General features: G+C 36.0%; 7 protein-coding genes across 8 annotated transcripts; 3 read left to right on the top strand and 4 right to left on the bottom strand.

Moving 5' to 3' along the window:
• Nucleotides 1–6,824: 6,824 nt before the first annotated feature.
• On the bottom strand, nt 6,825–11,017 carry LOC113765137 (ER lumen protein-retaining receptor). 2 transcript variants are annotated; one of them, XM_027309213.1, is made up of 6 exons: nt 10,729–11,017; nt 8,262–8,527; nt 7,994–8,109; nt 7,471–7,544; nt 7,247–7,310; nt 6,825–7,158 (listed from the first exon to the last, which is right to left on the bottom strand). In XM_027309213.1, exons 1-6 carry the CDS (start codon nt 10,817–10,819, stop codon nt 7,122–7,124), a joined length of 648 nt encoding a protein of 215 aa, XP_027165014.1. In that variant the 5' UTR covers nt 10,820–11,017; the 3' UTR covers nt 6,825–7,121. The 2 variants fall into 2 exon arrangements, with proteins under 2 accessions (XP_027165014.1, XP_027165015.1); XM_027309214.1 differs by lacking the exon at nt 10,729–11,017 and adding an exon at nt 8,870–8,959.
• A 15,044-nt stretch (nt 11,018–26,061) lies between these two features.
• On the top strand, nt 26,062–32,406 carry LOC113764579 (purple acid phosphatase 15-like). The gene is made up of 8 exons (XM_027308510.1): nt 26,062–26,949; nt 27,358–27,549; nt 28,411–28,744; nt 29,273–29,490; nt 29,707–29,897; nt 30,570–30,854; nt 31,412–31,528; nt 31,986–32,406. The coding sequence occupies exons 1-8, from the start codon at nt 26,667–26,669 to the stop codon at nt 32,007–32,009; spliced, it is 1,644 nt and encodes a 547-aa protein (XP_027164311.1). The 5' UTR covers nt 26,062–26,666; the 3' UTR covers nt 32,010–32,406.
• Nucleotides 32,407–32,737: 331 nt separating this feature from the next.
• LOC113765640 (PLASMODESMATA CALLOSE-BINDING PROTEIN 3) lies at nt 32,738–40,025 on the bottom strand. Its single transcript, XM_027309873.1, has 3 exons — nt 39,624–40,025; nt 39,463–39,496; nt 32,738–33,179 (listed from the first exon to the last, which is right to left on the bottom strand). The coding sequence occupies exons 1-3, from the start codon at nt 39,952–39,954 to the stop codon at nt 32,936–32,938; spliced, it is 609 nt and encodes a 202-aa protein (XP_027165674.1). The 5' UTR covers nt 39,955–40,025; the 3' UTR covers nt 32,738–32,935.
• A 7,883-nt stretch (nt 40,026–47,908) lies between these two features.
• On the bottom strand, nt 47,909–56,119 carry LOC113764594 (ubiquitin carboxyl-terminal hydrolase 2-like). The gene is made up of 3 exons (XM_027308536.1): nt 55,997–56,119; nt 52,590–55,561; nt 47,909–48,358 (listed from the first exon to the last, which is right to left on the bottom strand). Exons 2-3 carry the CDS (start codon nt 55,553–55,555, stop codon nt 48,121–48,123), a joined length of 3,204 nt encoding a protein of 1,067 aa, XP_027164337.1. The 5' UTR covers nt 55,556–55,561; nt 55,997–56,119; the 3' UTR covers nt 47,909–48,120.
• Nucleotides 56,120–64,828: 8,709 nt separating this feature from the next.
• On the top strand, nt 64,829–66,273 carry LOC113765236 (small EDRK-rich factor 2-like). The gene is made up of 3 exons (XM_027309346.1): nt 64,829–64,931; nt 65,041–65,143; nt 65,966–66,273. The coding sequence occupies exons 1-3, from the start codon at nt 64,925–64,927 to the stop codon at nt 66,054–66,056; spliced, it is 201 nt and encodes a 66-aa protein (XP_027165147.1). The 5' UTR covers nt 64,829–64,924; the 3' UTR covers nt 66,057–66,273.
• Nucleotides 66,274–76,072: 9,799 nt separating this feature from the next.
• LOC113765557 (ethylene-responsive transcription factor ERF062) lies at nt 76,073–77,770 on the top strand. The gene has a single exon (XM_027309779.1). It carries the CDS (start codon nt 76,370–76,372, stop codon nt 77,648–77,650), a length of 1,281 nt encoding a protein of 426 aa, XP_027165580.1. The 5' UTR covers nt 76,073–76,369; the 3' UTR covers nt 77,651–77,770.
• A 3,371-nt stretch (nt 77,771–81,141) lies between these two features.
• Nucleotides 81,142–87,563, bottom strand: LOC113766887 (high mobility group B protein 15-like). Its single transcript, XM_027311051.1, has 6 exons — nt 87,397–87,563; nt 85,215–85,293; nt 83,634–83,787; nt 83,406–83,540; nt 82,183–82,601; nt 81,142–82,100 (listed from the first exon to the last, which is right to left on the bottom strand). The coding sequence occupies exons 1-6, from the start codon at nt 87,561–87,563 to the stop codon at nt 81,435–81,437; spliced, it is 1,620 nt and encodes a 539-aa protein (XP_027166852.1). The 3' UTR covers nt 81,142–81,434.
• Between the last annotated feature and the right edge of the window lie 26,178 nt (nt 87,564–113,741).

Here is a 113,741-nt window from a genome sequence, read left to right as displayed (position 1 = left end):
ATGAGCACTTGTAAGCTGCTTGATTTATTTGTAACTCATGAGAAAAATATGATTTTTCCTCTGTGTAGATTCTCAGTTATTGAAGGCAGTAAGAAGAATGGTTAAGATTAATATTATTCGTGGAAGAAAGACTTCACATAAGCTACATCATGAATCTTTGGAGAAGAAGAAAAATTAACTAGTAGTTCAAAGTTGAAGTATCATTATGTGATGGTTCTGTAGTTGTTTTAATTATCTGTATTTGGTCTCTAAGTTTTATAGAATTATTATAGATTATGTGTTGTGCAAATGTTAAAGGGAATGGTGAATTATTATAGATTATGTGTTGTGACAAGGAGGAAGAAGGGGCGGACTCGGAGTACAGGGAAAGAAGGTAGGCAAGAGGGTCGGGATGAACAAAGAGGTATAGGAGAAGGGTCATCCAAGGATAAAGAACCTATAGATAGTGTTAGTGGCTCCAAATTCAAATTGTTGGACATAGAGAAGGAAGCACCGGAGGAATCAAAAAAAGAGAACACAATAGAAGTAATGAAGGGAAAACTGTTGGCTATACCGAGGACTATGGTAGACATGGTGTTCAAAGGAGACGGAGGTAACAGAGGACAGGGCTTAAGGAAAAGGGCTACTAAGGGAAAGAGCAGCACTACAGGGAGCTTGGTAAAACTGGGGTTTCAGAAGAGCAAGGGTGTGAAGAAGTCAGAGGATAAGGGGGTTAATGGTTTTGGAGTCTGCAAGGCAACTTAGACTACAGATACCTATTGAAGCTAGGTAGGTGCATATAGCTGAGAATAGAGGACAAAAGCAGGCTAGAGGGGTTAACCCAGCAAGTGAGTATGAGATGTTGAACTGGGGTAACCCTTTGCTACAAATTGAGGAAGGACGGAGAGATAACCCCACTACAACCCCACTATATCTAAGTCAGGATTTGAAGGAATGGAATCAGAAGAGAATAAGCGGGGTAGCAGAGAGGGAGGAAAACTAGAGAAAGGTGATGAGGACCAAGAGATTGGAGGTCAAATCAGTATAAAGGAATCCATTGATTTGCGCGAGAGAATAAAGGACCCAGAATGGCCCCGAAGACACAGTTGGGTGAGGAGGCAATGGTTATAGGGCATTAATGCCAAAACACCTACATACGTAATGATGAAGATAATCTGTTGGAATGGAAGAGGCACGGCAAATAGGAGATTTAGATGTAATCTAAAAGAGATACTAAAAGACCATAAACTAGATATGCTGATTTTGATAGAAAATCGCAGTCATAATGATCAAGCTGAGAAAATCCATAAATGTTGGAAGTTTGATCAGAAAGAGTGCATAGACGCCAACGGATACTCGGGGGGAATATGGATGTTCTGGAATAAAGAAGAAACTAGAGTGGAAGTGATAATTAAAGATAAGCAAATCTTAAATGTGTTAGTGAGGAGAGGTGATGATTCAAGTTGGCTATTGTCAGCAATCTATGTATCTCCTAAGGAGACTGAAAGGCTTAGATTATGGGACTATATGCAAAGAATAAGTTCCACTATAAAGTTTCCATGGTTGGTGATTGGAGATATGAATGAGACAACATCGAGCCAAGAGAAAAAAAGAGAAACTTCTTTCTAGAAGAGAACAAGACATGAACTTTTGGATTGCATACATGCTTGTAACTTGATTGACTTGGATTTTTTCGGCCCAACAATCACTTGGACAAATTCAAGGAAAGGAGGAGCTAACATTAGGGAGAGGTTAGACCATGCATTTTGTAATGATATATGTAGGCAAAAGTTTCTAGAGGCCCATGTAAGGCATCTAGCTAGAGCTCACTCAGATCACCATTCTATTATGCTGGAATTAGACAAGGAAAAACTTGCAAGGAGGAAGAATGTGTTTAGGATGGAAATGGCCTAGCTAACGCATGGGGGATTTTGGGATAAGGTTAGGAAAGCTTGGAATGGGCAGAACAATTTCAAGGGATAGTTTTCAATGTTTAGGAGAATACTCAAACATGGAATAGGGAGTTTTTTGGTAATATATTCAGAAGGAAAAGAAGGTGTATTGCCCGATTGAAAGGATTACAGAGAGAGTTGGCGTAAGGATATAGTAGAGCCATAGAGAAATTGGAGAACAAATTGATCAAAGAGTATAATCTCATATTGGAGCAAGAGGAGTTATTCTGGTATCAAAAGGCCAGGGCTAATTGGACTTTGTATGGGGAGACAAACACAAAATATTTTCATACCACAGCAATTGTTAGAAGGAGAAAGAATACAGTGGCATGTCTAAAAGATGAGTCTGGAAAGTAGCAGGCAGATAGTGAGACTCTAAAACAAATGGTGGTTCAATTCTGTACTACTTTATACATAGGGGAAGGAGTTAAAAGAAAGGCAAATCCATGCACTAAGCAATTCCCAAAAATAAACAAGAAAAAGATCGAGCTAGTGGGAACAAAGGTGCCTAATGAAGTGAAAGAGGCAGTGTTCAATATGAGGAAGTCAAAGGCACCGGAGCCAGACGGTATAAATGTATTTTTCTCCCGGAAGGGTTGGGGGATAGTGGGAGAATCAGTAGTTAGGTTCGTGAAGCAAGTGTTTATGAAAAGAAGAGTACCTGAGGGCATTAATGGTACACTTATAGCACTAATACCTAAAGTGAAGTCTCCGGAGAAAATTTCTCAGTTTAGGCATATTTCTTTGTGTAACGTAACATACAAATTCATAACAAAAGTGCTTGTTTAGATAATAAGACCACTTATAGGGAAGCTAGTAGGTCCAGTGTAAGGGAGCTTTATACCTGACAGGCAAACTGGAGACAATATCACTATAGTGTAGGAGATCCTCCACACAACAAGAAAACTAAGAGGACGAAAGGGCATAATGGTGGTAAAAGTGGATCTTGAGAAGGCGTACGATCGAATTGAATGGGATTTTCTAGAAGATACTTTGCAGAGGGCAGGGCCTCCCCCAAATATCATCCATCTGATAATGAGCTGTGTGAGGGTGCCCAAAACCGAGGTGCTATAGAATGGGCAAAGGACAAAAGCCATCCAACCTACTCAGGGTTTGAGGCAAGGGGATCCATTATCCCCATATTTGTTTGTATTATGCATGGAAAGGCTGTGTCATTAGATTGAGGAGGCAATAGAGAAAGGGAGCTGGAAACCAGTCAAGGCATCAAGATCTGGACCTAAAATCTCCCATCTATTGTTTGCCGATGACTTATTATTATTGGCAGAAGCCTCGATAAAACAAGCAGTTGTGGTGGAAAGGATAATGAGGATCTTCTGTGAGATATCAGGCCAAAAAGTGAATGCCGCTAAATCGAAATTGTTCTGCTTTGAGAATGTACCAAGGAGTGAGGCGCGAAAAATTAGTTAGACCACAGGGGTGCCATGGACCAAGAATCTAGGGAAGTACCTTCGAGTCCCAATCATTCATGGAAGAATTAAGAAGGATACATATTCTAAGCTGTTGGACAATGTGCACGAGAAATTGGTTGGATGGAAGAGTAAGTGTTTGTCATGTGCTGTAAGACTAGTGTTGGCTAAAGTTGTACTAACCGCCATCCCAAATTATCTAATGCAAACAGCAGTAGTACCACTAGCGGTGGTGGAGGAAACAAAAAAAAAATGTGTAAGGAGATTCCTATGGGGAGACAGTGAAGGAAAAAAGAAAATGCATCATGTTGGATGGGAAACGGTGACGAAATGGAAAAGGGATGGTAGTCTAGGTATAAGGAGTCTGAAGAAGATGAACAGAGCTTTGCTGGTGAAATTGAACTGGAGGTATCGGACCAATCCAGAGGAACTTTGGAGTAGAGTACTCAGGAGTAAGTACTAATCGGGCCAAGAGGAAATCAACATTCAGATGGCATACAAGCAGGGTGCATCAAGGACCTGTGTATGGGAAATGAAGTTATAAGTAAAAGGATAAAATGGAGAATTGGAAATGGGGAGAGTATTAAGTTCTAAGAGGACAAATGGTTAGAAGATGTCAGTCTAGTAGAAGCTGCATAGATATCAATACCTGAGGAGGAGAAAGAGAAGAAGGTAATAGATTACTGGGTAGATGACGAAGTATGGAATTTGGGGAAATTAAGACAAATACTGCCTGAGGAATACTTGAAGAAACTAAATCCCCTTTGTATAGTTCCAAGAAACAACCGGATGTAATGTCTTGGAGTCTAGATAATAGAGGATGTTTTACTACTTCATCAGCCTATAGTCTAGTATGCCATATGGAAGAATAGGAGCACCAAGAGGATAAAGGGTGGACAAATGTTTGGAAACGGAAGGGGCTAGGTCGTTGGCAGTTTCTACTTTGGCTAGCAAGGCATGGAAGATTACTTACTAATGAAGAGAAATGGAGAAGACATCTTCATCGTGATGGCGCATGTCCAATATGCCGGAATCAGAAAGAGAACATCTTGCATGCATTGCAAGACTGTCAATGGTCCAAAATACATGGAGAAATATAGTAGATAAGGACAAATGGGAAACTTTTGTATCTCTGCCATTGGTAAAATGGATTAATTGGAACCTCAAGTCCAAAACTATGGGAAGAAAGGAAGATATTTGCTAGCAAGTTGCATTTTAACATATAGTGTATTATGCCTGGTCAGCCAGGAATAAAGTCAATGCAGAAGGAGATTACCAACAACTTAGAATGCCATGGAATAAGCTAATGAACATGATCAAGGAGGAACAAGAGGTACTCAAGATAGGGAGAAACAGGAACCCATTTGAATAGAGGAATATGTTTGGAGAAACCAATGACAGGATGGATAAAGGTGAATGTTGATGGTGCATCCACCGGTCGATCTAGAGTTGCAGGAGCAGGAGGTGTCATAAGGGATGAAATGGGGGTGCGGAAACAGGGCTTTTGCATCAACTTGGGAATTGCAAGCAACATAATTGCTGAGTCTGAGGGTTGGAATTGGCCTGCAAAGAAGGGATAAGGAGCGTGCACGTGGAAACTGACTCCCTTACAAGCGTGATGCTGGCTAAAGAGGATTGCAAAAAAGGGCTACATTCAAACTTAGTCAGGAAAATTATAGAGTTATTGAATAGAAGTTGGGAGTGTAAACTGACACACACATAAAGAAGAGGAACTAGAGTTGCAGATTATCTGGCCAAGTGCAGTCTTGAGGGAGAGATGAGGTTTACAATTTTGTAGGACCCACCTGATGGGATTAGGAATATTTTGGCAAAGGACATTGTTGAGGTAGTTACCCTGAGACTTGTCCTAAGCTAATGGGCCGCCAGCCCTCCATTGTACGGAAAAAAAAAGAAAAGAAATCTCTATTGAGAAGAGGATGGTTAACAACAAAACTGTTTTCTTGTTTCATAACGAAAAAAAAAAAATACAGTTATGAGTTTCAAACTGCTGCAAATACTCTTGCAAACCCTTCAAAAAAGGCATTACTCTTTTTTCTTTTGGTTAAAAGAATGAATGCGTAAGGATTATTTCGTATAGATTTTCAATCAATCCATTGAAAATATGAGTTGCTTAATGCTCAAATGATTTTAAGATATATTGAGTTGATTACTCAATCATCCATTGTGAATATGAGCTACTTAGTGCTCGACTTGTTTTAAGATAAATCGGTTTAATTATAATTGAGTTTGAGTTCAAGTTCAAATAATAAAGTAAGGAGTGCAATACGAAGCTTGAAGCCAACTGAACATTTATTGTTTGATAAACATGTATTCAAGTGCGCTTATGCCCACTTGTACAATGTTTAAGAATTATTAAGAACACCTCATATTTAATTTCTAACAAAAGAATTGCATAAGATAAAGGGAAAAAAAAACTGAACAAGATATATCGATGGCTAATAAATTGAACATAAACAGAAGATATAAATTTAAGAACTCCTTCGAAAAGATTTTAAAAAATGCATGGACAGATTAAGCAATCAAAATTTTGCAAGCATAAAAGATTACATATTACTTATATAGCATCCCGAAATAATTTTTGCAGGTAAGAATGCATGAAAAGCAATCAAAACATGTAAATCTAATTGGAATCACAAGCAATATAAGTTGATCCAAACGTTCATGCTTGCAATCACTAGAGTATTTAAAACTTTTCATCAAGTCAGGGAAAGTTCAAAGTGAAAATTACACGAGTAAGTTTAAGCCGAACTTGAGCTTGATTACTTAATTTCAACTGTGATTAATTTAGTATTAGACAAATTTTGGCTCCAAGGACCCTGAAAAAAAAAAAGTTCCTAGGTCTAGTTACTTCACAAAGAAACACACCTTGGAACTATTTTGCTTCTTGTCAGTAAGGAAGAAAAGAAGAGAAATGGAAATTTGGGTTCTTCAAGATTGAAGACAGCAATGATAACTTCACGCATGATAGATTGAAGAAGAAGAAACATGACATTTGCGAAGAAGCCTCGTTATCTTCCTAGACTCCAAGAAAAGATTTTACTATAATACCAAACCACAGCTTTTTTTCGCTTCTTTCCCTCTTCCAAACTACCAAACTAGGCGTTGATTTCAATTGCAATGTTTCACCCCAAGTGATAGACAAAGATATAAAATATTAAGATTGCTAAACTGTAAGAAACTCGTAACAGTACTGAGTACTCAGTTTGGTTATGGCCACGAGCGAATTTACATAATATCAAACTTTGGGGATAACAGAACCAACATCCTCCTTTTTTCTCTCCTCTTACTGTAGAAAACAACACTGCATTTCTCATTTCAAGCCTTTTTTATTGTAGGCCCTGCCCCCGCGGCGCCCGAAGGTGGGGGGTGGTGGTGGGTGGTGTGTGCGTGTGTAGTTTGAACTGCATTTACCATCAAAGTTGGAATACAGATGCCGGGATAGAGGGGGCACTGAGCCATTCTGAATCCAGAATGCTTGTCAAACTGAACATTAAAGAAAGAATGTGCTAGTATTCCTCAAGTATCATGCAAGTGACAAATAAAGGTTTTATCTTGCATACATTGATGTATCAACCACTTGACAAGCCAGAGAGATGGGGAAAGGAACTTTTAGAACTATTGCTTCTTGACAAGTCTACTAGCCCCTACGAGAGGAGACAGCACAAAATTGAAATGTCTCGACATCAAATAGTGTTTGCTTCACTAAGTTTTTGAGCAGCCAACATCTTTGTCAAAAAGGCCTTCAAGCTGGTAGCTCTAGTTTTACATTATTCTTCCAACTGCAGCAATTCAAAAGAAAGAGTTAAGTTATTTTCCCTGTCAAACATCAAACAAGCTTGCAGGTAAATGCCTGAGCTGGAATTTCACCTTTGGAAGTAATAATAGAAGAAATCAGCGTAAAGTGCAGTCTGAACAAGCCCTGCTACCCAAGCTGCCAGGAATTAACCATCAGAAAGGTATTAGCTTTTCATAAACAGAGCAACATAAAAACCCAACTGAAACGCAATCAAGCAAGGTATGGTTAGACCTTGTGCTTGGACATGTTATGACAAACACAGGAAAAAGAGCGGGGGAGAGAAAGAGAGACATACTTATCCAGTGGACATAGTGGGGCTCAGTGAAATAGCGGTAAATCCAGTTCAGAATGTATAAGCTTCGATAAGCTCTGAAACAGAAGAAGACCATAAGCTAGGTTTTAACCTGAACTTCAACAAGAAGATAACATTCAAGACAACAAGTAAAATAAGAGATCAGAAAGCGTCTCATAGGGAAAAAAAGAAAGAAAAAAAAAACTCAACTTCATTTCTGTATGGCCATTTGTATAAATGCAATGCACATAAAAAGTCAGAAGCAATAGAAGTTTGACAAACATTTAGATGTATGTACTTCATTTAAGTGAAGATCATCTACACATGAATTTCTCAACAAATTTAGAGCCCCAAAAAAAATTGTGTCTTAGCAAGACCAATAGCAGCTAATCCGCTCAACCTCAATGAAACAACTGACCAGCACCAGATGCACCTAAAGATATAAAGGGACAACGACAATTTTCCAGATAAAACAAGAGGTACAGCTTTAACTATCATAAATGGGAATTTGAGAATGCTATATTACCCAAGGAGAAAAACATATTGCCCAGTCAGGTTGTCAATATTTCTTGTCCTTTGCAACAAGACCAGCTGAGGAAGGATGGCAACAGCTTCCAAGAATATGGAAAAGGCCCACATTACCTGAGGTAACATATCCAGCAAAATTATATAGTGACATACAGTGAAAGTGGAAGACACACACATATGTCTAGTTACCGAGAAGAAAACATCTTCACCGGATACAAGAATTCTAACATTATCACATGTTAACGGCAAAATGGAAGCACCAATACCTCCTTAAAGGTAAACTTTTCATGTATAACCAGAGCCAAAAGCAAACATGGTAGCACAAGGAAAAGATGGCGAAAAGTGTCCTGATCCCTATCGTAAGATCTCCGGACAACCTTGTGATGCCTCATGTACCAGACAATTGAGAAAGAGCTTCCCAAGAATATTAACTTCATTATGGTATTGTATAGGGAGATATAGTCTGTAAATATGTCCAAGTAACGAGTAGCAAAGACAATAGCATAGAGCTCCTGGGTCTTCAAAGAAATGCCTGCACATTTTGTAGGATGGCAACAATCAGCAAATATATGATAAGGGAACCAGAAGAAGCATGATAATAACAAACTGCAGCATAAAATGCAGAGTTGCAAATGCCTTGTGGAATGCAGCAGGCATGTAGATCCAGTTCCAAATTCCACCCAGACATGTTCCACGCAACGGGCTTAATTTGACTTTTCGACACAACAATACTTTCCATGTATTAAAAAAAGAACACATGCATATCTTAGTTCCTGGAAAAATTAAAGTTTTAACTTTACCGTCAACTTAAGAGCGAAAAATTCATCTGAAGCAATAATGGAATTCTTGATAGTCTCAGGTATCTCACGTTTACCTCTCTAAACAATAATGGATTCATGAGAAGTACATTTGTCCTAACCACATAGTAAATTCCTTCTGCACACAGTTTATCTTTTGCTTCTTGGCATGATTGGACCTCTCTGACAACAGAGAACAAAAATCAATATTCCATAACACACTCCAATTAAATTCTAACTCATATATAGTACATCTGAACTGATCTCAGCTCTGGCATGCAATGTTTCCTTACTTAAAATCTACCTAACTTTTTAGAATACCAAAGGAAGAAGAGAACGAGAAAACTGGAAATGAGGGAATAAAGAGATAGCAGTCACTGTATCCAATTCACAGCTTTCAAAGGATCAAAACTTGCTTTATACTGTACATTACATATCTTTCTGATAAAATGTAGACATTACTCTAGGTAACAATTTACAACAAGTTTTTTGTCATTCTACCAACTCTTTTCTGTGGCATTTTACCAGCTCTTTAACACTATGTCTATGAAGCACATTGTAAAGAATGATAAACTTAACTATCAAGCAAAGTAATCCCCTTGTGCATTACAAAAACAACAATTGTGCTTGTTATTAGTTCCTCAAAAACCACTTTCTTTCCAAGCCCTACTTGAGACAACTGAGTGAGGACCAAGGCAGAAAATGGAACCACATGACCTATAAACTTCAGAAGGGACGCATTCCTGAACAAGTATAGAATCCAAAAGGCAAATTTGAACTCAGGAGATAGAAAAATAGTGATATGAGAACTGAATAAAAAAAGGATTCTATGATTGGCAAATAATTGATGTAAAATGAAAAATAGGAAAAACAAAAGCTAGAAAATAACTACATCCCAAAAAGTAAGATGCACAAAAAAATGTAACTAAAAAGTTGAATGAAACATGTAAATTTTTAATCTTTCTTGACTTTTTCGAATTTCTTTTTGTGGCCTTCCTTTGCATTGGTTAATTGGGAGAAGGATGTCTACAGGTGTGTGTTGGAGGTTGGAGGAGCAATCAGAACTTTTGAAGGTCAGCATAGCAACAACTGAAGTCGCCCCAAAAAAAGATTGACGTGTACCCAACTTGCTTGCTATATGCATTAGCAACTAGTAAAAGTACTATCAAACTGTCTTAGACCTAAAAGAAACCATTTTTACATTTAATATCGACCTTGGTATCTTGTTAAAGTGTCTTTATAGCTGTTCATGAATTCCAAGAGCCCCCCAGATGAATTCCAGCAGGACCTTATTGCAAATATCACCAGATAAAACAATTATTAGCCATTTTACACCTATAGCAGCTATTTGTAGTTCCAATCTTATTTCCAACGCATTTTCGTCTAAACTCCAAAAACAATACGTTATCCTACCCTTCTTAAAAACATACTTCCAGCTTAAACTCAGAAACCTTCTCAATACCCAACAAGAATACACTAACCACTACCAAGCACTGCACAAAATAACCTTAAAATCTCAGAAAGAAACAATCTTTACCCTCACTGACCTCAAATCACTTGATTACAAAAATCACAGCTTTTTCCAGCAAACTTTCATCGTGTTTAAGCTACCATCAACCACTATCTTCCCATTTAAACCAAACCCACATAAAATATACCAAAACCCAGTTCCCAAGTTACCTCATTGCCTCAGAAATTAGATAAATCTTAACGTGAACAGCTTTCCAACAGAAACAGAGAAAACCCAGATCAGAACAAAAACAGAGGGAAAAAATCCATGATTCACAATTTTATCAATGCAAAATCACAACTTTAGAGCTAATATACAAACAAAAAAATTCGAAATTCACCAAAAAAAGAAACCCCCGTATTTCTACACATAAATGTGCAGGGTATTGCTTAGGGGGAAAGGGGAAGGAGGTTGAAAGATTCGTACCAGCACAGGATTTGATTGTGTGGATCTTTAGAAGCAAAACAAGCACACTGGCCAAATGGGTCATATCCCCTGCTAATCTGAATATATTCATCTTTGCAATTCCCTCTATTCCCAGTGGCTTCTGCAACCCTGTTCTTTAGAATTGGATCAAACCAGAAATGTGTTTTTACCAACCTTGAATCTAAAACCCAAGAAAGAGATCTGCAAAGTTGCTATCTTCTCTTAAAACAGAGAGATCTCTGTCCTAAGTCGAGAAAGAAAATCCTTTCTAGTTCTGGTTAGTGGTAGTTATGGCGCATCCCTATTTAAGTTGAAATTTTAATGTCTTATGTTTAACTCGTAAAAATACTTAGTTGTATTTCTTTTTCTAATTGACTGGTACATGAAATACTCTATTTGTATCTGCTCTCGTATCTATTCAAAATAAATAAATTATTTGTCTTGCCTAAATTGCTCCCAAGTTTGTCAAGTTTAGGATTTCGGAAGTTCTGCCCCAAAATTAAAACTTATTAAAAGATGTATGGTTGTAAAGATTTCTCAAAATTCCAATTTTCAATCCCTTTACTTCTCTAAATGTTGGTAATATGTTTTATGGCGAAGAAGTGGAGTCCTTAACAAAATGGTTGTCTAAGTAAAGTCACCATCTATTAAATTTGTTTTAACTAACGAGCTATCCATACTTTTTTGGCTAAAAGAAAGATTAGAGATGCTAAATCCACACTCCTTCCTCATAGGTGCATTTTTTGTATAGGTTTTAATTTTAATGATGTAAGTCATAATTGCTGATTTTATAAATTATGAATGTACTGAAAGTTTTGAATTTAGAATAGAGAGATATGCATTTAATGCATTTTTAAAGGTTTTTGTATATCTTAGGCATAGATTTGATCCCTTATGTGAATATCAAAAAGTTATCAAACAGATCCCTAATGTAAATTTAAAAAGAAATCAAATATTTCTAACCTAACAAAAAATGATTATTTTTGTTTTTCACTTAAGGGAGACTCCAAATCTTATTCAGCATAAGAACAAAAGGAGTGGTTAAAAGTCAAATAAAGAACCTCATGCTCAATTAGCAAATATTCTTACTAGCTGAATTGAGTGGTGGAAATAACGATTAATTGATGAACGTTAAAGAACACAAAAAAATGGGACAATTTTATAAAGATTGGAAGAGTAAAGCTAATTTTAGGAGACTCTAAAACATTGGGACTGTATTTGAAATTGAAATTTCTGCTTTGCTGCATCTTTCCCTTAAAATGTTGTAATTTCCACGTGGGGTATGTATTTATGACCTATGAAGCTACTTTTGCGTGTCGTGTCCAATGGGATCACAATTCATTGCAAGACTAGTACTCCTTCATTTTTGGGCAAGAAATAAGACTCAAGGCTTAGGACTATTATCTTTGTCTTTGGATTCCTATTTGCAAACCTATTTGATAAAATTTAAAATTTAAAATTTAAAGTTTGAAATTTATTAAATTGTTAGATTTTAAAATATTAATATTTTGAATATATTTTAGATTAAGTGATAAGTGAATAATTTATCATTTATTACTTTGAACAAGTTTTTACCTATGAAATTTAATATCATTTAATTAATTTAAATATTCTATTTTTGATTATTAAACGCGTTTAAACATATTAAAATATGAATTTATTAAATTTAAATATTAAATTAAATTATCAAATCGGACCTAAGAAACAAAGGTGGATTAAAATACTCAGGCTAAACAATGTCACCTTTTTTAATCTGCCGAATTCCTCTAACTTTTGCTAACTTTTTTGCCCCCAAAGATCAATAGTGATTTCTACGTACCCTAACTCTTGCTAGGTTATACTAGAAGTTCTAAAGTTTAGACCAAATGATTGCAAGATAATTTTTTACAATTTTTTTTTTTATATTTGCAGCTTTACTTTATATGACTGTCAAGCTGGAGTTGACAGTCCAATTGTTCTTATACACGGATGCTGCAGATTTTATTTACACGGATAACTTTAGATAACTAACACAGCTTTGAACAAAAATCACGCATCTTGTACAAAAAAGTCTATAATCTATTGAAATTTTATAAAATTGTATTAGCAGGATTCTGTAACCTCAAAATGAACATCAAACAAGTTGTGTTTATTTTAACAGTTTGAGAACTATATTAACTACATCTAACAACTCCTTACCTTTTTTTATATATATTTCCCTCCTGATGTGACATCTATGTGCTGAAAATATTTTTTATAAATATTGGGATCGAATTTCTATAAGGATTTTTCTAACAGATGATGAGCACTTATTAATACTACTGTTAAAGGCACATCTAATATGTGTGTAGTTTAGAAATAATTATTAATTTTTATGAGTATATTAATTTGTTTTTACAAAATTAAATTTTATATAAATTCTTCATGAAAGATATTGTACTTTATTAGTTATTTTTCTTTAATACAGTTATATTTAATTTAATAGTTACAATATTTATGGGAGTTGTGAGAGATTATATTAGCAAATCTGATCAAGTGGTTAGGATAAAAATTAATTTTTTTAAGGACAAAATTAAAAGTTCAAAAAATGACACGGAGTATCTACACATTATTGTATAGACATTTATATATTTAAATTTTATTTAATTTATCATGAATATATATATACACACACCCTATTATATAAAAAGAAAGTAGAGTTATTGTAGTAACCTCACCTCAACGAATGCCAAGTAGCTCCCCTTCATTTTGACACGTGACATATTTTTCTTTTGAGGAAGCTATCTTCATTTTTTTTTCTTTTCTTCTTTTTCCTTTTTTTTTCTATTCACCTTATTTCCTTTCTCCTTCTTGCTTAAAGACAACTAAAAAATCCTCATCTACATTGCGGCTTCCTCATTTAGTTTCCACTATGTACTCCCTTCTTCTTCTTCTTTTTTTGTTTGCTTTTCATTCTAATAGTTTACTCTACTTTTTTCCTCTATTGGATTAGTTAATGCATTTTCTTTCATTTGTATCCATAATGAACTAACTGAATGGTTTTGTTGCAAGAAATCAAGGATGGGTTTGATATTTCCTTTCTTACTTAGTCTGCTAATCATGATTCATGATCTTCTACTCTTACCGTCTTTCTCTGGTATGTTGTAATATTTTTTTTGTCATTTTTTGCCTCCTGATCAGAAACCTTTGCTTTTTTTTTTTCTCGTCACTTCCTCCTTTATCTAGCTTTTTTTCCCCCTAAAATAGGTAAGTTGAAGTTTGTATGTGATGTTGTGAATACTTTTTCCCCCTAAATATAAGGAAACATGTTTTTTTTTTCATTTTTTTATTTTATTTATTCTAAAATTAATTTTTGGCCTTTTTTGGTTTTGAAAGAAAATTCCCTAAGGCTGACAAGAGAACAGGTGGTAATTACATGAAGAATCTTCAGGTTGACAATGAAAGAATTGTAACTATTTTTTCTCTCATAAAATAATAAATGCCATTGTATATATTCATTCCAATTTTAATATTTTATTTATTAAAATTATTATTTGATAATAGGGTGATAGCATTAGAATGGGGAAGGAAGAATTTGACAAGTGAAGGTCTAAGGTAAACGATGGTTTGGAAGGAAATAATGAGGCCCGTGGAATTAAAAATTAATCAAAGCCTCTTAATTTATGGATAGATAATTATATTTTGATATTTTGATTTGTATAAAGTTTCTTAATAGTGAAAAATGCATATTTACTGGATAAGATGAAAGGTGTGTCAAATAATTGTTAGGGTCAGCAATTTAGGATGTGAAGAAAATATTTCATATCTCTTCATTTTGAATTACTAGCTTGTATCCATGATAAATAGTTTATTTTCATGGTTTTTAATTTTAGCAAATAATAGCCTGAGAATAAAAGAAATGTAAAATTAGATTTCAGAATTTTTTTTTAACCGGTTCTATCTGACTTTATACTTTTATCCTTTTTTGTTGTTCCAAATGGTAGGTAATGTAATTAGAGTTTGAGATGATTTCTAGGCGTGGAACTAGACATATCGTTACTATTTGGTTGAAGGATTTGGTAATATTTTATCGATTTAATTAGTTGAAATGAGTGTGGCTGTCAAAGGAATATAGTTGGTGGCAGAAGTTAGCATTGAGACTTTCAACTTAGAGTGTCATTCAACAAAATATTATTAGAAAATTTAATTTTGATTAAGAAAACATTTTTGCAATCAAACAAATTGTTGGTTCCGAATTTGTATATGTAGATTTGGAAGCATGACAGTTCATATATTTTTTTTAATCTAAAATTGCTATTTGTATTCTAGAGCTGTTTGGTGAGACAGTGAATATGTTTGGATTGCATAATTTGATTTGCCTAATTTAGTCCCGAAAATAAGTTTTCAAAACTTTGTTTGGACACGTTAGTTTTCTTACACTTGGTTTGAGAAGCATTTGGCTTTTAAGGTACCCACCAACTCTGCCAAAACTTTATTGGAGTAAGGGTTCACGTGACTGGTCAGTTTGTTTGTCTAATTTCCACTCAACTGCATAACTTGCCAGACACATGAAACTTTTTCTTAAAATTTACCCGTTGTTATCAAGAGCACTAAAGAAAAGGTGAAAAGTCCAACGGCCAGTGAACGCTTGCAGTTCTTTCGTAGCTTGTGTCGCCAACCTGCCCAATCACCGCTGCAATTTTTAACCCCTTTGAGCAGCCCTCTTTCGACGAGAAGCATGGTGCCAGTGATCCAAACAAGCAGTTGTCAAACCATAGCCTCAAAAGCCAAAGATTGCACACCTCAATTCTCCATTTGGGTTTCGTTTGACACGACTACCAAGCTTAGTGTCTGTCTGACTATCGTTCATGTGATAACCCATTATTCCTGCTTGCTAAAGGCCAAATTGAATTGCATTCCGAAATAAGGTTCCCCAATTGAGAACGAGGTTCGTTGTCTCTCTTTCTAAAATGCGGCATCAGCACACCCCTTACTGGGTATGCATCAGCCCTAATTCATCAAATTGGATGAGTTGTTAAATTTTTTTTTGCTGCTCGTCTATTTTGTTTTGAGTTGGGCAATTTAGGCGTCATCAAAGGAATTTTTTATTTTTGGTATAATTTTTATTTTAACACAGAGTAGTAGCATAGCCAAGTTCCTCGAGATTTTTGTCTCCCTTCCTATTCGGTAACGAAGAACACAAACTAACGAAAGCTTACTCGCCGAATCGGAATTGGCTCTACTTGTCTCGAGTGTAGCCCCTCATGACTTGCATCCTCTTAACACACCTTGACATGGAGTAAATGCCCAACAAACGTAAGAGATCACTATTTAGTCCACCAACTCCCGCTCGTGCATCTGAGGCTTCTTCCGTCCACTCCGTCACAGACTCGAATGACTACATCGAATCCCTAGTTAACTACTTCAGAGTAAGTCCCTATGACTAATAAAACGTGCAAGAACGTGTATTGACGTTGCATTTTCATGGTGATCTCTTCAAATTTAGGCCCTGTAAATATTTTCAAACATCCATGTGAATTCATCCTTTACTCTATTGCTTGAACATGGCTAATCCTGAGTTATTTATGTTGTTCAATATGTGTTGAACTTTTTGGAACTTCTTCTATTACATCCACATTTAATTTGTGGCATGGTATTTGCCATTTGCTACCGGAATTTCAACTATGAGATTTCAAATTACTACTTGGTAGTTTATTTGTTATGTATGGCTACATGTATCCAAAAGGAAAAAAAAAGTTTTTAGTACAGTACCAAAAACAAATTCGTAGAGTGATAGTTAAGATATTTATGATGTCTTCAACTTTATGATCACTAAAGCTCGCTCTGTCCTAACTAAGAAGCTCCATACCGCCAATGTACTTCAAGATAACTGCAAGAGAAGTAGCGCATAGGGTCAAGCTTATAGGTGATGGAGTATATTCTTTTATTCACACTTCATAGTCTTGTAGAGCTAAACCTGGCGTAGTTTAAAATGGCTTAGAACAAATATAAAGATTATACATCTTCTTTATTATAAAAGGACAAGTATTGTTTAAAGAATTTACAAGAATTAAAAAAAAATCTAAAGAGCGGTTTAAATGTGCTATAGTGCCTCGATAACTACTGTAGCGAATTTGTAAGGTTAGTTATCTAACTTTAGCATCCAGATTGTCGTTTTGATAACATGTAAATTTGAAAAAACTCAATAAGTAGATGTACATGAACGTATGTGCCTGTTTGGTTAAGGCAAAGATTGCATTTAAATGATCAAAATGTTATAATAACTTGGAATGACAATCCTTAAATTTGATATATAAAAGCTGCTTGACTATACAGCTCCATTGATGCTGTGATTGGAAAAATAGCATGTAATAAAAGTTCCGAACTATGTTGAAATTCTTGGATTGTTTTCAATTTGTTAACAATCCAAGAATTGCAAAGGCTTATTGGAATGAAAACATGGGGATGCACTTCTGTATGACATACGTTGAATGGAAAAAAAAGTGGAGAGTGGAATCTAAACATTGCATCTGAGGCCAATTGGATGAAACTTGATACACACCTCAATTCCACCTGGGGAAAGTAGTATGGCTGGACTGTCTACCATTCGAAGTACACGCGCTTGAAGAGGATTTGGTGTGTCTTTGCCTAGTTAAAAGGTTTGTTACTCTCGTCCGAAACTGGAATTGGTTGGGACGAGAATAGGAGATGCTTCTTGGCCGATGACTCTTAGTGGAACAATTTGCAAATAGTAAAAACCCTTCCAACGTCTTTCTTATTGAGAATGGAACTTTTTTTGATTTTTTACTGTTGACACTTAATACACTATTGTGCTTAATATTAATTGTTAGTTGACTTTCTACTTGTTTAAAATCTGATTTTTGGCTCCCATGGTTCACTTCCTACAATAATACTATATACTTTTGGCTCCTATTCGTTGGGTTTAATAAATGAGATTATAGGGCTCAATTTTGTTAGTTTCTTTTGAATAGGAGAATCAGGATTATAGGAACTTTAGATACCATCAATGCATCAACAAATATTCGATACTATCTAAGGTTTTGGAAGGAGAAATTGCCACTGGGAGCCAAGTTGTTTCTTCTGCAGTTCCGCTTTTACTTGTCGCTCGACAAAATCGACCTACTCATTTAGGAGGGCAATCAAGTTCGCAATTTAGTGAGGAAATGTTCACTGGTGGGCCAAATGCCGAATGCTATGAAGAAGCTCCTAAAGCACGGATCTCACTGAAGCAAATCAAGTAGAAGTTCTGACAATCCTTTCGTTGAGTATGCCAACTGCTCTCCAACCTAGCCTCAGAAAAACTATTGATTAAGGATCGCCGAGAAACCGGTTTTGAGAAATTCGATATTACAATGGCAAATCAGGTTGTCGACTCGTTCGAAGGCGTTCACAAAGGGAGGAATCTCACTGTTCTTTTACAATTGTAGGACGACAAGTGGCATAAGACTTTCCTAACTATGGCATGCAATCTTCAGGAGTACTAGCTTAACTCTCTGGACATTGCTTCGCAAAAGGGCTCAGGGGAAGAGTAATGTCGTGTATGGATGCCTGTGCATCAACATGAAGAGAATTTTCACTGCACTACTAGGATTAAAAAACCTTCCAGCTTTTCTAATCTTTTTTTTTTCATGGTGTGGTATGCTACTTGTATTTTAGTTTCTTCCAAATGGGGAAAGTTTTTTTGGTCAATTTAAATTTGACCGAAGTACTTGCTTGCCTGCTGACTCCTCTCCCCTTATTTTATGTATTGATTCAAAATCAGGGGACCAATTCTTAACCATGACTTGCCTGTATAAGATTTTTCTTATGTTTATTGAGCATTACTATGCCAAGTACTAGGCCAAGTTTTCTGGATTACTAGCTTTAGACTTTTGTGCACATTTGCGTATATTAAATGAATTGCACTATGCAAAGTTTAAAAGTCTATACGAATTACAAAAGTTTTGGATGGTAGGTTGTATGTGTATAAGGTGATGCAAAATGGTCGACAGGGTATAGAAACCTTTAAAAAAATCAAGGTTGTATATGTATAAATCTTGGAACCCTTTTGAAGATTGAAGTGAGGACAAAATGGCCACCTTCCCATGAATGGAAATACGTACTCTCATAGCAATTAAGGACATCTAAATGAACTGATGTCTGGAGGGCCCAAATTTACTCATCAACCAAATTTATGACTTCAATTTATGTTCCATGAACAGGTTACTAACCAATACGTAACTCCCTAGTGCCGATTGATGTTTTGGACTTTCGTGCATAATTGCAGATTGAAGTGAGTTGGTTTGACAAATGGTAGATGTTTGCCTTTTATTTTATTTAAAACTGGTCTGTATAGATTTTTGCCATAGCATAAAGAAATATGACAATGCACAGACTGAACAATATTCCCATGCTGGCTGGACTGTCGTGCAGCCTTGGCAGGAGTCTTATCTCTTCGATACCAATTACTAAGTGGTGCAATGACGGACAAGGCATTGTGAAGACTGCGTATATTCGCTGGTACTAACACAGATGAACAGCAAGGTTACTCTATTCGCTGAAGCAGTAAAAGGAATCACAGATTTTTGTCTTTATAAGGATTGACCGCTTGGTGAACTGATTGCTCTATCCCTCAACCACTTTAGGAACCAAACCCATAGTTAGTAGTATATGCTGGTAGTTTCTTTTTTTGCCATGCCAAAAAATGAACGCATGCTGTGATGGCCATGCGACTAGCTCGTCCTTGGACAAAGATGATCTTCTATTTACAGCTGGTGCTGCCCTATTGTTCGAGCCAAATGCAGAAGCATATGGAGACCAATCCAGAAGGTATCCTGTAGGACATTAGCATTAACTGGCCGACAATGAGTTGAAAAACTGATATCAGGTCACCACACGCGAATTATGAATGCAACAAGGTTAAGTGTAGATTCGTTTATGAGATTGTGTAACGTATTGTCCGAATGTGTATTTGTCCCCCAGCATCATCAGAAAAAGGTTACGATAAAGGAGGCACTTGTGATGACTTTAGTTATGATGAGCCACAATATGCGGATGCTAATGATTGCGGACCAATTCAACCACTCGTTGGAGACAATGCATCAGAATATTCATTAAGTCATCGGAAGTCTATGTATATTCACTCAATTCATCATCACTGCAAGGCGCTAGGATGAAGTCCATCCAAAAATTCTGAATGACAGTAGATTTTATCCATAGTTTGAGGTATGGCTAGCTAATACACCTGATTAAGTTTGAACATTTGGGTCTCAAAGAATCTTTATATATGTTTTTGTTATTATATGAGTAGCGTTGGGATTGCTTTTAATAAAAGAAATCTAACAAACGAAATGATAAATACAATAATGACACCACTGGAATGTGGTAAAGAATGAAGCAACTATTACTAGTCTATGCATATAATAATGGCAGCATGCATATTGTTCGTAATAATTGAAGTAATAGTTTAAAACATCTCAATTACTTTTGAAAGTTAAATTCTGGAATTGGTAGGTCATGCGAATTTTAAACATAAAAATTAAGGATTTATCTTTCCTACACTGATAATGTATACACTATCAGTATTGGATGAATGACAAATGTGTCAAATTTGAATTTGAAATTCAACTTTTGCACACGTGTCATGAATCCAATGATGATAGTGTATACACCATCAGTGTAGGAAAGATTTACTCAAAAATTAAATGTACAAGGTAATTTGAAATAATACTCTAGTTTCGGCCAAAGATTTGCCCTTCAAGATTCAACACATAATTAAAAGTCTTGCTCTAAAAGTCTACTTTGACAAGTATGGATTAAACCTTTCTTGGATGAGTAATACATGGGATTTGTCCTACAAGTGCTTCGATTCATATTGGATATATATAATCTTAATATTGTATATCCTTTTTTTATTTTACAAACTAAATGCGGAAAACTCATTGTAGTAAGATGAAAGAAAAACTAAAATGGCTTAGAACGCAAAATAAAAATTTGAACTAGCTCCATGATGTCAAACAATCATTAAAGCATTAATATTATTTGATGTCCTCCTTTTTTTTCATTCCTGCTAATATATGAAAGGGTTAGTCAGGAACTTGTTTAATTTTAAATTTTTATGGAAAGTATGGTGGAACTTGTTATTTTAATTTGATAAGTGATAAGTGATTTGATAAGTGATTGGCTGAATACATCTAATTTCGCAATGACTTCAATTTCTGTTTAAAGGACGCATTTAGAGCCATTGACGGGACACATATACCTGTTTCTGTCTCAAGTGGACAACAGGTGGCATATACTAATAGACACAGAGTGCAGTCACAAAATGTGTTGGCTGTTTGCGATCACGATATGAGATTTGTATACGTGTATACAGGTTGGAAGGGAAGTGTCCATGGTGCTCGTGTTTTGGATGGGGCTCTGACGCGCCCAAATCATTTCCCAATACCTCCCAGGTATACGAGAAAATCCATGTATGTAGATTTAGCATGAATTTTACAAAACTAATTGGGCCCACAAAACACATTTATGATAGGCAAATACTACTTGGTTGACTCTGTGAGGACTCGCAAATTTCTTGTATTTTTCTCAAAAATACCCTTTTATTTGAAAATTAGTATTTATCAAAGGCCACTACCCAAATATTTCACATTAAGTGTAGATAAACCTAGAAAATAGGGTTTTACGCTTCGGTTTCAAGTTTGGAGCGAAATTAGGGTTTTCGCGATTTTTCGCCGGATGAATTTTCGGTACAGAGTAAGAATTAATTTGGGGATTAAAAGTGACTTTTAAGTGAGAAATAATATGTGACTAGTGGCAATGATATAAGGTTAGTGAATGGGAAGAAAAAACCCTAGTACGTGAGTTTTTAAGAAAAACGGCGCGATCCGGCGGGTCCCGCGCATTACCGATTGAACGCACTGCTTGACCACCATTTTTCTTACCCAACAAGTTTGTTGACTTTTGTACATAATATCTTCTTAAATTGCAGCAAGGTTGACCGAAATTAGTGGCCAAGAAAGGCAAGAAAGAAAGAGAAAAAAAAAAAGAGGTGGTGGTGGTGACACTTGTCACCACCTCATGGCTTCTTAACCAAGACAATTACCATCCATTTAACTCCAACACTTAGCCAATTTCTTCTTCATTTCTGCTGTTGCTGGCCGTGAGAAGCAAGAAGAAAAACCCAAAGGAAAACATTTCATTTCATCTTCAATCCAACAACTTAGGAAGAAATCACACAAAGTAAACCGATTAAACTTGTTCTTGAGTGACTAGTAAGTGAGTTGTGGTGAGTTTTTTGAAGGAGAAAGCTTGGGCTACTTGTAGTGACCTTTATTCAAGGTAAGAGAGTTTATCTCTCTAAGTTTTGCTTTCAATTTTGTTAAATTAAGCTTAGTAGTTTGATTTTGTGGTGGAATCATGGATGATTAGCATGTTTTAGAAGTTTTCCCCAATTTATTTGATGAACTAGGGCTTGTGGAAATTCTGCCCAAATTGTTGTAAGATGCTTATATGTTGCAATTGAAGTTTTATAGGGTGTTGTGGTAGTGATTAGACCAAGAAATTAAGGAAAGTTGCACTAGAAACTCAAAATTCCAGAATCTGGAAAATTTTCCCAACATTCTGTCCGAATTTGTATCTGTGTGTTAGAGGCCGAATTGGCCTTATCTCAAAGAAGAAAAGTTGTAGAGAATGGCATTTTATAGGTGCCTACAAAATTTCAGATCAATCGGAGCAACGTGGGACGTGAAAAGTCCAAAATACCCTTACTGTTCTAAGTATTTCCCAGCAGTCCGTTTCACCAGTTAAGTCCAGTTTATCACATTTTTTGACCAGGATCCATTCTGATTTAGCTCTGGGCCAAAACATGAAAGTTGTAGTGTTCTGAAGTAGCTTTAAAATGCCTCTAAGAACACCTGAATTGGATTTTTGTACACTGAGTTATGACCATTACAGTGTTCTGCGATTAAGCAGCCGACGAATTGGTTTCTGGTTTAGCAATTCGAGAATTTGACCAAGTTACATTAGAAACTGGACTAAGTGACCTTCATGAACATTGTATCCCTGAGTCTTAGCTTCGAAACGGCATAGGTTTCGCCTCAATCCGATAAGCGTAGCCTCGGATATGTTATTTCCGCATTCGCACGTCAAATCTGTCTTTTGCTAAATTGAATTTCTGCACTTGTTATTACTGTATTTCTTATTCTTATGATATTGTGAGCCTATGGAACGGCTCTTGACTTGAATTGCTTATGTGTGATGTTGGGTTGTGGTTGAGGAAAAATAATGAAGCCAAAATGGCTGGAAAATTAGGTAAACACAAAGGGCGTGCTGCCCAAATTTTCGCCCGATGGCTAGGTTTCTATTTGAACTTGTATGCTTTTGTTTGGCCAATACCATGACCGGTTTTCCATTTTAAAACATGATTTTTCATCCTTGGGTTCAAACAACCCTCTTCTTACTTGAAAGTCATCTTTACACGTTTTACTCCTAATTAGTCGGGTTTCTTTGTTTCCCTTAAATGTTTTGCTCGATAAACTGTAATATGTTCTCTTGTTCAACCTTAGGTTTCATTGGTGATTAAGGGTAATATCCGGAAGGATATTTTGCACGATATTTTGCATTTCTAGGTGAGTGTTCCTTATTTGATTCTATGGCTTGTTGTTATCATTTGCTAATGTGTTAAGTGCTTTTAATGATTTCCAAAACGAGCTTTCTAGGCGAGTGTGTACTTTATCGCACTCGACCTAAATAACTGTGCAATTTTCAAGGATTTAATGATTGAAATGTTACTTGCGCATGAATGTAAGCCTTTTGGGCTGAACTGGCCATTGCCCCTTGTTACCGGTCGTCTCGAGCCAGAAGCGGACTCGGTCGGGCGATTAGGGACTTGGGTGAACGTTCGGTATACTCGAGTATTACCCTGTAGGTTGGTGGAGACTGGCCAACGGCCAGGACGGGGGTGAATGAATGAATGAATGAACGAACGATCGAACGAGGGTTATTGATAAACGAAAAATGCAGTTTCAAATGATTGGAGGAATAAGGGGAAATGTCAGGAGAACGAATGAACGAAATAACGAATTGCTCCTTGTGAGCCGTATCCTTTTAATGAATGTGTTACTATCGCTTTCCATTGTAAATGTTTCTTGAATTATTGATACTCCATGTTTAATGTATTGGATTGATTATCTGATTATGTGTTCGGAACCTCACTGGGCTTTTAGCTCATCCCTTTAGTTTTGTTTTCCTTACAGGGAAAGGCGAGCGAGGACGTGAGCTTGAGATAGACTAGCCAATCTAGTTTTGTTTCTTTTGTTTCTTTTGTAGTGGTTCTCGCCTAGTGCTTGGCACGGGCTGGACATATGAAGGATTGAGAAACCTTGTATATTTGATGTTCATATTCTCTTTTGGGTTGGCAATGTATATAAGTTTCGCTTTAAGTTTGAATCAATGCCCTATTTATTCTTGTGATTTATTTCAATTTTTAATTGAGGACTGTAGCGAACGACTGAGTCCCGGCGAGAGCTGGGCAGGCGGCCCGCCGAACCCTCTGGTACGCCTTAGGGGGAGGTGGGGTCGTTACAGACTCTGCGTATCGAAACTTGCCCGATTTCTTATCACCTTATAGAGGACATCAAGCGGATGTAAGTGGTCGGAGAAGGGGGAGATTTGCCATTACCAAGGAACTTTTTAATTACAGGCATTGTGCTCTACGCAATGTCATAAAGCGAACCTTTGGTGTCCTTAAGAGAAGATTTGCTATTTTATGGGACGTCGTGCCGAACTACATGATGACTACTCAGATAAATGTAATTATTGCCTGTTGTGCTGTGCACAATTTCATTAGAGATCAATAGTCGAATGACCTTTACTTTGCAAACCCTGATATAGGAGATCCAGATATTCACGGTGCAATTCTTTCCTATCGAGAGATACAGCTGATGCATTCCCTCCCTTCTGTCGCCGCCGCCACCGAAATGATTGACCAATGGATTGGTATGAGAGATGCAATGGCGGTTCATATGTTCAATGCCTATAGAAATACACACCATCGTTAATGAAGAACCATAAAAAATATCCATGGACATTCGGGCAATGCTAAGGGGGAAGGCAAGGCCGCTCAACAAAATTGTCGATTTTTGTTAATCTTGGCAAACGAACACGACTAGTTATAAATATTATGCATATTTAATCACGACAAGTCTATCAATGCATGGTTATACTCTGTTTGTGATCGTGCATGTCTGTAACCTCTTGTAATCAGTTCATGTTTGTGGCTACAAACCTCAATTTTGGAGCCACAAACCTAGGTACTACCCAAATCATGCTAAAACTTTTTTAATTAAAAACTCATTTGCAAATGTTGAATGTTCTGGGTCTTGTCAAGAAATCCGAAAATTTGTTTGAGGACAACAACTACAAATCCCAGGGTAGTAACCATTCGTTTGACCAAAAATGGTTGGTGGCTGAAATTTAGGTGGTCCCGCAGCTTTGTTACCATACTCCCGTCTATCCAGCTTTCTGTCAACACAACTATCATAATTGCAAGTCTTTTCATATAGATTAATGAGGGACATATGTTCAAAAAACCGACGTCATGGAACTCAATTTTTCAATGGAAATTATGTAAATCTGGGGTATCCAAACAGACTCATGTTCTCACCTGTTGTAATGTTATTAGGTAGGATTTAAATGGACTGATTAACTAGCTTTTTCTCTCAAAAAGAAAGAAAAATGTGCAAGTTTTTATGTTTTATTGATGTTGAAAATTGTAACAAGTCTCGGTGGCTCTCTAAATTTTTTCTAATTATTAAAACGTTAGAAACATTATGGCCATTTTTGTTTAGTTACAACTAAAACTATACTACTGTTAAATCGATAATGCACTCATAATGAATTTGCTTTCTCTTCTGTTTGGTATCATTATGTACACATAAAATTCGTTAAAATTTTTTTGTCCAAAATTTCTCTTAATAGCAGACTTTAATTATTTTGATATTTAACTTTTCTCCTATGTTTTTGTTCATTATGTACTAAAAAGTTTTGTTACAATGTATTCAACTAAACTTCTAGAAGCCTTGATTGTGCCTTGCACAAAGATACCTCTAGTGGGTGTGCCTGTATATATCTCATCGATATTTATTAAACTATTTTTTTTTTGTACAAAATTAACACATTAATTTTCTTTTGGGACAAAATTAACAGGTGAGGTCTCTCTCAACGAGGAGCCACGCTCTTCGGATCTGTCTGTTGATTTGTTTACTGCAAGTACAAAAACAAATCTACATCGAATTCGGACAGAATATCCCATTTCAGATAAGAGATTCGTCATTGCAAGAGTAGTACAAGTTGGGCACACTAAGAACGAATTCACATTCACAAAACATGGCCCATACGAAAATCAGTCACCAAAGGAAGCGCCTTCACCAGGAACGGCTGTTCACACTGAACGAGGATTCCCATGTCTCCTGTATTTTTCTCGAACACAGATTAGCTGACATAACCGCCATTTGCCAAATTGCACAAATCTCGATTCCATCCCTCAAATTCTCACGCCATCTTCGCAATAAAGCAGTTCGTTTTGTTTATTTTTTTCGAAAAGTTTTAAAATTTCTCATATTTTCATGCGTGTTTTACAATTCTAGATTGAACCCATTTGGTAAATGTACTTGTAATTTAAACTTGGTTCAGAATTTTTAACGTTTAGCAACTTCGTTGATGCCTGTTTTTAGCGTTTAGGAGGTTCTTTTCTTCTCAAGACTCGACCTTTTCATTTGTGACACCCATTTTTTCCTCTCTTTTTCTTTGTTTCATATCTTTTTGATTGATTTTCTGCCTTCTTTTGTCTTTTAGGAGGCTCTACTCTTCTCAACTCTTGATTTTTTTTTGTCACGCCTATTCTTCTTTGTCTCTGTTCCTCAGCTGTTTGATCAAATTTTCTATGCATAAGTTCTTGATAAGGACGGATTAACTGTTGCATGCAAAGTCTTGAGATGGCTTTGCTAAAAGGGAGAGCTCTTGTTGGGTTGGCTGTGTTTCTTTTGCTGAACCTTGTGCAAGTTTATGGGAGAATTCCGACAACTCTAGAAGGACCATTTAAGCCAGTGACAGTTGATTTGGATAAGAGTTTTAGAGGGAATGCAATTGATTTGCCAGATACTGATCATAGGGTGCAGAAAAATGTTGTAGGTTTTGAGCCTGAACAAATTTCAGTCTCCCTTTCTTCAGATTATGATTCAGCTTGGATTTCATGGATTACGGGTAATTTCATTTGATATATGTATGTTCTTGGTTCTGTCTCAATCTAGTATTTTGAAGTCATTTAATTTGTCTGTTTGGAGGAGTATTTAGAAATTGATGAGCTGGAAAAAAATATTCTAGATAAGAACAAGAAGGGAGTTATGGAAGTTTATTGACTGCCCTTTTATAAGTTGATGCTTTCTATGTCTTCTTGAAAAGTTCGAATTAGTTGTGACGTAGGTATCAGTGAGAACTTCAATTGGATTATGAATTGATGTTCATTTTTGAGAGCTACAAGAGAAGAACGCATGTTAGTAGTTAGGATACGTAAGGATGAGCCTGATTTTTGTTAGATGAATCAGAAGAGAGTGTTATAGATGTTTGTTATATCAGTATGATCCTCTCAAATGTGATATTATTTGTTTGCAGGTGAATTTCAAATAGGTGACAACATCAAACCATTGAATCCCAAGACTGTAAAAAGTTTTCTATACTATGGGAAATCAAATCTGTTCTTGAATCACAAAATAAAGGGTGATTCATTAATTTATAACCAGCTCTATCCATTTGAAGGCTTGCAGAACTACACCTCCGGGATCATACATCATGTCCGACTTACAGGTGAATTAACAAAATTTTAAGTTACAAATCTGGGAGCAACAGATCATTTCAGCTGTAATGCTTATTTCAAACATAGAATTTTATAATTTTTAGTTGGATACATAAGAAAGGAACCGTCCAAGCTTTATGATTGGATTCTGAGTCCTGTCACATGATTGTCAGCCACATCTCAAGGTCAAAATGTAATATTGCTGGAAGAAGCTAAATAAGGTTCTGTAGCTGGTTCTCAGACTATCTGCCCTGCTGAAACACCCATGAAATAAAGTCAGGGTTTACGTGATGTCTGAGTAAAATATATGCAAGGTGCCCTCTAATAGGATATTGATTGGTTTAATGCCCTGGCATGATTTTAGAACAATGTTTTCACATAACTTGGTTGTGTTAAATTGAGTGGTTTTAAGTTTTTGATCTCGTGTTTCTCTTGACTTACTGGATTTCAACGGCAACCTGCCATTGTATTCTTAGTCCGGAAATACAGCCTGGTGATGTTAGGCAAGTCTCATTTGATAGTTTTGCAGCTTGCAAATGTGCGTAATACATTGTTGTTAAGTTTCTTTTCTCAACAATGATTCCGAGACACCTTCCACTTGGTTTCAATTAAATTGAATCAAGCCAACTGCAACATCTAGTTTTTCTAAATGGATGCATGGGTCCAATAAAACCAACCTAATCTTACTTTCAGTAAACATTAAATGGTCGTACATTTACTAGAATCTATTTTAAATTCACATTGTATGTACTTGTTTCTATTGCTACTAATTGCATGCTTTCTTTAAGTAGAATAGAGGAGATCAATTTTGCTCTTGTATTGGTGAAAACGTTTTTTTTTTCGTATGATGGGATTGGTTTTGTGCCCTGCAGGATTGGAACCCAACACTGAATATTATTATCGATGCGGAGATCCTTCAATACCAGCAATGAGTGATATCTATCAATTCAGGACTATGCCTGCTTCAGGTCCAAAAAACTACCCTAGCAGAATAGCAGTGGTGGGAGACCTTGGTCTTACATACAATACAACTTCAACTGTTAGCCACTTGATAAGCAACCAGCCTGATCTTGTTCTATTGGTGGGGGATGTTTGCTACGCCAATCTGTATCTGACAAATGGAACTGGCGCTGATTGCTATGCTTGCTCGTTTCCTGATACACCCATCCATGAGACCTATCAACCTCGTTGGGATTACTGGGGAAGGTAGCTTTAATACTTTCGTCCATTGTACTTATTGTTCATGTAATAATGAGGCAAGCAACAGAAACTTCCAGCATGAGTAAAATAGTGAACTAGCTATCCATGAGTAGAATTATCTGCTCTTCTTTTGCTGTCAGTGCAACTGGTGCTACTAAAAGAGACCAGAAGCCTCATACACCTAGTTTGTTGAGTAAGAATGTCTATTTCTATCATAAAGAAGGTTGATTTCTCTCAAAATTAACTTCTGGTTTACAGCATTACTTGCAATTGCTAGAACTCTTAATGGTTATTGTGCACATCACCAGTTTATTTATCGCTCAATCCATCTTTAGTCTGTAATTTTTGCGAGTCTTTTTTAGACCTAGACTATTCCTTCCCTTTCTTCCCTAACATTCATTAGCTTCTTGTAGACTTCTACATTGAACAGTAGAAATTGTTTCAGTTTTACTTCACTCTTTTACCGTCTGTGCAAGAGATATCTTTCATAATTGTGCATTAGAACAAATGTAACAGAATATTATATTTTTGCAGGTTTATGCAGCCACTAGTGTCTAAAGTACCACTAATGGTGGTAGAGGGAAACCATGAGATCGAAGAACAAGTTGGGAATCGGACATTTGCAGCCTATAGTTCTCGGTTTGCATTTCCATCTAAAGAAAGTGGATCTTTGTCTACATTCTACTTTTCATTCAATGCGGGAGGGATACATTTCATAATGCTCGGTGCATATATTGCATATAATAAGTCAGGTAATTGATGAGATGCATTCACGTCTATCTGCTTGCTTGGGCCTTTTTTTGCTACTCTTTGATTGCCTCCTGAAATTTGTCAGATTATGCATATTCTGTATCTATGACATGTAGTCACTTTTTCATCAGCAATTAACTGGGATTTTTTTGTCTAGTTTTATGTCCAAAAGAATGTGAAGCAGTTTTATAGCTCATCTTTAACTTACTGAATTTCAGCTGATCAATACAAATGGTTGAAGAGAGATCTTGCAAAAGTTGACAGAAAAGTCACTCCTTGGCTGGTAGCAACTTGGCATCCTCCATGGTACTCAACATATGTAGCTCACTATAGGGAAGCTGAATGTATGAGGGTAGAGATGGAAGAAATACTGTACAAGTATGGTGTTGATATAGTCTTCAATGGACATGTAAGTATGTAACAGTCACGTGAGTGCATATACTGTAAATGCCAATAAAGCTATTCTTCAGCTTTATCTTGTATTTCTTTATAGTTTTTGTAATAAAAATTAATAAATGTGGAAATAATCGTCTGAAATCTTACTGAAACAAATTTAATTATCACATGCTGTATACTTTTGCTGGTGACAAGCCCTTGTTGTAAATCCTATACCTGGTTCATTTGCTCCATCCATATTCTGGTCATTCGTTCTAGCATAAGAAAATCATCTTTATCAATTTTCTAATGATTCTTCTTCAATCAACATTACTTCAAATCATTGAACAGTTCCTGTTCTCTATTTTATTAACCTGGTTAGACCTTTGTGCAATCTCATAGCCACAGAAACAGCAGTATCCTGTCCTCCACCATTGCTGCTGTGTTCACAAGCATATATTGTTTAGGCTTATCATACAAATTTTGGTAATTCTTTTCATTAACTACTTTGAGCTATAATTACATTATGCTTTTTTCCAACATAATTAGTCAAACTTCATTGATTCGTGACCAAAAAAAAAAAAAAAGTTCAGTGCTATGTTAATGTAATTTCATTTACTGCAATCTGTAAAACAAAATCCTCTTCATGCTTTAGAGATCTCAATGAGGCTTTGTTTTCTTTTTTTGTGACTTGTTTAAACTATAGGTTCATGCCTACGAGAGATCAAACAGAGTCTACAACTACACACTGGATCCCTGTGGGCCTGTATACATAGCAGTTGGTGATGGTGGTAACAGGGAGAAAATGGCTATTAAACATGCTGATGAACCAGGGAACTGTCCAGACCCATCCACAACTCCAGACAGCTATATGGGTGGATTTTGTGCTTACAATTTTACATCAGGTCCAGCAGCTGGAAAGTTCTGTTGGGATCGACAGCCAGATTATAGTGCATACAGGGAAAGTAGCTTTGGACATGGTATTCTAGAGGTGCAACTCTCTCTCTCTCTCCCTCCCTCCCTCTCCCTCCCCCTCAGATACTAGTCCAAAGAAAGCATTACAACTTATTGACTAATAATTAACTTCAAAATGCACCAGCTAGAGGAGCCATGAAAGCTAACCTGAGCAGTCAATTGTACACTAGAATTTGCTTTGGAGAACTATATTCAAATATTATCTGGAGAGTTGGAGGCAAAACTTGTTCAGTTAGTATGATATTTGGATGCCTTACTCTAGGGAATGGGATCTTTGTCTTTAACTGAAATAGGATTCTTTTTTCTAAGTTATATCAGTTTATTTATATTCAAGAAATTTGTACCTTTTGGTTCGTTGAGGGAATTTTTGGTTGGGATACCAAGACTTCCAACTGTGAACATTGGAGTCTCATGTAGTTGGGTGCTTTTCCAATCACTGAAATGAAAAAATATCCTGCTTTTTGGTGCTTTAATACTCTCACAATTAACTTAGTATCTCCTGTTGAGGATAGACCGTAGGATACAACTTTGGAGAAGGCAAAAGATGACAATATTTCTTCATGTAATCTGCAGGTGAAGAATGAGACACATGCTCTGTGGACATGGCACCGGAATCAGGATATGTACAATGAAGCCGGTGATCAAATATACATTGTGAGACAACCCGAGAGATGCCCAGTTGAACCAAAGGTAATTAAGCTTTGGAGAGGAGGGAGTGTATCACACTAACTGGAATGCTATTTCTGGAACATTAATTGAAATATAGTTCTTACACATAACTGATTAGACATCTTAACTGATTGAATGGGGAGTCGAATGGTAAATTAAGGCCTAGACTTTAATATGTCAAGACAAAGGGGGATATTTGGGTGGGGATACACAATATAGTGCATGAAGAAGCAGTATTTTTTCTATATTGATTACCAAACATCAGCAGGTTAGTTGCACACTTAGTTCAAATAATTAGTACCAAATTGAACAAAAGAGAACCTTGATTTGACCTTACTTCAACTAACCTATAAGCTACAAACATGACTATTTGTTTAGTTGAAGCAAATATAAGCAGTTTGCAGATTCTGATTTTCGTTTCCATCTTATCTTTATATTTTCTCATCACTACATTTCTTGCTTTCTCGTTTGCACTCAGGTCTCTTCTTCAGTTGAATTCTAGATATTGAATTCAATGCCAGATGAACTCCAAACTTGGAGCATGTTAATTCCAATCTTTGCGCTTCAGTATTTTGAAGACGGCTTTCATACTATTACTATATAGGATGATAGGAAGATTAAAAGAAATTTACAGAGTTATCCATGTTACAATTAAATGTTGAAGAAGGTCCTCTTCTAGTTTTCTTGCTACGTACTTGAGAGAAAATGTCTGTGTGTGTGTGTTATAGGAGTTACGGGTGAAGCAAGAGTTGTAAACAGGCAAATCAAAGTATTGAGGTCTCACTTGACTAAGAGAATATGAATTTCCTATTCTAGTCGTAATGCACTCTTGAAGATGAATTTTGACCCTCAATATAGTCTCTTTCAAAAGCACCAGCTTATAAGTTGGATTAATTTTATATATACTGTCGGTGTATATATCATCACCATTAGATATATAAAACATATGCAGAATTTGAATTTGAAATTATAAGTTTTTATTGTTTTCATGGTTTTCTGTCAACGATATCGATACGTCGCTATGCAAATATCAAACAAAGAAAACACTCACAAGCCTTGCTCTTTTTCGTTTTGGTGATCACCAACATTTTCCAAGAACTTCAGTGGATTTTTCGCAAGTTGGTTTAAGAGGATGGAGAATTCAGGAAAAAGAAGGTGGAACTAGAAATCACAGATTGCCGTAGTGAGAACTCCAATAGTTGAATTGTAGTCCAACTAAGAATGCATGAATTAAACTTCTCCAATTGGGACCAAGGCTTGAAAAGAATTAAGCAGCCAAAAGAGAACATTACATCAAAAGCCTTAAATATTTTTTTGCTACAAAACTGCTGAGTGGCTGAGACAAGGAGCCTCAAACCTAACAAAACTTCACTAACCTAGTCTTCACAATCACTTAAGGCCCTGTTGCTGTTCTCTCTCAGGGCAATATTAGGGTTCAGAAATGAGAAAGAGTACAAGCAAGAAAGATGAAAGAGTTAAGGTAGTCGCAGTAGAGGATGGTAGAGAAGCAGCTTTAGAATTCTGTGTTGCAGGAATTCCACCACCCAGCCCTGGTCTGAAGCCTCCACCGTTGTTTAAGGGTGTAGTCTCCGGTGGTGGTGGTGCGCTCAAAGATGGACTAGTGATTGGATTGGTTGGCATACCGCCTACGGTAGGTGGTCCTCCTGCAGCGCTGCAAGTTTCAAATCCAAAGCATTGCATTGTAAATTTAGGCTGTAAAAAAAGGCCAAAATTTTTAACAGAAAAAAAAAATGCAAGTGCAGATACAGCAGGTGCAGAGGCAGATGAGGAGTTTGAGAAGAGAAAGAAGTGAAAATTCAAAGAAGACTAGCCATAGAAACAAATTGAAGGCCAGAATCTTAGTTCTTTGAATGGACAATAATATGCTCTGCACTCCAACCCTTGAAGCACCTTTCAGAAATCCCCTTGGCCAACTTGCCATCTTTTCCTTTCCAAAATTCCTTGCAAAAGAGCAGTGACAGAATAGAAGAGAAAAGCAGATGCCGAAAGGACCACCTAGAAGTGCATCCCAAGATTGTAATGCAAATTTTCGGGGAAAATTGTCATTCTTCTCTATTCCCTTAATTGCATTTGGGATACTACGTTATATGATTCTATGGTTTAGGTTGGTGTTGATCCAGATAGAGGCAATGCTTGACATGATTGAATGATTAGATGTTGATTCATCATCTTTTTAAGCCTTCTCTTGTGTGCCGATTCTAAGAATGAATAGGACATGTGCCCATAAGCTCCTTTTATCAAATTAGCCAACTTCTCCTCTCCTCTTTCAAACCAGGTCCAAAAACATAAGAAACTCTTATACAGCAATATTACGAGTATATAAGCAATTCATGTCTGTAGTGGTTTCTGAAAGCTTCTGGTTGGGATCATCACTCCATCACCCTGATTTATAACACATTTACAGATGATGGTTTACAAGAAAAATTGCTATAGCAGAATGATAGCCGTCAAACATTCTCTTTGTATAATGTGAATAAATATGATACAATCTCTTCTATGTAGATCACTAGCTAAATTGCAGGCTGTGGAAACTTAAGATTCTTACCCTGAATAAAAAAAAATGAATTGGAAGAATTTACAGATTCCAAGTTTCTGATTTTATTATAAATTACAAGTTGTTCCTTGAAAGGCATTGAATCCAATATTTTAAGAGTCTTACCTTTACAGTCTTGATATCCATCAGAATATTCTGCTTGAACGTTTAAATATAATACGTTCGTTTCTTGAACTTTTCCATTCATCTAATAGTCTTTAATTATCAATATGAATGCTTAGACAGTTCTCTGGCCGTATTTCAACAATATATCGGCCTTGTTTGGACAGCCATTTTTCGCCGGAAAATTACGTCGTTTTCCGTGATCAACATTTCCCTATTATCTTTTTTCCTTACATACATCAAATCGCTACAGTAATTTTTCTATAAAAAATCCTAGAAAATGCAATCCAAACACTCTTCGACATTTGTACCTTGTACTTGATCAGTTATGCTGGAAATTGTGACTTCTTTCTTCCTTAAATTTTTTTTTAAGAGAAGCGTTACAAGAGAAGGGTTTTGGGTTTTGGGAGGAGAGGGGAGGGGAGAGGAGGGGAGGAGGGAGGGGGGCCTTCACAATCATCAGATTAATGCCCCTGTCCCCACCAGTTGAACTTGGTTTTGAGGGCAGAGATTGCAAGCTTTATCCAGATTGCTGATTTTGTTGGTTAGGAACTTAGGATAATTAAGTTTGAATTTGATCCTTTTAAGGGCCGAAAGCACATATTGCAAAGCTTAGACATCAAATAAATTACGACGAAGATTTACTTGTATTGCAAGCTAACCTACCTAAACATAAGTTACCTTTACATTTGTCACAAAGATTAACACTGTATATCACCTGCAAGCCCTCTTACTTTTTTGAAATCATTTTATTAATACAACTTATGTCTCCTGATATTATTATAGTATTACGTTAGATAAATTTTATTTTAGATCCTTCAACAATAAATGTGCATCCATTTCAGTCCACTTTACATTTTAAAATAATACAATTCTCCCACTTCAATATAATCATTGACTGAATCGTCAAATCGAACAAATATAGTTGGCAAGAATGCTCAAAGTGGCACGGAAGATTTTGTTAGTTTCAGCACAATGATTATACTGAAGTGGGACAAATTTCATAATTTAAAGTATAAAGAGTCCACAATTCAAATTTAAGGACTAAAATAAGAAAGCATCTATAGTTTAATGATCTAAAATAAAATTAACTGCACTAATTTTAGCGCCAAAGCCCAATTTCACTAAATGGTGGCAAATTTCTAGAAATAATGCTGAAAAAAGATTATCACAAAAGTGGGGTTATGTGGAAAAATTTTCTCTTTTAATATTGCCACATTTGATGAATGCAATGACATTTTTTTTTGTAATTTTTTAAAATGTCCTCAATGATTTTTTAAAAAAATTGTGTCATCCCATGTAATTAGATTCGGCGACTAAAAGCAAGATTAATTTAAAAAAAAAACAAGTAAGTTTCAGCACACAAAGTTTTTTTTTTAACTATTAGAGTCACCGCATATATTTTTCTTTTTTTTTTAATCCAAGGAATCTAATTGTTGATCAATGGCTAAATTCCCTCAATATTCATGAGAATGTCGTTTGGGAAAAAAAAAAAAAAGTGAGCCATTGATCAAAAGCTTTTATAGTCGTTGGATGGCCACAAAACATCTATATATAGCCCCAATTCTGAAGTTTGAATCCACACCATCTCCATTTTTGACTCCATTTTTCTCTGCCTATTCTGCTACTCTGCAACTCTCCAAAAATAGGGAGAAAGAAATAGAAAAGCAAAAAATGAGGATGCTACGAGTTCAAGATTCAAAATTGAGAGTATGTATAGATGTTTTGTGGCCATCCAACAACTATAAAAGCTGTTGATCAATAGTTATCTTTTTTTAAATTTTTTATTTTTTTCAAACAGTATCTCGTGAATATCAAAAAAATCTAGCCTTTGATCAACGGTTGATCAATAGTTAAATTCCTTGGATTAAAAAAACAAAGAAAAATATGTTGCCGCATCTCTCTAATAGTTTTTTGTTTAAAAAAATTTGTTTGAGTCACTTCACATTTAAAAAAAAAAAAATTTGTTTGCAATGACTCAAAAAAATTTTTTTTTTTTTTGCTAAAAAACCTTTGTGTGAGTCACCTTTTGTTTTAAAAAATTTAAATCCTGCTTTCAGTTGTCGTACCTGATTACTTGAAGTAACACAGTTTTTTTAAAAAAAAATTCGTTCAGAACATTTTAAAAATAAAAGGGGACTGTCATCACATTCGTCAAATGCGGCAAACATTAGCAAAGAAAAAACTTCCTAGCATTCATCAAATGTGGCAAACGTAAAAAAGAAAAACCTTTCTCACATGACTCCACTTTTATGATAAATTTTTTTCGAGTATTATTTCTAGAAATTTGCCTAAATGGCCAATATGACTAAATGATGAATTGGCCACCACACATTTAATACTTTTTTAATCCTTCTCTTTTAAGTGTAAGTGGAAGGGATCGAATTCGATATCTCTCCCTTGCACACCATTCATCAAACCACCCAATTCGTCTCTCCTCCCTACCGCACATTTAATTTAACTCTTCTTATAGAATATAAGACTATAAAGTATAAATCCACCATTTTAAGTCAACAGCTAATTCCTCAAGCTGTAATCCTTTCAAAAAAAGATCGAACAAATATGGATGTATAGAGTTCTATTCTTGTTCTATGCCCATCGTGCCAAGCAATTTTTTTTTTTTAAATAACCAACAAGCTGTCATGCTACACCGACAACTCTTTTACAAAAAAAAAAAAAGCAAACATGGCTGTTGCGCTTACATGGCACGATGACCCAAAAAGTTAAAATTCATGTTGGCACGATAGGCAGAGAGAGAGAGAGAGATTCTATTGTTTAGAGAGAAGGAGAAGAGAAACACGAAAATAAAATTTTAGAGAGAGAAATGGCGGTGAAAAATTGCTACTTCTTGCAAAGTAATGCAAGAGAACACATTTATATAATGGTTGAGAGCCAGTCATTGATGAATGTTGGATCAACAAGAAGAAGTGACAATAACTTTTTTTTTTTAAATCTTTCAGATTCGTCGCGCCAACATGGCATGATAGGCCATAAAAAATTTCAACTTTTTGGACCGTCGTGGCATGTAGATGTGACAGTCATGTTTGTTTTTCGAAAAAAAAAAAAAGTTGTTTGTGGCGTAGTTATTTTAAAAAAATTGCTTGATCCGTCATGTTATGTAGACAAGACAGGTATAAAATGAGAATAGAACTTTACACGTTCATATTTAGCCGATCATTTTTTAAAGGATCACATTATGAGGAATTAGCCAAACATACCGCGGCAGCAAAGTTGTGTAGCAATATCAACAGCCACAAGTGATGGACTGAGGTGATTTTTTTTGTTTTGTTGTTGCAACGATAACATTCTTATAATCTAATCTATCATAATTTAAGAGGAGGGAGAGCCGATGGAAGTAGAAACTCTACGAAGGAAGTCACAAAAGGCAGCCACATATAGTGACATGTGGGGTCGATGCTAATTTTGGAATCAGGTGTTGATGTGGGGTCGTACCCCCCTTTCAAGAAGATCTCAGCCGTGCAAATTGCCATCTAAACAATAAGAACCATCCTGCGGTCTAAGTCTAACGTTGAAGACAACACAGCCCAAGAACCAACTCTGCAGTAAAGCAGGCTACCAAAGCCACGTTCAAACAATCAGCCACGTCCATTCTCGTACACTTGTACACGTGGAAGACATCCATTGAATACGTCCACGTGAGAATGCACAATGGACAAACACGAACACCTAAGCATACTATACAATGTACATCACCCAGGAGGCCCTCGGCGCACCCCATGATCCATCGGTCACCTTAGAGTCAAAAAAGTTAATGCCATGACCAAATTTTTCCATCAAATTTTAGAAGCAGTTTGAATTGCAATTTTTTAGAATTTTTATACAAAATTTACTGTAATAATTTGATATATATGAAATAAAAAAATAAATAAATAATGTGTTTACGAAAACGTAGAAGTTTTTTGGCAGAAAATAACTTTCCAAACAAGACTGAAAAGAAAGATAATGTATAAAAGTTTCACAAAAAAAGATGATTAAAAAAATTGTATTCATAAAAAACGTAAAAAATGTAAAAATTATATTGTAGAAATTTAATGTATGTGAAGAAAAAATGATTAAAAAATTATATTCACGAAAAATGTAAAAAATTTTTGAAAAGAATTGCAATCCAAACAAGGGCTTATCCTTTTAAGCCAGGATTTCTTTTAGACTTAAAAAGGGGATAATCTTGAAATTGTTACAAAAGATTATTATGTGGGATCGATTTCTGAGTTATGAATATTAATAACTCGTGAAAAATGATATTATTAAAAGTTTAATTTTAATATCACAGCAATTTTTTTTTAAATAATCGACAAATTTAATCCTTTTAAGTCAGATCAAATGTTACTATGATTTTGACTTAGAAGGTGATAGTTTGTCATTTCAACAAAAAATTACTGTGACATTAAACGGTTGCAATCTCGAGTATGTTTGGATTGCATAGTTTTGAAATAAAATAATTTACTTCAAAAATTCCAATCATCTTTTTATCTTTCCAATCACCTTTTTATGTCACATACATCACATCATAAAAGGTTCTACAATAATTATCTCAAATAAATCATCCAAATAAACTCCTATCCAAACAAACCCTAAAATGAGTCCTATGTCTAATAAGCCACAAATGAGTCCTATGTCTAATGACAGAAACAAGCCAGCAGCCAAGATTGAGGTATCATATGAGCCTAAAATGTTTTGGATTCAAGTTTTATGGTTGAGAGAAGGATAGTCTAACATCTTATTATATTCGTAATCTTATTTATTTTTTGTTAATTGTCCAATCCTAATGTTGGCTGCTCTACTTACTGGATTTGCAAAATGGTAAAGAATTAAAATACAATTTGAATTTGATTATTGTCTGCTAAGCTAAATTCGTTCAAGCATACCAGTAAACCAGTATATCTAAGAGTTTTCTACTAAAATTTATGCTACAACATCCTACGGAATTATACACTGTATAATGTATAAATACCAATAGAATCAATTTATGAAAACACTAAAAAATTTAGAAAATCTCCCCTACTATGACCAAAAAGAAACAGTAAAGATATACATCTTCTTATATGTAAGAATAATTAAGTTACCAAAGAAAATACCTAAAAAATTAAAGCTTAAATTGGGTCTCTAAATAGTAGTAACAAGACTACATCACAAAAAGAAAGTATCAAAAGAATAAAACAATTCATGCTTTTAAAGAAAAAACTGCAACTATGCAACTAAAGATAGGACTCAAATCACAGAAAGAGAATGAAACAAAAGAAAAGGAGAAAAAGCATACCTCGGAGATGATGGATAAACACAAGATCCATAGCCTAAAAATCCAAAATGAAGAAAAGAACAAAAAATATATATATAAAATCAGACACAAATTCCCAAAAGAAAAACATATATACGCATGCAACCAGTTATCTTGAAAAAAGGTTGGAGAGAAACAATTACTTGGATCAGTTTTGGCTATGGTGGCGGTGCCAGCAAAGCTACAGGATCCTGGAGCCATGGCCCTGCGCTGGTAATAACTATTGAAGGCATAAGAAGCATGAGCAATGAGAGTATTGGGAAGATAACACAGCCCAGTTGATTGAAGAGGTGCACAATCTGCACCAGCACTGCAAGCATAGTCCAGTGCTGTTTGCAAAGCTTGATCACTTGCATCACTTCTGGCTACACACCATGTTGCTGCCGCCACATGGATGACTAAACTGCTGCTGATGAGTAGTAGTGCGTGTAGTGTGTGTATTCTCATCTGCACCACATTAGATGACGGTGCCATGGATTTTGTTAAGAGGTGGGATTGTAGATTTTGAGGTGATAAAGGCAAAAGCAAGGGAGATTTTTTTTTTTTTTTTTTTGAGGGTGGGGTAGGAAGAGAGAGGGGTGTTTGGGGGGGGGGGGGGTTGCAGAAACAGAGTGCAGTGTCCAGGAGCAGAAGCATAAAGAATCTGAGATGTTCTTTTATAAATAATTCTGTACCTTTTTCTTTTTTAATTTCAGTTTGTGTTCTTCCTTTTTGTTCTTTTGGTTTGCTTTTACTTTTTTGTGTTTGAATGAGATGGGTGAATATCTTTTTGGAGACTGGAGAGTGAATTCAGATTCCATTCGAATTAAGGTGTTCTCTTTTGTCTGTCTCTAGTGGTCACAGGAATTCTTTATTTTATTTATTTGTTTTTCTTGCAGATAGGAAGTTGTCTGCTTGAGAGCAGGTCAAATTCCAAAAATTAACAAGTTTATTTACTCCAAGACAGTTTGTGTATTTTTAAAGGACATTTCTTAATGTGTTTTATCAAAAACTTTCGGATGCGGCGTTTTCGAAAACTTTTCACACAAAAAAAAAATCATCGACTACCTTCAACATTCCAAATCTAACCCTGAAATATGATTTTGGAGACTGCGATAATAGTATTGAATTTGGCCAAAAATAACTAGAAAATTATGAAATAAACATTGAAAGTAATGGGAGGAGGGGAGAAATGTGATTGGTGGTGATGTGGAAGGAGGCTGGGCAGGGGAGAGACCTGGAGAGGGAGGGGTAGAGGAGGATTTCAGTGGCAGGGCAAGACCGGAGGTGGAGGTGAGGGGAGGTAACCTTTTGCATATCAACATAGGTTTATAGATATATGAGATGTCCTTCAAAAGATATAGGGTCCTTTTGCATGGTGAGTTTTTTGGATGCTTATATAAAATTTATTATAATTCAATGAAGAAATTGTAGAAAAATTTTTATACAAGGTCTGGTAAAAAAATTTTTTCTTTCTTTTTTTTTCCTTTCTTCTTCTTCCTCTTTCCCCATTGTGGGCCACTGGCTGCGGCCACCATCTTGCTTTTTTTTTTTTTATCCTTCTCTCTACTCCTCTCTCCATTCTCCTCCTCTCACAACTAGAGGGGAAGGGGAGCAAGGGGAGGGAGAGAGAGGAAGAAGAGGAAGAGGTGGCAGAAGAGGGGAGAGAGAGGAGGGAAAGGAGGATAAGAGAGAGAGGGAGGAGGAGGGAGAGGAAAAGGAAAGAAGGAGGGGAAAGAAAGAAAGGGTGGACACCGGCGCATTAGGTTCATTAGAGTGCAGGCCAGTAATGGTGGTTGAGATGGGGGAAGAGGAAGGAAAAAACAGAAAAGAAAGAAAACAAATTTGTATGTTTTTAGATATTTTGAAATATGTATATTAAAAACTTTTCAAGTGTGTTTAGAGAGTTCCGTAGACAAAGTTATAAAAAATTTGTCTATTAAAAATATGACAAAAAATTCAAGTGCCAAACAGATCCAAAAAATAATTCCGTTGACAAATCAGACTTAAAAGAAAAAACAAAAAAGATGTCATTGATATTCTCTAAGAAGATAATTAAAAGATATGTATAGGGCTTTCTATAACAAAAAAGACATTCTTCTCTCAAAACATATGTCAGGGTACCTAGATTCATGCAACACCTCTTTTCTCCTGTTGTTCATAGTAGAGATGTAATCGAATCGAATCGAACTCGAGTATCGCCGTACTCGAGCTCAACATGACTTGCAAGAAAGATACTCGATCTCGAGCTCAAGCGAGTAGCATTATTGGAGTTAGAGCTCGAATTCGATGTATTGCTTATAGAACTCGAATTCGACTCGTATGGGCTCGAGGCAAAGCGAGCCTTATCCAGCTCGAATAAAAAAGATTTGAAAATTTCATTTTTCTTGACAAATTTTAAGCAAAAAGATATTATCGCCCTTCAAAAAATTCCATACAACCTAAAACATTTCGTAAATTCAACTACTTTTGTGGACATAAGGGTAATTTCATAATAATAATATATTAAAATTTAAAATTTAAAAACTCGATAAAACTCGACGAGTTTTCGAGTCATGCTATTGGATACTGAGATTCAACTCGTTTGGCCCTATGGAGCTATTTGAGTTCTACTCGAGCTCGATCAATCCGAATACGAGTCGAGTTTTGATCAAGTTTCTTGGTTCGATTACAATCCTAGTCCATAGGCCGGTTAATGTCCCTTAAAAAGAAAACAAAGTCCTTTAAGAAGTACTGGGCTGCTTGATTCCTTCAGCCCGACATTGTTGAATGTACGGAGTACTGCTTCTTCAAAATTTCTTTATTTGCTGACTTTGCCTTTTGTGCGCGTAAAACGATACTCTGTAATTAATGCACAAATGAGGTACAACTTTAGGTTGCCAAGAATACTTGCAACTATAAACACAGACCAAAAACAAGAAGAAGAAGAAGAAGATTTCGTAGATTAAATGAGTAGAAAAATAAATACCTTTCCATGTCCAAGGTCGAACTGCAAAAATTCATCCTCACAGTTTTCCACCATTTTGGCTAAGCTCTTTAAATTCTTTGTTGTAACACAATTGAAAGAAAGAACCTGTACAAATAACAGGATTCAATGATAAAATGAATGAGAGTCTATGTTAATTCAAGTAATAGATGTATTTCTATTTAATCAAGTAAAACAGTTCTTTTGGGATAGCTCTCAATCTTTGGAATGTGATATTTCCATAAATAATATCAAAAAAATAGTAAAACTCTATCATCTAATAATCACTGTTATTCCCATGCTTCCATGTAGATTCATTAAGTAACATAATGCTTTGATGATATATCAAATATAAGAAACAGAATTCCATCGATCTAATTCACGAACTTACATGATAACTATCTTACAAAATATCAAGATAAATAATAGTGAAATGTCCTTTAGATTTATTTGTGATCTTTGAGGAACTGTATGAGGTGAAAATCTCATGAACGGTTCTATAATAGTGATGGGAACAACGATGTTATCAACGACTATGATTATCTAACAATTCAAATACAGTTGACACAGTTGAAGCGCAGTCAAAATATGGATTTTGGGGATGAAATTTATGGCGTCAACCTATAGGATTTATCATTTTTCTAATTTCTTCTTTAGCCGAGTGTGAGAGATTGCCTTTTGATTTACCAAAAGCCGAAGAAGAATTAGTAGCAGGTTTCCAAACTAAATATTCAGGTTCTTTGGTGTGTTTGTCACTTTAAAATGGGCTTAATGAAATTATATATATGCAATTTCTAATCACATCCATATCTTTGAAGTCATCCTTGTCGTAGGCATCATTTATCTCTCCGGAAAGCACCTGCTAAACACATATAGGAAAATCCGGAAATTACAAATGCTGTGACATTGAAAATTACTGATTACTCTTGACCACCATTTCTCCCACTTTATTGCGATATTCTATTTCTTTATTTTTATTTTTTAGGTATTTTCACTCCTCAGTTTTTAGTTACTCAGGTGAATCTTTAAAATTTCAATCGATCAAAAGTAATTGTTGAAAAAGTTTTAGTTACTATTTTGTGTTTGAATGAGATGGGTGAACGTGTTTTTGGAGAGTGCATTGAGACTCCATTCCAAGGTGTTCTCTTGTGTCAGTCTCTAGCGGTCACAAGAATTGTTTAATTTTCTTTGGGTAAAATATCAAAAAAATTTCCTGTGATTTGTCAAATTAATATTCAATTTAACCCTCTTTAATTTGAAAATCTACGCTATAATTCCCTGTAATTTCAACTAAATTAAAAAATTAGACAGAAAGTATTCAATCTAACAGTTATACATGAAATGTTAATGTTGCCCAGCATCCATGCACCTTAAATAAATTAAAATACAAATGATGGAGGAGGACATGCATCCACGTTACTTCAGAGAGTTTAAACTAATAAGCACCATCTTAGTATATACAGGATGCGTTCAATTTAGTCTAACTAGTTAGGCTTAGAAGAAAATGGTGGAAGGAAGATTAATTATTTGTGAGTGGAAAATTAAGAATTATACTGTTGCTCACATCCCAATCTGCTAGAACATCGACACCAATATGATGGTTTGCTTCTCTCAAATTACACATTATTTGGTTTTTTTTTTTTCTTTTTTGACTGAGATGTATGAAGTATCTTGGAGGTTGAAATTGGGACCCCGATTAAAAATGGATTTCTTCTTCTTCTTCGGTTTTATGTTTAGTTGCCAATCTTCCTTTGATTAACTATGGTCTATCCAACTTTCTTTTTCTTTTTGGTCTTCCTGAGTATTTTTAAAAAAAAAAAAAAAACTTATTCCTCCAAGTTAGACGTTGTAATACCTTAATTTGCATTAATTAGTATAGCAAATTCAAACAATCTTGTGGCTGAATAGGGAATCAATAATCAAGAACTGAGTTAAAGAAACAATAAGCAAATTTTGACACTCTCCTAATAGATTAAGTAACTTAGCCCTCAGAGCGTAGAGGTTTCAAGTTCAAATCTCTCTTTTTCCCTTCCTGCTTCTTAAATCTCATTTCTCTCCTACTGAAAAAAAAAAGTAAAAAAAAAATAACTTGCTGCAATAACATTTCTAATATATATATATATATGACACAGATGACGCTACATAAATACTTTTGTAAAGAGATTCATTACACGGTAGTTATTTGTCGCGTAGATATCATTTATATATTAGAGTAAAACACAATGAACACTGAAAAAATTGTTACTTTTATATCGTGTAGAGAAATTGAAAAAAAAAAAGAAAAATTAATAAAATTGTTCATATGTGTATAAGCACCAGTTGCTGTATCGAAGATCATAACCAAAAACAAAAAAAAAAAAAAACAAAAGGATGAGATGATCATGACTAAGAAGTCTCACAGGAAATCACCAACTCTCTGAAAGTAAGACTTGGCTTGGGTAGATATGATGCACTTAAAAGAGAGAAGAAAATCCTTAATTGGCAGCGGGCTTCTTGATTTCCTTCAGGAGATCCCAGACATTAATTTCTGAGTGTATAGAGTGCATCTTCAGAATTTCTTGATTTGATGACTTAGCCTTTTGTGTTTGTAAGACAATTTTCTGTGTTGGAGAAGGAGAAAAATTGGACTTTAGTAGATTGCCAAGATGACTTTCAAAACAAAGAGAAAACAAAAGCAATTGTTCTGTAAATTTAATTATTACCTTTCCATGTTCAAGTTCAAACTGCAAGAATTCATCCTCACAGTTTCCACCTTTTGGGCTAGTTCTCTGTAAATTCTTCACTGGCATACCATTGAAACTAATTAACAGCCTGTGAAACAGAACTCAGGCTATAATTCAAGTAACTAATGCAATGCATTATGAACTAAGAGCTTCTTCTCATTTTCAAATGCAGAATGAGAAACCAAAACACTCAAAGCAGTTTTTTCTTGCTTTTTTTTTTCTTTTTGTCTTAAGCTAGTTTTGAAAAGCAGATGTATTTTTAGACTTGAGATTTTTAGAACCATTGGAAAATGGTCCCTAAAAGAATGACAATTTAGCATCAGTGGAGACGATTCTAATGGAGAAAAATCTAATGGAGAGGATTCTAATCCAAAGAAGCCCAACTAAAACAAAATGAGAGAGTGAAAAAAAAAACCCAAATATATATAGTATTTATAGTTTTTCTCATTCTTTATTTCCATGTGGTGATGTTTGTTGAGTAGTTTCAAGTTCACTATTTTTTACTATGGTTTAAATCCCAATATCCCAAAAAAGGTTCGAATGAAAATGCATATATGCATTTTTGCATATTACCTCCATATCTTCAAAATCATCATCTGAAAGCACCTGCCAGATATAAAAGGAGCAAAATTATTAACATAGGACTTGAAATTACTAGTTGTTAATTACTTGATTGTCTTGACAAGCACAATGATAAATTTTAGCATACTTCAAACGGGAAAATACCCGTGAAAGTATTACAATCTCTTTGTCTGGAGATTGCATCAGTTCAGCAAAGTTTGCCAGCATCCGCAATGGTGTGTGCCCTCCTCCACCGTGGTGAAACTGGTAAAACATAAAAAGTAATAGTAACCATAACAAAGTTTTGGTTAGGGTAATTTTTTTTGGGAGAAATTGTATATGGTTTGGAATTAAGGTGGTAATAGTAATAATTTTCGTTGGTCCTTCCCTTTCTATTTGTGTACTAAGAACAGAATAGAAGTATCTTGTCCTACCCAATAACTAATAATAATGCAAAACTTCTGTAAAACAGTCAAGACTTTAGCCAACCAATTATAACTAATAGTACGTATAATTTTAAGGATTTTTCTAACGGATGTTCATACAGCACTCGTTAATACACTTATCATTCACCTAACCTATCATGTATATATATATACCAACAATTATTATCTTCTCTTGCATATATGTACATTTCTTATTTAATCATACCTACCCTCGCTTGTATTTATTTACTTTTCCTAATTAATTTTATATTTTAAAAAACATGACACTTGAAATACATGTTAACAAGTGCCCATAAGGCACCCGTTAGGCAGACCCTAATTTTAAAAGAATATTATGATTAGAGGTTATTTTATTGTAATTATACCCAACAAATACTAAGATAATGGAAATCCTCTACCCCTATGAATATTCATGAAATTCAGTTCAACTTCCTAAACCATATTCCTCAATCTTGCTAGGGTTTTTGGTGCAAGGAGGAAAATATGCATACAATTTCCAAATGACGCAACCAGGGTGATCAAGAGTGCAAACTAGAGACCTAAGGTGTTAATTTTTTTTTTTTCAATATATACAAATGAAGTTGAAATGCAGGGGCCTAATAAATGTGGATGTGTTCATTAACATTATAAATTGAGAGTAATCTAGGGATATCAAGGTTAAGAAAAAATCCATTTAAAAAATATATTGCGACAACAATTTACAGTTAAGAGAATCTAATTTTGTTTACTTTATTGTTTTTTGACGAAAAAAAAATTTAATTTAAAGCAATAAACTTAACTTAATAGCTTAGCTAATGTTGCTGGTCAAGATTGAGTATATCTCGTTCTTGCACAGCTAGGGGTATCAAGGATCACAATTAAACTGAAAATAATATAACTTTCATATTTGATTTGTTATTTATTCATAGAATTTAAAATTGTCTTTGAGTTAAAATGACATTTTATCAAGTTAAGCTCAATTGGAACTCAAGTGACTTTTTTTGTTGCTTTTTTACATGAATTCCATGACTTTCAAGCCAAATTGGGAAGAGATATGCTATCTATGCCATACTTATTAATTATATATTGCACACTAAATCTTTGTTTCATTGGGTTGTGCTCTGTCTAATGTTTGACCATTACTTGGTAGATGAGATATTAATTTATGAACCAAAAGGCCATTGAATTTGACAACAGAATTTGATCAAGGTACTAAAGGGGCGCTTGGTTCTTGCTTTGGAATTGGAAAGGGAAATGGAATGATGGATAAAGGGCCCATTAACGAGGGTTTTGGTTAATTCCTCCCAGTTTGGTCGGAAATCATGAATGACCAAATTTTAAAGTATGATTCCAATATTTTAATTTCCATTGCACTGGACCAAGCACGCAATATTGGAATTATTGTAATTCCAGTACCAAAACCCCTGAACCAAGCACGCAATATTGGAATTATTGTAATTCCAGTACCAAAACCCCTGAACCAAGCGACCCCTAAAACTTCCACGTCTTTATGATATTTGGGAACAGAACAGCTTGGTGGAGGGAATGGATTTCAAATTAGTCTGCAATATATCATTTTTACCATAAAATGGGTACCAAAAGATACAGGGGAAAAAAGAGTTAAGGTCTTTGGGGTCTGGCCTGAAGTCTGCAGCCTGAACAGAAAGATCACTGGCAACCATTAAGGTGAATTGTGTGCAACGCAAAATCAGCTCAACCAAAGGCATACAAGGCGAAATGATCAATAAAACTTGTATTCCCAAATTGGGGCAAGAACGAATATGGATCCAAAATCAGGGCCAATAGAAAAGAAAAAACATGGTTTTCCCTTGATTAGTACATCTTTTAAACTCATTTCACTTCAAAAAAGAATTGTATTGGATATTGTGTAATTGTGGTTTAGACTCTCTCTCTCTCTCTCTCTCATATGGTGCGTTGGTTGCACCAAAACTCTTATAAGAAATGAACAAAAAAAATGCAAAATGTTTCAAACTCTTTCATAGAACAAAATGTAGGCCTCTGAGTGAAGAACTTCTTCCAGAGAAGCCTCACGCACGTAAACATCACTGGCATGATACCACACATAATCTCCATTCTGACTTTCAGTGTTCCCACTGTTCTTCATGCCTCCCCTCACATATGCAACATAGTGGCCTCCCCTCATTGATCCCATATGTTCCACCACCCCCACCAAATTGTATTTGTATCTGTCCCTCTCCATGCACCTGTAGGCAAAAAAAAAATTTAAGGAGCAGTCAGAAGATGTATTGTCAGTGTATTCTGCCAAATGAAATCAAGTCCTGAGCTTTCTAACCAGAAAGACCATAGCAATAAAAATATTAGTAGCTGTGACATAAAAATCAAGCATGTAGACTCACAAACTAAAATGCATGAAAAATCGAAGTCGAGCATAAAATTGGACAACCACAGATATAATCAGATATGGTATAACAAGATCAGAGAAATAATTAAATCCAATCTTTCATTTCTGACAATATCTTATTGGAGAGTTGCATGGCAGCATCAACAGATTCTCATAAATAAAAATTACATAAGATGGATCTTTGCCAAGAGGGCATTGTTCTAAACATTTACAAGTTCTTGCAATTAGTGACATTCCTCTATTTACGCGATGATACCAGCTAATCAACTAGCTCTGCCAGATGCTAAAATGCTCTACACTGATTAGTCATCCAGCATATAGTATATTAGACGTCCAAACTAACAGTTAGGGAAGGATGAGTAGGTGGTAATTGAGGTAACGTAGATGCTTTTACTTCCAAACTAGAATCAAAGAGATCAGAAAGCACTTATTCCTTTTCCATCTGTAACCAAATCAACAAATTGACTTCCCGAAGTTCCTTGCAAGGATGATTTAAAACTACTACTAGCAATGAAAATTCAAAAGTTGTACTTCTCCTGACTCCAAAAAGAGTTAGAAGACAAAGTGCAAATCTAATTTGACATTCATGAAAAAGTTTTTCCCCTAAGTTCAGCAATTTTTGTTCAGCAGTTGAATCTCTTGGTTCAATTAAGACCGAAACAGAGGAAATAATTCAAAGTCTTCCAGTTATAACTCTGGAGTGCCTCTAATTTTGGTGCCTTTCGAGATGTCCACACTTTTAAAATTACATGACGTGTGGTGCTTTACATGTTATCTTATCGACGGAAAGTAAAGCTCTTGATTTATGAGAAGATACACCTAGATCCAATTTTGTGTGCTATACTTTATGGCATAGCAAAGGTCTTCAATTTGACACAAAGTAACAACACAAGTACAGTTCCCTTGTAATTTTCCTTCTAGCATATTTTCACTAAGCATTGAAAAACAGCAACAAAGACTCAAAACACGACAACAAAAAATGAAGCAGATAGAATATTTCAAGGATTGTCCGTGACATAAAACAAGACATTTCATTGGAGCTAAAATTATCCATCTGTAAGACCTAAGCTGTTGAATTTTTCCATAAGCACAACCAAGTTACATACATTCAGTCTTTACAGCATCGGATCATTATATAAGCAGTAAACATGCAGTTGAATTGCTTCTGCTGATAGCATGTCGTGCTACAATTACAATAACTCCACTGGTAATTGAATTGGATTAGCGTTTTGTTGCAAGACACAAACAACGCAAAGGTAGCTGGAGGATTAACCAAAATTAGAAGCTAAATGTACAAGGATTAACCAAGTATGAGAAGGAAAGGAAAGGAAGACAATGGAGGAAAAGAAACAGAACTCCAAAGAGAGGTCTACAAGGTCTTAGCCAGAATTCCACTTCTTCTTGGCCAGCTGGGTACTTTAATGGTTGCCAAGTATCACGTGAAGCCAATTATTATAACCATAGATAACTATTCTACATAGTTGAGGTGGCCATGCCAAGTATAAGTTTCAAACAAAGCATAGGTTAGTTAGCCCAAAATGATCCTTAGATTCTCTAAGCCATACAATCATGTTCTGCCATACATTTGATGTCAATAGCTTGATATCACATAAAAAAACCAGTTTTGATTTATTTGCTACAGAGTCCTGATGTTCACCTTCATCCACTGAAGTCCAAGAGTAACAGCTGTTAGTGAGACATCTTTACAGTCTATAACATTCCTAGTTTCCACCTTGACTAGTAAAGCTTAAACCAAGTCCTAATTCTGGCAATTTTCAATAACTACTACTGTTAGTCAACTGGCAGCTGTGTTCTTCACTTCTTTCTTACATAAAGTTTATTGAGTACAACTCTAAGGATGCATATGTGTGGTTGCACATGCACTGACTAATAATCAGACAAATAAACTGATGAAAGATAAATCGAGGACTCCACCTTTTTCCTTCTGGTCGATCCATACCTAATCAGCATTTTTCCTAGGTTTTACAGTTTCCAAAAATGATGCCTGGTATCTGTTATGATCTCAGTCAATCATCCCAGAGCAACTCTTTCCTAATATATCTGAGAAAAAAGGGTTCTAAAACCATAAAATGCAGCTCATAATCAACCTACTTCACAATCTCTATAAGAAAGAAACCAAATACCTTTCAACTCTGGATACCATAAAACCATTTGTGCTGCATCCAAAGCACAACTGCTGATTGATAATGAGCTATGTCTAGAAATATCTCCTGCATCTTTATTGAAAATGGAAAGGAAGCTAAATAAAACAGAATGATAACAGATTCAGGTGATATAATTAGCTGGGGTTATCAGCTGAGGAGCAAGTATTTTGGGGAAAAGACGGCAGAAAATGGCAGAGAAAGATGGACACAAGCACCTAAAGGCATAATTAGCTTCATCAAAGAAAAACTGTGACAACCAAGCATGTATTTTGTGTATCACATCTCTTTATGCAAAGATGACCTTAATATTACTCACAGATCCAATGTACCCTTACAAGGCAATCTCAATTCTCAACAGTCTTAGCTTTGGTAAAGTCTCACTTTCCATAAACCAAAAGGCACCTAAGCACAAATTTTCTGCTCTGGATCCTCCAAGAAAGAAAATTCATTAACCAGAGATGGATCATACAGTTACGATATATGGATACAAGTACAACAATGCTTCTTTTGGCTTCCCTGAATAACCAAAGCAGGAACCTATACATATCCTCCAAGTTATAGTCAACATGCGAACAAAGAGGGAAACAGATGCATATTAAAAGAAAAAAAGGGTAAACACTTAAATGGTCTCTAAACTGTTGGCACAACATACTTTTGCAACTAAACTATGAGGATTTCAAATCACCCATTGAACTCCCAAAAAAAATAAGCTTCCAGCCTTCTCTCAATTTTCACTGTTAGGTCCATCTTCAGTTATCATTGAGGAGATACATTCATTTAAAGAAAAGCAAAAAGTATAAAACCAATTACCATATTGCTCCTTTTTCCTTTCTTATTCCCAAATCCCACATCCAAATAAAGAAACTCCCCACCCCCCCCCCCCCAACCTACCTTCTTCTCCACGAATCCTACCCCTACTAACCCCCAAGCATGTACTCATGCCACTTCTTCCACCCTACTACAGCAGTTTTCGCAACTTCAATGCTGCCATTTCTTCTAGCAAAACCCCAAACAAGCATATAACCAACAATGGCGCAGAAGCAAGCATACCAACTCCCTAAATCTGATAGAATACCCCACTCACCACACTAATTGCTTTCCTACACAACAATCCTCAACGCTACTTCTTCCTCTCTCCAGACCACCAGCAATACCAACAAAGAATAGATTCTGACATTAATTTTAACTTTTCTTTCCATTCTGTGTCAAGATGACCAATTAAGGCAATTTTGCTGGGGAACACTGGAGAAGAACTTCCAGTCATTATCCATTGAACAAAAGGACAGAACCTTCACAAGCCTCTTTTAACAGGCCAGTTTTACACTTTATATTGAAGTCAAAACTATCGAATTAGAATTTCCCTATTGTTATTTCACTCTGGACAGGCCTATCGAATACCTATCTGCTGCTAGATCATCCTCTCTGAGGGTCTGTATCATCCTTCTACCTCATGTAAATATTCAAAGATTGTATCGTCCTAAGTTTAGCATAGATTCAAGAGCTATTTCTTAAGTTTTTGTCATGCTCCATTGATGCTTTTATATCATGCAGTTCCAAAAATATAATGTCTCATGCTTTTCCAGGGACCAAACTGAGTTCCCAACTTCACTATTTTTGAAATTTCAGCTAATCCATCCACCCTACAAATCATTAATCACTGAAACTGAGATCCTAATAAAAATTCCCAAACTGATTTGTAAAGCCCAAAAACTGAGAGACCGAAAGAGACAGCAATAAGCGTTGTGGAACTTCTTTAACTAAAACAATTAATTGTCTTCTGTGAGGAGATAGAGAATAATGCAATTAAAAAGTCAAAAGAACATGCCACCAGCCACACCAGAGTAAAAGAAAATGAAAGACGAGTGAATAATGATTTCTTTAGCAACAAATTTGAGTATTGAATTGCACCTTGGATCCATGTATGACTTTAAATCTATTGTACGGTCGAATTGCACATAGCCATTCAGTTTACTCAAGCGCCCTCGAGCATCTTGACTGAACCTTTTCAGATGGATTGTTAGGATAGGTGGTGCGCTATTAATTAGGATTCTCTTAGTGGCATCCCTCTCAACTTTTTCTGCATTCTTCTCATCATCCTTAGTCTCTTCTGTTTCACATTTACCAGTTCCTGTACAAAATTTGTCCTTTTGAACTTTACCATCAGTGCATCTGACATGGCAACCATCATGTCTTTTGCAGTTGTCACCCAATTTACATAATGTCATATCCCCATCAGAAGTTCCTGGCAGACAAACATTTGCGAGGTCTGCGTCACATTTTTCACCTTCCATGCTGGAATCTACTGAATTCACTTCAGCATTCTCACCATGCATGACATTCTGCTTAACATCAGTCTCTGTACTGTGTGACGGAAAGCTGTCATCAGATGGGTCAACTGTCTCATTTTTCAGATAGCCATTACATAGATGTCTCACCTCAGAGGAAAAAGGGCTGCTATCCTGTAAAGGTGACAGACCAGAGGCACGTGTAGCTTTGCCCAATTCTGTCATTTCTTCAGGCCAAGGGTTCAGAAGTTTCTTTCTTGATCTGATTTTTTGTTCTTGCAAAACCTTTGCACAATTTTCACATTGCCAAGCATGTTCATTTTTTGAAAGAAGCTCTGGTTTTGTGAAATAAGATAAACAACTCTGAACAGAAACTGGAGCATCAGTGTTGTCAACCTCATCTGGCTCAGACTCACTGCTGTTTCCCCCAAAACCAGCATGTAAAACTTCATTTGTCTCAGAAGCATTATACATGGATGAGGGATTCATACTAGGGCCTGTAGCTTCAGGCTCATTAAACAAGTCACCAAAACCATCAAATTCCATTGAATCTTGTTCACAACCTATAGCTGATGAGAAGAAATCACCATCTGTCTTCACTATGTCACAGGTATCTTCTTTATATGGAAGCAGAAGAACTTCAGACTCTTGAACAAGCAATGGAGTTTCCTCTTCTGAAAATTTCCCCAAGGAATCAACTCCAAGATTTAAATCTCTAGAGCAAGTCAAAGAGCTGAGTTCTGAGCTATTCTCCCAATTAGCCTCACTATGCATAGTATCAGCACATCCAGAACTGTCAAGGACTACTTTCTCATCAATTTGTGAGGCCATATCTTGTGCATTCAATAACTTCTCTTTCCCGTGGTGAACTAACTGCATCTCATCACGAGAGCAACATGCTGTATCTGTAAATGTTGAAATATTATCACCACATGAATCCAAAGAATTTTGCAATACTTCATTTTGTACAGTATTTTCATCTGCAGAACCATGATTGATTGAAAGGTCATCCATTTGAGAAGTCATGTTATCATTGTTTGAAACTGTATCTGCCTCAAGAAAGTCCAACCAGGTGAAATCATCTGCTGGAATTGGTTTCTCGACAATACTTTCAACAGCTTTGTTGGACTGAGCATGTTGATCAGATGACAGACAGTCTGCAGTTATGCTCTTGGTATCAGCCATAACACTTACATCAGTAGCAGAACCACCAGAAGAAACCACATTTTGTTCAGGAATATGTACGCTAGATTGTGGTGTGCTAGAAGACTTTCGATCAACATAAGCATCAGATGTACTTGTAGATGGTAAATCATTTGTATCTCTGACCATTTTAGGACGGATCCTTGCATTTCTCCTCGGAGGTGGTTTAGGTTTTTTGGCTCGATTCACTTGCTGGACCTTTTTGGAAGGAGGCTTTTTCGTTGGAACTGGTAGTGAGAGATCCAAATAGGGCTCATAGACCAACGAAGAGTATCCGCATTCCAAGCAGGTAACTGTGCTTGAGAGTTGACCACCAAAGATGGCATCGACGAAGGTAGGATCTGAATTGCCATCTTCCTGGGAAGATTTGTTCCGGTTTTTTGCACTCAGTTCTTCAGTAGACAAAGCATCAAGCAAGCACCGAAGCAATTCATGACTGTCTTGCTGTTGGTATCCTCTAAATTGAGGCGCCTTTGCACAAACACAACCAAAGAACGATCTAGGATTTATAACATTTCTCAAGCCAGAATCTGGGTTGGTCTCGGAAACAAGCTTCTTGAAAGCAGCAGTAAGGGGTCCAAAACAGCCATCCAGTTTGAAAAAATGACCTCGTACCCTATCCAGTGCCAATAAATTCTGCATGACAGAATTAAAGAAACAGGTGTTCCCTAAATTAATCAACCCTCTAACTACATAACTATCCCTACCACCTGAACCAACTACTGCAGACTTTTCTGACGTTATAGTACTTGTTACACTGCCACTTCCAAACCAAACATCTTCTGCATCCAAAGCAGCACCGTCAGACCGCCGTATTTTCATCATCTTAACAACTTCATGTAATACATCTTTTTCTTCAACACCATCTTCTGATTTTTCAGCACCAATTAAAATATTGCAACGGAAACACCAACGAAGTTGAGGATTTTCAAGTTGGATGGCTAATGAATGATGGTTCTGTTTAGCATGTCTAATGGCATGGGTTTGAGGAGTTGTTGGCAATCCAACACCTCCACACGAAAAATGGCCACACTCCAAGCATACCCAAATGGCCTTAGACTCTGTTCTCGACTCTGCACCCCCCTTTTTCTTTCCTTGTTTAACTTTCCCCTTACCCCCACGTCTACCATCCCCACCATCCCTACAATCTTCACACTTAAATGATTCTGAAGACCCAAATTTAGCAGAAAGCTTCTCTAAATTCACACCCTTATCAAGATGTGAGCATACTCTTTTATCCTTTAAAACTACAGTAGTTCCGTCATCAGTGGTTTTATCAACATTAGCAATAGTGTTCTGCTGCTGAGAATTAGTTTTTGCAGAAGCAGCCGAGACCCGCTTATCCTTATGACCACTTCTGGGATTCTTTTTAGCCTTTTTCCCCATTATTTCCTATAATTAATCCAAGAAAATCATGAACACATATACAAAGCACCAAAAAAATTTCACAATAAAAAAAAAAAGACACCTAATCCAAGTCAAGAAAAATGATCCAAAAACATGCCAAACCAAACCAGCTATAAACTCAAGCATACAACTAAATGCAACAGAAAACAATACTTGGCTAATAACATCACATAGTAAAATCTTCGGACAACATGAGCAGAAAAAGGGGCCAATTTAAAAAATTAATAAAATACTTAATAAGAGGAAATATGGCAAAAAGTTAAAAGAACCCATTAAAGATTAAGCTTTTCTAGAGAAGCCCAGCTGAAGTTTTTGACTGAATAGAATACCCAGGTGCAGTTGAGTAAACAAAACAGGAAAAAAAAAGGTGAATACTTTGAAGCAGTGAAATGAATGAATAAATTTAAAAAAAAAAATCACCTGAATATATGGAGAAAAAGCTAGGGATATCTTCAAGAATCTGCAATGTATGGGAAGCTACATGCGGTGGGGAACAAACAAATAAAAGTGGAAAAAAATGGGGGAAAACAAAAGAGGAAAATGGACTGTGGTCTGAGGGCTTAAGATCCTAGACTAGCAAAGGCAGCTGTAACAGTAATAATCTTTTATAGGAGGTTTTGGGGTGAAATCTTTTTAGTCCCTCTTCTCAGTTTTCTCTGAGGGAGAAAATAGAGGTGACAAAAGGGTTTTATGCGTTTTTGAGGAGGTCAATATGAGTTCTTCAAATTTGGGAAAATTGCCATTCTTGAAGATATTGAGGAAATTAATTTTTAGAGATTAAGGAAAAGGAAAGAAAATATGTGTTCTGTTTTATTTTACATTTTTTGGGTAAGAAAATGTGTGGCTATATTTAAGCCATTTAAAAAAGGTAGTCCACTAAAAAGGTGTAAAAAAGACTAACAAATAAAACATGGAAGGAGGATTTGAGAAATTTGTTATGCTTTCTATTTTGTTTTAACTTCTAAGTTAGGGAAACTAATTAATTTTATTCAAAAGAAAGTACTATTTTATAACAAAAGGTTTTCAATTTGGGCATGGAATGCATCCCAACAAAACATGGAATGATTTGTTGTTAATGGACACCTGGATTTGTGGTTAATTTGATATTTTGGGCTAGTCAATTATATTTTTGCCTTGCATACCTATCAATTAAGCTAGTCAATCATAGTCTTGTCATTATTGATTGATGAGAAGATTCTTAATTAGCGCACTATCAATTTTTTTTTGTTAATTAGGGCACTATCAACAGCAAAGGTGGTGGGAAAGGCTGAAGCTTGTTTTATTGTTAAATGGAGAAGATTTTAGATTTGACTATGGTTGGTCTGTTAATTCTATGATTAGTTGGTTTACTAACCCCCAAAGAAAAAAAAAAGACAATATTTGAAATATCCAAATGTTTAAATTTACATGTATTAGAAGCTTTTCAAAAATTTTTATTGTCCAGCATGCCAAACTTCTAAACCAATGGAATAATTCCAACCTCAGATGTTAGTCCTTGTCAAAAAAAAAAAAAGGAAAAAGTGAAGAAAGAAATAATCACCTATTAGTCAATAATTGACATATGTAAACTAGTTGCTATATTCCCTTCGTTATAATAAGAGTTATCTTTGGTTATGCATGCACACTAAAGTTGCCTTTATCTAGTCTATTTCTTTCTGTGTTTTTTGAGAGTAACAAACAAAAAATCTAGTCACACAGAAAAAATGTTTTCTCCAAATCCGCCACAGCCCAATTTTTCTTAAAGCTATGACCTCCATTATCAAGAACATCCAATTTACAAGCAATTAAGATACGTTATATTTTCAATGAAGTTACCATTCAGGCCAGTTTGCGAGAGAGGTTATACATAATATTAAGGAAAAAGTGAAGAAAGAAATGATCACCTATTAGTCAATAATTGACATTGTAGTTCACTAAGATTGTTAATAGAAACTAGTTGCTATTTTCCCTTCGTTATAATAAGGGGATAATTTCAGAAACCTCCCCTGAGGTTTCTGACAATTTCACTGACCTCCCCTGAGGTTTCCACAATTACACTGACCTCCCCTGGCAGAACTTGGGACCCAATTGCTGACATCATATAATGCAAAATTACTATTATACCCAAGACATTTTGTGTTATTATAGGACTAAAATATGATAAGGCAGATGGTGTTTTTGGATAGTATTGGATTGCATTTCTATTTATTTAATGTATGGTTATGAAATTTGTAATGATATTACTCTTGGATTGCAGTTTTGGTTTGCACCTTATTACTGTTAATGTTTTATAAATGACTGTTTTAGTTCTTGGATTACACCTTACCTCCAAAATTTGGGAATTTACCCAAATTTTCCATTTTCTAATATTCCTACAAATATGCAAAATTATGGATATCCCTCAAATCTACCCAATATTAATGTTTTGTTAAACTCTAAATAACAAAAATATGAAATATAATATTTAAATATATTTTAATACACACAAGTTGGACGGGTAACTAGTGTGTCAGAGAGTTGCCATAATCTCCTTAAACCCGCATGCGGGTTTAAAGAGTATTCGGATATTCTCATATGCACCTATGCAAATCGAACCAACCGGATATCTTATCCGTATCCCATTTTTTTAAATAAAAATCTTATAAATTTGAAAAATAAAATCAAATTTAGATGTATTAGGGTTTTAAAAATATTATATAAGTGATAAAAATTTTATAAATTGTAAAAATAAAATCAAATTTAAATAATTAAATGTTATATTTGCATAAGAAATAATACAATAATCATAATAATGATAATACAATAATATTGGTGTAATAAAACTGCCATTAATTTAAATATTTACTTATAATGCCCAAAGAGCCTAATTACCAATTTTTTCTTCTCGCGCTCAAATATAACATTAACCCGCATGCGAGCTAACCTTGAAATAGAAAAAACACAGAATCCCGCTTGCGGGTTTCAACGTTATTATGCAGGCGGGATTTTAACCTGCTTGCTTGTGAACATGTACCACATTGCTTTGAATTTTTGTGACAAGAGGAAAGCTTTGTCTGATGAATGTATTTGTGAAATGACCTGAGTGGTGGTAGATGGGTTAATTGGGTCGGTTGCGTTACCCAATTGTTTATATCCATAAGTAAAATTTTATGATTCCCATACCCATCCCCTCACTTTTTCTTATTTATTTCTGATTTTTATTAGTTTTCATTAATTCACCAATATAACTTGTACACCTACCTTAAGGGCATTTATGGGAACAAAATTTCCTCTCTTTCCTGAAAACACTTTTTTATGTTTACTTTTGTGGTCATGGGCTGATTTTGTTACAAAATCAGAAACCTCAAGGGAGGTTAGTGTAATTGTGGAAACCTCAGGGGAGGTCAGTGAAATTGTCAGAAACCTCAGGGGAGGTTTCTGAAATTATCCCTATAATAAGAGTTATCTTTGGTTATGCTTGCACACTAAAGTTGCCTTTATCAAAGAAAATATATAGTCTATTTCTTTCTTTGTTTTTTGAGAGTAACAAACAAAAAATATAGTCACATAGAAAAAATGTTTTCTCCAAATCCGCCACAAGCCAATTTTTCTTGAAGCTATGACCTCCATTATCAAGAACATCCAATTTACAAGCAATTAAGATACGTTATATTTTCAATGAAGTTACACTCCATTTTAGGCCAGTTTGCGAGAGAGGTTATACAGAATATTAAGTGGAATGGTGAAATCCCTCCCCCTATTCTTTTCTTGACAAAACGGTAAACTTTCATTAATGATAGCTTGATATTATAATAGAGTCTAGGGGTGTAAATAAGTAGAGTTTAATCAAATGGTTCGCGAGTTTGCTTGGCCAAGATTTGAACTCGAACTCGTATTGATCGATTTCGAGTTTGAATTCGAGCAGGTCGAACTACTTAACGAGTTCGAACTCGAGTTCAATATGTAAAGTTCGAAAACTCGTCGAGTTTAATCGAGCTTCATGCATATATGATTTTTAAAATTTTTTATTTATTAGTGTCAAATGTCTATTTTTTCCCTTGTTTAAAATGATATAAAACATAAATTTATATTAATTAAACTTGATTAAGTTCAATTAAACTCAAACTTAGTTCAATTGGGTTTGATTTGCTCGAATTCGAGTTCGATGGGCTCGCCTTCAAATAAGGCAATACAAAATCGAGTTTGAATTCGAGCTCAACTTTTAAGAGTTTAATCCCAAATTTTTAACTCAAAGTCGATTCAACTCAATTATACTCCTACAAGAAACAACTAAACTAGGCAACTGTCCTCTAAATCATTAAGGGTATAAACGAATCTAATCAAGTCAAAAACTTTAGTGTTCAAGTTTGTTTGATTATTTTAACGAGTTTAAAATTTTGTTCAAAATTGGCTCTCTTTTTTTGGCTGAACCGAATTTAAACAAGTTTTTTAAAGTCAAATGTAAAAGTTATTGAACATAAAACATTATTCGAACTTAGTTAACTATTTGACGAACCAAACTCTTACCAAACTGAATTTAATTCGAATATCGAATGGTTTGATCCTTTTTTCAACCCAATAGATCATACTGTGCAAGCTTATTGAACAGCCGGGGAAGTTCAACTTCCACCTAACGTTCTTGACAAGTTTGGTTGCAAACTTAGCTAAGCTATGACTGACATGATTTACTTAGCTAAGCTATGGCTGACATGATGTCCACTTCTCCTAATAAAATTAACAAAAAAAAAAAAATTCAAATTGAGAAAGTAATTAGAGAAACATTCAAATCCCTGGCTATATTCAATTAGTGTTTTACAAGAATTTGAATAGATTGAAGTAATTAGAAGCAGTGTCTTTCTATCAAAACAAAATAGCAAGAAAGTGGAGAATGCCTCCAGTATATGCCTTGAGTGACGGAATGGAAAGGATTTATCAATGGTTCAATTTCCCTACAATTTGTTGAAACAAAATGAGTAAAAACCTATTTTAGAGAATTGATGGATCAGCTTCTTTTACATCATCTCAACTGCTTTATGTGCCTAGGACCATAGAATTTTCCTAGATTTCATACCTCCTTTTTTCCCCACAAATTATCCTTACATTGCCAGATGGCTACCTGAAATAGTTGATCGATCATGTCCAAAGGTATAGAAACTCGAGGGTCATCCATAAACCATGGGCCCGTTTGGCAAGTAAGTTTTTTTTGTCTTGTCTAAAATTTTACTGTAACTTACTGTAGAAGTTTTTTAAAAAATTTTTGAAATGTGTAAATTTTTGAATATACTGTAACTAAAAGTTTTTAAAAAACTTGTAGCAGACAAATTTGGTAAAAAACTTGCCTTCCAAACAAGGCCATAATTTAGAACCTTGAGGAAAGCACCGTTAAAAAAGCTTATTAATACTAAGGGCCTGTTTGGCACTTGGGTTTTTATCCAAGTTTATCTCCTACTAGTTTTTTTTACCAACTTTAGCTACAGTAATCTGAAAAATCTTCTTAAAATTTTTTACCTATACACTTCAAAATATCCAAAACACACCAAAACAAAAAAAATTCCCTTCTCCTTTTCTTCTTCTTCATTCCCCACCCCAACCCACCGCTACCTCCGTCGCCGACCACCACCTCCGCCACTGGTTCTGGCGTCGATGACCTCTTCCGGTGCCGGTCTTTTTTTTTTTTTCGTTCTCCCTCTCCCCCTCTTCCTCCCCGCCATCCTTCCCCTTTACCCAATTTGGTCTCCCCCTTTTTTTTCTTTCTCCTCTCCTCCACTCTTCTAGCGACTAGATCGGCCAGAGGGGACGGGAAGGGTAGCGGGGGAGAGGAAAATTGAAAAAAAAAAGTTTTCTTTTGCTGCTTTGTCCGACAAGGGAAGGAAGAGAGAGGGGAGAGGGAAAATTGCAAAAAAAAAAAAAAAAAGTTTCTGTTGCTGCTTCATCTGGCAAGGGGGATGGAGAGTTGGAGATGAGGGAAAGGGAGAGGGAGAAGAGGGGTGGCGGGGGAAGGAAGAGGAAGGGGAAGGGGAGAGGGAAGGAGAGGGAGAGAGGGAGAGGGAGAAGAGGGGTGACGGGGGAGGGAGAGGGAAAGGTGACGAGCAGGAAAGGGGGAGAGAGAAAAAGCAAAAAAAAAAAATTTTCTTTTGTGGCTTCATCTAGCAGTTTCGGAAGAGGGAACAGGGGAGGGAAAGGGGAAGGGGAAGGGAGGAAAGAAAAGAAAAAAAGAAAAAAGAAAAAGAGAGAAAGAAAATGAAAAGGAAAATAGTTTTTCATCTTACAAAAGTTTTTCTACAACTTCTATAGTCCCCGTTTGCAATGTGAGTTTTTTTGGTATTTGTCTAAAATTTTACTGTAACTTATTGTAGAAGTTTTAAAAAAATTTTTGAAATGTGTTTTTTTAAAAATATTTTGAAATGTATAGTTTAAAAATTTTGAAAAGTTTTTTGAGGTTACTTTAACTAAAATTTTTAAAAAACTTGTAACAGACAAACTTGGCATCCAAACAAGGCTTTCAAAAACTCACTTGCCAAACGGGGCCTTAGGAGGTTGAAACTACTTGTTCAAAACCAAAAGTATTGAAAACAAGGAGGTTGCTCCAAAAGCAATACTTAAAGCTGCAAAAAGGATTTGAGTTGGACTCTACAAGAGTGAAAGGCTATATAATGGAACCCCATTGTCCATCCATCTCTAGAGTTATCAAACTGCTCAAATTAAAGACGGTTAATATACCTTTTTAGCTCATTTTAGAAAAAAAATCATAAGACATCTTTGTGATCTTGATCGAGGGAAGATAGTCCAAGTCGATAACCTTAATTCAAACTCAAGTAAATATCTCATATTAATTTGTGTTTTGGTCGCTCCTAAGTCCTAAACATGAATAATCTACACTCTCTCGATTAAGAATAAACTCACTCCGCCCAAATTCAACATTTAATTTTCGTTTTGCATCCTTGTTGGAGGACTTGAGAAAAAACAACGGAATTATCTAAGGCCATTTTAGTCATTTGACCTTCCATTTTTATGGAAGCATCAAGCCCAACACTAATTTATGTAGGGCCAACAATTTTGGCCCATTTATTAGTGGACTAAAATAAGCCTGGCGCGTAGTTAGTAGGTAGACGCTGGACAACTTGTTACTCAATTGGAGAAGCAGACTTTTTTTTTTTAAGGTAAAAAAAATAATGTTATTTTTTTTCCCAACAAACGAAAAAAAAAAATAATGTTATGGTTATTGTCATATTGGCTAAACTTGTTTCGTTTTCTGTGAACTTATTATTTTATTATTTTTTTATCTCACATATATTAAATAACTATAGCACATTTTTTTTTATTTATAAAATCTCTAGAAAATAGCAATCAAAATGGGTTCTACTCAGACTTCAAAGTAATAATAAAAGTTAAAAATACCAATACCAAAAAGCAAAGAAATAATTACCTAAAAGTACAACTAATAATCCCTAAAGATAAAATTAGTATTCCTTAATAGTGAGCGCTTACGTGGCAAGTATTTTGGCACTGACAACGTTAGAAATTAAAAAAAAAAAAAAGGGAAGATTCGATGCTTCGGTAATTATCACAATGTAGACGCTGATGCAAAAATTGTACACACTAATGTAGCTAATTTAAACACTAACAGAACATGTAAAAATACAAGAGCAAATTATCCGGTTGACCACTAAACTTTTACGATCGTTGAATTTTGGTCACTCAACTATTAAAAGTCTGGTTTTGGCCACTAAAATGTATAAAGTTAAGACACGAGGCCATTCTGTTAGATTTAGCCGTTAAGTTCTCAGATCTGTCTGTCCGCACGATTTCCAAGACAAAAGAAAGGGTCAATATGGGAAGTTGAAAATAGCACTTGCACCTCTTGAAAAACAAAAAGCTTAGGAGGGTACTCTGAGCTTCCTCTCGAACAAACTGAAGCTCCCATCCTCACAATGGATCCAATAGCTGACCTTCATTTGACATTGAAATTGAAGAAGTAGTTGACCCAAAGGACGAGCTACTCTCTAATACCAACGATTCCGGCACAGCCCCACTGATTTCCTTAGCCTCAGCACCATTATTACTCATGCTTTCAGCTGGATTCTCCAAGGCTGCATTACAATCCGATCTACCCAAAATATCCAAACCCATTAGTCCCTGACCCAAACCAGCAGCATCAGCAGACTGACCCCTCTAAACAATCTTCGTGTTATTCAGAGCATCAGAAAACCACGAGTCAACTTTCGGATCAAGAAGCGCTGAACTCGGAGACTCTGGTTTTATGGGGAAGAGAAATAATCTGATGCAGGATGGTGTAGTGGATGTAACGGCGGAGATGCAGTCGTGCTCTTCCAGCATATTCTGGAGGTCATGATCAGTGGTGACGGAGATGAGTGAATCGAGGTCCTCGTTTGGTAGCTGGACTTCAGATGAAACGGGCGGTTGCCGAAGAGGGTCCGGGAGAGGTGGGTGGTGAGGGCATAAATGGATGAGCAGTCCATGAACAAATTCGCCGATCTTGCTCTTTTTTTTTTTGTTCCTTAATAATTAAATTTGGGCTAGCATAGATAGTAGATTGAAAGACTGGATATCTCACTATTATTGATCGTCCCTCTTCTTCCTTTTTTTTTTGTTTTTGGTTTTTGGGGTGCCGGTGGTTCATCTGCACTCCCTGTGTAGGTTATGGTTGAAAACTAGGTGGTGATAATGACTCAGCAGCCGACCCTGTGACACATCGCTATTGCCCAATTCTATTGAAATTAATTCAATTAGAAGACCAATCCATTGCCTTTCACTGCTTTGTTGTTGTCGTTGTAGCAACTACTACTAAATTATCCCTAACAAAGTGATGCGGTATGGTGCCTGGACTAAATTATTCCTAAATTGACCCTTTCTTTTGTCTTAAAAATCGTGCGAACAGACAGATCAGAAAACTTAACGGCTAAATCTAACAGAATGGCCTCGTGTCTTAACTTTATACATTTTAGTGGCCAAAACCAGACTTTTAATGGTTGAGTGACCAAAACTCAACGATCGTAAAAGTTTAGTGGCCAACCGGATAATTTGCTCAAAATACAATAACATTATATTGTTTGTTGAAATTTGTGCCCAAATTTCAATCTCAACCATCCAAATTTACAATTATCCATCTCCCGCCACGATCGCAGAGGAGCTGAATCCTTAAAATATTCAAACCAGGCCCATGTGGCCATAGACGGGTCAGGTTTGGAGTCGAAAGGCTCGCCCAATTCCTAGTTACAAAACTATGCCCAAGCACGGTCCAATCCAAACTACTTTAAGTATTTCAACCCCAAAAAACACGCACTAAAACACATAGTTGACAGCTCTCATATTTATTTTTCTTCCTCGACGTAGACTTTCTTCTCCGGCGACTTCTCCGGCGTCCTCACCATGACTCATATCCTTTAATTACGCTTCTTTTTTTGATTAATTTCAATTTTATGCTGCATTTATTCATGAGTATATGTGAATTTTGGGAAATTTCTTTGACTGGATTGGGATCTCACGCGGAAACCAGAGGGAGAAAGATAGGGAAAGATCTCAGGCAAGGACTGGTGGCAAAGGCAAGAACAAAGATGATGGTTTAACTCCTGAGCAACGCCGTGAAAGGTACTAATTCTCTCTCTGTCTCTCTGTTTGCCGCCTTTTTTCTTTATGTCCAATTTGCTTCCTATACTTTCCAATTTCTGGATTCGGAGTTTTGTTTATCTGTAATTATTAAGTTCCTGTCTTTATAATTATAGTGGTTTAACCGTGTTTGCTTATGTTAAGATTTTGAAAGATTGGTACTCTGTTGGATGAATTATGTGTGTTATGAATTGGTGTGTGTATAATTTTCCTTTTTGTTTTCACGCCTTTACATGGATAGATGTTTAGTTTGATTTAAGTTAGGTTTATGTACTGTCACTAGGATATTGGAACCTTTTTATTTTCTTTTTGGTTACTGGGACTCCATTGCCTTTGTAATTCGGATAATTAAATATGCAGCTAATGGAGTGCCAATAGCGCTATCTTTATGTATTTCATTAGTTGGAGTAACCATGAAAACAGGGTGAAAGAAGGAATTCTTAATTGTTTTTTTGGTAGTTGTCATCTTTTAAGTGTTAAGCTTTTAAGGAAAAATTTAAATTTTCTGGATTTTTTGGGGTGGGTTGTGGGGAGGCATCCTCGTAACACCCCTGTCGGTCCATCCGCACTTCAAAATAAGGTAAAGTTAGATGCTTTTGTGTTGGTTTGATGTGAATGAACATGATAATTTTCATAACCATGTCGGTGTAAGCACTAGTATGTGATTTTTGTTTGTTTATGGTGTGGTTCTATTAATTGTTTGAATTTCCACATGCTGTATGTTATTCGTGACTATTATGTCTGAGACTTAACCTGGGTAATTTGATTTGCTTTCTCCTAACTCTTTAATTGATGATCTTGTAGAGATGCAAAGGCACTTCAAGAGAAGGCTGCAAAGAAGGCAGCGCAGGCAGCAGGGGGCAATGATGCTGGAGGTAAAAGCAACAAGAAATAATGAACTCTCTTGTTATTTGGTTTCCTGATTGTCTCTTACTTTGAAGAGACCCTCGTTTCCCCTTTTTCTTGCTTTACATATTTGTGTATTTTCTTTTGCTACAAGGTCTCTGTTCTGTATGATTTTCATAAACACTCAATGTGCAATGTAATCTTAATTGATACTGTAACGTTGATTTTGGTGCTTGTGGTCGATCTTTGTGTTCTTGTTTGGTGCACCTGAATTTTCTTTGATGATCCTCTTTTAACCATGTTCATGTAATCTTGTGAAACTGTTAATTCCAACTTGCTGGAAGTCAAACATTCCATTTGTTAAAACTTATGGACTCATTGTCAGTTGAGTGGTCCCAAGTCAACCTTCATCCACATTGTACTTGTATTTGAAGGGAATTATTGTACTTTTCTTTATTTCTTTTTTTAATCTGAATGTCTTCTACTAGTAGAGGATGGTATACCGTTTTTGGAGACCTCGTCGTTGAGTTTGCAAAATAGTGGGCATGACAAAGGATTGGTGTACAGTTTGGCACTCATTTCATATGTTATTTGGGGTGTCTCAAAGATGTGCTGCATAACTTGGATCTTTTTTTTTCTACAGTTGGATGTTGAAATGAGGCTTTGATGATGAGCCCGGCCAGACTTCTATTTACCATAAAGTGTCAAAATGATAACCAAAATTTCAGCTACTTTTCATAAACAGTGAAGTACCTGAAATTTGTTTGACATAGCTATAATTGAGATACTTGAATTGCAGTGCTCAAAGGTTAAGCTTACAATTAATCTTGACATTCAGGGTTTATTTAATCAGCAAAAGTCAATTGACAAAACTGATAAAAGATGAAGTACCTTTCTGAGATAACTTGGGGGTTAGTACACTTCTAGTAGTAGGGTTTCTCAGGGTATTCTAGTCCCACATCGGGGTTGGGGGTTGGGTTAGTTGGGTAGATAAGTCCCTGGGACTGCCTCAAGAGTTGCCGGCTTTTGAGGTTAGTTCTGGGATTAGGTTTATTTAATCAGCAAAAGTCAATTGACAAAACTGATAAAAGGGTTCAACTTTTGCCAGTTGGAAATAACTTTTTGGGAAATGCATTTCTTTGTCCTCATCAGCTACCTGCCCTATTTCCGTGGCTCGTTTTGGGACTCAACACTATTTCACAGCTATTAGAATTTTTTTTTTTGTTGTACGAGTTAAGAGTTTAAAAATTCTGTATATTCTCAATCATAGGCTTGGGAACATGCAAAAAGTGGGTGAGTGATACGAGCTTTTTGAAATGCTTTAGCAGAAGATTAAGCGGTGATCTGAGCTGATATAGTTGATAGCTCGTGTTGCGTTCAAATAAGTAGCTTACTGCATATCAGTTCCATCAAGTGACATGATGACAAACTGATGATTTTTACATTAGGTTTCTGCTTTTCTTTGTCGTCTAATCATTTAAATTCCAGAATCATGAAAGTTTTGCCCATTTAATGTCGTATTAGAATAGCAGATTCTGTTGATGCCATTGGTACTTGGTTTTGCTTAACCGTATGGATGGCCACATACTGACAGCTGAGTAGGGCTTTAAAGGATTTTGTCACCTAGGAGGCAGTAATTGCTTGAAAATGTGGATGCATTGCAACTTATTTGAAGTTGATCGATGTGAGGAAAAGTGTTATTTCAGACACGAGGAAAGTTGATTAGGTCACTCGTGGTTTTTGCTGAATATTTCGCTGATGCTTTCTTGTAAAGGCTTGCTTAGTGCTGGTTCAGGGACCTCAAGTTACACATGAAGATACCATTTGGCTAGTGTAAGGTTGTAGGCTAAGAATATGGATTGTTTAGTTGTATATACTTTACCTAGGTTTGAAGGGTTTCAATTGATCTGTGAAGAGAATAGTCCAAGGAGGTTGTATGGTCCGTGTCAAGAACTGATGAATTGTTGTTGTTGAGGGAAATCGAGTCTGGTGTAAGAATGAATGGCTTTGGACTCTATTGAAGACATCTTCATGTCTTCAATTTCTACTATTTAATTTTGTATAATCTACAGTTTCTCAAATAAAAATTACAAATTATTCGACAATTAGGGTCTCAAAAGTTAATTTCTTAAATCCTTTTGGGAGTAGCCATTAGCCAATGTAAGATGAGATCCTAACTTTGTGCACTTCTCAAATGCGAAATTTCTCCGAAGTGGTAAAAGTTAATTCTCAATTGGTGGACGTCTTTATCGCAACTCAAACTAATTGGTTTCTTTTCTCCACGCTTTGCAAAATGGCTCGAGCATTAATTTTTGGTTGAGAGAAAGCATCAAGTTAAATTAGTAAAGGCCCTTTCTGGTTTACATCAAAGTCTAAATGTAAAATTTCAAGTATCAAATTGTCCAGTTTCCCCCAAAGAAAACGCTTGTGATGTGCATGATCAAGAGAGTTGCGAAAATTATCAGAAGAAAGAAGAGCCTTACGATGAAGTTTCTCAACTAAAATATGTTAAATACTTTTTCTTAACGAAAATTAAAGTTTAAGAATGGATTGCAATTTTTCTTTGAAAAATTGTTACGTGTTTCGTGAAAAATGAAAAATTGCTACGTTTTTCATGGATATATTTTTCAATCACCTTTTTATCTCATATATATATATATATCAAATCATTACAGTAATTTTTCCACAAAAAATTCAGAAGAATGCAATCCAAACAAAATCAACATAAATAAGGTTGAACCCACCATTTAAGAACCACTTTATGGGGAGGACAAACTTTACTATGGTCATTGAGCCGCTTGTGGGTTGTCCCATAGCCACAAGTCGATCAATAGCCAGTTTAACTTGCCAATCGGGGACGTGGTGATCTTAAAGCCTGTTTGACAAAAATTGGGCATCAGTGGCATGTTCACTGTGGACTTTGTTTTATGGGTGATAATTTGAACTTCTTCTTATTCTTTCAGCTTAATTTTCTTTTGTTAATTTAAGTTCTTATTTGCATAAATCGACTTAAATTCATGATAAAGTTGGAAGTATATTCTGACACTGCTGGAATCATCCCTAGTTTTCTCTTTTTGATTTGAAACTTTTAAGCAGCAGTAGGGTATAATCTAATGGGATGGTCTTAAACGTATATTCTATGCTTATCCAAAAAGTTTATCCTAAAATGCGAGTGGAGAATATCAAAAGAATGGCAATACATAGCTAAAGCTCAAGAATCATTCCAACTCATATTTAAGTACTTATTTCAAGCAGTGGATGCATCAATGGCATAAATTTCGCCAATTTTTTTTTTTTTTTTTTTTTGCTTAATTATTAGAGAAATTTTGGAAATGGGTAAAAGATGTTAGATCAGAAGCTATAAAGGAAAAAAAAAAAAGAAAAAAATTGTCTTGCAAACAAAAAAAGAAAAGAAAAAAAGAGGAACATGTCGTCGTATGCGTTAATTCCAAAACTCACCTTGTTCTCGGTTGTTTTAAATTTTACAAAATCTAATTATAAAAATTGATCACAGAGAATAATCAGAATCAGCAAAAACTGCTCTTTGCGTGATTATAAATTTTAACTTTTTTGGTCATTAAAAAAATTTATAATCAAAATATAAAAGTAATCGAGAACATTACAAAAATTAATTATTCAAAATCAAAATCTATAATTAGTTAAAATAATCAATCGAGAACAAGGTTTTAGTACACTATGTCAAGGTACAAAACATGAAGATGTTGACTAAAATAACTTAATTAATCTATCATTTGACAATGTGGAAGTCTTTAAAGGACTGATTTGTTTTTCATTTCCATTACTTGCTACATGATTCAGTCAAACTATTATTTGTGATTTTGGGTAGATGGAATAGCAATACTTGTTACATACTGCTTCATTTATTTATAGCGACTAAACAACCTTATGCTTGGAGAGTCCTCAGGTCAGGCGACTTTATTCAATGAATGTGTCTTTTTCATGCAATATTTTACGTATGGGTATTATAGATTCTTGGTCTTGTTGGTTTTTTTTTTCCCCATTTTTTGAAGTTGTTCAGAATATAACTGAACATGATTCTCCATTATGTTCTAAGAATTGTTATACTATTTCTCAGTTTTTTTCAATCAAATCTTTTTTTGGAAAAAAAAAAATCAAATGTAGAAGCTTTCAAGTTCTGTCTTGTTTATTTCTTGAGTCTTTTGTTTTTTTTTAACTTCCTTCGTTTATGGGGATCTGGTAGAATGAATTTCTCTCGTTGTTCATTTCCATGCAAGCTTTTTCCATTATTTGGCGTTGTCAAAAATTTTGTTGCAAAAAGAAAAACACCAATTTGGAGAAGCCAAAAATATAATTTTTTGGTACTTTTTGGAGGAGCTAATAAAGCCTGGTGGTGCTAAACTGCTAATGCCACATTTCTCAGTCCTTTTTCTCTTGGTTGACTCTTATTTCTATTTCTATTAAGAAATATAGATCCCACTATTATCCCAATCCCCTTTTCTCTTTAGGACAGTATTTTCGAATTCTTGAGAAAAATCCCTACATGAATTTTTTGGAATTGTATTTTCTTAAAATTCAATTATTGTCATTTTCCAAGCTTTTTTATTTGAATTCTTGGACCAAGATTCATTATTTTACTTTCAAATATATACATACGTTCAATGTATATAATACACAGGCCTCTTTGTCATCTTTATTCATGAATGTGGAATTTTAGACATGCAATGCATCTCTATATTGTCTGGAGAAGATCAAAAAATAAAAAAAGTTCTCCAATAGTGAAGGACAAAGCATCCACCATTAAAGCGTGGTCCAATATACCTACATATTAGCTCAATTCATGACGTGCCATCCACGCCACTTACAAAACAATTCCTTTAACCAACTAAAATAACCATTCCAATTTTCCTCCATAATTTAATTTCTTTTCTACCAAGTCCTAGTTAATATACAACTATTATCAGTCTACCGACCCTATAACTAGGCTTACACCATGGGCCACTTACAATAAATAACAACACATCAATATCTAAAATAGAAATGTTCCTTGAAATAAAACTTTTTGCATAGTACTTTATGTACTATTGTACTACTACTAATACACAATTCTACCAACCCTACAGCTATATAGGCTTACATCTACAGGTACTTATATAAGAGCTTGATTATCTAAAACAGTAGTGGGCTCTTTTTTCTTGAAAGAAAACCGTTTACATGCATGTGTGTGTCTCTATATATATATATATATGATTAATATGTTATACACTGACAGTGTATATATTTTCATCATTGGATGCATGACACATAATTTAAATTTAAATTTAAAATTCAAATTTTGCATATGTGTCCTGCATCCAATCATGATAGTGTATATATATAAGATTTACTCATATATATATAATTTATTTTTGTAATTTGGTAATCAATTGGAGTGATGGTAACTTACTTATTGGCTACCTTTTGAGCATACAACTCTCTTTGCAAGTAACATGGACAAGGTGAGACCAATCCTCTTATAAGTATTCTTTAAAAACAAGAAAGTACACGACATTATGCATTAAGAGCTCATCAACTAACTAAACTTTCTATTACGTGAGCTATCCCTTACTTGAGTGTTTGTTTGAGTCCCTTTTCTTTTGTTTTTCCCTTTCTCATAGCCGCCTTTTAAATTTGTGTGGTTAATGTGGCCATTAGCACGCGAGATAACTACTAAATCTGAAGAGAAAGAACCAAAAAACAAGGAAAATTAAACAAAGTCAAATGAATAAATATATAAGCAATTACTTCTTGTAATGGAGTTGTTGTGGATGGTTACAGTTTAGTTTATAACTAAACAAGAGCTGCAGTCATTAATCTAGGGAGACATGGTTGTATTAAACAAAATTATCCTAGGATTCACATGTCAGATGAATGAATTAGGACAAAGAAACTTTGTTATTGTCTTAATCTATAGTTATGTATTCAATAATTATATACATATATTAGAGTAAAAGCTCAAATCATCCTTATAATATAATATAGTTGAAAACGATTAGTCGTCATGAAAGAATGAACCATGAATCTTTGACACTTGGACTTGCGCGATTCGTCAGCCGACTATTCTTTAATTTCTCGGACTCTTGCTTCCTTCAACTAACCGTTTTCTTCCTCATCAGTCCCCACAATTTACACAAAAATGATTGGTTCTCCAATTTATTTGCTTACACTAATACTAGGTAGATGATGGTGTTAACAGCAGTGGTGTTGATAATCTTAATTAATTAGTTGTAAACAAGTATAAAGTGAACGAGGTCATAATCATAATTATGCCAACAGTGGTGGAAGTCATGATATGCTGATGAGGAGATGAGCAAGTACAACATAGTTTTCACACAAAGGGATAAGTTTTTTTAATCAATCCTTCCAAAAAGTTTGCTGGATGTCTACGTATTCCCAGTTTAACTATACAAGTTTATAGGGATTTACCCCAAGGCACTTGATCATGATTTGTATATATTCATAAAGTCTCTATAGAGAAGTTTTGGCATATCATGTCATTTTTAGGACAGCATTATTATGTTTCTTGCCAATAATTGACTAGTAATTTCTTTGTCGTTTTAGATTTCATGAGATTATTCATCCTCATTGTAATGGAGATAATGATCATATCCTCATTGTGATGGAAAAACACCATTGTGCATTTTTTGGAAAATGTTTTTGTCTGTATCATATATGCATTTTTTAAATATATTTTTTATTTTTCCGATCATCTTCTTATGTCACAAATATTACATTGCAAAGTTAGTAAAATAATCTTCTATCCAGAAACATTCAATAATATCCAAGTTTAAAAAATTTATGTAGGAAACTGCAGGAACTCAAATTCAGCTAAGGATTATAAAATTTCGTCCCCACAAGAAAAAAAAGAAAAGAAACTCATCCAAAAATAAAGACTACTTTCTACATAGAGGTGGAGATATGGAAATCTTTCTGTAGAATTAAAGAGGCTGATAAGAATTTATAGTGCAAAATGTCATGAGAGCAATAATTACAAATGCCGATAAAACATATAGTCAATTAAACCATCATACATACTGAACAAGTTAGTTGGCGAGTCAAAACATTTTCGTAAAGAAAATGGATACAACAATCAACAAACTTAGACAAAGATTCTTGTCCAACTCAAGCTCATATGTGTCGAAAAGATGGAGATTGGAGAAGTGTGTAGAATTAGAGTAAGAATCCATTGAAGGAGAAGGATTCCATACGGATGCATCATTTCACCTTTGTACCATTTTCTTCTTTGAGTGGTTTTCTTATCTTTAACTTTATGTGGGTCATGGCAGAATATTATGCATTGATCTGTGTTGCCTAGGACTTTGTAACTGGTTCCATTGATACACAACTGAACTCAGTTTGTCCATGGAAGGACAATCTTCCAAGAACAAAAGTTGAATCCTTTAAAAGAATTAGAGGGGAAAATGAAAGGTGAAGTTATCTAGTCAAAAGCTAAAGTGGTTGGCAGGTTGCACCAGACATGCACCTGTTGTTTTGTAGTTTCATTTCATGGTCAGCTTAAGCTGCCAAAAGAAACAATGTGTTTATTCTAAATCACAATTTTCTTTAAAGTCAAGGCTTTTGTAGGCAACTTTGAGGCTTTGAGAAGCCAACATCTTTCAAGTTGCCAAAGGTAGGGTGAGATCCTTCTACATACAATTTTCAGCTACCATATACTTTACAACAGAAGGTTTACACTAGTGCAACAAATTTATACATCAACAAAACAGGAGTTATTATACCAAAAGTTGTAGCTGTTTTACATTGACTATATCAAAGTGTACATTTGTCTAGGGTATACATTATTGTGTACAATTCACTATGACATTTGTAGAGATGCTTCATCCCTAATGGTAATTTACAATGTGTATACAAGTACAATAAATTATACGCCAACACAACAAATGTAAAAATTTAAATTAATTACTAGTATGAAACATCAGCAATATATTACCATTTTGGGAAGTTTCGTACCAAAAGTTATAGTAGTTATTTTACATTGGCTATTTTAGTGTGTACATTTGTTTAGGGTATCTCTATTGTTGTGTACAATTTTCTATGAAATTTTTAGAGACCCTTCATTCCCTGCGGCACTAAACATATCACTGGTAAGGGTATTCGTTTGTCAGAATTCTGACTCTCTCAATTATTTCAATAGTTAAGGTACAAGTTCACATGACTTACATCTTTCTAACGAGGCATAGATATAGTGTTTTTCCTCACTTTTACTCTTATAGAATTAGGTCTTCAATTGAAAAAATTGAGAACTCAAAAGGGCATGTAGTTGTACTCGTTAATTTTTGAATAAACATCTTTTTAGTATTCTTGACTTGCTCTCAAAATATGAAGACTCTAATTAAACTCGGCTTTTTTTTTTTTAAGAAAAGCTTTCGTCACAATGAAACAAGTGTATTTTTTAGGAGCATTTCAAGGAATTTGAAGGAACCCATTGATGAATTCTTGGGAATTTTCAAACAAACTACGATAAATTTTTGGGAATCCAAATAGTAGCATTGATGAATTCTTGGGAATTGGTAATGGCAAAATTTGCGTGAATGTCTTGAAACATATGCCCAAAGGGAGGTGGCACACACACGGAAACACGGAAGAATGTCCAAATATTAGGCAAAGATAACTGCTGAAATTGATGAAAAAGCTTAAAAAAACCAGACAAAATGCTTTTCTTCTGAGTGGAGAAACTGAATGATAATGGGAAGCATATATTCATTGCTCATACAGTTGGTATAGTCAGGCTTTTTAAATGATTAGTTTTCTTTATTTAGCTAAATTCTTTGATGGGTACATGATTTCTCATTTTGTCTGCCTGGTCAAGCTAGTTCTACTAATCACATGCCTAAGTACTTTTTTTCCTTTTGAAACTAAAAGCAATGTATTTGTAGCCAATTCTGGTTAAATTCCTCCTACCTGTCTTCTTCAATTTGAGGTCCAAGACTAGAGAAGGAATAAAGAAGCGTGTTTTGATTAGGAAAGAGAATTGCAAAATAAAGGTAAGAGCAACTTTTTGAAAACATGGGCTCATGTCTGCTTAAGTATTAATAATCAATAATCTATGCACAAAATTAGAATTAGACCAGCCTTCACCATGTGCAACCTCCTTAAAATAACATTGTTTTGGGCAATTGCACTACTGGAAATTATGGTAGCCCTTGGAATAACTTGAGAAATCACAGAAGGGTAATAAAGGGCTTAAATGAATCTCTCTCATACACACATACAAAAGTTCAAAACAGACATGATAGTTAATTGGCAAATGGGTAGAGTACCAAATTTTTAGTGTGTACTAACCATATTTTGGCTCAAGTTTGGAAGTGAAAAGGACCATTCATAAGTTTCTTTTGATTTCTGGACTTTTCTTGTTTGAAATTGATCAGTTGGTGAAAGCGTCTCCAGGCTCGTCTCAAAGGACACGTAGAGATGCCAGAAGAAAAAAGGCCAAATAAGGTATACTTGTTGGGATGATGGCTTTGCCAAATTCTTCCTGCACTAGATCTAAAAAGGACAGCCATGATTTCCTAAAACTTGTGATGCAAAACTCATTTAAAAAGAATTCTTTTGAGGCCTTTTCCTAGATAATGATGATGTTGACGATAAGGTTTTCAATTCAACTTATGGTAACTCCATTACTATGTAGTTTTCCTTGAAAATACTAGTAAACTTGGAGTCAATCATTTGATGAGGCCAATAGTGGTTAAGCACATACAAGTCATAATGCAGAAATTAGAAGCAATTAAGGGTGTCACACTGAACATAGGTTAATCTAACAGTAATCAATTATATGATTATAAATAACAAGTCAATACCATTTTACTCTCATATATAAGAGAGTAAAAGGGATTATGTATCTTGCGATGTTGAATTATCACATGATAAGTAATAAATAAAGGTATCAATGAATAATGCCAATAAAATAAAGTTAAGGGTCTAATGTTCTTGTAGTCACCATCAAGAAGAATATACATCCATCTTGCAGGTAATCTTGAAAGACAGGCATGACTAGAAAACATTGATTGTCATGCTTTGATTGGTTCCTAAACAGAATATTGGAAATGGGAAGCACGAATTTGGTAGTATTTGAGGGCAAGAAGCTTTTCCTCTTTAGAAACAGATCCCAACTGGAAGAGAACCTGGTAGCATTGACACAAAAGCAGGTTCTGCAATATTTTAATATGGCCTGAAAGATACCTGTGATGACATAAAATGACCTAGCGCAAGGCCTAATATATATACCTGGCTTCTGCCAACAGCATTAGTTTCATTTCTAGTTCTCAGTTTTCCTCAATACACCATTTTCTTGCAGAATCAGTTTTCCTAAATTGAAAACCCTTCATGCAGAAGGAATTGCCAGCTCTTTTTACGGTAACGCCTGAAGGATCACGTTTTCTCATGGATCCTAATTGTATTTCAGGTGGCCTGAATGAGAGTTTTTGCATCGACTCCGGTGGCGGATGTAATGCAAAATCATCATCAGCTTCACTGGACAGATTGATTTCGAGTCCTGAGTCCAGTTCTTCAATAGAAGAGGCTTCTGCTTCCAACATGAACGGTATTAAATTCTCAGAATTTTCCGAGCAAAAAGACATGCTCAAGGGTTATGATGCACATTCATTGCTCTCTGGATCAGCAACATTTGACAACTTCAGTGGATCTTCTTCTGCTCAAAATACAGGAAGCCACATTCCGTTGAATTTCCTTGAATCCTTCCCTGCAATAAATGAAGCTCAATTACGTGAACCATGTCCCTCACCTCCTTCAAAGTTCCCAAACTTAGGTTTGTTTTTGCAAGAGCCATCATTCATGGATGTATCCAGAAAAGCGACAGAATCTCTTGGAAAGAGCCAGAAGCGTGAGCCGATGCAGCTATGTTCTCAAAACCCTTTATTCCCCATCTCTGAAATGGGGAAAAGCCAGCTTCTGCCATGGCTGAAAATCAGTCAGAATATCACAAATAACTCCTCCAAAGGCTTTAGTGACTACTGGCTCAGTACCACCAAAACAACACCGATGAAATTCACGGGCAGAAGAATCCAAAATGGCAATCAGAAGACTTCTTTATCATCAATATCATCTCCAGGAAAGCTTTTCAGAGGAGTGAGGCAAAGGCACTGGGGAAAATGGGTTGCAGAAATAAGATTACCGCGAAACAGGACAAGGGTGTGGTTGGGAACATTTGATACAGCAGAAGAAGCTGCTTTTGCTTATGATACAGCTGCCTACATGTTGAGGGGCGATTATGCACATATGAACTTTCCGGACCTGAAACACCAATTTAAGGCTAATTCCATCAGCTGTAGTACTGCAGCCCTTCTGGAAGCCAAACTGCAAGCAATATCACAAGGCCTGCCTGCTACAAAGAAGTCTACCGAGTTACCAATATCTCAGCCGAAATCAGTCTTGCATGAGAACTCAAGATTCAAAAGCTTGAATATTCAAGTTCCTGCCATAAAGGAGTGGCCACTGGACTTGGGTTGCAAAATTGAATCTGGTGAGATGATTGATATCAAGAAGAGCCAAGAAAGTTTGGTAGATACTGAAGCTGTTCAATTAAGTAGAATGCCATCCCTGGATATGGATACAATCTGGGATGCACTTCTTGTGCCTGATTCATGACTTTTTTCCATAGTTGTGTATGTTTCAACCACGTCTGAATGTATTTAAACAGGCAGATTGTTTTGTTTCTTCTTTACTCAATACACAAGTTTAAATGTCTCACAATCTATTCTTCTCATAGATCTACGAGTCTCTTCTGTTTTTATCTCTGATGAACACCAGTGCTATTACTTACCTCTATTTTAATCTCTCTTTTACTTATCTTTCTTTTAATCTTTCTCTTCTTGTGAGGACCGGGGAGGGAGTGGTGGAGAAACTCATGTGCTACAGCACTTTTTGGGGTGGTAACTTTTCATTATTCTCAAACTCTATCAAGATTAATAGATCTTCAAGAATGTGGTCCCTTGGATAAAAGACAGACATTACAGGAATCTACGTCTATGTATGGGACAAAAATGCCAAGGCAGTTTCTGTAACTATTGCTACTATTATTCCATCTGTTCTTCCATCCCATACCATGTGTCTTTTGAGTTATAATAAAATGGAGATATCATGGAATAATTTGCTTTCAATATCTCCTTATTTGCTTTGCCAATCAGCTGCAGTAAATCCATAGGTGTAATTGATTTCACAGAAATCCATGCTTATTTGTTGAACGCTTTTTTCTCTTGCTAGTGCAATACAATGGAAGGGGAGAGGCTACGCTCTAAAGTGGTCCTATATAAGGTACAGAAGCAATATCTGCTAGGACATGACATTGTAATGCATTTTACCCAAGTTGCCAAAGTGGGCAGTACAGAAATTTTCCTACCAAAGAAAAGGAAAAACTTGTATGCTCAAGTATAATCTGTAGCCTTCAGAGAATTGCCCCAGGTGGGTAATCTTCTTTATTTGTCCCAGGACATCAACTTCAAAGAAATGGGGGCTTAATAGTCGAGTTGTTTCTTGTAATCTGCCACCATTCCCACTCCTTCCTGAGATATTCCCATGCATAATCATGCTACATGCTTCTAGTCCTGATAGCGTACGTGCCCAAATCCCATCAAACAGCTAACTTTAAAAGAGTGAAGTGCTTTCAGATGTTTAGAGAAACAAAATATGATGGTTACCCTAATGATATGTCTGAATTTACCATGCTGAAAATTCTAATCCAGAATTCAAGCAAAATAGGGTTGATTATACACATTTTAGACCTTCACAAGCTTCCACTTTGGAAGCACTTATTTCCCTGAGACCTGATTTTGTAGTAATTCACTGTTCCTATGTAGCAGAATTTGATCAATTTGGGTGATGAATATGTGTATCAACAAAGAAAATCTAAGGGCCTTGGCTTAATAAATAACTAGTCTCTTTTTTTTTTTTTTTTTCTGGTGCTTAATAACTTGATCTACAAAAAATATTCGTGCATGGATAGACTTTGACATATATATTTGAAATGCACTTTCACAAAAGCAGAAGTATTTGATGTGTGGGAATTAACTTGTGAGTGTGATTTAGTAACTCAATGACATACATGAATGCCTAAATGAATGGTACAGTTAATAAAATGAATTTGTCATAATCTCATCCTGTGTTAAAATGAATACTCTTTTCTTTTGAAAATTTGAAGCAAACTATTAAAGTAACTCTAATATTCTACTCTAGAGGATGGACATTTATTTTTAAAAATTTTATTTACAGAATTAGGATTGGTTACATTTTTTTATTTTTTTTTTGCTTCTTTGACTATAACAAAAACAACTTTTCTTTCTTTCTTTTTTTTCTTTTTCTTTTCTTAGAGGGGACTTTTCTTTTAGAATAACTTTGATTATTTAATTATGGGGATGAAATTTGTGAGCTTAAATTTGTAAACAAAAGAAGCGAAGTTAATTATTTTGTTCCAGAAAAGGGCATATAATTGGGTAAAATGTATCACTGTAGTTAGAGTTCGTTTTTTACATAAGAGTTTTTTTTTCTTTTTTTTTTGTAAAGGGCTTTTCTGCTGTTTTGATTTTGATTAATTACATTGAAGGGTGGAAATTAGTGAGGATAAGTACGTAAAAAACAGCCAAGTTAATTATCTTTAATTTTTTTCTAATTATCTAGGAACCAGATCTGCATTGAGTTCTGCATTGAGTCAGCGGCTTTCAATTCATAATCCCAGAAGTCCTTGTCGGGTTTTTGACCTTTATCTAATCTCCTCATTTGAACACTTCATCTACGCAAATACACCAAAACTATTGAAAATTTTCTAACAGATAATCAAGTATTGCTAGCTTGTCGTTGAGTATTAAAAATTGCTAAATTGTTAGGTCTCAGAGTTTTTTAGGAAATTATACTGTAACAATATGATATGTATAAGATAAAAAGATGATTGAAAAATGTGATCAGGAAAAACGTAAATATTTTTTTTTTAAAAAAAACTACAATCTAGACAAGGCCCTGTTCTAGAGATAATCAAGTATTTTTCTTTAGCAATCCATGAATTCTTGAAGTCATGGTACTCTTCCTCATATGTATGTGTTTGTGTGTGTGTGTGAATATTCCCAAGTTTTATGTTTGATACCAGTAAAATTTTGCTTTAATGAGTTAATGGCGAAGTAATGCATTTTTCAGTGTCTTTCTGGGAAAATTCTTGCAAATATGTTCAATTAAGTCTAAGGACGCCGACTATTAAAATGCTAAATAAAACTGTTAAAACAATTCAGTACGTTTTAGTGTTGCATAAGCAGACATTTTCAAGCTTTTGACCTCACTGGCTTCTTAATTAATTATACTACTAGGAAAAAAAAAGAAAGATGGAAAAAAACTTAAGATTATAGGGATCTCCTTTTTACATTTCTTCATAATGCAAAGAAAAAAAATATTTCAATCAATGGAACATTAGAAAATTTCAGGTAAATTCTCTTAGGTAGAACCTCAAATATAAAGATAGACTTTTAATTTCCATCACCTCATTCTCTCAAGTCTTCATATTGTCACTAAGAATTTTGTCTGTCAAAGGTATTGAAAAAGACTAGGCTATCATCTTCAAACTTGCTAGCTAAAAAAAAAATTTCTCATCACTAAAAATGTTAAAATCTTCGGTTTTACCATAATTATGAATCAGGGCAGATTCTTATTTGTGGGATTAGACTCTTAGGATGGCATTTACCCCTTATTGAGTGTGGACCATTACTTGTAGTAAAAGGAACTGTCTCTCTTGATTTGTTGTATAGCACCTCAAATGTAGGGAAGTTACTTATCCATACAATCTTTTACAATGATCAAAGTTTCAGGTTAAAGCCATGTCCATATTTCTCTTGAGATCTTCTTACTCGGACATTGCAGTTGTCATTGGTGATATGGCTTATTACAGTAGCATCAGAGGCTGAATTTAAATGGCCCTTATGGAAGTGCCCTTGGAATGTTAATTTTCATTTCTTCACCAACACTAAAATTCTGTTCTCTTTGAGTTGGTAAAGAAATTGACCTAAACATGAAAGGTGCCAGATTCAATATTTCCATATGCGATTGTACAAGAAAATGCAAGCCAATGATAACTAGGTTGAAGATGGAAGCATTGAATATGATAGAGGTCTAGAAAAGATATATAGCATTAAACATACCAAAAGATATACCAAGTAATTTCAAGTCCAGCCCAATGTGCATGTCCAAACTAAGACAGGTTGATGAACAGGGAGTCTTGCATTCTACTTTTTGCTAATAATTAGTTCTGGATTGAGAGAAGAATTTCCAGGATCAGATATGATGATGAAAATCTACAACACCTAGAACTACACTGCTCATCATTGGATAATGACTTGAATGATGTATGAGAAATCTATTGACTAGAAACTGATTTTCCAGCTTCCTTGCGTAGGACCTAGATCCCTGCATCAGGAGCGGGCATGCTCTCCTGCATTGAGACTGGAACTTCTTCACTAGTAGCTAATCCTGCTTTATCAATCTCTACAGCAATATCTCCACTGCACAACTTATGCTCTTCTGCATCAACGTCGGTCCTCTTCTGGATTTTAGTTCCTTCTTCATCAGCCATAATCTCCTCAGACGCCTTTCTTTGAGCACTTTCTGCTCTGCAGAGCACGTCCATTTCTGCACCCTTTTCCATGATTTGATGATGACCCTCAACATTTCTCTTTCCACTGTCACTACTTACCTCTTTCTCAGGAATATAAGGTGCATCCTCCATTTGAAAATTCTTGTCCAGGTCCATCAAGTTGAGATCTGGCCTAAGGTTCTGCTGTTGCATGACAACTGCATCAGTAATGGTCTGCCCTTTACTCAGCTGTAGGTTATTTTTGCCATTACTATTTGAAATTGTTGCTTTCTCACGCAAGTAAGGTGAGCATGCATCATTGGTTTGAAGTATCTGGTTCACGTCCAAAGCAGTACTCACATGTGGATCAAGGGACTGTTGTAGATTTGGAGTTGCACCACCTAAAGTCTGCCCTGTCCTAAGTCTTTCTCTATATCCTTCCATCTCTATTCTGTATCTTTCTTTGTCCCTGACAGCTTTTTCTTGATAGACCTGCACATCACATAATATTGGAGCTAATTGACAACATATAGAGAAGATTGCAACTAAGGAAGTAGGACAAGTTGATGCTTACAGCCTTTTCAGAGTCATTTAGTTTGTTCCATGAATCACCAATCATCTTACTGATCTCCCGATCTTTTCCTGGATAAAGTGGTTTTAGTCTGGCATGCTGCTCTGCAAAGAAAAAGTTATATCCACTTCTATTAGGCTTTGGATGGGCTGGATCCCTTTTCTTGATTTCAGATTTCTTCCTACGCCTGCGACGGGCTATCCCTAATGCTACCGACGGACTTTTAGTTTTACTGCCAGATGCCCTTTGGCATTGCTGAGTATTTTGATGTTGAAATTTCTGGTGAGCAGACTTAAAAGGAGCCTGATAAAGGACACCTTTCAGTTCCTCTGAGCCAATTTTCACAGTTATAAGATATCCACTTTCAAACTTTCCATCGATAACCCCATGCACTTCGGAACCCATTGATAGTGCTGGACATGCTGCAAGCACCAACATTGGTCATTTTTATATGTTTTCTGCATCTATTGGAACAGCTATATCAGCAATAAAAAGTATTGACAATAAACTCAAACAAATACATGAAAGATTATCGCACAAGTAAGCCAAAGAAATCAGGACTCCAAAGTTTGGGTAGAAACGTGTACATCACATGTCTTCATCATGTAAGCACAGCATTTAAAGAAACCAAGGCTAACCTTCTCCACTTTTTCAAGACCAAAATTCAAAGTATCTCAATCTCTTAGCTGTCTATTCGGCTTTCACTTGAGATGACAAAATCATCATTCTCTAATTCTGGTTGGAAACCAGAAGAATGTAGCCCTTGGCAGACCAAAATGTTTCTTTGACATATTAAACTTACAAAATCGTCAAAAACTACAAGTGTCTGAAAACATTTCTCATTGCAATAAAAAACTAGGGTATATTCTGTCCATTCATGAGTTACCCTATCTTAACAAACAATGAGCGAGCACTTTACATATGTTTTCACTGAAATGTTGGATGCGAAAGGGCATTGGTGCTTCCAAAAATATTAGCCATCCTCAAGGTTCCATATGCATCTAGATGTTGCTTGAATGGCGTTCAGATAATTATTATACAAGGTTGCTAGTTTCTAATACTTGAACGTGTATGCTAAATTTGCTAGCTCATACAATATAGAGATTTAAGTATGACTGCCAAAAAAATGCTGCTGAAGATATACTGTTGTAGTTAGATCCATTAGCAATTATATCAGGGTAAGAAAACTAAAAATAAGACGAAGAGAAAACGGAGCTAAACACAACCTTCAGGTAACAGCTTTGCCGATTCTACCACCCTTGCTTGTTGCATGCCTGCTTGGTTTACCAGTGATGACTGCGTGGTTTTAGTTAATTCACGCGGCAGAGGTGTAATTGGAGACGAAGAACTATGTGAAGCATCTGGAGGAAGATTGTCTAAATATATGTAAATTGTCCACACACATACATAAAAGTGGAGAGAATGATGGCAAAGTTTCAAGAATCAACACGCACCAGATGTCCAACCCTCAGCCTTAAAAAAGTAGATTTTTTCATAGTGTAGTAGCAGTGAAAAATAATACTTCCGAAGAACAAAAGAAGCATTAGTTGCTGAAGATGGAAAGCTGAAAACACCAATTACATCTTTCCACTTTCTCTCCTGGAGAATCTGTAAATTCAGTTGTTTAGACAAATGAAGTCATAGATGCAAACTCAAAAGGAAAAAGAGCAGGACAAGCTTAGCATTAAAATGTGTTGAAATTGTAACTCTTGTGCTTGACTGACCTCCAGTTCACAATTAACACAAGCACTTAATGACCTGCAGCATGAAGATGCACAAAGATGCTAACGTGTATACAGACACAACAGTCACAAGATAGTAAAATAAGATAGCGTAAGTATCAGAATCTATACTCAGCAACACTCTGGCTAAGCAGAAAGCAAGAAAGAAAATCAAAACTACAATAAAGATTGCAATCAACATTCAACAGAAGTGTTCTTATCCACATCTTCTAGCTTCTGCATAAGCATCCTAAGTAACTCATAACATTTTTAGTCAAAAAAATTGATTTAATCATGATGCTCAAAGGTGTGCATTTGATGTTCAAAGCTGCAGTTCTAAAGTCAAAGGTTCTAAGATCAGACCTCTTTCTGCAGTATAAGGTGCATACTTGTTATTTCCAAATTACAAAAAAGAGATGTAACCACATCAAGAAGGAACATAAATTAACAAGAATGCCCACTTAGCAGCCCAGTCATGGCCATATAATTCCAAAGCTTCATCCAGAAAAGAGTATGTCATTGATTTTTCAAATCTTCAGGTACAAAGACTGATCAACTTGGCTACATAATTGCCTGTAATTGAAGAGCAAATCAAATGCATATACAAGGGGCACATGGGCACCAATAACATACCCTCCATGGTCCCACCAATTACGAGAAACTTCACAGTGTGTCTCCAAGTACTAATCTAAAAAGTGTAGTTGATTCTGAAAAGGAAGTTTCAAGGACACACAAGCAGAGAAAAAAAATTCCTGAAGGACGGAATTTTCAAACAAAACTCTGGCTACTGAGATTTCAAAAACGTGATTTTGATAGATTTAACTTTATCAGAAGATTTGTAAAACCTCAGCTTTAAGAAAAACAAAATGGGCCTTGCAAAGCAGAAACTGAAACCAAAGAAAGAACAGAATCCCAATAAGACACCAAAAAGAAAAAGCTAAATCTCAGTTGAATAACATCAAAAGCAATGTCACCACAATTGAAGGAAAATCTCATGGAGTCCATCGTGGCACATCAAGCCATTGTTAAAACTATAACTATGATACAATCATGGGCTGCTTTAGACCTCTCAAGAATATCTGTTCAAGTTGCTATCCAACCATGGTGATGTATAGAGCAAGGCTCAGAGTCAAGGTTAAACAGCTTCGAAAATACCCAATTTTCGCCAGTTCTGGCTCTCCCACTAGCCGGCCCCCCATCCATCTCCGACTAAAACCATAATCTTGAACTGAAGAATACAAAACTTTTGAGGACACAGAGGCCAAAAAAATTGTTCAAGTTAAAAGTCAAGTAAATGCAACTGTGCCCACTCACCTTAGCAATACCACCACGAGAAGTCACCTCAACAAAAAGTCGATGCAAATCTAAATCCCGACCTGCAACAGTAGGGATCCTGAAAGAATATTGTATTCAAAAGATTCAAATGCATAAAGTTAGGACAAAGATAAAAAAGTGGAATGTAATTCCCCATCAAGAAAGAGCATTAATAAAGTTTCTAATGCATGGATGAAAGTCAGATCTCAAAACATCATTTTACAACACTAGTGGAACACTTGTTCTTGGCAACAGAAGTAGCTATTTATTTCAATTAAGAACTTCAGCAAGGAGATATATAAAAGCATAGCAGGGCCTTGTAGAAAACAAGCACCAGAACATCTAATCATCCACCTCCTACCAAAAGTTCTTCATTTGTATTTTATTCCACTGACCAACGGGCCTAAATATGTGTTCTACTACCTCAATCAGTAAACTGTTTGAAACTTTATCAACAGAATAGCAGGGACAAACGTTTTGCTCTATCTAGCCCACGAGAAGTTAACACCATGAAAAAATGCTGCAGAGATCTAAAAAACACCTTAGCTAGTAGGAAGAAGTTTCAATAGAAGTTATCCAAAACATATTGTCACATCTCAGATCTTTGTGAATAGCTAGTTCCTCCACAAAAAGTAAAAAATAGAGGCATGTCTGTGGCCAATAATTCTAATTAATTGAGAGAATAAATCCACAGCTGATTATCAAGTTTGATTGTTACTTACCTTATTCAATATAAGTTTTAGCGCTTATCCTTTTCTCCATTCCCAAAATTCTAAAATGCCATGTGTAGTTCACTAAATAAATATCTTTATGCTCAGTGTTGTACTAACAAATGCAATACTCAACCTTATGAATAAATAACTCACATCATGTCTAATGATTGCAAAGGATGTAGGGCACCCACAAACAGAAGTTACATGAGCCTCCTATTCAATGGTAGTATTCTCAACTTCAGTGCTCTAGAAATGATAAATTCCATTTGACAAACTAGAGATCAATTAATGTAGATTAATTTGAGCACGAAAAAGAAAGAGAAGTGAAGAAAAAGTACCACCGTTAAAAGATAATTTGGTCGATCAACTAGCATCCAAGTTACACAGGTGGATACAGCAAAAGTACATTGACTACAATATTCACGTGTAAGCCGTGAACGAAAAAGGAAAAGCGACAGAAGAGACAATAAATAGCGAGAATTACCAATGCATGGAACCCAAAATTTTCTAAACTAAAATGCATAAGGGGCCAAAGTAATAATCTATGTACATACTCATAGTTAATATCTCCAATGAATTTAGAACTCCCAATTTACAATCAAAAGAGCATCTACAATGAACTTAACAACTACGGAGTATATGTGTTATGACAAACCAATTTGTCAGTACAGGTTTTACCCACTCAATTGTTTGATTCACTAAATAAAAAGATACCTCAATATTGCATAAAACAAGAAAACAAAAGGTACACCGTGATAAGCCATCAAAGCAGAAAAACTTGGAATGTGAGCACAGCAGCCATTTCTTGCATAAACTTTGGGACATTCGTATCATGAAATTGCAAATCAAATGAAGTCAAATGATAAGATATGAGGCATGAAAGCAAGCTAAAAACAGAAGTTAACCTTTGAGATAATTTCCCTTTACTTGGGATGAAAGATCCTTTTAGGATGCTAAATGCGCACGTGCACACACACGCACGCACGAATGAGAGGTTTAATGCTCCAGTGATCACAATCTTATTTCCCCATTAGTATAGGACATTGATAATATCGTTTTAGAATGAAACATCAGTAAACGCCAATGAGCATTGTGTCAATACTAAAAACAAAATTGGAAGTACAAAGAATTCCATAAACTTTATAATCTAGAGCTGAGATAGACTTGTACTTCTTTGTATCTTGATCTTTTGTTGTTGATTCGTTAACTGCAATATACAGCCATAAAATCCCTAGACTAAACTCTCCATGAAGATGATTTATATTTTTGTACATAAATATTTTTTGTTTCACAAAAGCTGATTGTTACGGTCCTCCAAGAAGGAGAAATAGTTCACGCAAAATTGCAGTCATAAACAACTCCACCCAAAAAAAAAAAAAAAAACTTGGAAAGCTAGACAAGAGGGAAAAAGTCCAATAGCTAGACATGTAGGAAGCAGAAATTATAGGAAATTTAAATAGATGACTGACATGAACTTGGTTCCCATGGCAGCATGTAGCTTCTCCAAAGTCACCCAGAACAGTTGAGGAGAGGCAACAACTTCCTCATATGTAGCCATAGGAGGTGGATATGGATGGTAATCTGAAGGTCTTGCCTGTAAAGGCAATGTTCTTGAGGTAGTGGAGGATGAAGCCATTGCCTTCTTCCCACCACCAACATCCACTAGTACTCCCTGTTCAACCATCTTACTCTTCTTACACTGCAATGCAGAGTATATGTATATGTTAAAGATTAAACAAAACAACAAAATAGGCGGAATCTGAAGTAGAAACGTGCGCCATGTAACCGGCAGCTGTGAAAACAGACAAAATCCCATCTCATGTTGCCAACCTAAGCAAAAGTAAAGACCAAAGACTACGTTTGAACAAACTGAAAGATGATAATACTGCCAAAATGCTGAATGAGAATAAGAATAGAGAAAACCAGGGAAAAGAAATAGAATATGACAAAGGAACAAACAAGAAGACAAATCATGAAACTGAACAGAAAATCACCAAGAACAGGCATTGAAATGACAAGGAGATCACCAGCTCTAGAGTTTACAAACATGATAAAGAGCTGCAAAACAGCCAGCTCATCTAGTGAAGTAACTCAAGTGTAACAGATTGAATACTACAAGTACAGCAACAAGGCTGTCAAAACCATGAATTCTTAACACAGTAATGAATGTACTCAACAGAAATACCCTATGAAACGTCAGAAGGTCCAAAAGTCAGAAAAGCCAGAAAAAAGACAGACCCTTTCAGGCCATAAAGCACCCAGACATACAAAAAAAAGAAAAAGAAAAAGGAAAAAAAGATATAGTCCTCTTTCTCTCCTTACATATGAGACGGGCCATATTGGCTTACTCACAATGTAGATACATACTACTCAATCTTACCCCTTTTTAAGTTTTGTTTAAGCAACAGCAATGGTACTTTTTATCCTAGGTAGCAACAGCCCCTCCTCACAATTAGTCCGAGTTCATATTTAGAAATATACAAAATTATAGTCCTAATTAATGCGATTGTTTTAGCCAAAAAGATATACTAGTTAATAAAGGAACTTTTTCAGAATCCAATTTCGTCTGATCATCTATTAGATAGTGATTATAATGCTTAATCTTTACATGTGTATAGATACTTGTATTAAAATCTTTTATTCATTAATCTGATGCAGTCAACTAAGCTTTCTGTAAGTAAACAGCTCCAAGAGTTAAATTTGCAGTTCTCGTTGAAGACAAAAATGTGATTTAGCATAGCAACAATGAGAAATGGTTAATAATCGAGTTAAGATTTATTATTTTCTTTTGAAAAGATTGTAGTACTACTTAAGATATCTTCCTTATGGATCTGCATTTATCACAAGAAATACTTCCTCCAAAATGGTGCAATCAGAGTGCAGTATAGGTGCAATACAGTTGGCCCTATTCCTGCCTAGTCCCAATAAATACTCTGACTTAGACAAAAGTGCATATACTACATCGACACAGGATCAACAACAGGTCTAATCCAAGTTTACCAAGAATCTGCAATGAAATCTTTGGCTGACAATGTAAAGATTCGACACACAATTAATACAATGGAGAATGTAAATAACCATCAAAACTTGCATGCAGAAATGAATGAAAAAGTTAAAAGCTTTATTCTTTCTGGTCTGACACTGTACTAGAAGTATGATTCGTTGGGTATCTTTCCCATATCCAAAAGGGTCAAAATCCCAAAGAGCTATGAAAGACAAAAAAACCCGCCTTGAATTTTCAGTATCGCCATTGTCCTAACCAAGAATCTTTCAAATAACCAAATATTCTTAAAATGTGCTAAAAACCAATGTGCATAAAATACTTTAAAATATTGCTAAAACTAACACTAGACACTATCCTACGTGGCTATGTATGAACATTCTATTACTAACCCAGATGGAATTTTGATTAAAGAAAGTCGAAACATTAACTTACCTGACAAAAATGAAAGTGACATTTGGGAGAGTGATGTTGGAGTTACCCCAAAAAAAAAAAAAAACAGAGAATGAACTGTCTTGGAACTATCTTCTACTCTCTTTGCTTTTGCCTTTTTCTTTTCCCCTTTACTATTCCAATGGGTTGGTAATATTTTTTTTATGGATCTGTGATTGATAATACTAAAATAATCTGGGCTGGGATTTTTATAATAATCGGATGATGATACTGATTACTAATAACTGATGATAAATACTACTACAACAATTAACCTAAAGAAGAAACTGGCCACGTGAAATTATCGAAGTACCCTTAATCTTACGATGGGAATCTACAGTTGCTGAGGGTAGAGGCAGTCATTTAAGGATAGTAAATTCCGCAATAAATGGTAATATTAGTTGTTGGACTTGGCAGGTTGGCATAGTTGGTGGCTTGATACACGTGCCAAATATTAAGCTAAGTGCATTAACAATAAAGAATTAAGAATAATAGTTCATTAGATTAGGTTAGGCCTTGTTTTGACCACAAAATATGCACGTAATTTTTCGAAGCCATTTGGATGTAAGTAAGGATAGAGGTTAAAGAAGTGAAATCAAACCGAATACTACATGGTTTAACTTTATCTCTCTCTCTCTCTCTTTTCATATTAGACTGCAACAGTTAATCTAACCTACTCTTACTCTAGCTTACATTAGGGGTAGAGAGATCCAACGAATTCTAGAAAAATCGACGAGAACTGAACCATCATTGGATCAGACAGGTGCACTATACATCCGTATGAATTTAGAAGAAACTACATATAGTGGCACATTAATGAGAGGTAAAGTTTAAATCCTTGACCTTCCACCCAATCAAGATTTAAAGTCTTTGGTGGTGATTACCAGGCCAAAGGACCGTTGGTTGTTTTACTTATCTGTTGAATTTAACGAAATTGAACTTGCATATAAATTCGATTTGTTTATTTATTTGAGTGGAACAAGAATGAGTTTGTTTTTTTGGATTTATCTCCCCTTTGCTCTATTGAATTTTTATTTACACGCCATTTGAGCATGTTAATATTCTTGCAAATACATGAGCATATTATTGAATGTTGATATTAGTATATTACCCTCCTTGACTTCCGCCCATATACCCACCACTTATAAATAAAGGCCATTCGCAGCAATAGCACGAGAATCCAATCCACCATTTCATTCGTGGACTATGGGCTACTGATATTGTCATAGATACAATGTTAGTGTTACTGCAATACTTTTTCCATGTTATCCTTTCTCGTCGATTTTAATCTAGGACAAGCATGGTTGACTTGAAGGGTAATTTTGATAATTAACGGTAAAATTATTGTGGTATTAAAATTCAGTTTCCGCAACATTGTTTACCAAGACTAAACAATCTCAACACAGAGTCAGTCGGATTAGATAATGCTATATGATATAAGAAAATGCTGTAAAGAGACCAATGTACTTCACCAATCAGGTGTGGATCGGCCAATACAAGAATTTTCTCTATTAGAAACTTAAGCGTTTTAATCGTGCCACTGATATGTGGAAGTGATAATTGGATTGATGGATAATTTGTAGGGTTAATTACAATTAATTTGCCTAAAGTGTATCTCATTTCTTACTTTATCTCCTAACTTTTAAATTTTATCACTTAACCCTCTATAGGACAAAATTACCCTTCCACTATTTTCCTCTTCTTTTTTTTTTGGTGCGCTGGAGGAACATTGACCCTTTACATTTGCTCTTCATTCTTTCTTTTATCTTCTATCCTTCCCAACAAAAAACTTCATCTCAACAAAAAAACTTTATCTGAAGTTTGTAATTGGATTTTTGGATGAATCCTTGAAAGGTATCAAAAGCTAATTTCGATCTTTGTATAATGTCATGTGTCACAATTACAATTAATGATCATTAATCAAGACACAAATTCATCTTGTGATGTTGTCTTGAGAATAAAATGAGAAACTAGAATGTGCAGAGGCAAAGGCAAAAGAATTGAAAGTGAAAAAAAAAAAAGAAGAAGATATTTTAGGGAAAGGGATTGAATATTTTGTTGAGGAAAATATAAATCTCTCCAATTTCTTGTTTTTAGTTTCAATCATTAAAATGAAGTTTCTTTTAGGAAAGAGGAAGAAGCAAACAAAGAACAAAGAGACAAAGAAAATAAAGAAAGGACAAAGGGAAAGAAAAAAATACAAAAGAGAGAAAAAAACAAAGAAAAAAAATTTATAATGATAAAGGGGTAATTTTGTCTAATACGAGATACAGTGAGTAAAAAAGATTAAGAGGTAAAGTGAAAAATGGGATATACTTTAGGGGATTGATTGAGATTAACCCTAATTTGTCGATATCTTGTAGATGACGTATAATTCCATGAGATTGCGTTAGTATTTGAAACAACTAAACCATTTGCTAAAATTTAAATAAATAAGGAAAAATTGTTCAAAACTTCCCTTACATTTAGCTAAATGAATTTTTTATCTTTCACTTTTAAAATAATAACTTTGTATCTCTTATGAAATTAAGTCAGTAAAATTTTGTCCTAACCTAGGTATTAAACTATTTTTTACTCTGAATCCATCATATGGCCCATACGTGGTAATATTTTTGAAGACCAATGGGTTAGATCCCATTTGTAGTAAAACAAGTGATCCAATCTATATTCATTTTTTCTCCAAAAGAAGTAGAATCTAACCTGAACTATACTTAATTTTCTTTAAAAAAAAAAGGGATTTGACCAAATTCATTATCATTTTTGCCATTAAAAAAGTGGGATTTGAACTTTTTATACATAGAATGATTATATGTGAGTCATGTGGTGATTTTCAAGCAAAAAAGCAATAAAAAATTTAGATTGAAACTAAATTTTACTAACTTGAATTTATTAGAGACATAAAATTAATATTTTAAAAGTGAAGGATAAAAAATTTTATTTAACAAAATGTAAGGGAGGTTTAAAATGATGTTTTCAATAAATAAATAGAGATATTAACCATCTATACCATTCTCCTTCAACTACTTTCGATGGATGAATTAATCTTTTCATCACCCGTACTGTGGCAATGTTGGAAATAGTGCAATGAACTGGCAAATATTGTGATATGAATTGGCTTCAAATCGTGATAGATATCACTTTCTTTTAGATTTTATTTGTTCGGTATAACGTGCAATAATCTCATGATCCTAAGATCAAAACATGAATCTATCTTTTCATTTAAGGATTCCCACATACATGAATATATTCATAAATGAATGTATATTTTAGAAACATTTACAATACTATACATGTATCAAAAACATGAATGAATATACATTAATTACATGTATGTACATCATACAAATTTTGAAAAATTTCCAACAATCCCCCGCCATTTTTAAAATTTAGAAAATGAATTTCTAAAAGGTCACCGAATAATTTGACACTCATATGCATAAATAATGGTGTCTTTCAATTGAACCACTATCTTAGTGAAGGTTCTTTGAAATCAATCCTACAAGATGGTAGACAAACTTTGAACCACTTGGACATTGGACCAACCTCATAAACACATTACACACTGAGCAATGCACAACCATAAATTCTTCAACGATACATTTTACAGTCTTGTATCACTATCATTTCATGAATGTTATAAAGTAAAGTTCTTAACTTTGTGGTTTGCCAAAAACCAACATTCATATAGGCGACATCTTAGTGCCCCCGCCACAGATAGTACTTTTAAGATTTGTTAAGAGTCCAACGACTCACCCTTACATTTGCACTGGCGAGAATAACATGCACTATTCTACATTGGAATGTCTAAACTTCACATAGTGCACCAACCACTAAAATGGTGTACTTTCACTCATTGAATTCAAGATTAGACATTGTATCTAGCGCTGAATTGAGATTCCACCACTAGTGATCAAGAATTTTGGACTTTAAACCTATCCCCCTTGATGTCCTTAACACCAAATTCCTTGATAATTCTTTTGTCAAAGTGTGACAGCCCCACCTTCCCCTAAGGCGAACCAAAGGGGTTAGCGGCTGCCTGCCCAACCCTCGCCAGGACTAACGGTTCAGTTTAGAGCGATCTAATAAGTTCCGGAACTTACAAACGCGCGTAAACAAGTCAAATTCACAAAATAAAAAAAATGAAACCGGAGTCGGTCATGAATAGTAACCGACACGTCAAAACCCAACCAAACATCAATCAAATATTTACATGTTGAAATTAAGCATATACAATCCAAAGTGGCATACAAAAGTTATTCAAAAGTTGATACATGTACGGTTTGCCAAATCAAAAGAGAAACGGATCCAAAAGTACATTTAGGGTTTCAATCAAGGAGCTATACAAAAGATATGTCCATCTAGCTCAATTCGGCAACCAATTATCAAATCCAGTCCAAAAGTATTTATTTTCCTGTAAGGAAAACAAAATGAATAGAGTGAGCTTACGCCCAGTGAGATAATACCACTCAAGCAACCAAGTTCATATAAGCATCAAGTTTTTCATTCCAATACATCAAAAGTAAGCAAAGGCACACATCAATAGTGGTGATAAAAGGATACGGGCGGCTCTCAAGAGCCCTTTTCCTCGTTTGCATTCTTGATCGGATCTCATTGACCCTCCGTCAATGTTTAAGAGTAACCAACCGTAGGCTCCACTTTACTTCCATTCCTTCCACCCAACATACCCCTACCGGGCCCGAACTCCAAACAGTAGAAATTTGGTAATACTCGAGTATACCGGAATCAAGAGTCTCACTACTACAAGATTCCATATAACAGTCCCCATGGCTCGTCAATTTTCACGACCAATCCCTCGCCGGCTCGATCCAATCGACTACCAATGGGGTTGAGTTCAGTCGTATCAGTAATGATCGTTGGATACTCGTCCAAGCGACACCAAATTCATGAACCAATTCAACCAAAATCAAGATATAATCCATAAAATTACATCTTAAACTACCACAAATCATGAATTAAACATCATTAGATGGAGGAGAGGGGTTCCTTCACTACTCACCTTAGCAACACAAGAGAGGGAGCAACTAATCACCTTAGCCTTCCAAATAACTCCACTAAACACCTCACAATCACTCACTTAAGGTTTTCTATGGAACAAAAGCAAGATTAAGTGGTTGATTTGGTAGATTTGAACAAGATTGAAGCAAAAACTTGAAGAGTTCTCTTTCTTTCTTTCTTGGAGAGGGCCGGCTATGAGCTTGCAAATTTGGAGTGAATTTTGGTCAATTTTTGAGTTATTTTAGTAAAAGGGTAAAAGTATGAATAGTAGTCAAAAGTAACCACTAACCATATGGTGACACTTGTCACCATAATTAATGCATCTCTATCTCTTTGTTTCCTCTCACACCAATCTAAATAGTAATCCCTAATTATCTTTTAACACCCGATAATTTAAACCCAGTGTCCAAAACTTAATCTAGTTGGCCGAATTTTTCGAAACTTTCCGCACTAGCGGGTCCCACGTCCGGTATACGCTCTTAATTTCTCAAAATCTAACCGATACTAGAAAAATCATCTGAAAACTATATTTACTCATAAAAATTATCAGAAAAATTTTCCTAATAAAGAAAATGCAGAAAACATGCCATTAACGAGAAAACCCTAGAAAATGAGAAAATTACGGGTTCTCACACTTTCTCCTCCTTAAAAAAATTTCGCCCTCGAAATTTCTCACCTTAACTCACGAAAAGTTCAAGGTATTTCTTTCGCATTTCTTCTTCCACTTTCCAGGTAGTTTCTTCTACCCCATGGTTTCTCCACAGTATCTTAACCAACGGAATCTGCTTGTTTCTTAGCTCTTTGACTTTCCGGTCAAGCACTTGGACAGGTTTCTCTTCATAAATAAGCGATTCGTCTACGTCGATCTCCTCTGGTTGTAGGATATAGGATGGGTCGGGATAGTATTTCTGGAGTATCGAGACGTGGAAAACGTCGTGAATTCTAGAGAGACTGGATGGCAGTTCTAACCGATACGCTACCGTACCTATTCTTTGGAGAATCTTGTAGGGTCCAACGAACCTCGGTTGGAGCTTCTTTCCTTTGCCTCCTGTGACACTCCGTAAGGGTGTGATTTTGAGAAACACATGGTCTCCAACTTCGAATTTCAAGTCTTTTTTTCGATTGTCGGCGTAACTCTTCTGTCGGTTTTGAGCTGTTTGGAGTCGTTGCCGTATCAACTTGACCTTTTCTCGAGCCTCTTCCATCCATGGAATAGTTGCCGGGTCTAGTGCATTCCTTTCGCCAACTTCGTCCCAGTAGATCGGTGACCGACATTTTCGTCCATATAATGCCTCGTATGGAGCCATTTGAATCGACGAATGGTAGCTGTTGTGTACGCAAACTCTACTAAGGTCATGTGTTGACCCCAGTTGCCTCCAAAATCCAGAATGCAAGTCTGTAGCATGTTCTCGAGAGTTTGGATCGTCCGCTCCGATTGTCCATCCGTCTGAGGGTGATAAGTCGTGCTCAAGTTAAGTTTAGTCCCCAGGGTTTCTTGGAACTTCTGTCAAAATCGAGATACGAATCGGGGATCTCTATCGGAAACGATACTCACAGGAACGCCGTGTAGCCTCACGATCTCATCCATGTACAGTTGGGCCAACTTGTCCATGGAGTACTTCATGTTTACTGGCAAGAAATGGGCCGATTTGGTTAATCGATCGACGATCACCCAAACGGCATCATGCCCTCTTTGCGTCCGCGGCAAACCTGAAACGAAATCCATGGTGATGTTTTTCCACTTCCACTCGGGTATCTCAAGGGACTATAACAAACCCGATGGTTTTTGATGCTCTGCTTTCACCTGTTGGCAAACGAGACATTTTTGCACGTACAAAACGATTTCCTTCTTCATATTGTCCCACCAATAGGTTCCTTTCAGGTTTTGATACATCTTACTACTACCCGGATGGATTGTATACTTGGACCGATGAGCTTCCTCTAGAATCTCCGTTTTCAACACTTCTTCCTTCAGCACCACTATCCGATTCCGGTATTTCAAAATACCCTCAGGACTAAAATTGAAATCCATTGTTTCTCCTTTCTCCACTTTCTCTCCCCACTTCGTTACCATTAAATCTTCTTTTTGCGCCTCCTTAATGCGTTCCAGTAGAGTGGAGGTTACTTTAACATTGCCAAAACTCACCTTATGACTCCCAAGACAGGGTTTCCACTAACATACGGATTCTAATAAATCTCACTCTTTGATCATCAACCCTGCTACTTGAACCTTACGATTCAAGGCATCGGCTACCACATTTGCCTTTTCCGGATGGTAGTTGATTGTATAGTCGTAATCCTCCAGAAATTTCATCTATCGTCGTGGCCTCATGTTCAATTCCTTCTGGGAGAAGAGGTACCTAAGACTTTTATAGTCCGAGTAAACTTCAAAGGTCACCCCATATAAGTAGTATCTCCACTTTTCAGCGCGAAAACAACAGCGGCTAGCCCCAGATCGTGGGTCGGGTAATTTTGCTCGTGAAGTTTCAACTTCCTAGAGGCAAAAGAGATCACATTACGGTTCTGCATTAACACGCAACCCAGGCCTTCTCGTGACGCTTCAGTATACACAGCAAATCTGTCCACTCCGTTTGGCAAGATTAGCACTGGAGCCATGGTCAACCTTTTCTTTAGTTCTTGAAAACTCGTCTCACATTGGACATTCTATACGAACCGACCATGTTTCTTCGTCAGGTCAGTTAAAGGTCCTGCTAATTTGGAGAAGTCTTTAATGAAACGTCGGTAATACTCAGCTAGCCCTAGAAAACTACGGATCTCTGTGGGATTTTCTGGCCTCTTCCAATTGGTTACAGCCTCTACTTTTGCCGGGTCAACCGAGATACCTTCTTGGGAGATTACGTGCCCTAGAAAAGCGATTTTCTCCAGTCAAAACTCGCACTTACTGAACTTGGCGTACAACTGATGCTCCCTTAGGGTCTACAACACCACTCTCAAATGCTGCTCATGCTCCTCGCGTGTTTTGGAGTAGACCAAAATGTCATCAATAAAAACAACGATAAATCGGTCTAAATAGGGCTTAAAAACCCTATGCATAAGGTCCATGAAGACGGCAGGAGCATTGGTTAGTCCGAAAGGCATAACTGCGAACTCATAATGCCCATATCTCGAGTTGAAGGCGGTTTTCGGAATGTCCTCCCTCCTAATCAACAACTGGTAATACCCTTGTCGGAGGTCCAGTTTTGAAAAGACCACTGCTCCTTGCAGCTGGTCGAACAACTCATCAATGTGGGGCAGTGGATATTTATTCTTAACCGTGACGTTGTTCAGGCCCCGATAATCAATACACATTCTCAAACTTTCGTCCTTTTTCTTGACAAACAGGACAGGAGCTCCCCAAGGAGACCCACTCTCTTGAATGAATCCCCGCTCCAGAAGGTCCTGTAATTGCAACTTTATCTCCTTGAACTCTGCAGGGGCCATTCGGTATGGTGTTTTTGAGATGGGTGAAATTCCAGGTAGCAGGTCTATCTTGAATTCTATCTCTCTTTCCGGAGGTAGGGCTACTGACTCATCAGGAAATACATTCAAAAATTCCTTTACTATGGCCACGTCCTCCACTTTTAACTTATCCGAGGGGGTGTTAATCAGAAAGGTTAAAAATCCTTGCGCCCCTCTACTTAGCAGTTTCCTAGCCCGAATGCCCGAAATCAAAACAGATGAGACTAACATACCCCTTATATCCAACCTTAAGGTTGCCTCACCCGGAATACGGAATGCTACCACTTTCATTTTACAATCCAGTTGGGCATTATACTTGGCTAGCCAGTCCATATCCAAAATTATATCATACCCTTTAATGGCCAGACTAATTAAATCCCCTAATAATCTCTTCTCTCCTACCCACACTTCACAATCCCTATAAACCATACTAGTAACCAAACGTTGATCCCCGTAAGTGTACTAACTTCTAGGTCGTATGGTAAACTAACAGGTTTTATATCGATGCCACACATGAAATCAGGGTTAACAAAGGAATGAGTGGCACCAGGATCAATTAAAACTTTGGTAAAACGGTGAAAAATAGGGATCGTACCTTCTACGACCTCTGAGGAATCTGGGACTTGTTGGGGTTCTAACGAATATACTCTAGTTGGCACCTTAGGTTTGGACCCATCTCCCTTAGCTGGTCCAGCATTGGTCCTCGACGGTAGTTGACTCCCCTTTCCGTCTTGTTTTAGGACTGGGCAAGTAGCCAGCTGGTGGTCTGCGCTTCCACATCGCAGACATTTGCCCTCCTTCCTCCAGTAGTTATCTTCCGTGTGGTTTGGCTTCCCACAATGCCCACAGGGACCGCGAGGTGCTGAAGCTGAGCCTCCCTGAAAATTTCCTCTTTGGCCTCGCCCAACTTGGCCACCCCTAGACGGAGTCCCTCTGCCTGTACCTGACTGTCGTCCACCTCCCATTTCTCGTCCAAACTTGGAGGGGGTACTCTTCTCACCCTGTCCTGAACAACTCCCAGGAAAACCCCGTTTCTTTGCCTGGAAGTTCCGGACTTGCAATCTAGCACTCTCTACTCGTTGGGCCTTTTTCACGACCTCGCTAAAAGCATTGATTTGAGCCACTGCGAGGTCCTTCTGGATTTCGACATTCAAGCCTTGGATAAAGCGCCTGATCCGCTCTTGCTCGGTCATGATCAGTTCAAGCGCAAATTTGGACAGACGGGTAAATTGACTCTCGTATTCCGCCACAGATTGAGTCTCTTGGCGGAGTCGGATGAACTCATTTTCCTTCCTCTCCTGAACTAGAGGAGGAAAAAATTTCGCGTTGAATTCCCTTATGAAATTCACCCAAGTCCTGAGCGTTTGTTTCCGTTCCCATTTTTGCCGTATTACGTTTCACCAGGAACGGGCCGCCCTTTCCAACTGGAAAACGGCAAAAGTCACATGTCGTTCTTCGGTGTAGTGCAAGGCCGCAAAAATATCGACCATTTTCTCGAGCCACCTTTCGGCGACATCTGGATCGGGCCTCCAATGAACTTGGGTGGAGCAAACTTTTGAAATCGTTCGAGAGCTCTGTCTTCGCTCTCGACGTGGTTGCCAGGGTTTTCAGGATTAGAGTTTGGGTTTTGGCCCTGTTGCTGCACCACTTGTGCCAGCAAGTTGGTCATTTGCTGCATAGCGGCAGTTATTTGCACGTTGGGGTCAGGATTAGGTCCAAATGAGGTTTCCCCAATACCCCTGTCCGGTGTGGGTTGTCTATTTTCGCGCCCACGTCCCCGTCCACTACGTGTACTTTCCATGAACTCTACTTGGTCTAGGCAAATGTACTAAACCAATATAAGAACAATGCATGTAAGTAAAATCCAAAAACTTTTACAAACATATATATACATTCCAAACAAGGCAAACAACACACATATCAACAACCAGTCAAGTCAAGTACAGTCAAGTCAAGTACAAACATGGACAATCCACGAGGGAAAGACCCCATCAAAAGAAATATACACGTAGCTAATCCAGACGTACCAAACGATTAGCTAAGGCTCTTTTCCCTATCCGTCCTATGTACAGAAACAAAACTATCCAAAAAAAAAAAAACCCTAGGAGTCGCGACCTAGTCCGTCGACGGGCTAGTAGACCCACCCGACGGGGTGGATCCAACCCCAGCCTCGGGCCCCGCACACGAGTCCTCGTCACTCACGCCCTCGAGCACATCGACGCAGAGGTTCAGGATCGATGCGACTCGAACCTTAAACTTTCCAGCTCGCTTAGACTCGCGCCCATGTGCTTCCCTAAGTTGAGTGCAGAGATCATCAACCATATCCTCTACCTCAAGCACGTCGTACTCCAGTCCCTTAATACGCTCAGCCTGTTTCTCATTGGCCGCCTTAAGTTGGGTCACCTCGGTCTCAAGTCTAGTATTATCCGCGGCCAACTCCTTACGCTCCTCAGCCACGGCCCACACTAAAGCGTTAGGGTAGGCGTACTTGTGTCGACACTCGCAACGTCGGAGGCGGTTAGCCGGGGTCCAACGCACAACAGCCCCTCTGGGCCGGATCTGGTACGGAATCACCGGAAGCACCCCACGGGGTTGCTCTCCAGCAGGGGGACTACTGGGCTCACAATGACCGTCCATCCTATACCAAAAAAAGAAATAAATATAATAATCTTAAAGGACGTAACCAAAATAATCCTCAAATCAAGCATTTCGAATACACTCAGGTCAATTCAAACCTAGGCTCTGATACCACCTGTGACAGCCCCACCTTCCCCTAAGGCGAACCAAAGGGGTTAGCGGACTGCCTGCCTAGTTCTCGCCAGGACTAACGGTTCAGTTTTGAGCGATCTAATACGTTCCGGAACTTACAAACGAGCGTAAACAAGTCAAATTCACAAAATAAAAAAAAAGTGAAACCGGAGTCGGCCATGAATAGTAATCGACACGTCAAAACCCAACCAAACATCAATCAAATATTTACATGTTGAAATTAAGCATATACAATCCAAAGTGGCATACAAAAGTTATTCAAAAGTGGATACATGTACGGTTTGCCAAATCAAAAGAGAAACGGACCCAAAAGTACATTTAGGGTTTCAATCAAGGAGCTATACAAAAGATATGTCCATCTAGCTCAATTCGGCAACCAACTATCAAATCCAGTCCAAAAGTATTTATTTTCCTGTAAGGAAAACAAAAGGGAATAGAGTGAGCTTACGCCCAGTGAGATAATACCACTCAAGCAACCAAGTTCATATAAGCATCAAGCTTTTCATTCCAATACATCAAAAGTAAGCAAAGGCACACATCAATAGTGGTGATAAAAGGATACGGGCGGCTCTCAAGAGCCCTTTTCCTCGTTTGCATTCTTGATCGAACCTCATTGACCCTCCGTCAATGTTTAAGAGTAACCAACCGTAGGCTCCACTTTACTTCCATTCCTTCCACCCAACATACCCCTACCGGGCCCGAACTCCAAACAGTAGCAATTTGGTAATACTCGAGTATACCGGAATCAAGAGTCTCACTACTACAAGATTCCATATAACAGTCCCCATGGCTCGTCAATTTTCACGACCAATCCCTCGCCGGCTCGATCCAATCGACTACCAATGGGGTTGAGTTCAGTCGTATCAGTAATGATCGTTGGATACTCGTCCAAGCGACACCAAATTCATGAACCAATTCAACCAAAATCAAGATATAATCCATAAAATTACATCTTAAACTACCACAAATCATGAATTAAACATCATTAGATGGAGGAGAGGGGTTCCTTCACTACTCACCTTAGCAACACAAGAGAGGGAGCAACTAATCACCTTAGCCTTCCAAACAACTCCACTAAACACCTCACAATCACTCACATAAGGTTTTCTATGGAACAAAAGCAAGATTAAATGGTTGATTTGGTAGATTTGAACAAGATTGAAGCAAAAACTTGAAGAGTTCTCTTTCTTTCTTTCTTGGATAGGGCCGGCTATGAGCTTGCAAATTTGGAGTGAATTTTGGTCAATTTTTGAGTTATTTTAGTAAAAGGGTAAAAGTATGAATAGTAGTCAAAAGTAACCACTAACCATATGGTGACACTTGTCACCATAATTAATGCATCTCTATCTCTTTGTTTCCTCTCACACCAATCTAAATAGTAATCCCTAATTATCTTTTAACACCCGATAATTTAAACCCAGTGTCCAAAACTTAATCTAGTTGGCCGAATTTTTCGAAACTTTCCGCACTAGCGGGTCCCACGTCCGGTATACGCTCTTAATTTCTCAAAATCTAACCGATACTAGAAAAATCATCTGAAAACTATATTTACTCATAAAAATTATCAGAAAAATTTTCCTAATAAAGAAAATGCAGAAAACATGCCATTAACGAGAAAACCCTAGAAAATGAGAAAATTACGGGTTCTCACACAAAGGATCACTCAAATTTTCATTTGATCTCACAAAGTCAATTGATATGACTCCATTTGTGATCAAATCATTGACATAACTATGTTTTAAACCGATATGTCTTGACTTACCATTATACATTTGATTATATGCTTTAGCAAGTATAGCTGCACTATCACAATGGATTGAAATAGGCGACAAAGGTGTTGGCCACAACGGTATATCACAAAGTAAATTACATAACCATTCAGTTTCTTTACAAGCTGAAGCAAGTGCTACAAATTCTGTTGTCATTGTTGAATCGCTGATACAAATCTGTTTCTTAGAACCCCAAGAAATTGCACCTCCACCAAATATAAAGATCCAACCACTTGTGGACGAGTGATCATCTTTATTAGTGATCCAACTAGCATCTGAAAATCCTTCTAAAACTGAAGGATAACCGGTATAACATATACCATAGTCCATAGTGGCTTTTAAATACTTTAAAATTCTGGTTACACCTTGCCAATGTAACCTACTAGGGTTGCTTGTATATCTGCTCAATATAAACAACTGCATATGCAATATTAGATCTAGTACAAGTCATTGCATACATTAAACACCCTATAATCTTGGCATATTCCAATTGAGATTTTGGATCCCTTTTATTTTTCACAAAGTTTATTTTGGGATCCAATGGTGTTGAGGCTGGAATACAATCACTTTGATTGAATTTTTTAAGAATCTTTTCAATATAATGTAATTGAGACAACATTATATTGTTATCATTTTTTAAGATTCTTATACCAAGAATGACATCTGTTTTACCCATGTCTTTCATGTCAAATTTGCTTGAAAGCAAAGTTTTGTGATTTTAACTTGCTTCAAGTCAATCCCAAAAATTAACACGTCTTCAACATATAAACAAATTATGACACATTTGCCATTATTAAACTTGCTATAAGTGCATTTATTAGATTCATTTATTTTGAATCCACTAGCAAGAATAACTTGGTCAAATTTTTTATGCCATTCCTTCAGTGCTTGCTTTAGTCCATATAAAGACTTTACAAGTTTACACACCTTATGCTCTTGATCAGGTATCACAAATCCTTTGGGTTGTTTCATATATATTTCTTCATCCAAATTACCATTTAAGAACGCTATTTTAACATCCATTTGGTGAATGACTAGATTTTGGATAGAAATTATAGCAAGTAGTACTCTAATTGTAGTAATTCTAGCTACTGGAGAATATGTGTCAAAATACTCCACACCATGCTTTTGTGTAAACCCTTTGGCAACCAATCTAGCCTTGAACTTATCAATAGTTCCATCGATCTTTATTTTTTTCTTGAAGATCCATTTACAACCAATTGATTTTGAACCAGGTGGTAAGTCTACTAATTTTCAGGTTTTATTACCCAAGATTGATTCCATCTCATCATTAATAGTTTCCTTCCAAAAGGGAGCATTTTGTGAGTTCATTGGTGCTTCATAGGTCTTGGGATCAGCCTCAGTGTTGAAGCAATATGAAATTTGATTGCTCACTGTATCTCTAGTTCCTTCAACTAGATACATATAAAAGTCCGAACCAAAGTCTTTTGACTTTCTAGTTCTTTTGCTCATTCTCAATTCAATGGTTTCATTTTCACTATCTTTTGTTAATTCACTTGATTTTGGAATAACATCTTTTATAGAGGTGAACCTATTCTCTTAAAAAATAGCATCCCTAGATTCAATTACGGTATTAATCGAAATTGAATCATTAGGTTCAATTACCATGAACCTATATGCTTTGCTATTTTTTGCATATTCTAAAAATATACACTCCACACCTTTTTCTCCCAATTTCCTTTTTTTAGGTTTTGGGAGTTTTACAACAGCCCTATAACCCTAAACTTTTAAATAGTTTAGGTTGGGCTTTCTTTTATTCCAAAATTCATAAGGGGTTGTAGAACTCCTTTTATTAGGAAGTCTATTTAGGATATGATAAGCCGTTAACAAGGTTTCACCCCAAAATCCTTGACTTAGTCCAGACTTTGACAAAAGTGCATTAACTATTTTTGTCAATACACGATTTTTTCTTTCGACTACATCATTTTGCTGTGGTGTATAAGGAGCAGTCACCTCATGTTTTGTCCCAATAGATTCAAAATACGTAATATCATAATACTCTCCACCTCTATCTGTCCTTAAACAGTTGTATGTCTTGAGTTTTTGCATTGCTTCACTTTTTGAGTGTAACAAAAAAACATGACAATATCTAGTATTATTATCAATAAAGTCACAAAGTATTTTTTACCACCCAAAGTAGGAGTACCATACAAATCACATACATCACTATGAATAAGATCCAAGATTTTAGATGATCTTTCAACTTTAGGAAATGAATTTCTTGTGATTTTCGTTAGCATGCATGTTTTGCATTTTCCTTCAATCTTATCACAAAATGGCAACAAATCAAGTCTCATCATTTCATGCATTCTTTTGTAATTAACATGGCCAATCCTATTATGCCACAATTCAAAAGAAAACTCAATCAAATACGCAGAAACAATATCAATCTTATTATTTCTAATAGGAAGTACATTCAACTTAAACATCCCATTGCAAAGATAACTCTTGCCTACAAACATACCACCTTTAGACAAAATAAATTTGTCAGCCTCAAACACAAATTTAAAATCAAATTTATTTAACAGACTAGCCGACATCAAGTTCTTCCTAACTTCTAGTACATAAAACACATTTGTCAAGGTTACAACATTGCCGAAAGTAAATTTTAATTCTACTTCTCCAATACCTTGAACCAAAATTGTAGTAGAGTTTTTCATGTAAACAATGGTGCTTTCATCCGCCGATTTCATGGACTTGAAGAACATTTTATTGTTGCACACGTGTCGCATAACTCTAGAATCAACCCACCAAGCAAAATCATCTTCAATTATATTGATCTCAGAGATCATTGCCACAAGATTTTTGCTTGTGTTTTGAAAAAACTCTTGCTTTTTTCTTCTTGTTTTGAAGAATCTTGCACTCGGACTTGTAATGTCCCTCTTTCTTACAATAGAAGCATTGTCCTTTCTTCCTTTTCTTGGACTGATTCTTGGGTTGTTGGCCCTTCTTGCTTCCTTGAGACTTTTCAGTTTGTCTCTCATCAATCACATGCACTTTTGAAGTAGAATCTTTGTTCTCTTCAAGGATTTGAATATCCTTCTTTTCTTGCATGTGAATTTCCTCTTCTACTCGAAAAGATTTAGTAAGAATCTCAAGAGAGATATCCTCTTTTTTATGTTTGAGGTCTTTCTTGAAATCTTTTTAAGAAGGTAGTAACTTATCTATTATAGAACAAACAATAATGGCTTCATCCATGTGCAGATTGTGTTGTGTGAAGTGATTAAGAAGCCTTTCAATTTCACTAAATTGCTCCATAACAGACCTACTATCTACCATTTTATAATTATTAAATGATGAGACAAGAAACTTCTTACTTGTAGCATCTTCTTGCATGTACTTGGACTTCAAACGATCCCAAAGTTTCTTGGCGGTAGTAATTGAATGGTAGATATCAAACAGGCTGTCACTCATGGTATTGAGGATGTGACCACGGCATATGTCATCGTCGTTCTCTCATATCTGACATTTTCGGATGTCTTCAAGAGTTTCTTCCTCGGAATTGATGATCAATGATTTTGGTGTAGTTAAAACATAAACCACTTGGAGTGCAGTGAGAAGGAAACGAACACGTTTTTGCCAACGGGTGAAATTTTCTCCATCAAACCTCTCGAGTTTGACAATGTTGGATGTCAACTCTTTCAAGGTACCAGTCATTGTAGAGTACAAGATAAAGCCTAAAGATTGTTAGAAATAGTGCAATGAATTGGAAAATATTGTGACAAGAATTGGCTTCAAATCGTAATAGATATCACTTTCCTTTAGGCTTTATTTGTTCGGTATAACGTGCAATAATCTTGGACAAATATCCTTTAGAATAAGATGAACTTTGTTTATCTTGAACTCTTGCACAAAGTAAGACAAACCCTTTTTGAACTAAGGAGTGCTTTTGAGAGAGTACACAGTAGTAGAAAAGTAATTTTCTGCAGCAAATCACTCTCTACTTGACCTCTTTATATAGGAAGATTGTTTAAGAAACAAAAGAACTCATTAAATACTTGTATGCATAGATTCAAAGTATTGTGTACAAATTCATGCACTTTAATTCATGCATCTCATGATTCTAAGATCAAAATATGAATCTATCCTTTCATTTAAGGATTTCCACATACATGAATATATTCATAAATGAATGTACATTTTAGAAACATTCACAATACTATACATGTATCAAAAACATGAATGAATATATATTAATTACATGTATATACATCATACAAATTTTAAAAAATTTCCAACAGGCAAAGGCTGTTAGTTAAGGCTTTGTCACAGTGCCGATTTGACTCTCACGCCATCCATTTTCCCTTATATTGTAAGATCTTTAAGGCATCTTTGAACTCAAAAAAATAGAACATTTTATTCCATAGCATAGTAATTCTTTGTTTAAACTCTTTGAACATGCTACATACTATATTGTATACATACAATATGCTTCTAGTAAATGTCTTTATCTGCCACCATGATGGCTCTTCACCTGGGATCTAGACTGAAAATTCCCACTGTTGCGTAAAAACTTGTTCATGGACCTCAGTTCAACAGAGCCCTTTGTGCTTCTCTTCCCTTCCTTCTCCTCCTTGCTTGAATTTGCATTGCCATGTTTCTTTCATGCCTAACAACATCTCTTCTATTGGTGATTCCGTCAAAACCAATGATGATAGTTCTACATCATTCTTGATGGGTGGCACCGGTTTCTATGAGGATGCTAAAAAAGATGAGCGGATCATTACCCTTGTCAAGTTTGCTGTTAACCAACATAATCAAAATCAGGCCTTTTTCCAGAGCTCTTTAATGTTTTGAGTTGTTCTTTAGTGGCTATTCAAGCATAATATTGGTGAATTTTTTTTTTAATTTTTGGTATGAAACAGAGGATTTTGGGTTGTTTTCCCCTTTAATATGTAGTAGTTGTTGAATAAAATTATCAGTTGTATATGTATGTGGGTTGTATCTAAGGGTGCAAACGAGTCGAGTCGAATCCAATTTTGGCTTAATCGAGCAGAGTTTCAATTTAATTTTACAAAACTCGAATTCGAGCTCGAGTTCGACGATCTCAAAATGTCAAACTCGAACTCGAGCTTAAAAAAATTTTAAAAAATAATTATTTTATTTTAAAAAAATAAAATATTAGGAATATATATATGTAATTTTACTATTAAAAAAATTTAAAAAATATATAATCAAGTTTAGTATTTTTGAAGTCGAATTCGAGTCGAGCTCGTACGATTCGTTTACAACCCTAATTGTATCTGTGTGTAAGCAAGCACTAATAGGGATATGTAAGTTAGAAGATAGGATAAAAATGGCCTTTTGCTTGTTTTATTGACTGTTAGTGAATCAATGAAGCAAAAATTTGGTTGCTGTTTTCTGTAAATCAAGACTCAGTGGTATATATTGCTGGAATTTGCTGCATAGAAGCCAATTTCTCAAAGATCGTTTTTTTCTTGTCCAGTTTAATTCTCCTTCTTTCCCTTTCTTACTTATGTTTATTTTGATTGTTACCAATCATGATTTCTTCCACCTTTCACCCAACGTACTCTGCTCATCATATTCTGCATAAACCAAAACAAAGTAATAGCAACATTCTTGTACAAGTTTACTCTGGCCTATATAAATTTATTGTCCTCATCAAAGCCTTCAGATATTAATTCCATAACTTCTTCAAAAGTCATGCAAGATAAAAGTATTCTTCTATTTCGTAAGGAAAGAATCAACAGATATGAAATTGAGCGGTCGGTTGAAATTCTTGCCTGTAGCAATGCACTGCATCCCACTGCGACTGTCCATGGCTATCGCAGGTGAAGTAGCCAAGCAAGTCATGTTTGGTGCTCTTGACAATTTGTTCAAATCCAACAATGTCAAGTCTAAGGACTTTGGTACTCTTCTGGTGGATTTTACGGTTGGTTCTATTCGATGACTTTGCTTTATGCCATGATTGTAAATCACAACAAATGAAAAGGCAATGTATAGATCTTCTTTGAATTTCATTTAACTGGGAAAAGGTGGAAGATAGTTTTACTTGTATTATTGTGTGGAGGTGTTGGTTGTGAATAAGAGAATGGAAAAGACAACTTGACTTCTTAAAAATTGAGTTTATACTTTATAGTTGATTTCTAGGAAATCAGTTTCTATAAATGGAAGCTAAATAAAACCATCAATATTTTTTTTATTGTGACATAAAATATCAATACCTATGTAAGTAACCCTGCTTCCTTCTAATTTTTCATTTTCTGATATTTTGGTGACAAAGACTTAGGGTCTAATGGAAACATTGTCATACCTTAGTAATGAAATTTTTACCATTAAAATTCATAAAAATGCAACTTTCACACTTTAAACCATAAAACGCATATTTTCACTAGAAACTTAGTTAATTAGCTATAAAACTGAATAAAACACACCAAAACTAACTAATAAAACACACTTAAAACTCATAACTTATGCACTTATCAACTATTTTAGTGAAGATTTTTTTGAAATCAATCCTACAAGATGGTAGATAAGTTTTGAACCACTTGTATATTGAACTAACCTCATAAACACATCACACATTGAGCAATGCATAATCATAAATGCTTCAATAATATATTTTACGGTCTTGTATCACTATCTTTTCATAAATGTTACAAAGAAAAATCCTTAGTTTTATTGTTTGCCGAAAATCAATATTCATATAGGCGACATTTTAGTGCCCCCGTCATTAATGGCACTTTTAATATTCTTTAATTGTCCAATGACTCACCCTTACATTTGCACTGGCAAGAATAATATGCACTATTCTAACTTAGAATGTCTAAATTTTACAAAGTGCACCAACCACTAGAATGATATACTTTCACTCATTGAATTCAAGACAAGATGTTATATCTAACGTTGAATTGAGGTTCCACCATTAGTGATCAAGAATTTTGGACTTTAAACCTATCCCCCTTGATATCTTTAACACCAAATTTCTTGATAACCCTTTTGTCAAAGGATTACTAAAATTTCCATTAGATCTTGTGAACAGGTATCTTGGGAGGAAAACATCTAGTCACCGTATTATGAGTAACCAACTAGTATTTATAGGAGTACAAACCTAACCAACTATTTACAAGAATACCCTTACTAACTTATTATCTACAAGACTACTGATATTCTCCTAACACTCCCCCTCAAGTTGGAGCATATATATCATAAGCATCCAACTTGTCACAAATGTATTTTACCCTAGAACCCCCTAAATTCTTGGTAAACAAATCAGTCAATTGATCTACAGATGGTATATGAGATGTCTTGATGACTCCGTCAAGCAATTTCTCTCGAATGAAGTGACAATCAACTTCAATATGTTTTGTCCTTTCATGAAACATTGGGTTAGACGCAATATGGACAGCCGCCTGATTATCACACACTAAATTCATAGGCTGTTTATGCTCAAACCCAAGTTCAAGTAACATGCTCTTCAACCAAACCAACTCACACACAGTGTGAGCCATAGCGCGGTATTCAGATTCTGCACTTGATCTGGATACAACTGTTTGCTTCTTACTCTTCCACGACACTAAATTACCACCAACAAACACACAATATCCTGTGGTCGATCTTCGATCTGAGGCAGAACCAGCCCAATCTGCATCACTATATCCTTCAATATCAGTGTGTCCATGATTTTGATACAGCAACCCTTTTCCAGGAGCACTCTTAAGATATCTGAGAATCCGTACAACAGCATCCCAATGACTAGTACGAGGGGTATCAAGAAATTGACTCACAACACTCACTGCAAACGAAATGTCAGGTCTCGTTACAGTGAGATAATTTAATTTACCCACAAGTCTTCGATATTGCTTAGGATCATCAAGTAATGCACCTTGATCTCTTGCTAATTTCACATTGGGATCCATAGGAGTATCCACAGGTCGGCAACCTAACATCCCAACTTCACTCAACATATCGAGTACATATTTCCTTTGACATAAATAAATCCCATATTTAGACCGAGCTACCTCAATACCCAGAAAATACTGTAAATGACCTAAATCCTTTGTCTGAAAGTTTGCCTGCAGATTGGATTTAAGTTTCTGGATCCCCACAACATCATCACCTGTAATCACAATATCATCCACATAAACAACTAATAAAATTTTACCAGCATTAGAATGCCGATAAAATACAGAGTGATCTACTCCACATCTCGTCAGACCGAACTCCATGACCACACTACTAAACCGGCCAAACCAAGCCCTTGGAGACTGTTTCAATCCATATAAGGATTTTTTCAAACGACAAACCAACTGCGAATTCTCCCCCTGAACAACAAATCCAGGAGGTTGTTCCATATATACCTCTTCTTCCAAATCTCCATGCAGAAATGCATTTTTCACATCCAACTGATGCAATGGCCAATTGTAAGTTGCTGCCAAAGAGATAAGAAGGCGAACCGAGGTAATCTTTGCAACAGGAGAAAATGTTTCTAAGTAGTCTACTCCATACACCTGAGTAAATCCTCGAGCTACCAGACGAGCCTTCAATCTATCAATAGAACCATTAGGCTGCACCTTTATAGTGTACACCCATTTACAACCAACAACAGGCTTACCTGAAGGACGAGGGATAAGATCCCAAGTACCATTTTTCTCCAAAGCAAGCATCTCTTCCTGCATAGCTAACCTCCAACCAGGATCATTGAGAGCATGGGTAATAGACTTAGGAATGGATACCGAATCAAGAGATGCAACAAAAGAAGAATATGACAGAGAGAGACGAGAATAAGAGACAAAATTAGAAATAGGATGAGAAGTACAATGTCTCTTACCTTTACGTAAAGCAATAGGAAGATCTGACTCACAAGAGGGCGTCATACCTGGATCTGAAGATTGAGAGTTAATTGGTGAAGTGCGTAGCATATCAGGAGCTTTCTCAACCATGGAACGACGAGAATAAACTTGAAGATTAGGACGAGATAATCGAGTGGTGGAATCTGGTGAACCCGATAACTCAGGTAATAAAGATGAAGGGACTGGTAAAACAGGAGGAGAAAAAGAGGAACACTGGTCTAACTCACAAGACATACCTTGCTTCATAAAATAAGGAGTGGATTCAAAGAAAGTAACATCAGCACAAGTGAAAAAATGATTTAAACCTGGACTGTAACATCTATACCCCTTTTGCGCTCGTGCGTATCCTAAGAAAATACACTTAATGGCACGAGAATCTAATTTATCCACCCCGGGAGCAAGCTGATGAACAAAACACACAGAACCAAAAATACGAGGAGGTAATTTAAATATAGGGTCCTGAGGAAAAAGAATGGAGTGAGATAGTTGGCCTCCAAGAATATCGGATGGCATGCAATTAATTAAATAACATGCAGTTAAAACTGCATCACTCCAAAATTGTTTGGGTACATTCATGTGCAACAAAAGTGTCCGAGCAACTTCGATTAAATGTCCAATTTTTCTTTCAGCAACTCCATTCTGTTGTGGAGTGTGAGGACAAGAGGACTGATGAAGAATACCGGACTTAGTCATAAAGGTATCAAAAGGAGTGGAAAAATATTCTTTTGCATTATCACTGCGAAGTATACGTACAGGCACACCAAATTGAGTCTTTATTTCTGTAACAAATGCACAAAAAATGGAATATAGTTCTGAACGATCTTTCATTAAATAAAGCCATGTAACTCTGAAAAAATCATCAACAAAGATTACAAAATATTTAAAACCTAACTTTGAAGTTACTCGACTAGGACCCCAAACATCAGAATGAACTAACAAAAAGGGTTCCGAAACCCGTTTATTGACCTGAGGGACAAAAGAAACACGATGATGCTTTCCTAATTGACAAGACTCACATTCTAATGAAGACAACTGACGCAAGGTAGGGACCAACTTCTTCAAATTTTGTAGAGACGGATGACCCAAACGACAGTGAATTTCAAGAGGAGAAACAGTAGCAGGGCACGCAATCGGACCATTAGAGTTGAGAAAGTAAAGACCATTATGCTCATGTCCTCCACCAATCGTCCTCTTTGTCTTCAAATCCTGAATGACAACAAAATCAGGAAAAAAAATAACTGAACACTGTAGAGATTTAGTAAGCTTACTAACGGACATTAGATTAAAAGGCAAATTGGGAACGTAAAGAACAGAAGGCAGCGGAAGAGATGAGTTAATTTCTACAGTGCCTAGTCCTTTAACTTTAGTTGTAGATCCATCAGCTAAAGTAACATGAGAGAGAAAATTAGAAAAATTTCTAGAGGTACCTGACATATGATCAGTAGCTCCGGAATCAATGATCCATGAGTCAAAATTAGATGATGTGGAGAGACAAGCCATAGCATTACCTTTTTGTGCTACAGAAGTAGAGGGAAGAGATGCGTGATTTGCAGTTTGGTACTGCAGAAATTTGATATAATCTTCCTCAGATATGGTAACAGTCTTCTGAGACCCTTGTGCTAAAGAACTTGATTCAGCTTGGTCAGTGGTAACCGTATTAACAAACCGAGGTGGTTTTCCATTTAAATCCCAACAAGTATCACGAGTGTGATTCTTTAAACCACAATGATTGCACTCACGGGTGCCTCGACCTCCACGACCCCCACGACCTCCTCTACTTCTTCCTCCACGAGAGCCACGTCCAAAATTAAGTTGCTCTGTCCGATTGTTGTTAGCAATTAAAGCAGATTTGTCATTAATTAGAAGCACCATCACCCTGTGCATTGTCCTTAGATGCAGAACGTAAGACCCGAGCATACGCCTCTGCAAAGGATGGTAATTGTTCACCTGCTAAAATTTGAGATTTGATTGGTTCAAATTCTGGCTTGAGACCAGCCAGGAATTTGAGCACAAGCATTTGTTCTCTTTGCCTCTGCATAACCGTGATATCACTTGAGAGAGGCATTACAGCATTTAATTCCTCTGAGACTCGCTTAAGATCAGCAAAGTATTCAGTTACTGTCTTGTTATCTTGTTGCAACTGAAAATACTCCAAAGAAATATCATACATCCGTGAGAGATTACTGCAATATAATAACCGGACATAATCCCAAACTTCTTTTGTTGTCTCACAATGAGAACACATGTAAGCAATTCGTGGCTCCATAGAATTCCATATTGCTCCAAGAATTTGGGCATCCTCTTGAATCCACATTAGTTTCTTGCTATCCTCCGTAGGAGAGTCATCTGTGAGATAACGTTGCTTTCCTAAGCCTGTCAGATAAATCTTAACAGCTTTTGACCACTGTTGATAATTGGTATCATTCAACTTCCAATTTGTGATTTGAGGCATCACCATTGGCATAATATTAGTGGACGTCACAATACCTTTTGATAAACTTTCAGCCATAGCGAATAGCACTTCAAACCCAAGA

Source organism: Coffea eugenioides, chromosome 3, assembly GCF_003713205.1.
Source record: "Coffea eugenioides isolate CCC68of chromosome 3, Ceug_1.0, whole genome shotgun sequence".
Lineage (NCBI taxonomy): Eukaryota > Viridiplantae > Streptophyta > Magnoliopsida > Gentianales > Rubiaceae > Coffea > Coffea eugenioides.
Note: the sequence above shows the minus strand (reverse complement) of the source record. Positions and strands in the feature narration are given on the sequence as shown.

Coding starts and splice junctions, on each gene's coding strand:
- LOC113765236 (XM_027309346.1), top strand. Junction 65,144..65,965: donor CCTGAGCAACGCCGTGAAAG/GTACTAATTCTC, acceptor ATGATCTTGTAG/AGATGCAAAGGCACTTCAAG.
- LOC113765137 (XM_027309213.1), bottom strand. CDS start 10,819: ATGAATATATTCAGATTAGCAGGGGATATGACCCATTTGGCCAGTGTG. Junction 7,311..7,470: donor CCACTATGTCCACTGGATAA/GTATGTCTCTCT, acceptor AATTCCTGGCAG/CTTGGGTAGCAGGGCTTGTT. Junction 7,159..7,246: donor TTCTATTATTACTTCCAAAG/GTGAAATTCCAG, acceptor GAATTGCTGCAG/TTGGAAGAATAATGTAAAAC.
- LOC113764579 (XM_027308510.1), top strand. CDS start 26,667: ATGCAAAGTCTTGAGATGGCTTTGCTAAAAGGGAGAGCTCTTGTTGGG. Junction 27,550..28,410: donor ACATCATGTCCGACTTACAG/GTGAATTAACAA, acceptor TGTGCCCTGCAG/GATTGGAACCCAACACTGAA. Junction 30,855..31,411: donor TTGGACATGGTATTCTAGAG/GTGCAACTCTCT, acceptor TGTAATCTGCAG/GTGAAGAATGAGACACATGC.
- LOC113765640 (XM_027309873.1), bottom strand. CDS start 39,954: ATGGCACCGTCATCTAATGTGGTGCAGATGAGAATACACACACTACAC. Junction 39,497..39,623: donor CATAGCCAAAACTGATCCAA/GTAATTGTTTCT, acceptor TTGGATTTTTAG/GCTATGGATCTTGTGTTTAT. Junction 33,180..39,462: donor GTTTATCCATCATCTCCGAG/GTATGCTTTTTC, acceptor TGAAACTTGCAG/CGCTGCAGGAGGACCACCTA.
- LOC113764594 (XM_027308536.1), bottom strand. CDS start 55,555: ATGGGGAAAAAGGCTAAAAAGAATCCCAGAAGTGGTCATAAGGATAAG. Junction 48,359..52,589: donor AAGTCATACATGGATCCAAG/GTGCAATTCAAT, acceptor TTTTGCCTACAG/GTGCATGGAGAGGGACAGAT.
- LOC113766887 (XM_027311051.1), bottom strand. CDS start 87,563: ATGGCTTCATCCTCCACTACCTCAAGAACATTGCCTTTACAGGCAAGA. Junction 85,294..87,396: donor GCCATGGGAACCAAGTTCAT/GTCAGTCATCTA, acceptor ATATTCTTTCAG/GATCCCTACTGTTGCAGGTC. Junction 82,101..82,182: donor TAAATGACTCTGAAAAGGCT/GTAAGCATCAAC, acceptor TGTGATGTGCAG/GTCTATCAAGAAAAAGCTGT.
- LOC113765557 (XM_027309779.1), top strand. CDS start 76,370: ATGCAGAAGGAATTGCCAGCTCTTTTTACGGTAACGCCTGAAGGATCA.